Raw genomic sequence first — 144,179 nt, forward strand, 5'->3', positions numbered from 1 at the left:
TTATTTTTACTATTTATTATTTCCCGTTTGAATGGTTTTACACTAGTAATTTTTTGGGCCCTTTATAGCTTACTGTTCGGTGTGAGCCAAGGCTCCGTGTTGAAGACCGTACTTTGACCTATAATGGTTTACTTTTTTAAATTTTGACTTGGATGGAGAGTTGTCTCATTGGCACTCATACCACATCTTCTTATATCTATTATAGGTATAAATGTCAAAAATTGGGGTACAGCAGTCAACATTGTGTTATAATCTTAATCACTATAACTTGAAACAAACAACTATGTCAACAAAGAAAAACAAAATGACATATAAAACTCTATAGACAAGGAAAATGATTAAGAATTTATCGAAGAGTTTATATCTTTATACATATCTATATGTCGTTCAATATCACTATGTAAGTATGTGTGTGTATTCTTGGAAGTGAGACAGAAATGTAAGCATATGTTCAGTGGTTGTCGTTGATTCATGTCTGTCATATTTGTTTTTTCGTAAACTGTTTTCTTATAATTTAGGCTGTTAGTTTTCTCCAATGAATTTTTCATATTTGTCATGTCGGGGTCTTTTATAGCCGACTATACGGTATGGGGTTTTCTGATTGTTGAAGGCCGTACAGTTGCCTATATTTGCTTTCATCCACTTCATTTGAACTTTGGTGAATAATTGTCTCATTGGCAATCATACGACATCTCCTTAACTTTATATACATGTTACAAACATTTATACAACTGACAACACATGAATATAACCATGACATTTCCTTTGTCATCTGAAAATATATTCAAACCTATAGAGCGATTTCTTGTTCCATTACAACTATTTACAGATTGAAAAAGGTATTTTATAGTACATCTTAAGATATAATTTGTTGTTAAATTCTACATAAAATATGTTTTTTCAAAATATATCGGTTCTTTGAAACAATTACCTAATGATAATGCAAGAGTAAGATATTCTTAAAACATGTGTTTATCCAGAATTAGGTAAATTTTAAATAGTCTTGTAATGTTGTTGGTAAGGGCAAGTCTACTATACTAGATGGAGAGCAAGTCCTCAGAATCGCTGCTCGACATATTACCATCAAGTTTAGGCGAGGAACTTGAAAGGAAGCATATTTTGTTGAAAAATTCGGATTCCAGATTTGTAATTCTGAATCGCACAGAGAGAAAATAGGCACAATAGTTTCTACGTTTTGATTGAAACACTTTTCATCCTTGAGTAAAGGCGACATGTCCTTACAGGAACATATTATTAAATTCACAATACTATTGGTGTTTTTGTCTCCAGTAATGAAGCAATATGCTAATACATCTTTACTACGACTTGCAATTAGTTTGCAACTGTTGTTTCCGTTATAAGATTTGCATTGTATATCTGGAAATTTTATATCGGATTGTTTATACCACTTTACTTTGTTATTTGTCACATTATAACCCCTTTTCATGTTTTTGAAATACAAATGTTTTAAGCATACAACTGAACGATTCGAATTTCCATGTATTAGTGCAATAACTGAGCAAGGATAACTTGGATGAAAAACAAGATTTACCCCATCTCTGTCTGGGATCATCGAATCATATGTTCTCTCTTCAGTCATCGACTGTTCTGATATTGAATACCAAACATAACAATATCTAGGCGATGCTTCCATAGGACATCTGAATAGAAACATGTCTAAATCTGGAGATATCAAGCATTTTAATGGTTCTTTTAAAGGGTTAATATGTCTCCACCAATCAAATGTACATACATGACAATCAACAAAATGAAATGTTTCATTTGCTGAGTTGAAAATCATTAACATGACATCAGTACTAGTCCATTCAACTTCCAACCGATACTGAAATACATATACTGGAAAACTATATCCAATGCATAACGGTTTTTCAAAAAATATCTGACCTCTTAACCTTACAGGAAGTTTGTATTTCTTAACGATTGTTTGTTCGTGTTCCAAAGATACAGTGGCGCGTACTGGTCCATTGAAGTGAATAGTACGAAAGTAGTGGTCATCAAACTCACTTCTGATCAACTCATTCCCAGTACACATCAAAAGTGTTGTGTCAACTATCTTTGTTGTATCCATATTGTATCCACCATATAGGTTATATCAATTATCTCTACTTTATTATTTTTACTCTGAAACAATAGAGTTTTAAAAGATTTATGCGTGTCATTTAATCATAGATGACCAGTATTTTGTAAAGTTCAATTCGCGTTCAGTATACATTCGGGACATATTTTACTGAGACTGAGTTTGAAAAGCGGCTGATAAATACATTATCAGGAGACGCGTACTTTGCCGAAGCATCTGGTCTTGTTTTTGAAACAAATAAAAGGAAAGTACGAAAGTATGAATCAAAGTATTATAACAACATAAAAAATAATCTCTAGGGTGTTATAAAGAAATGCCTGTACCAAGTCAGGAATATGACAGTTGATCCATTCGTTTGATGAGTTTGAGCTTTTGATTTTGCAATTTGATAAGGACTTTCCGTTTTGAAGTTTTCTTTGAGTTCGGTATTTTTGTTATTTTCCACATTTTAATTTTCTTTCTTTTGTCTGGTCCATAATTATAACTACGGAAGCCGTACATAATTACCACATGATTTTTTCCAATATGGCCCTATCCAGATTTCGTACATAACATTTAATGTAAAGAATATATTGGACACACTGATATTATATCGCACATTTAAAGGTTATATTGATAAATTATAAAATATAACGACGTAAATGTAACACTCTGGAAACTCAACGGACTTTTGTACGTACTTTAAGACTTCATATAATTATAATTAATGTAATTATCAAATCTTGAGCTGAAACTTGTTGTGGTGTATATAAACAAAAAGTTTTTTTTATGTATTAAGTGAAAACCCTGGTTGGAATCACTAACAAAAATTGCTTATAAATAACTAAAAATGTATTTGGAGCGTAAGGAGAATATCTAAAAGTGCTATCTATGTGTAATCAGAATTAATTTTAAAAGGCAAAATCGTTTTGTTTGTAATGGTTAATGCTCTTCAACTTCGTACTGTTTTTGGCCTTTTTATCGTTTTTGAGTCGAGCGTCACTGATGTGTCATTTGAAGACAAAACTCGCGTCTGGCGTATAAATATTTAATGCTGGTATCTATGACGAATTATTTCATATACATGCATCATATTGTTTATGAAAAAGATTCCTTTGAAACATTTTCATTTTTTAAGTGTAATCTAATATCCTTATTTGGAATTTGAATCCAACATTGGGTTTGAAACTTCTTTTCGGATTTTGATTCAAAAACAGGTTTTTAATCTAATGGATTGATTGTTTGTTGTTGCTTAATATCCAGTGGGAAGTACTTTTATATATTCGAGACGAGAACATATAAACAATTAATGGTCCGTGACACAGTTATCGTTTTTTGATTTTCGTTGTCTACAAATATAGTCCCTACTGTGAACAGTGTATTAGTTTCAATTTTTTTCATACCCCTTCCAAATTTATTTCTTCATGTGTTATGCCTCAAAAAGTAAGTAGGGGGATGAAATTACACTGTACAAAAATTTTGGTCCTGAATTTTAAAGTAAAGTAAATAGTGATTTGGTCCAGGTGAAAAAAGGTTAACAATTAATATGTCTGAAGTTTCAAAAGAATTCAAGACCTCCTTAACATAAAATTGTCCATATTTTGAGTTAGAGCTGATGAAGTTTTCTATAATTTTGATATAATTTGTCCTAAACGTAGTACACCACACTGTAAAAATATTATTGAGAAAGCGCAGGTGGGATTTTTTTTTAATTTTCATTTATTGTCTAAAAGAAATGCACTACGAAATAACTGCGTTATCGGGCCTAATACAAGAGATAGGTTCTGCAAAGTAGATCGACCGGGATGAAAGGCAAATATTTGGACTGCCACTGGGAAATGAGGGTATGTCCCTCCAACAGACCCCCCCCCCTAGAATTGTTGCAAGGCCTAGGGTTTTTAGTGTGTAGAAAGCGCGGGACTCTTTTCACTAGGCATCGGAATAAGTTTCCCTATCCAACCAAATGTGGCTTTGTATTTATACATCCCGCTAAACCGACGCCTCACTTTAAAACGGTTCTTACAGCAAGACTTGATAAATCTAGGGATGACTGTATCGCTAAACCCTATATAGATAAAGAGACGTTGTATGATTGTCAATAAAAGAAATCTCTCCACCAGAGACCAAATGACTGATATTAGCAACTATAGGTCACCGTACAGCCTTCTACAAACTAAAACCGATATCGAAAGGCCCCGACATGTACCTACGGGTTCTAAAATCAACATAACTGAAAAAATTTGGATATGATATTCCATAAATAATTAGTTTAGGTAAGTCAAACTACCAAAACAAATTTTTGTAACACAAAATAAAGTAAAGGGATTAATTAAATTATGGTTATTATATCCCTGTAATACATATATAACGTTCGTTGAAATCTATAACAAACCACAAACATGGGCATAGCAAACGAGTTCTGTAAGATGAGGTCAAAGGAACATCACAGTAAAAAAAAGGAAAAGAAAAAATTCCTGATGACGTAAATTTTGGCATTTGTTTCCTGTTTGAAAGAGAGGCGAAAGCTATCAAATGGACAGGCAAACTCATATGATGAAAACAAATTAACAACGCCATGGCTAAAAAAGAAAACGACCAAAAGACAACCAACAGTATACAAAACACAACATAGAAAACTAAAGACTGAGCAACACGATCACCACCAAAAATCCGGGTTGATCTCAGGTGCCCCGGAAAGGTACGCAGATCCTGCTCCACATATGGCACCCGTTCTTTCGCTCATGTAAGTACAAACCCGGTGATATATCTAAATCTATGACAGGTCGTTTATTGCTCTGTACATTAGATTGATTTATAATAAGTTCATCATGGTAAATACCAGCAGTGAATTTAGAGAATACTTTATTATTTAACGAAAAAATATCTGCAAGGTCACGGAAGGTGATGAATTGATCAATTAAAAGATCAATTAAATGAAATTTATTAGCATTTTTACTAGGTTTAGCCATAATATGTGATTCAAAACGATACACGAACAAGTCTGCTATTAAAGGGCATTATCGGTCGGCATTCTTCGGAGGTCTTCTCTATGGTTAATTAGATGGCATCTAGTCTAAAATGCACACACAGTGCTGATCCATTAAATATAACGAGTCTATGCATTGTAAATTGTTTCTTTTGGAGTTTTTGCAATTTGGATCTACGTTTTAGTATGTTATAAAACATTGCATATGAGAATTGAGTCAAATCGGGGAACATTAAATATAATGCCCCTTTAATTATCTCATTACACTTCAATAAAAATGAAAGATTGCTCCATTACTAAATCAAAAAATAATGTATCTAAACTAGTCTTTACCGATACGAAAGCAACGTTGATTCTAGTTATTACCTTCGAAACAATATCATATTTTATTCAGGTGGAATTATTTTGATTCTAGATTATAAAACAAAACAAAAGCTATAAGAATAGTACAAAGATTCATAAGATGTTATCCTGGTTTGTAAACGTTAAATTAGAGATACTTAGAACATACTCGCGCACCTGCTCCTTCAATGGAAATTCAGTATTTTCCTCCTATTTTTCATATCGTTTTCATTTCATTTTCGCCAAAAAAATAAATCGTTGTTTTGCTTCAGTTTATAGGTCTAATACGAGGGTCGTATTAGAATTTATTTAACTGAGCATTTAAGTGAGAATATACTTATTTCTCATACATTACTGTGAGTCCTACGTATAGCATTGTAAGTGTTGCTTTATTTGAGGTGGCAAGATGAACATGATTAAACCAGAGACAAACAGAGGAACTTAATCCGTATGTGTTGACAACATGTACAGATTATCCGATGTATTGAAGAATAGAGACGTGTCTTGTACTTAGACCAGGCCATTGGTTTTTCGTTTGAATTATTTAAAATTTTTACATATTGGGGTGTTTAATAGCTTATTATTTTATTTTTATAATGTTTTATATTGATTTGTTTTAGTCATTTTGAAGTTAGCAGAGTCTTGACGTTAATAATATTCAACTTCAAAATTCAACGTTTAATTAATTTCATTCACAAATCCTGATTAATGTGCTTCGGGCATTCAGTCGTGACTCATTTTAGAAATTCTTGTTTTGGACTGCTAGTTTAAAACATGATGATTATCACTTACTAAGCACATGTTTTACATACATTTTTCACAATTTAGAAACATCAAATCCAGCAATTTCATTGTAAAACACCTCTTTAATACCATAATTATCATTTCTACTTTTTATAACAATTGGCAATACACTATGATCAATTTTATACAACACTGTGAAAAGGTATTTAAGAAATTGATTATAAATAACAGGAAATATAGGGGAAACCTGATCAAGGTTTCAATGACCCCCCCAAAAAATAATAAATAAATATATACAAACAAGAAAGAGCAATTAAAAAACGAAAAAAAAAAACAACAATATAACGAAACAAAAACAAACACAAATTACAATCAATCAATGATAAATCCCCCGAAACATAATAAAGGAGCATTTAAAGTTCAGCATACGGTCCTCAAAACAAGAATGATATATGTACAATATGTTAAGGTCACACTAATCGCACTGAATCCAGACAAATAGCAAATTGATAAAGACTACCACAGAGCTGTCCAATAAACACTTAAATGAACCACAATGAGAAAACACATACATTTATATCATCAGTCAACATTAACGAGGTTCCTCATTTAAAAGAGGCACATGTACATGAACATGTGGTAGGGTGAACCTACTTGTTTTAAACACTCCATTTTACGCCTCTTAAATTTCTTAACAGATGTCCTGTATGAATTGATGATTCTTTGTCCAAACGGTTCTATCGCAACATTTATGATTTGAAAACCGAGTATAAATGTCTGTAACATGAAATTAACTTTTTATTAAATGGATCGGAGTTGTTTTGTCTAAAGAGTATAACGTCAAACGGTATTACTTTTCAACAAATACGTCTACCGCTATATGATGAAACCCACAGTCATGTATTTTTAAATGTTTCACCAATTTGTCTTGTTTTAGAGACTTAAGTTTAAGCGGCAGTTAGATTTTTTTTACATTTGAAAACAGTATGTTAAACTAACTGGGTTAGGCCAGTAAAACGTAACTGGTAAATTCAATACAATGTATATTAATCTTTGATAAATAATAATTTAACAAGTCAATTATCAGTACGCTATTTTTAATATGAATAGACGCGTTTTTGTTATTTGATGCTTATGAAAATATGATACTGGACGTTAGGCAAATATAATCAATATATAAATAAATCAATAATCTTGGAAACTTCAAATTTACACTTTTATTTGTGTGGAAAATCATTTATATCTTAAAATGACCGACAGAAAAAAACAAACAATCGATTGTTCTTATCCGTCATCAAGTGTTTAGTGGAAATACAAATTCTCCAAACATTGACGTTTTGAAATGTGAGACACGTATGGAAAGAATTGTTGGTTTTCCCCACATGCGGATTTAGTTGGGGTATATTAATCTACATATATAGATAATGTATCTATACATGCTCTACTCCTAATGTTTTTAATTAGGGCCCTTCTTTTTAAAATCCTGGATCCGCATCTGTTCTCCGACTTATCAAAGGACATTTTGGCAAACGTCCGGGGATCTCTGTTCATATTGTAGCTTTTTGGTACAAAATTCTGGATGACTGGCTCATGTCTTGGTTTCTTGGCTTAATAGTCGGGTCTCTTATATAACCATTCATAAGAACTGATGCGACCTTAATAAATTTGCTATAAATAGACGTTTTTGGCTAAATTTTTGTCGATCATTCACATTTTCCGGGTCGAGCTCCCATTTCTTAAAACAATCATTATGAGTTGTTATAACGTCAGATTATCCTCCTACCTCATCCTCAATGAAATATCAAATGGTTGTCCAAAAAATTATCAGGTTTGTTTTATATGAAGGAATATGGCTTTTTATTCAGTCATCTTCCAGATAATACCACATCAATATTTTGGTAACTACTCGATTTTAGTTATGTATCTATCAAAAAGCTAGTAACTTTTGTTAATCCATCTACAGACAGGTTTTTTTCAAACAGTCAGGTGCTTTTATCGATTGAATTTAAGTCCTCGGCAAATTTGCGTCAATATTTAGGGATTACCGTTGTAATAAATGTATCAACCGGGTTGTTTTCGAATGTCAGATTTATCTCCAATTTCGTCTTGGTTATTGATAAACAACACTTCTGCCAGTCACGTTGCTTTAGCTGTTTGATTTTTTCAACTGAATGAAATGGTAGCTAAATAAAGGTGTCGTTGACTGGAAAACCCATGTATGCTTCCAATAGAAGAATCATTTAGGAAGTAAGTGCATTGTAAGGTTTATAATCACATAATATTGTATTTGAAGAAGGATAGGAGATTTAAAATGTCGACTTAAATTAATCTAATATAATCCTATTTTGTGTTTTGTGTAATGTTGTTTGTCTTTTTCTTTTTAGCCATGGCGTTGTCAATTTATTTTCGACTTATGAGTTTGAATGTCATTTGGTATCTTTCTCCTCATTTTTAGATCCCTGCAGGTCTTTTCTGTATAAGCACATGAGTAGTAAACTGTACATTGCTAGTAAACATACAAATGTTAGTGAACACTGTGAATAATTTAATGGAAATAGACAGGAGATTAAAGAAAAAAATGAATAAAAATTACAATAATATCCAAAAAGTATATTTCCGCTTACCGAGTCTCTGTAAATTAATTATGTTTGAAGTTTTGATAACATAACAATTCTCCAAATATATATATATCAGGAAAATTCAACGTGATTTTGAAATCTTATATAGATGGAAAGTTTGAAGGATCATTCATACCACACAATAACTTGAATGAAAAAAAATACAATCTCAGAAAAGACTGTATGAACCAAAATAACGATAAAATAAAATTTTTTTTCGGTCTTGAACTATTATGCAACTTTTGTGTATTTGTCTTAGATTATAATATATGGTATCACAGATTTAATAGGGGAGGTGGTTGAATTCCGAATATTATGTTCCTCCTAATGGTATTACAAAAAAATCTTTTTTTTATAAAAATGAAAAAAATCGTGTCTTGAAAAAAAAAAACCCATGGTCAAACACTCAAAAGGTTAATGTCTGTACTTTACAAATAATATTGCACTTACAGTAAACAATCTAATATAATTTCATTTTAAACTATTATTTTGAAAAAAAACTTTTAATTTCAAAATTATTGGTATTTATTTTTCATGGTATAACATGTCCTATACTTTTAATATTAAGTATTTAATTAAAATGTTCTTGAAATGTAGCACTTACAGTAAATCAATCTAAAATGATATTGATTTAAATTATTCAGTTTGAAAATTAATATAGCTTTTAATTTCAAAATTATTGTATTTATTTTGCTATGCTATAAGTTGTCCTATACTTTTACTTTTTAATATTTCAGGACGAATATTGCCTTATGTATACAAATATAAGGATACTTCAAAATCTTTTGTATTTATTTTTCAATTCTATACTTTTTCCTATAATTTTACTTTTTAGTATAACAAGTCGAAAGTTACCTAACTTTTTGAGTAAACAAGTAGGGCGATAATTCTGAACCTTGCGGATCCTCGTGATAAAAGACGTATTGTGATTTAGTGATTTTGACATAATAATTCAAGTATACATACATGTATTCATGAATTTGAATAATCTAGTCAAAATATATTTTACAAGGACTTTTATAAGAACATGTTTCGCCGTTTATTCCTTTTTTCAGATGAACATTAACATGATCAACAGATATGAGACAATAACATTTCATTTATTAGCGCAAAAGAATGAAAATAAAAATTGAATATATTTATACTTTTAAAATACAAAAATCAATCAATCAATCAATAAATACATAAATAAAAAAAACATCATGCAAACAAAACAATCAATATACTAATCAATCAATTTTCTAACCAATCAATCAATTAATCAACCAAGCATTAGTCAATCAATCTATCTGCAAAAATGAAATAATCGAGGACTTAAGGCGTTTAAAGAATACATGTATATAAATTCGCGCGATCGTGATCAGTATACTTCTTGAAGGAATTTAAGTGTGACGTGTAAAGCTGGTTTAAAATCTCAGTAATAACTTTCATAAGATCAAAGAATGTATAAATAGTAAATGTTTACAATTTCAAACGTGCAAGGTCTTAAAGTCTCGACTTTAAGACCTTGCACGTTTAAAATTGTAAACATTTACTATACAATATAAGAATACTTCAAAATAATACATAGCGGCCCTAAAATTTTTTTTAAAAAACTTGTCCGTGTAACAGTAAATAACGATAAATGTATATAAACATAAGGTGCATACCTATTGTATCAAATATCAGAGTACCAACCTTTTATTAACTACATGTTCGTTACAATTCCCAGGTGAAAAAAAAACAAACAAAATGACATCTCCAAGTAGAATAACTAAACAGGATGCTATGTTGTAAGTCATCGAGTACAAGGTAAGAGATAAATATACTAGCCATAATTATAAACACAACACTTTTACGTCATTATCCCTTATTATATCTTATATTTTATATAGATTTTAAATGTCTAATGAGAAAGTTGGACATTTCATTCGCCTGTATGCATTGACGTTAGTTTTCTAAATCTGATGACATTAAAGAAAAAGTATTTGATGTTCAAAATTGTTGTTTTAGAAAACGGAAAGATTTATTTGTTTGTTGACTTATTCAAAAGAAATGAACATTTAAAATTGGTTTAGTATGTACACTCTCGGAGTAGAAAAACTACATTTAAAATTACATACATTAGGGAATCATTCTATCAAAACCACTAAACCACGAGTCTTTTATAACTAGGGCCATCAAGGGTCATCAAGGTCCAGAAAAGTCGCCCTACTTGTTTAATCAAAATGTAAGGCAGCTTTCGGCTTTTAATACTGAAAAATAAAAGTGAAGAACAAATTATAGCACTGAAAAATAAAGACAACAATATTTTGAAATAAAAACCTTTTTTTTTTAAAGAATAATTTAAGATGATATATAACCCGAATAATTCAGTCGCTTTTATTACACTGCTGGTGGAGTTTTTATTCCCAGAGGGTATCATCAGCCCAGCAGTCAGCACTTCTGTGTTTGACATGAATTATCATTGATATGGTCATCATTATAAATTAACTGTTTTACCGAACTGTGAATTTTTGAAATTCTAAGGCTTTTTTTACCTCAGGAATAGATTACCTTAGTAGTTGTATTTGGCAAAACTTATGGGAATTTTTGCTCCTCAATTCTCTTCATCTTCGTATTTCATTTGGCCTTTTGAATTTGTTTTTTAGATTTGAACTCACTGATAAGTTTTCTGTTGACGAAACGCGCGTTTGGCGCTAAATACTTAATTTCAATCCTGGTATCTATGATGAGTTTTTTTATAACACAAGATAACATGTTTTTATTCTAATTAAAGGGTCATGAAGAGCAAAGTAATTTATTAAAATGATTTTGTTATAATTGACGCAATTAATTTTGACAATCATATGTAACTATGATTTAATCAAGTAAATTTTAAGATCTTAAGCCACAGACAGACCTGCGACTCTTTTCACAAAATATCTTACGATTAGAATTGATCGTAAGTTATACTGAAATGTGTATGACTTACGATTATTTTACTCTTAAGATTTTTTGTGAAAAGAGTCGCAGAGCCGTAACCATACATGTGTATGTGTAAACAGGCAGTATCAAAACAGATTATATATAATTTTAACAGGCAAATATTCTTAATGGGTTACATATAAACATACATGTATTTGTACTATACTGATAGTTTCAGAGTTCAAAACATTTATCAATATAAATTCCAATAATTTTCAATACCTCTAGGTTTTCTTGAATAAAAAGCCAATTGAACTTTATCGTAATTGATCTCTCCTACTCACAAGGGCCTGAAGTCCTAACACATTAAAAACTCTTCACGGTCATGGATATTGATTGGTGCCCTGTGGAAGAGGTGACCAATCAGTAGTCAGATCCATGCTATCGAGATGGGTAAATTTCGAGCTAGTTCCGAGTGCTTGATTAACGATTTTTTTTATTGTCTATTAATTCAGGCATTGATGTAGCCATCGTAGAGCAGCGGAATTTAATGACTGAATTATTCGGGTTAGATGATATTATATTTTATCTTACCTCCTATAGATTTATGGGGATATAATTGGTTAAAGGACTACACGTGTTGACTACAGATATTTGATATAGGGTGACCTAAAAATATAGGGTTAGTTACCATATAGGGTTAGTTATCAAATGGGGTTAGTAAGGAGTTACTTCCCTTTCAAAACAAAAAAGAAATCTGAAAGGTTTCAACTGACGAAGAAATTGATAATGAACGATTGAAATAATTTCATAAATCAAATTTAAAGCTTACAAATTGTTATTGTTGGCATTTGTTTTTTTAAAAGACAAATGGAAGTAGGTTCTTAATACTAAGTATTGAAGACTTAATCACTTTGATAGGCCGCTAGTCTAAATACCACATGTGAAGATAGTCGGTAAGATAAATTCGTTACAAGGTGTGCTAGTGACCTAATACGATATCAATGGGGTCAGTAAATTCCATATGAGGATTCGAGCTTCAATCTCGCCCCATATGGAATTTATTGACCCCATATATATCGTATTAGGTCACTTACACACCATGTAACTAATAATATAAGATTGATTTATCGTCAGTGATACATAGTAAAGTACCGCCCTTTTAATCTTTTAAGTGTTTTGGCATGGGGTTTCTAAAGACAAAACATTTTTCAAGTTTATAAAAAAACAAACATTGTTTTGTGAATAGCATATCAAAGAACATAATATTAGGCACAGTGTCGAACACTAACGTCATGGAATACATGATAACGAAATATCCAAGTTCCTTATAGATATCTAAAATCTACATAAAATAAATTAAGGAAAAGTAAGGTATTGTATTTATAAATATGGCTAGTATATTTATCTCTTATCCTGAACGCTGTGACTCATTCCCCATTTCCATTCTCAATTTTATGTATTGAATGAAAGGTTGGTACTCTTATATTTGATTCAATAAGTATGGTATTTTATACCATTAGACATATATCGTTATTTACTGTCATACAGACAAGTTGTGGACAAGCTCAGGGCCGCTCTGTATAATTTTGAACTATCCTTATATTTGTATAGGGCCTCGACTTTAATACCTTATACTTTAAAATCTTTAAAATGTACCATCTATTTTGGCTTTGATCTTATGGAAGTCAATACTGAGATTGTAAACCAGCATCACACGTCATACTCTCATTCCTGCAAGAGGTACTGCGCTCGAGTTAATATACTCTTCAAAAGCATAAAGTCCATGATTACTTTTTTCTGTAGATAGTTTGATTGACTTATTATTTGATTGATCATTTGATTGATTGAATAGTATATTGATTGCTTTAATTGATTGATTTGTTTTATTGTTTTATTTATTGATTGATGTGTTTATTGATTGCTTGATTGTTTGGTGTGTTTATTTGAAAGTATAGTCAATTATATAGATATGCAATGTTGATTTTAAACCTTCCCGTTATAAAATGAAATGCCATTTGTTGTCCTTTATGTTGATCATGTTATTGTTCAGCAGAAAAATGAAAACGGCGATATATGTTCTTACAAATATTTTTGTAAACTATATTTTGACTAAATAAAGCATACACATGAATATGTATACGGGAATAATACTGTCAAAACCACTCAAATGCGCTGTCTTTTATCACGAGAATCCGCAAGGTCCAGAATTGTCGTCCTACTTGTTTACTTAAAAAGTGAGGCAGTGTTCAGCTTTAAATACTGAATAGTAAAAGTATAGGACAAAATAAAAAGCTATTGGTTTTTTTTAAACAGAATAATTAAATACGAAATTAAATAAGATCAATATCTACTGTAAGTGCATTATTATTTGTGAGGTACTTTTGAGTGTTTAGGGATGTTTTTTTAATACCATTGCTAGGAACAAAATATTCGGCATTCAAGCCCCCTCCCCTAATTAAATCTGTGATAATCTTGCTTCCTTTAAATTTCCTATTTATATTTTTGTTATCTTGTACTTTTGATATATTTTTTCGTATATTTCCTTTTGGACAAACAAACCAGTTAAAAGTCTTGGTATTCATTTTTAATTATGATTATAAATAATGCCAAATCTCAAATATGGGAGAGTTTTAGATAAAATAGCAAAGCTCCTTGACAGATGATGAAAAAGAAACTTTACACTGGTTGAAAAAAAAATACTGCTACCAAATATAACCTATGTGGCTTCTTACAGTATTATTATTATACAGTATTGTTACCAGCGAATTATTCTATATAAAATTACCCTAAGCGCTTTACAACAAAATATCAATTCACATATACAATTATTTACAATACAATATGAAAGCCCGTGGTACAAATTTAGCATATGACAAATGATTACTAATAACTTGTAAAAAGATGACAAAAATCGGATTTTTAATATCTTGCATATAACATGTATAAACTGATAAACAACAAACTTATCTGTATTATAAATAGAGACAAGTTACAAATTATAACCAATATGATATATAGATTCATTTGGAATGGAAAAAAGATAGGATAAGGAAGTCAACAGTAACTAAAGATTTATAAGTTTGGCAAACATATGCTTATCTTTAATTGATAAAATCATGGCTAATAGTAAATAATTCTAAAACTAATAGCATATGTAACTTTTTAAATATCAGAAAACAAAAGATCTGTGGCAATATATTTAGACAATTTAAAGGATAAATGGATTGAAAGTTTTTGTTTGTTTGCAGAAAAACGACATAATTGACAACATAGGACATATATTAAAAGAAATTAAAGTAACCGGATAGCTGAATTCTGTATACTTTAACAGTGCGTAACCAAAACACTGGACTGAGAAGCTTAAACATGAGAAATCATTCAAAACTAATATTAAAGTCATAGGAAACGAGATTCTTTTAATTTTAATGTTAGGGAAAATATTTAACCGATGCATGCATATATACTAAAGTAAGTCCTCTATGCACTTACACTTTTACATTTTTTACGAATCTATTACGTATTATCGACAAATAACATTTCATCAAGTGATTGTTGATCGCAAGCTTATTAATTTTCGATTTTGTTGTTGAAGTTTACCGGATCATGACATAAATATACAATCAACACAGAATCATGGAGCACGTGAAGCATAAGTGAATTGATAGAGTGATATTAACATTTTTTAAAATAATTTTCATGCGTTCCCATTTGTTAATTAAACTTTTCATAACAGTTAATAATTGATTAATTTGGTCTTTCAGAATCAATTATTACTTTTTAACTTCCATTGCACGTTTGTTTACATTCTTTAATTACGGGTTTTCCATAGCAATTGTGCGGTGCGGTGGCCGAAGTTCAAACAGAGGTCACTGCATACGGAAAAAATATCGGTGTATTAAAATAAGGGGATACAATAATTCAATAGAAGTACATTTAAGACGATTTTGATAAGATAAAGGATTTTCTTTTACAAGAAAGTCCACGTTTCATGGTATTATTTAGACAATCAGGTATATAAAACATATTCAACCTTTTTAAAAATTTGAATTATCATATGACTTTAATATCAACCAAACAAAAATTAAACTTGGAGTTACTGATGCTTTACTTTCCATTGATAATAAAGACGTTTAAGAAATTATCTTACCTCCTATATATTTCTAGGAATATCATTGGTTAAAAGCGAACACCCGGAGACCGTGTATATTTAATATTGGGGTTAGTAGCATCGCTCTCTCCCCATATGACATTTACTGACTTGGAATATATCGAATTAGGTAACTACCACACTGTGTAACTAATATTTTATGTTTGAAAAAAAAAACCGAAACACCTATTTGATTTTTGAAATGGGAAAAGGTGCTAAATACAGATAGTTCAAATTGTAAATTTAAAAACTCTTTAAAATTTACTTTCGATTATTTAAAAGATAATAAAATTAAAATGTTCAGATGGAAATTAATGCTTTTTTTTTTGCCAAATAATGAGTTATCATTCCAATGGATAACAATTCAGAAAACATCCTTTATAGATATAAGAAGATGTGGTATGAGTGCCAATGAGACAACTCTCCATCCAAGTCACAATTTATAAAAGTAAACCATTATAGGTCAAAGTACGGTCTTCAACATTTGTACACTTTGTAATGAACTAGATAATTATTTTTTCATCACTTGTTCATATAATAAGACATTTTGGAAATCAATGAAATTTGTTTTAGAAAAACTTGATATTGATGAACATGTTATAAGCTTTCGTTCTCTAGTAATAGGATATATCATCTCTGATGATGCATATTTTGCACTTAATCACTTACTGGGCTACATTTTCTTTTCAGTTTATTATACACAATATATATCAAATAGCAAGGGCAAGCAATTAGATACAGTAAACCTATTTAGAAATGGACTTAAAATATAGTAGAATCATATAAAAGACAAATATAAAGATAAGCAGTATATAAGCAAAGGTGCTTGCTATTTTGAACAAAAACTAATATTCTTTTGTTCAATCGATAGGCTATAAAGTCGAAGAATTTAGTTATCTAATTTTGTTATCATATTATATACATTGTTGTTAATGTGTAAGTGTATATGTATGTATATATGTGTGCCTATATGAATTATTAACTCGGACAACTAGTCCCTAAACTAAATATTTTTGTCAAGAAAAAAAAAGGTGATAGAGTTCAAGTTGCAACAAAACACACCACCTTATCACAAATACATTCTATATTCATAACAAACACACAACTAATATTGTATATGTACATGAATGTGTGCGTAGTGTCAATTATTTGTTGTAAATACGATAGGGGTACGTCAAAATTTTAAATAAACATAATTGCCGATTGAAATTTGTTTGTTCACAAACATAAACAAGTGGAGGTCATGGGTCATTTATTTTTGGGTCAAATTTGCAAATAAAAAGATAGGCTTAAATGTTAAAGGAAAACAACATTTCATAGTACAGTAACTTACCGTTTTTAACAGTATTCAAATTTCCAAAAGCTTGTTTAATAATAAATCAAAATATATAGCAAAAGTATATATTTAATACGCAGTCATCTCATTCGATTACATTAGTGCAAGTTGTATAAGGAAAAGAACCGATAACGGATGTATAAAAATAATGTCCGTATACATATACATAGTTTAAGAATAACTGTTACATAATATTAATAGATACTCTATAAACTCATCATAGATACCAGGAGTGTACGCTACACGCGTGCTTCGTCTACAAATTACTCATCAGTGACGCTCGAATAAAAAAGTTAAAAAGGCCAAATAAAGAACAAAGTTATTATAATGAAATTAAATATAAGAACTATTTTAATATTAAGTAAAGTGAACTAAATATTCACCCCTGGATATTACGTAATCAATGTGACAGGGATACTTGATGCAGTGCAGAACATCAAATATTTTGTTAAGCAGCGAGGTGTGCAATACAGGAATTTTATGAGGGTCAAAGAATCGCCAGTTTAAATTTCATATTCTTCTTTAAATACATAACTATTAAAATATTTTTGTATGTCACTATAAACCTTACAATAGCGCTCATTTCCATCCTAAATGATTTTTCGATCAGAAGCATGCAAGGGTTTTCCATCAACGACACCCTTACTCAGCTACAAATTTAATCAAATTAAGGTAAAATAAAATAAAATTTCCCGAAAGCAAGCAACGGGACTGGCAAATGTTTCGTTTTTCACTAACACCATAAATGAAATTGGAAATAAATCTGACATTCGGAAACTTCCCGAATGATACTTTTATTGCAACGGTAATTTTTCTGCCGGTCATGCGTTTTGTGTACTATAATTTGTCTGTTGGTTTTTTTCTTTTTTAGCCATGGCGTTGTCAGTTTGTTTTCGACTTATGAGTTTGAATGTCCCTCTGGTATCTTTCGCCTCTCTCTTAAAGTTTAAATGTTCTTCCACACATGTGAAATAAAAGCGTACATTTTGATTTTTCAAGATATTTGATTTATTTGTATATTGATATCTAATTAATTGATTGCAGTGTTTGCTTTGTGTCCAGTCGCCTGTTTTCATCAACGTCAAATAACAAATACGTGTCTATTTATATTTAACACAACGTAATGATAAGTGTCTTGCAAAACTATTATTAAAACCAATTCATAAAAATCGTCTTGAATATACATGTTACTTTAAATGGCCTAACCCTGTTAGTTGAACAGACAATTGTTCACAAGCATAAAAAGACTATCAGGTGCTGAAACTGTAGTCTCTGAACCAATCCAACAAATGGTGAAAATTTTAAAGATACAAAGTAAATTACAATGTTCAATGCGTTGAATAAATGTTACTATGTGTGAAATGTCTAATATAAAATGCTTAAACAGTCCGACGAATGTGAGATAAAGTTGTACTAGTAAAACAATTGAATTTCTATGTGAATGTTATCAAACAAGCAATTTATATTGATGGACGTGTTCCAACATATACTATTGGGGTTTTATCATTTTGTGGTAGACGAATCTAAAAAAATATATAATAAGTAATACCGTCTAGCGTTACACCCTTTAGGCAAGACAACTCCGATCAATTCAAGAACAGAGAACATAAAAAGTGCCTTTCCTGTCATAGACATATGTGCATAATTCTGTCTTATTTGCCATGTATCTTTTCTTGCGCATGTATGTTGCCATTTTATTTCAATGCCACAATTTTAATTACTGGGTATTTCTAGATAAGGAAATGCATGAGAAATGACAGTTGTTTTGATATTTTTCTACATGCTAATAAGACAGTAACCTCTGTCTAAGTATTAAATCGTTTGGACGAAGAGTCATCAGTTCATACAGGGTACCTATAAAAAGTATAAAAAGCCATAAACTGTGATTCATAACAGTATAGGAACAAGTCTGCTATTAAAGGGGCACAATTAGTGCCCAGAGGAATACCTACAACCTGTCGATAAACTTTATTGCCGAAAAGTACATAAACATCCACTTTATTTGAACTTTGGTGGACAGTTGTCTCATTGGCAATAATCTCATCTCCTTATTTTTATATAAATGTTCTCAATGAGAAAATTTAGGGCTTTAATCATCTCATTACACCTCCAGTAAGTATATCTAGCATATTTACCTTTCTAATTTGAAAAAAGGCTTTATATGAGTTGCAGCAAATAAAGATTGTGTGGAAGTGTAGTATAAAGAGTGGAAAAGTCAAAACTGTCAACCGAATCTTAAGGTCCATCAAAGGCATGCAATTTATCTAAAACATTGTTTCTTATTTGTTTTTTTTGTTTGCTTTTCCCGTTTTTTTATTTTTTTTCTGTCTTTTTTGTTTCTATATATTTTGGAGGGTCATTGAATTCTTGTTCAGGTTATCCCCCATATCTCTTGTAATTTTATTTATACTCTGTAATAATCAAATTCCTAAACATTTAATCAAGGTTTTGATTTTGACCCTATTTTGAATAATATATAGACGTATTTGCCATTTGACGTTGATCTGAGTTTTGAGAAGTTTGAAAGGCGTAAAATGGAGTGTTTCACTTTACCACATGTTCATGTACATGTGCCTGTCTTAAGTGAGGAACCCCTTTAATGTTGACTTTTGACACATATTTAATATGTGTTTTCTCATTTTGGTCCATTTTAGTGTTAATTGGACAAATATGTGTTTTATTCATTTCTGGATTTGGGTCGATTCATGTGATCTAAGGATATTGTAAACATACCATACTTAATTTGAAGACTGTATGCTAACCTTCAAATGCTTTACTTTAGTTTCTTATGGATTTTTTATTGATTGCTTTTAATTTGTTTTATTTTTTTATTTTTCCCGTTTTATTAGTTTCTCTTTTGTTCTATCTTTTGTGTTTGTATATATTTTGGAGGGCCATTGCAACCTCGTTCAGGTTCTCCCCCATATCTTTTATTATTTATATTTACAATCTGTAATAATGAAATTCCTAAACATTTCATCAAGGTTCTGATTTTGACCCTAAGATAAATACCTTTTAGCAGAGCTGTATAACATTCAGGTATTGAAGAAGTGCTTTTAACCAATGAAATTTTAGGATTTGATGTTTCTTATTTGTTCAGAATGTATGTAAAACATGTTATTATTAAGTGATTACCATAATGTTTTTAAACTTACAGTTCAAAACAATAATTTATAAAAAAATAAGAATGTGTCCATAGTACACGGATGCCCCACTCGCACTATCATTTTCTATGTTCAGTGGACCGTGAAATTGGGGTCCAAATTCTAATTTGGCATTAAAATTAGAAAGATCATATTATAGGGACATGTGTACTAAGTTTCAAGTTGATTGGACTTCAACCTAAAACTACCTTGACCAAAAACTTTAACCTGAAGCGGGACAGACGGACAGACGGACGGACGGACGGACGGACGGACGAACGAACTGACGTACAGACTAGAAAACATAATGCCCCTACTACTATCGTAAGTTGGGCATAAAAAATGTTTCACAACTGCATTTCCGAAGCACATTTATCAGTTTGTCAAGATTTGTCTGTGAAACCAATTTAACGTAGAATTTTGAAACAAACATTTTTTTTTGTATTGATAACTTCAAGACTCTGCTTTCCTTGATCAAAATGACTCAAGCAAATCAATAGAATAGCATTATAAAATAATAAGCTATAAAAAAAGGGAAAATAACAAAAATACCGAACTGCATGGAAAATTCAAAACGGAAAGTCCTTTATCAAATGGCAAAATCAAAAGCTCAAACACATCAAACGAATGGAAAACAACTGTCATAATATTTCTGACTTGGTACAGGCATTACCTTATGTAGAAAATGGTGGATAAAAACACTTCAACATTCCAATATTTAAAATAGTTCAAACGAAAAACCAACGATTTGGTTTATATACAAGACTTGTCTCATTTCTTCAATACACTGGATAATCTGTACGTGTTGTCATAGAATACCGAATTAATTCCTGTGTTGGTCTCAGATAGAGATATGTTTATCTTGTCTCCTCAAATAAGTCAACACTAACAATGACATACGTAGGTGACTCTCAGTAATGTATGAACAATGAGTATGAAATCACTTTAAATTCTCAGCTACAAAAGTTCTTACGCAAGCCTCGTTTTATGGATATAACTGACATTAAAAATTTAATCTTCATTTTAAAAAATGCCGCAAAATAAGTATTTATTTCTTGGCACAAATAAAAAGTAAAATAACACAAATACCGAACTCCACGGGAAATTCAAACCGGAAAGCCCCTATTCAAATTGCAAAATCAAAAGCTCAAACACATTAAAGGAATGGAAAACAACTGTCATATTCCTGACTTGGTACAGGCATTTTCTTATGTAGAAAATGGTGGATTAAACCTGGTTTTATATCTAGCTAAACCTCTCACTTGTATGACAGTCGCATAAAATTTGAAAAAAATGTGAAAAATTGAAGGAAATTACAGATTTTTCATTGAAGGAGAGTGCGTGCGAATATGTTCTAAATATCTGTAATTTATAGTGGGCAAACCAGAGTCATAACTTATGAAGCTTTGGATATTCAAATAAACGTTGTTTTGTTTCATAATCTGGAATCAAAATAATTTCATGATATGAACAAAAAGAGTCTTGTCCCAAATGAAAAACTAAAATCAACGTTGTTTCGTATCGGTGAAGACAAGATACGACGCAATATTTTTTTAACTCCTTAAGGGATCAATCTTTTGATTTTTGTATTAAAAATAAACTCATCCGAGCTCACCCATGCGCGTTAATGTTAGGATCGGTTTTCTGTCGTGTTTGGGGAAAATCCCTGAGTCCTGCTCATCAGTATATCAATATATATATATAAGTTGTATACTGGCGTGTTTCTTTTCTATTTTGTTTTATTTTGTATGTAATATTGGACCATACACCGGTCGTCTTTGGATCAATTCGTAATTCGTCGATTTTATAAGAGCTCGGTATCATATGTTGTGCTGTGAAAAGTCAAAAGGGATGTTTTTACTGATGCTTTGATAATAATTCTTGTAAGTTTTTATATCTATTATAAGCTATAATGGGTTTATGATTAAACATGTTCACACATTTAGGGTTTTGTGAAATAAGTTTCGAGTGTTTCATTACTATATTGTTTATTTTCTGTATAGGCGGGTTGAATTTTGTTTAACATTACTAGTGGTTGCTCTCGTTTCGCTGGGCGTTGCATAAGTAAATTTTCCTTTTTTGTATTTTGTGTTTGATAAAAAACATTTCATTGACCTCGGATATTTTATGCTCTCGTATGAGAAGATGTATTTTAAAAGCTTCGAGCTGTTTTTTAGGTTCAGTTCTGCTGAAAGGTTTCAGTTGGTTTGATATGCGTTTCAATGTCTTATATACCTTCGTTTAAGAATCTTTCTCCTTCCAACTCATTCGGTATTCAAGAGCTTGCAGCTGCTACTCAGACTTTATAAAACGTCGCCAGTGTCTGAGCAGATAGTTGATGAACCAGGTAATGTCAAAGAACGTCTCGTCCTTTTTCAAAAAAAGTTCATCGGAAGATACCAAGACCTTGTTGATAAATATTCCGTATCAACTTCACAAATAATACACGATAGTCTTGAAGTATAGATTCTAGGTACTGACGTTGTTTATCATCTTAATTACGTGTTATAGTGTTTTTTATTTGTCTTTGTAAATTATTTACTTTACTGTTTAGTTCATTTTTGGTAATATCCACTTGGCGTGGCTCGGTACGTATACATCCCGCCATTGTGTTATTGTGCTGTCGTCTTTTTTTGTATTTTTTTACTTCCATTTTTGATTATGTGCTATGTCTATATGCCATTTTGTTTTTCTTTGTTGGTATATTTGTTTGTTGTTATAGTGATTACAAAATGTTGACTGATGTACCCCTATTTTTGACATTTTTACCTATTATGTCTGTTTGTTTTGTTCACACATTGTTGTCAATATAATGGAATTTTATACGACTGTTATACAAGTGAGAGGTTTAGCTAGCTATAAAACAAGGTTTTATCCACCATTTTCTACATAAGGAAATGCCTGTACTAAGTCAGGAATATGACAATTGTTTTTTATTCGTTTGATGTGACTGAGCTTTTAATTTTGCCATTTGATAAGGGACTTTCCATTTTGAATTTTCCTTGGAGTTCGGTGTTTTTGTTATTTTACTTTTTGTCAATGTTATTAAATGACAATATCAAGGAATATTGTTTCATTGCGTGAACATTCGTAGGTGAACTTCCACGAGCGGCTACACAGTGTTAGCTATTGTAAAAAGCTCGTGGATTCCTTCTACAGGCCCGGGGTATATAATCCAGCTATCATTCCTAAAACTGGAAGTCATTATCATTTTGTTTCTATGTTGAAAGCGTTGTAAAATGTTCTCGAGAATAACGTACAGTGTGAGGTCTGCTAACTCTGCGGAACCTGATCCTCCCATAGGTACGCTCAAGTTTTCACGGTTTTGGTAAAAGTGGACTGATTGTTCTTTAGAATAAGCCTTAATTTAGTCTTAGATACATGATTGTTTTATTAGTTTTTATTGGCTTTGATCTGTCAGTAACTGCGAGTACTCTCAGATCTCTACTTATTGTCTTTTTTGTTGTACAAGTAGGGATGTATATATACCCTGCCACGTCCGGTCTATGTTTTTATTACTTGTTTTTCGGCTTTGAATCAATCTGATGAGTTAAATAAAGGTATCAGTAGTATACCGCTGTTCAAAAGTCATAAATCGATTGAGAAAACAAATCAACTATAAGAGGAAAACAACAGAACAACAGAAACACTGAAGTGCAAAAAAAAAAAAAAAAACGCCAATGCAACATACATAGAAACGAACTATTTGATAATAACTGCCATATTCCTGACTTGGTACAGGACATTTTAAGAAAAAATGGTGGGTTGAACCTGGTTTTATGGCTAGCCAAACCTCACGCTTATATGGCAATGTTAAAAATACCGTTAAAATGACAACATTACGTGACAGGAATACAGTACAAATAAATGCAAGAACACTCAGGACAGAGAAATACATAAATAAATAATATAATAGTACCTTTCGACATGTAAACCACAGCATAACAACGAACACCTTAAATTAATTTACGACAGTACACAAATACAGCATAACACGAATGTATCAACGCCACAAAGAGTGACGTCACAGGTAAATTTCTAAAAATTGAATATAAAATCGGGATTAAGTTTGTAATGGTGTTATTTGATGTATTTTCTAACAGTTTACAAGAATATTAATATAGAATTGTGTTAGTAATGGTGTAACTAATTGTATTTTCTAACCAAGTCGGTTTTTCTTCTAAATCAAACCCTGTAAAAACAAATAAATCCTGTGCATATAGTTGCTTTAAACCAAAGATCATACAAATGAACTAGGTGATTAATTATCTTTACTTTTACATACATATAGAAAATAAAAATATAATTAAAACCACAAACGATAAGACATAAAACAATATCGAATCAGAATTACAAATAAAACATCAGTACTAACTATATGAATACTTAAAAGTCCAAATGACGTATATGGTAAACCACAATATAAGACGTGGTAAAATGTAGTTAGTTAGTTTAGACACAGAGACATCGTATAGATCAACCAATTCGTGATGGTGTCCATAAAATTTACGGAGTGTCATTTTTAATCTTTCCTCCTCATAACTTTGTTGGAGCAGTTTCTGCTTAAGGAGCACACTCCTGTATATGAAGTCTGTATAGTTTGAACATGCACGAGCATAACGTATCAATTGAGATATGTAAACACCATACGATGGGGCAGAGGGTATGTTACTGCTGAGAAATGGGAAATTGATAATTGGGAAGTTGAAATCGTCCCGTTTGTCATAGATTTTAGTGTGAAGTCGTCCATCTGTGTCAATATTGAGGAAAAGATCAAGGTATGAAGCAGTCCTTCTAGTATCAGTAGTATCCTTAATTTCAAGTTCACTGGGATATATGAGATGTAAGTACTGACTGAAATATGGGTTATTCAGTGATAGGACATCATCAATATATCTGAAAGTAAAATTAAAGAATTTCGCAAGGTGCTTTTTCTTTTTGTCTTTTAGAAGGTTCTGAATGAATTCTCCTTCATACAATTACAAAATACAAATCGGTCAGTAGAGGTGCACAATTAGTACCCATCGGAATACCGACTGTCTGTTGAAATATCTATCCTCCAAACTCAACAAATATATGGTCGATAAAAAAGTCCAGCATTTTGATAATATCATCTTCAGTATATTTTCTGGTAGAATCAGTGTGGTTCTTCACAAAATAAGAATTATTATAACCCAAAACAAGAAATTTATATCTACGATTCCCATTTTTATAGAAAAAGCTCTGTTTAATGAGATGGTGAAGTCGATCTTTCAATTGAGCATGGGGAATAGTAGTGTAAAGAGTAGAAAAATTAAAGGTCTTAATGTTGCTTCAAATGTAGAGATTGTGATCTAAGATTTAGCAGTAGATCTTTAGAATTTTTGAGAATCCACATCTGATTAACACCACTGGTTGAATGTATCTGATCACAATATGTTTAAAGGCCATCTTTTACTGAATAGTAGTCAGCACTTTAGAAATATGTTTAGTCGAACACCTTGATGATCCAGCTTTGTATCGTTAAGCCCTTTTCAACTGATTTTTATAGTCTGTTTATATGTTGTACTGTTACATCAATGTCCCAGGATAAAGGGAGGGTTCGGCGCCCGCTAACATGCTAAACCCCGCGTTCTGTGTGTGCCTGTCCCAAGTCGACAGCCTGTGATTCAGTGGTTGCTGTTTGTTGCTGTGTGTCGTATTTGTTTTTCGTTCATTGTATTTTTACATAAATCAGTTCGGTTTTTTTCGTATGAATTGTTTTAAATTTGTCATTTCGGGGCCTTTTATAGCTGACTTTGCGGTATGGGTTTTGCTCATTGTTGAAGACATTACGGTGACCTATAGTGGTTAACTTCTATGTCATTTGGTGGCTGGTGGAGAGTTGTCTCATTGGCAATTATACCACATCTTCTTATTTTTATACTTAATAGGCGTTTTATACTGTGCTTGGGTGGAACTTGGATTTTATAATCGCTTGGATCAATACTGTCCAGTGCCCCATTTGTGGCTTCTAGTATTTCATCAAATGTAAAGCAAGTGTACATATTTTTTGCTTCAAATGTAAATAGGGAGCAGTCTCGTGGGGTTTTATATTTTTATTCGAATTAATAAAACTTGACGTATCTTTTATATATGTATTTTAACAAGTGGAACAATAAAATAATCTATATAGTGTCCATTGTTGTGAAGAGGCGTTCTGCAAAGTAATAAAATTAGTCTGTCCTGAATTAAATTTTCTAGTCTAGTAACTTCGTTTTTTTCAGGTATTTTATGTATTTTAGGCAAAATATAGAACTTTCCAACTTAAATTTTAATTCTTTATTGATGTTTTCTTTCAAATATGAAATATCAAAATATTCTGTCAATATGATTGTCAACAATTTTTTTTATAATGTATATTATGTAATTATCTTTACTCTGCACGTAAATAGTTGTCTTTGTTTTGCGGCTATGTTGATTTAAGAACCCGTACATTAAGATACGATCTATGTAAGCTTATTATTATGTCTTGTCGGGGACTTTCGGTATCGGTTTTGCTCATTGTTGAAGGCTGCACGGTGACCAATAGTTGGTAGCATCTATGATTGGTCTCTGTTTGAGAGTTGTCTTATTGGTAATCATACCTTATCTCCGTATTTTATATAAGGTGAAGACATATAGTCATCCCTGGAATTATCCAGTTGGGCAGTAAGAATCGTTGTTAAAGTAAGGCGTCAGCTCGGTTTTGCGGGATATATAAATACATAGACACAACTGGTTGGAAAGGGAAACTTAAATCCGATGTCTGGTGAAGAGAGTGTACATGCACGTTCAAGAACTCATGCAACACGAGGGGTTTGTTGGTAGGATAAATTGTCTGTTCTATCCATCATAATCTCATTTCCCAGTGGCAGTCCAAATTATTGCCCTTCGTCTCGGTCGATCTACCTGGCAGAACCTACCTGCCGTATATATTGTTTATATGTTCTCGTCTTTGTTATACATTTGAATGAAGTACTTCCAACTGGATGTTAAGCATCAACAATCAATCAATCCATCAGATTATAAAAAAAACTATTTTGGATTCAGATTAAAAAATAAGTTTACATTTAAAAAACTAAATATTTCAAAGGAATGTCTACATAAACAATAAAATACATGTATATGAAAAGTTGCAAATCAAACTTTCTTTCTTTTTATCTAATTTAACATATAGAGCGCTTTCAAATATTCTCTTCATCATCTGAATATTTTTTCAGTTACTTATAACCAATTTTCCAACCAGGTTTTATAACTTAATTCATAAGAAACTTTTGTGTTTATATACATGAATACAAGTTCAGATCAAGACATTGTTAATTGAATAAACTGTATTTTTATTAAGTATTACAGTACGTTTCAAAGTCCGTTGTGTTTCCAAATTTTTTTCGCTACATTTACGCTATTACATTATATATTTTTTTCAATATGACCTTTAATAGTGTTATATTTTTTTACACCCCAAAAAATTGTTTGTCCAATATATGTTTTACTTGAAGTATTATGCACAATGTTCTGAATCAGGTTAGGGCCACATTGAAAAAGAAATGTCGTAATACCGACATCCTATGTTCTGCTTCCGTAGTTATGCATTTTGACCAGACAAAGGAAATAAAATTAACAAAGCAGGATAAAATACAAAAATTAACAAAGCAGGATAAAATACAAAAATTAACGTCGGCCCGCCTTATTTCCAATGCCAAGATGGTATGCCATGATGGTTTTAAACGGAAATCTGACAGTATTTATTTGTTTTGGTCTATATCATCATTGTAGAAACAAAACTTTAAATTTTCACCCTTCCTTAAATATACATTTGACTTCAGTATATGTTTTTGTGTTTCCGTTTCTTACACGAAATGGTTTCTAATTCGGTCAAGAAATATTAAACAAAAACAGCAAGAAATACCCAATAGATTATGTGTTTTATTGTTATAATACTTTCGTTTTTTCTTACGTTTCCTTTATTTGTTTTAAAACAAGACCGGATGCTTCGACAATGTAAGAATTTCCTGATTATGCACCTATCATCCGCTTTTTAAACTCAGTTTCAGTCAAATATGTCCCGAATGTAAATTGAACACGAACTGAACTTTACAAATATGAGTAACCTTTCAAAACTATATTGTTTTAGGGTGAAAATTGATAAAGTAGAGATAACTGATACATCATATATGGTGGATACAATATGAATACAACAAAACTTGTTGACACAACGCTTTTGATGTGCACTGGGAATGAGCTGATCAGAAGTGAGTTTGATGACCACTACTTTCGTATTATTCACTTAAAGGGGCCGGTATGTGCCACTGTTAATTTATCTGCGGAACACGAACAAACAATCGTTAAGGAATACAAACTTCCTGACAGGTTAAGAGGTCAGATATTTTTTGGGAAAACATTATGCATTGGGTATAGTTTTCCAGTATATGTATTTCAGTATCGATTGGAAGACGAATGGGTTGATGTCATGTTGATGATTTTAAATTCAGAAAATGAAATATTTCATTTTGTTGATCACCATGCGATGATACATGAATGGTGGAGAGAAACTAATCCTTTAAAAGAACCATTAGAATGTTTGATATCTCCAGATTTAGACATGTTTCTATTCAGATGTCCTATGGAAGCATCGGCTAGCCTCGGTTTGGATTGGTTTTCAATATCTGAAAAGTCTATGTCGACGACTGGAGAAAGAACAAAAATTTCAAATCTTAAGGCTAAAGATGAAATAAGTTATATCTTTCATCCAAGTCATCCTTGTTCAGTCATTTCAGTGTTACATGTTAACTCTGGCCATTTACGTATAGGCTTAAGACATTAAAATTCTAAAAACATGGATGTGGTTTATAGGATTTCAGGTGGGTGGTTGTGTAGACAATATGGACAACCTGATATAAAATTTCCAGATATACATAGCAAATGTAACATTGTCAAAAACAGTTGCAAACTAATTGCAAGTCGTAGTAAAGATGTATTAGCACAGTGCTTCATTACTCAAGATAAACACACCAATGGTATTGTGCATATAATCATATATTTCTCTAATGACATGTCGTCATTACTGAATGAGGAAAAGTGTTTAAGTCAAAGCGTTGAAACTATTGTGCCTTAATTCTCACTGTGCGATTCAGAATTACAAATCTGGAATCCGAATTTTTCAACAAAATATGCTTCCTTTCAAGTTCATCGTCTAAATGGTTATGTGTCGAGCAGCGATTCTGAGGACTTGCTCTCCGTCTAGTATAGAAGACCTGCCCTTACCAACGTCATTAAAAGAATATTTAAAATTTATCTAATTCTGAATGATCACTTTTTTAAGAATATGTTACTCTTGCATTGTCATTAAATAACTTTTTTTCAAATGAAAAAAATATGTTTTAAAACTATCTATTTGGTGTAAAACGTAACAAAAATTGATATCTTAAGATGTAATAAAGAATGTCTTTTTCAATCTGTATTTAGTTTCAATGGAACATAACATCTCCCTTTAAGTTCGAATTAAATTTGCAAATAAAAAAATGAGAAAGAAAATTTTATTGCTACATATCAAGTTGATATTCTGGTGTCATTTATTCACATTTTGTCAATTGTATACGTGTTTTTAACATATATGCTTACGTTTCTTTATACCTTTAAGAATACACACACATACTTACTAACATAGTCACATTAAAGGCATATAGATATGCGTATATGTATAAACTCTTCGATGCATACGTAATCATTCATATACTTATAATCGTATTCCAGCAGTTCCATCTTTTTCCACTAATATCAATATATATATCCTGTATAAAAAAAGTAGAACAAAAATACCATACTACACGGAAAATTCAAAACGAAAAGACAAAACCATGTGGGGAATAAACAGATTGCCATGCCTCACATTCATACCTTCGTCCAAACTGAACGTTCTGGGAGTTGAACATTGACAAACATGCTACAGCCTGGCAAATGTTAAATATGCCTGTCCCAAGTCAGGTTGTTGTTGGTAGATGTTTGTCATATAAGTCTTTTGTTTATTCTTTAGCAGAACACAGGCCGATGGTATTCTCATAAGATTTTGTTTCGTTTCACATTTTATTCATGTCGGGTCTCTTATAAATTACGATACGGAATGTTTTGCTCATTGTTAAAGGTCGTATATCCATGTTTCGCGGTCTTTATGACTTATGAAATATATTGCTTATTGTTTAAGGTCGTATATCCATGCTTCGAAGCCATCATAACTTATGATACGGAATGTTTTGCTCATTGTTGAATATCGTATATCCATGTTTCTTGGCCTTTCTGACTTAAGATACGGAATGTTTGGCCCATTGTTACAGGTCGTATATCCGTATTTTTTAGCCTTTATAACTTAAGATACAGAATTTCTTGCACATTGTTGAAGGTCGTATATCCATGTTTTTGATTTCTGGTATATAGAAGTCTCACTTCATTCCATATCTCCTGTACATTTTTATGTACTAGTATACAAACACTCAAATAGAGCAGATTGCAAAGCTTTTATTAACAAACATATGACCGTAATGAATAGCTCAATTAAACACTTAATGAAGCCTTTGCAATCAAAACTATATCCAAATTTCACACCCCAATAACGGGAATTGTCAAGCCTTCACAAATTAACCCTTATCCAGCCCAATCAAATAGATAGTCAAGCTTTCATATAACAAAAGTGATTACGCCGAAAAGTCTCGCCTGCTTTAATGAGCACGATTGATGGTATGTTGAAAGTGTTAAAAAAAGGTTGTACCACAAGCATTACATGAAACTAACATTTTCAATAATCCATGTAAGTGGAGTTAATGTCAGATCGTCCTGCCAGACGGACATGAACGTCTTACAATAATTCCATACACAAAATAAAGTTAACATATTACTTATAGTATCTGACTAAACGGACATAACAAAGAAAACGAAACGCTGACCTTTCAACCATGGAAATGAGGTAAAGGTCAGATGAAACCCATCAGACAGACATGTACAACAATGTATATAGTTGTCCTATTACTAAAGGATTTCTTGGAAACTTAATGACTGGACAGAAAACAGTACATAAAGGATTGCGCGGAAACCTAAAGATTCGACAGCAACCGAACACAGACCTTTTCATCGAACCATAAAGACCCATAATAGTAAAAAAGCATTAAATAGAAACTCAAAGACTAAACAGAAAACATTTCACATCAAATGACTGGACGGAACACAATACACAAAATACCATAGGTAACATAAAGACTGGACAGAAAACAGTCCACCAACCTTTTCACGAAAAATCTCAAGGCTGGACAGAAAACATTCCACAAAACATATCACGAAAATCTAAAGGCTGGACAGAAAACATTTCACAAAACATTTCGCGAAAACCTACAGGCTGGACAGAAAACAGTTCACAAATCATTTCACGAAAACCTAAAGGCTGGACAGAAAACAGTCCTAAAACATTTTACTGAAATCTAAAGGCTGGATAGAAAACAGTTCACAATACATATCACGAAAACCTAAAGGCTGGACATAAAAACACACCTAAAACATTTCAGGAAAACCTAAAGGCTGAACAGAAAACAGTTCACAAAACATGTATATCACGAAAACATAAAGGCTTGACCGAAAACAGTCCACAAAACATATCACTAAAACCTAAAGGCTGGACAGAAAACAGTTAACAAAACATTTCTGGAAAACCTAAATGCTGGACAGAAAACAGTCCACAAAACATTTCAGGAAAACCTAAAGGCTGGACAGAAAATCAGTCCACAAATCATTTCACGAAAATATAAAGGCTGGACAGAAAACATTCCACAAAACATATCACGAAACCTAAAGGCTGGACAGAAAACATTCCACAAAACATATCACAAAAACCTAAAGGCTGCACAGAAAACAGTCCACAAACCATTGCAGAAAACATTCCACAATACAATTATGGATTGGACAGAAAACATTATGCAAAACACTATGCGGTACAACTCTACACTGAGCAACGCAAGATCAACAGAAAAGGGAGTGAACTCATATACTCTGGAAGGTTCCCAATTTCTGATTTACTAGTGGCACTCATCGTATTATTCACGACACAGTCGCATTCTTTGATACGATATATAAATTACACTCATGCGATATATAAAATTATATATATTACGCTCATTAGATATAAATATACTTCACTCAATAGATACATAAATTACACTCATTAGATACATAAACTACACTCATTAGATACATAAACTACACTCATTAGATACATAAATTACACTCATTAGATACATAAACTACGCTCATTAGATATAAATATACTTCACTCAATAGATACATAAATTACACTCATTAGATACATGAACTACACTCATAAGATACATAAATTACACTCATTAGATACATAAACTACACTCATTAGATACATAAATTACACTCATTAGATACATAAATTACACTCATTAGATATATAAAATCTGGTTGTATCAATATTTCAAGGGTTTGTCTTTCATACTTAAACTTTGTTTGCGGGGTAAGGATAAAGCAAACAAAAGGAATATGATTATAAATAAAATGTTATCAAATAATATACAACCTGATTATAAACTCAACGATAAGTTTTTAGCATGAGATTTGACCTTAGTAGGATTTGGCTATTAGTTTAGGTCCCTTTTGGTCAGACAGCTGTTAGCGTCTAAAGGCTGGACAGAAAACATTCCACAAAACATATCACAAAAACCTAAAGGCTGCACAGAAAACAGTCCACAAACCATTGCAGAAAACATTCCACAATACAATTATGGATTGGACAGAAAACATTATGCAAAACACTATGCGGTACAACTCTACACTGAGCAACGCAAGATCAACAGAAAAGGGAGTGAACTCATATACTCTGGAAGGTTCCCAATTTCTGATTTACTAGTGGCACTCATCGTATTATTCACGACACAGTCGCATTCTTTGATACGATATATAAATTACACTCATGCGATATATAAAATTATATATATTACGCTCATTAGATAAAAATATACTTCACTCAATAGATACATAAATTACACTCATTAGATACATAAACTACACTCATTAGATACATAAACTACACTCATTAGATACATAAATTACACTCATTAGATACATAAACTACGCTCATTAGATATAAATATACTTCACTCAATAGATACATAAATTACACTCATTAGATACATGAACTACACTCATAAGATACATAAATTACACTCATTAGATACATAAACTACACTCATTAGATACAAAAATTACACTCATTAGATACATAAATTACACTCATTAGATATATAAAATCTGGTTGTATCAATATTTCAAGGGTTTGTCTTTCATACTTAAACTTTGTTTGCGGGGTAAGGATAAAGCAAACAAAAGGAATATGATTATAAATAAAATGTTATCAAATAATATACAACCTGATTATAAACTCAACGATAAGTTTTAAGCATGAGATTTGACCTTAGTAGGATTTGGCTATTATTTTAGGTCCCATATGGCCAGACAGCTGTTAGCGTGTTTTGGTAATTATACACCCTTCGCTTTCAAATTTCTGGCTTTGAGATTTCCTGATGACGATAAATCTAGAAAAGCGCTTTGGACGCATACATTTGTAAAGTATAATCTAAATTTCTTAAGTCAAGTAAGTTTCATTCATTTATTTCACCATGTGCATCAGCTGTGAAATATGCACATTGTTTTCTAAAACAGTCTACTTGTTATAGATGCATAATCAAGTAACTAATAAATAGACATTAAATATCATCCTGAAAAAAAAACGAGAGAAATATTTTATGCATGTTTGTTTTACTGTAGTTGAAACCAGAACGATGGTTAAACATGAGAGTAAAACATAGATGTAGCATATTTCAATGAAGAGCAGTTTGGTCTAGATATACGTCTCAACTGAGAAACCTTGGAACTCATTTCAAAATCTAAATTAAAGATTTTTTTCGAGATATGTCTTAACTGAGATACCTTGAAACTCTTTATATAATCTGAATCAAAAGTTTTGTCTAGATATAAGTCTCAGCTGAGCAACCATTAAACTCGGTATCAAACTCTGAATCAAAGGTTTTGTCTAGATATACGCTTTAATTGCAAAAACTTGAAATTCCTTATGGAGTAGGAATCGCAGATTCATAAAACCTGGTAACACAACTGGCGATAGTGTTTTTATGTCAGGATACTAAACTTTTCGCTAACACTTTAATTTCAATCGCGTTTTTAAAAACAATTTCTTCAAAATTTGATTGCTTATATATGTCAACAACTATGTCATAATATGGAAATTTGATGCGAACGTTTGATTTCTTAATTTATATAAGTGTCAATATATAAAATCTGATTTGTATTGTTGCGTCATGCATTGTGTTTAAGAATTTGTTTAATGTAGGAAGACACCTGTTGGCCAAATAAAATAAGTCCAAAATGTTCAGACACCTTGGCAACTAACATAAATAATACAAAGAAATACAAAGAACATCCAAACAACACACACAATTTAATGAAATTATGTCTTTTGGTTTAAATATGGCATTAATTTCCCAAATAGATAAAAGTATTATCCGGAAGTCGAAGGGGTTTTAGGGTATTCCTCTTTATATCACCTAATCATTGAGAACGTTCTTGAGACAAGTTGATGCCTAGTCATGTTGGCGTCTATAGAATTTATCATCGACCAATTGACAACCAACAATTGCCTTGTCATACTGATGCCCATAGTATTATTCATTGTTCATTAATGTCATTATCGACAAGTTCTTGGACCGAAAGATAGAAAATTAATCATATATAATAGTTTAATATAACTTTACAGATAGTTATATATCGTATACATGCAACTTTACTTGTTGAATGGAATGTAATACACAATTTAACTTTTCGTTTTTTTGTCACAATTATTGACCATCAGATATACTAAAAAAATCCTCCTTTTCCTTAAATAAATAACTGAAGTTAACAGACAAATGTGATTATTGCATCAGGCCATTAAGTAACGTATTGCAGAATTTTAAATAGATGTAAGGTCTTGTTGATACATATCATCATATGTCAACAAAAGTCAGTTATGAAAATATTTCAATCTATAAAAAACCCTATGGATTGTCATTTGTGGTTTTAGCAGCTTTTGAACGTTTGTATTAGGTTTTGGATTTGTAAATATTTTGGCCACAGGCACCACTTAAATGAATTAATTGTCAAAATGCGCATCTAGTGAAGCAAAATTGGTACCGTTAATGTTATAAGACATGCCAGGAAACACATTACAAACGAATCTGATACTATGAAACCTACATAATTGTGAAAACACACCAAATTTACAAAGCGATGAAACAATCGTATAAGTAAGTCAGCAAATTACAATTGCTACTTGATTTAGGGATAAATAAATATATGCACACATCTAAATACATTTACTCTTTTCATACTTTGCACGGATATGACATAACATAGCCAATTGAGTGATGTCATAGTCCAGTTTTACAATAATAATTCTTTGTTTTCAATCATTTATTTTACAAAGTAGAACATTTTAGTGATTCAAAACTAAATTAAAAATGGTATGAAAATGTCACTAAATGAATTGTCGAAGATAATATATTGCTTCAACTCTTGACCAGGAATCATATACATACTTTCCACTGTCAGGCTGTATTCCTATACATACTTTGTATCTATGTAATCTATAAAAAAAAATGAAAGCTCATCACAAAAAAGACCTTTAGAAGTAAAAATACATCGTAAACTATAGGTACATGTCAATACAATATATCAAGCTCTCAATGTTCCGAGTCTTAAATATTTGTGGAAAATGTGACGGAAAAGTTCAAAGATTATAATCAATTAAAAAAACACACTTTAGTTTGCGCTAGTCATTGAACAACATAGTTTCATCCTGAATTGATTATGACGCCACTTAGCTTTATTGAATGTCATCGCTTATTTTTTTTTCAAATTTGCATTTTTAGCTTCAGATGCAAATTTGTTATTTTGTCGTGTGATCTCTGTAACGACTTTTAAATGGCCGACATAAAACTTTTCATTTGCATTCGCTGCATTTCTTTTTTCAAAGACTGACATTGACACCAATGTACTTTAATTTATTCTTATTAAACAAAATTGTAACAAATTCATCACCTACCTCTTTGTTAACTTTGTGTTTATAATATCGTTTTTCTATTTCAAGTCTCACTCGCTTTGAAACCTCCACAATGATTGCTAAAACAATACTGCCAAGTAGAATCAGAAAAACACCAAACATGTTTTCTATTTCTAATTCAGAACTTGACTTTATCTGACTCTTTTCTACTTCCGCTTGTGTACAGTTTGAACGCCACCATCTGAAAGAAGGAAATTGAGTTAACCAATACACACTCTCAGATCCAAATTAATAAATTTGTATTTTCATTTTCAAGCGCTTCGTTGATACTTCTGCTGGTTGAATGATAGTCCCCGAGAGTATCGAGTATCATCAGCTCAGTTGTTAGTGTTGCAGTACTAACATGGTTTAGAGCAAACATTTCTTAGATTCTTCGCTGCAAAATGTAGAAATTAGGACGAAACTAAGGTTTTTACTCCCTCAGAAAAAGTTTTATGGATTTGGCTTCTCTTTTTATAGATATAAGAGGATGTGGTATGAGTGCCAATGAGACAACTCTCCATCCAAGTCACAATTTGTGTCCACTTCATTCATATAACTTCTCCCATATTTTATACATCTTTCGCTTTCAAAGTTTTGAGCTTGAGCGTTCTTGGTGAAGGTAATCTATATGTGTATTTTCATTATCATATTGCATACAATTTGTTTAAATTTAAGAATATATACAAATGACCATTAAATCCATTTAACTAAGAAGCCTAGATCATAAGTATGTACATTTCTAAAATCAAACGGACCAGTGATTATTTCTATGTAAACTTACTTTGCCTTTAAAATATCTAAATGACCATTCTCCTGTAGCATCAACAATGCACGATTGATATCATCTCTATAAGGAGCACCACGTGGGAAACCAAAACTATACTGTTTATCACCAAATCCTTGATGTATCGATTCCAACGTAGTGCAGTGCTCCATGGCATAGTGATCGTTCATTACACTGTCGTCCAAAAACACATATTTGTCGTTTTCCCCTTGAACCATTTTCCGTGCATCCTCTCTCTTATCCGGCATGATATCGACTTCATTTAACTTCATGTGAATCCACATTCTTTTATAAAGGTCATTATCAGACTTTGCAAAGAATTTTTCCAAATCGCTTCCTTTTAGAACACCGTAACTGATCTTCTTTTGAGTGACTAAGGCATCCACAGTCTTGACTCTGTTGTCAATATTTTTTAGCGTGAGGAAAGCAGCAAGGTTTGCCGTGTAAGCAGTAGTTATGATAAGAGTACAGAACCAATAAATAGCAACAATTGTTCTCATGGAAGTTGTTTGAGGTGCGTATTCAGTTCCACCTGTAACAGAAAACGAGAATTTATTTAGGTGGAACTATTTAAAATATGAGAATAAATATGAATCGTATAACCATAACCGTCAATGAGCTAATAAGACCTAAACAAATTAACAGACAAAATCTTCGTCCCTAATAAAAAACCTTATATTGATATGAATATATTACGACCAAGTATAAGGAACTTGTTTTACTATTCTGTAAGAATGATCTTTGATAATTAAAACTCAATATTTTGACCTATCGATCTATTGTCTAATGGTCAGCACAACTGTTGTTAATAGCCATTAGTATGTTGGCGTGAGGAGACGGAGCTAAGTGCAATAATCAGTACAGCTGTTGTTAATAGTCTATAGCATATCAACGTGAGTAGATGGAGCTTCCCGCAAGTGTTGCCTACAATCGCAAAGGGCTTTATAGAAGTGTAATTCTACTATAATCCCAAGTCAAATGTAACCATTGCAGTCTGCCTGATATAATATACCTTATCAAGCCTCACAAGAGTTATTGCTTTTTCCGATTTTTGGTATAGTTCCCATTGTGTTTTTTAAATTTTATATTTCCAGCAATTTCATTATTATCATTTTACGAAGTAATTTGAAATTCAATTATGTTTCAAATAAATTTTCCTGCTACAAATTGATATTTCCCCATGATATCCCAAAATGATAGAGTAATTAAAAACTCTGGGTTATCTTATAATTACACATAGCAAAACACAATAATTGAACAATAATCAGGAGAAAAAACACAGGATCCTTGACCCTATTATAATTACCCTGTAAAATACATGATCCATGATAAGGCCCTATTATCATTACTGTGTAAAAACACATGATCCACGAGTAGGATCTATCATTATTACCTTGTTAAAGCACATTATCCATGATAAGGCCTTATAATCATTACCTTGTAAAAACGCATGATTTGGCCGTATTATCATTACCTTGTGACAATACAAGATCCATTATTCGACCTTATTATCATTACCTTGTTACAACACATAATCCATGATAAGACCCTATTATCATGTAATTATCATTACTTTGTAAAAAAACGAGATTTATTATAAGGCCCTATTATCATTACCTTGTAAAAACATATGATACATTGTTAGGTCCAATTATATTACCTTGTTACAACATATGATCCATGATAAGGCTCTATTAGCATTACCTTGTAAAACACATGATCCATGATAAGTCCTAATATCATCACCTTGTAAAAAAGGATCCATGGCTAGGCCCTATTACAATCACCTTGTAAAACACATGATCCATGATTAGGACCTATCATTTTTACCTTGTAAAAGAACAGGATCCATGATAAGTCCTAATATCATTATCTTATAAAAAAAGGATCCATGATAAGTGATCATATCATTACCTTGTAAAAAAAAAGGGTCCATGGCTATGCCCTTTTATCATTACCTTGTAAAAGAACGTTTAGAGAGTACCATAAGCTTTCTTTCAGATCAAATTGTTGGTCCGACTCTCGTTGTGTTGTATCATATCGTCCCATCAGATAGAGTGCACCTCCAACAACAAAGAAAACACCAAGGATTGTAAACCATAAATGTGATGTGAATGGCCCGAGGAACTGGAAGAAAGTGGGCGTAGCTGGTGGTTTCTGTAATAGTATACTAACAGTAGAGTCCATTATTGTAGTTGAAAAAGAGATTTGCTCTTCACGTGAAGATTTAACGTCTAAAGATCCGATGATGATATCTCCATCCTAAAAAGAAAATAATTGGCATCATTTTAATTACAAATGTCACCTGTCTATTAAAGGTAACTATATAGTAAATCTACTTTTTTATATATAAGATATGAATTTTTCTATTGAATAAATGTTGTGTCATGCGCTTCATGATTGTGACTTCGGCAACTCGAACACATCCATGTTCATCTATGAGACAGATATTCCAGAAAGGTCAGAATGGAGTTCATAAAACTTCAAAAAATATTACTTTTCCTTTACCAATAAGAACACTAGTTAAAACAGTATAATTCCAAAAAGCATACCTCTATATTAAGAACACTTTTTATTATGATTGTCACCCTCTTGATAACCAATTAATTAACTCAATTGATAGATTTTCTCTGATTTTTCAGCACATACATGGGGTAAAATAAACTAGAGGCTCTAAAGAGCCTGTATCGTTGACCTGCATCTTCAACTATGTCCACTATTTGGTACAAATCGGTATGAAAGGCAACCACTTTTTAAAGAGTTGAATGACCCTTTTAGTCATGTTGACATATTTGTAGATCTTGTCCTGCTTTTTATAATTTCTATATACAATTGTATATATATTCTACTTTTTATGATGATAGGCAAAAACTAAACAATCATCTTTAAACGGCAATAACTTCATTAACGAGTCGATTTAAGATTTCGGTTATGATAGCTTTTTGTAGATCTTGTCTTTCTGATAATTTTCGCTATTTTAAGTTTCTATATAATATATCTATTATAATTTTCAAGATAGTAGGCAAAAATGCAGAAAATGGTGAAAGTGGTCATTAAATTACAATAATGTGTCCTCAAACAATTTCAGCAATTTGACCTATTTGTAGATTTTGTCTTGCTTTTCATTTTTCCTGAATAAAGTTTCTCTTTATCTATTATAGTTTTCAAAATAATAGGCAAAAATGAATCAAGTTTGTTTGGTTAAATTTGGACCAGTTGTTTTAGTGTAGAAGATTTTTGTAAGATATTAGGCAAAGCGCAAAAAAATTGGTAAAAATCGTCATTAAAGGGCAATGACTCTAATTAAGAGTCATTTGACTATTTCGGCCATGTTGACTTATATGTAGATCTTTTCTTGCTGACAATTTTCGTTATTTAATGAGTCTCTCTATCTTTTATAGATTTCAAGATAATATGCAAACATGAAACAAATGGTAAAAGTTATCATTTAAGGGCAAAAACTAATATAAGAAAACATCTGACAGTTTTGACTTAAAGGATAGAAGGTAGATCTCAGCATTCTGACATTTCTGCCCCTGTCAGATTTTCTCTATTCATAGAAGTTTTAGACATAAAAGACAAAACTTGCATTTTATCCCTATGATCTATTTTTAGCCAAGTCGGCCATGTTGGTTTGCAAGCAAAGTCAACGGACACATTTTATAAAACTAGATACCCAAATAATGGTTGTGGCCAAGTTTGATTGAATTTAGTCCAGCAGTTTTAGTGTAGAAGATTTTTGTAAGATATTAGGCAAAACGGCAAAAAATTGGTGAAAATTGTCATTAAAGGGCAATAACTCTAATAAAGAGGCATTTGACTATTTCGGCCATTTGACTTATTTGTAGATCTAGTCTTGAAGACCATTTTCGCTATTTAACGTTTCTCTCTTTCTTGTATAGATTTCAAGATAATAGACAAAAATTAAGTAAACATGGTAAAATTTATCATTTAAGGTCAAGGAACAGTAAATGGGCTATGTCACAGATTTTGCTGAAATTTTGCATACAACCTTAGCTCGTTGAACTATAACTGAAAACAGAAAAAAATAATGCATGCATCTTTTATCTGAAATATTAGTGATGGAATTCCTTCAAAATAGGTGAACATTTGTATAGAAAGCACATAAAATCGGCGAAAAACTTTCTTAAATGATTCTTAAAATCATCAAATCTCTTATTTCTTATACATAGATTTTTCTTGAAAAACTATATGTGGTTGATACATAATTTTCCGTTTTAATGATATAAAAAAATCATATGGTCACCGACTTCATTTTGGGTTTAATAATTAATCTGTTACCTGTCCGGACATAAGTTAGAGCTCAACAAATTTAACATGTCTGCCCCTGTAAGATTTCCTTTATCTATAGCGGTTTTCAAAAATAAAAGACAAAACTTGATTTTACCCCTATATTATATTTTTAGCCATGTCGACCATCTTGGTTGGCAGACGGGGTAATCAGACACTTTTTTAAAACTATATACCACAATAATGATTATGGCCAAGTTTGCTGAAGTTTGACTCGGCAGTTTCAGAGATGAAGATTGTTGTAAAAGTTAGAGGACGACGACGAAGAACGACTGACGATGGGCGCCAAGTGATGAGAAAAGCTCAATTAGCAATTTGAGCCAGGTGAGCTGAAAATCATAATGAGTGTTGCTTTTTTTTTTATATCCAAAAGTGTTTATGACGTTGGAAACTAAACTTTTTTTAGTTTCTGATTCATAGGATATTATGTTTTACTGTTTCAATCATTGCATACTCCTTTTACTACTTGATTGATGATTTTGTCCCAGTCATTAACGCCATTGTCTGCTAGTTTTATGGTATAGTTAAAGTTCATTATACTGGAAACTTCCTCTAAAATGTCTACACAGAAACCTTCATATCTATCGCCATGTCCTCTCTGAACAAACGGTGGGTCCTACAAAAATAAAATAATAAATAATAAAACTCTAAAAACATATCTAATACAAAAGAAGGCACCATATATAAGAAAATAAATACAGAAATTTTTCTACAATTTTTTACTTCCTGATATTTAGTGATAAAAAAATATGAAAGTAAGGATACCAATTATGCCTGCATCCGTTCGTCTCGTGTCTTTAGAAAAGATTACTTCAATATGTTAAAACAGAGGGAGAAGATACCTAGGGCGAAATCAGAATCATAAACCGACGAAACACAGACAACATGATGTTTAAAAGAAAGACGATCCAAATACAAACAACAGTCCACAAAATAACACATAGATGAAAATAAAAACTGTGTTTATAAGACATGAATGTTCATATATCAACAGATTTTGTTTATCTATTTCGTTATGAGAGACGGATCAAAGCTATTTTTTAAATTTGTTTTATAATTTATTTTAATCATTTTTTTCCTAGGTGTTACGTTTTCTGAGATAAAAGGGGATAAGAGGACTAAATTCCTATTCCTATGCTATCACATATATCAATGATGAAAAGATTGCAATATTTTTTTAATATCCTGAATAGTAAATACTCACTAAACGTGTAATGACAGTAAACTAAATACTCATTAAACATGTATTGAGGGTAAAGTAAATACTCACTAAACGTGTAATGACGGTAAAGTAAATACTCACTAAACGTGTAATGACGGTAAAGTAAATACTTACTTAACGTGTAATGACGATAAAGTAAATACTCACTAAACGTGTAATGACGGTAAAAGTTTTATTTTGCAATACTTCATGCAATTTGTGATCAACAGTCCTGTCCATTTGTCTGTCCACCCGCAGAATAAGTCCACTATCAGAAAATGTACATAAACCTATCTAAAATGTATAAAAAATGAAAATATGGATTACGTCAATTACAATACGAATCTAAAACTGTTATTAACGAATTAAATGTAATGTCATATTTCATCAATCGAAATTAGGATGAAGTTTGGATTATGATTTAGCGAAAGCACACAAAGGTATTGATACTTCTCTGATGTCACATTTACCTATATTGTGGTTGGTTGAATTATATTTTACCTGTACTGTGGTTGGTTGAAATATATTGACGTGTTCGTATTTGCTTATGATGGGACTTGGATTCATACATACAACTAGCCTATTCTTTATTTTTTAAGACATGGGCGTGAACTAGATACTGTTTGTTTTGTGTTGAAGTGAAATGCAACAGGCACATTTTATGATTTAGGAAACATGAACTATATATATATTGTGTGTCTGTAATTCATTTTAAATCCCACTAGAATATATGATTGCTGGGACTATATATTGTGTGTCTGGAATTTATCTGACACCCCACTAGCATGTATCTGATTGCTTGAAGAAATAAGCTGGGACTATATATTGTATGAATAAAGGCAACAGTAGTATATCGCTGTTCAATAGTCATAATTCGATTAAGCAAAAACAAATCCGGGTAACAAAGTGAAACCGAGGGAAACACATAAACAATAGGAGGAAAACAACGGAATAACATAAATTCGGAACTACAACAAAAGCATACGCCAACATAAATAGAAACGGACTATCTGATAACAACTGCCATATTCTAGACTTGGTACAGGACATTTTAAGAAAAATGGTGGGTTGAACATGGTTTTTATGGCTAGCCAAACCTTATAGGGCAATGTTAAAAATATCGCTATAATGACAACACTACGTGACAGGAATACAGTACAAACAAACGAAGGAACAACAAGCACAGATAAATACATAAATAAATAATATAATAGTACATTACAACATGTAAACCGCATAATAACAACGGACACCTCCCATGAATTTACGACAGGACACCAGGACACCACAAACGAAATATAAACTGCGCGTCACATGAATGGATCAACGTCACAAAACGTGACGTATTTTGTGTGACGTTTATATTATCACAGGTAAATTTCTAAAAATAAAATAGATTTGTATTATTTATAGACACGTACAAGAATATTAAATGTGAATTGAGTTTGTAATGGTGTTATTTTATGTATTTTCTAACCATGACAAGAATATTAAAAAGGAATTGTGCTTGTAACGGTGTTATTATTTCTATTTTCTAACCATGTCTTTTTTTCTTCTAAATCAAAACTGTGTTTAAACAAAAAAATCATGCATAGAAAATAAAATAACTGTAATATAAGGCAAGATCATGTAAGACCAAACAGTAAACAAACAACATAAAACAAAAACCCAGTACACGAACAACGAGTAACTCGACTATACTGACAAATAAGACATATGTGAAATGTACCGAAAATACAGATTTCAAATCACAAACGAAATAAACAGACAACAACTCAGCACAAAATGACCCACCGGACCCACACGTATAAGAAGGTATGGGTCTGGAAATATTCGGACATCCAACTAGCTTGTATGTGATGGCACCATCTTACGGTGTTCAAATATCACAACTCGTTCGCTATGCCCGTGTCTGTCGTGACGTTTTGGATTTCACTGAACGTAATCTATATATTACTAGTAAACTATTAAGTCAGGGATTTCGTTACCACAAAAATTACTTAAAACCTTTACTAAATTCTTCCATAGACATAAAGATTTGGTTTGGAAGTTTGATTGTACCTGTAGAAAACTTGTTTTTAACGGGATAGCACATCCTAATGTTTATCGAGCCAGGAAATTTAGAAACGATCCGGGGAAACTTATCGATCCTTTAAATAAACTTATTCTAAAAGGTTACCAATTCAAAATTATAATTAAATCTTTGAATATTGTTTTTATTGGTATTAATATTGATTTTGTTATCAGTTAATTAAAATAAAAAAACTAAATATTATCTGTATTTACATATATGCACATTTATTGGCTCTACAGTCTGTCGATACCTGTTTCTTGGCATTGTATAAGGTCATGTTTTTCTCTGACTGTTAAAGACGTCTTTACACTAAATCACTTGGATGTTGAATGTGTACTGATTGATATTTTAGTCTTAGATGCATGATTGTTTTTATTAGTTGTTATTGGCTTTGATCTAGCTGTCAGTAACTGCGAGTACTCACAGATCTGTACTTAGTGTCTTTTTGTTGTCGGGATGTATAAGTACACTGCACTCTGTGTTTTTGTTAGATGTATTTCTGCTTTGGATCGATCTGATGAGTTTAGGCCTTTTCAACGGATTTTTATAGTTTGTTCTAATGTTGTACTGTTGCACCACTGTCCCAGGCTAGGGGAGGGTTGGCGCGCCTTCAAACTAGTTTAACCCCGCCACATTCTGTATGTGCCTGTCCTAAGTCAGTAGCCTGTTATTCAGTGGTTGACGTTTGTTGCTATATATCATATTTGTTTTTCGTTCATTATTTTGTACATTAATCAGGCCGTTAGTTTTCTCGTTTGAATTGTTTTGCATTTGTCATAACAGGGCTTTTTATAGCTGACTATGCAGTATGGGTTTTACTCATTGTTGAAGACCGTACGGTGACCTATAGTTGTTAATTTCTGTGTCTTTTGGCCTCTTGTGGAGTGTTGTCTCATTGGCAATCATACCACATCTTCTTATTTTTATATTTGGACTATATATTGTATGTTTGGAATTCATCTGACATTCAACTATAATGTATGTGATTGCTTGGAGAAATGAGCTGGGTCTATATATTATTCGTCTATAATTCATCTGATAACGAACAGTATATTTTGGTTGTTTGGAATTCATCTGGCATCTAACTAGACTGTTCTGTGATTTATTTCAAGTAATGAGCTAGAACTATTTGTGTTTTGTTCGGAATTCATCTGGCATCCCATTAGCCTGTTCAGTGATTTCTTTTGAGCAATGAGCTTGGACTATGTAGTATTGTCTGTAATTCATCTGATAACCCACGAGCCTCTTTAATAATTACGTTGAGACCTAAGCTTGGACCATATGTTGTGTTTCAGAAATTTATCTGACATTCCAATAGCCTGTACAATGTATGTGTTTACTTAGAGGCTAGAGTTAGGACTATATGCTGTGTGTCAGGAATCTGACATTCCATTAGCCTTTACAATGTATGTTATTACTTAGAGATCTGAGCTAGGACAATATATTGTGTGTCAGGAATCTGACATTTCACAAGCCTGTACAATGTATGTGTTTACTTAGAGACTAGAGTTAGGACTATATGGTGTGTGTTAGGAATATGACATTTCACTAGCCTTTACAATGTATACATGTGATTACTTCGACATCTGAGCTAGGACTATATGTTGTGTGTCTTGAATCTGATATTCCAATAGCCTTTACAATGTATGTGATTACTTAGAGACTTGAGTTTGGACTATTTAGTGTGTGTTAGGGAATCTGATATTTCACTAGCCTGTACAATGTATGTGTTTACTTAGAGACTTGACTTAGTAGATATAAGAAGATGTGGTATGAGTGCCAAGGAGACAAATCTCCATCCAAGTCACAATTTGTAAAAGTAAACCATTATAGGTCAAAGTACGGCCATCAACACAGAGCCTTGGCTCACACCGAACAGCAAGCTATAAAGGGCCCCAAAAATAACTAGTGTAAAACCATTCAACCAGGAAAACCAACGGTCTAATCTATACAAAAAAAAAAAAAAACGAGAAACGAGAAACACTTATGAACCACATCAAAAAACGACAACCACTCAACATCAGGTTCCTGACTTAGGACTGGTGCAAACAAATGCAGCGGGTTTAAACGTTTTTTAATAGGCGCTAACCTTCACCCTACCTGAAACATTATATATAGTGTAACATCACAACATAGAAAAAAGTAAAATCACAAAAATACTGAACTCTGAGGAAAGACACACTATAAAATATCAATTGAAATGGCTTAATTCAATCAAAAGACATATTAACAAAAAACAAGTGAACATACACTGAACGAATAAATTTGATCTATGACACAATGTAAATACAAAATTAAGGACTATTTGGTGTGTGTCAGGAATCTGACATTCCATTAGCCTTTACAATATATGTGATTACTTAGAGACTTGAGTTAAGACTATTTGGTGTGTGTCAGGAATCTGATATTCCATTATGCTGTACAATGTATGTGATTATTTCAAAGACCTTAGTAAAGGACTATACATGCTTACTGTATGACTGGTGATTTCTGGCTAGCCTATTTTGTGATTATTTGGAGAATGGAAAGGGACAACATACTACGTGTCTGGGATTAATTTGACATCATATTAAACACATCGTAGATTGTATGAAAACATGGAAAAGGACTACATACTATTTGAATCTCTGGGATTCTTCTGCCATTCTCTATCAGCTAATATTGTGTTTAGCGCTTATCGTGTGACATGAAGCAATTTGGCATACCACTTGCTAAGTTACTGGACCTGTAACCTTTAAGCCAGTAATCGCTACTTTACGTTTCCTCTTGTTTCTATAGACACAATTGGACACCCGCATGTAAGTTTCGGGTCGATAAAAAGTACAAAGGAACACGATATGTACACTGCTACAGACGTGTTTCATCATAAGATTCTTTTGATAACACTGTAATATTCTAGGTGACCACTTTATCCGTGGGCTCTAGTAATGTAAAATATTTTTACAAAAGTATGAAAATACACAAATTGTCATTTCAAAACGGCTGTATGAAACAAATGAAGTAAATGAGGCATGGAAGAGCTGCTTCGGTAACAGGTATTTAAAATTGTTTTATGAATTATGATTTTGTTTTGGTTTGGTTCAAAACAATAGAATTTTGTAAGCACACGTGTATCTAAAAAAATTATTCTTTGTTACATGTAGTTAGGATGAAATTCGCAAAAAACGCAAGTATTTTGTAAGGAGGTTGGAGTCTTATAAAGATTTTTTAATGAATTTTATAAGAATTTTAAAAGGATGCGGCCATTTTGTAAGGACATAGCAACTTTGTAAAGATTTTGAAATGGATCTTTTTGAGGATAAAAGAATTTTATAAAGATTGTGCAAGGATGCAAGCTTGGTGAGGCACTAGGGATCTTATACGGATTTTGAAATTATACACGAATTTTATAAGGACTTAATAAGTGATACAGGAATTTTATAAGGACTTAATAAGGGATACAGGAATTTATAAGGACGTAGGGATTTTATACGGATTTTGTAAGAATGCAGAATTTTTGAATGAACTTTAGAAAATTCATGTAACTTCGACATACACATGTACTTAATTATATATTTTATATATGTTTAATGTAGACGCATCACACTATTTTAATACGTTACTCACCTGCTCTACTTTGCCATTCAACCGTGTTATACTCATATTGAAGTTAGATTTTATTCGAAGTTGTGTCTCAGGCTTAAGGATCCAATGGTATGCTCCTAAAGCTCCATGGAATTGGTTTTCCTGACGACAAAAAAAATAAATAAAAAAAACATTTGGAAAAGAATCTGTCTTTTCAAATATAGGATAAACTTAATATCGGGATAGTACCTTTATTTTCATATTGAAAGTAATTGAATCATTGACATTGTGAAATGATCATCAGTGGTAATAAAAAAAAAACTTCGATGTTGATTATGAGAAAAATGAATATGTTAACTACTAGATGTCATTTGGTTATCTTTGTCTTTTGGATGCTGCCAAAGTAGTATTTAACACAAATATCATGGTATTTGTATAAAAAAGTGAGAGGTGTCAAGGCGGAAACCAAATCAATAAGTCGAAAAAAGAAGGACACTAGTGTATATAGAAAAGACATACCAAAATACAAACAATAGCCTTTCAAAACACTACAAAGAAAAACGATAGATGGAACAACGTGACACGGATTAAACTCATGTGCTCCTGAAAGGTGTTCTGATAAGGATTTTCTACCTCAGGAAAAAAATAACTTAGCCGATTTGGTAAAACATTACGGAATTTTGGGTCCTCACTGCTCTTCAACTTTTACTTTATTTGGCCTTTTTAATTTTTTTAATTCGAGCGTCACAGACGAGTTTTTTTTATACGAAATGCGAGAGTAGCGTACAAAAGTCTGGTATCTATGATGAGTTTAATAACCACACGTGTTGTTACAAGTTAGATATAAATGGTCAGTGTTATGACAATAAGTTACCTGTTCTTGCATTTTATCCAAGATATTCCCTTTTGTAATAAACCTGTCCCTTTCTGGTTGTGCGTAACAATCAGTGCCTCGGGTCAGGAAATGACGCAACATATTCACAGTGTCAACCAGTACAGCAACTTCAAATCGGGACCTTTCTTTAAAGTACTCTCCTACAAATGAAAAACTACGTAAATCAATAGCCCAATATGTAATGCAAATAAGCATAGCAAAACAATAAAAGAAACATTTCCAAAACAGAACATTCACTATACAATGGGTCATAAACACGAAACATAACCTTTCCAAAACAGAACATTCACTATACAATGAGCCATAAACACGAAACATAACCTTTCAAAAACAGAGCATTTACTATACACAACGGGCCATAACAACGACTTTTAGAGTAAACTTACATTTATTTCCGTTAATGTCATGACTTTTTTTCATCGAAGAATGCGAAATAAGCACACATGTGAAAAGAAAAAAATTACACGGTGGTTTTAATTGAAAAAAAAAATATAATAAATATTTTAGATACTTATGATATAATCAGCAACCTTATCACCTTTATCACCTATAGCTATTTAGTCTAAATGTCTAAATCTAACAATCTTATCTTACATTTATTAAAAAACGACATTTTCGACCGGCTCATTCCTACATGTACCACTCGTTGCATAGAAAATGCCCCCTCCTTTCCCTCCAAGGAACCCAGATTAAAGCAAACGAAATATTTTAAATGTATCAATTCTGACTACTAATGTTTGTCAAACAATATGTGATCCTGTAGCAATATTTTCATCGATCGGGTCTTACCGATACTGTCAGACCATCCGCATTATATAATTTCTTCTTTCCTTCCTGACGTGTTCCCAATTTTACAACTCAGTCAAGCCAACAGAATCTTAGCCACACCAATAAGTAACCAATCAGAATTAACTGTTGTTTCGTTAAAAATTCGAGATGGCGTGTATATAGACTGAAACTAATAGCTTCGCATCGTGATACGAAGTAATAGACGAAGCGTTCAGAACTTCTCCAGTCCAAAAGCCTTTCCAGTACTTCATTAACGTAAAAGGTGAATTTGGTCATCAATAGATGAAGTTGTACAGAAACAAAGTGTATTTTTAAATTACGAATTTAATTATTGTAACAAGAACGAAAGCTGAAATGTTTCTGTCGTCCTGAACATGCATAAGATAATCAAACAACAACCCATTACGACAAATTGGGGTGACAAACACGTTTTTTTCTTTTCTGGAATGAACTATTCACTCTATATTTTGATTATGCCAGAATTCTAAGTCAAGCCCTTTGAAATAAAATTGCGTATACAACAAATGCCAGTAAATGACATACAGTTTCCATTTTGTTTGCATGGTTTGAATATGAAGTTCCCTGCAGAAAATAGTAACACATTCGTTTGCAGTAAAGCATTGTGATGGTTATATACAGTACTATTTATGACTTTTTAAGTTTGTGTAAGTTAGTTGAATGCATCTTTGTTATAGTGAGTGTTCAGATTTCCCAGCTATTAATTACAATAATAAGAGAAACATTAGTATAAACGTTTTGTTTTCTGGATAATATCACCACTACTAGTTGAAATTATCGTCAAAACCTGCCCCGAAATCGGTATTATAAAACGACCATAACAGTATATGTAGCTAGAGAATATAGGTTATCATATCACAACTTGATTACACTGAAGGTATACATTGACAAATTGTTAGGTTATTGCAAACAACGTTCAGCTGAATAAAAGATGTGACATAACAGATAATCTTTTAAAATGTTTACCTGGTATTCCAGCAGTAAGTCGGGTAGGATCGAGCATCTGTAAACCGAATAGGGTAGCAGATGTTGGAAAGTCTTTCTCGAATATGTCTTCAAAATCCTTAATAGAAAGTTAGAAATAATCAAACTAAAGTACCTTCGATGATTGAAGACTTGTTATATCAATTTCAGCCCTAAAATTATATTATTGAAACACGCTTTATAAATCTGGTGCCTCCGAAACGTTTTTCTTCTGGATTTACCTTCATCAATAAAACAAAAAAAAAATATATGCACATCAAAAAAACTCTTCATATGAAATTTCGCGGAAATAAAAGATGAACATAATAGATCTATACAAAATCAATCTGTTTTTTGTTGTTTTGTTTAGACTATTGAAATAGTAATGGTACAATGTAATGTCAATGTAATAATATAATTGTGTACTTTGATTTAGGTTTAAATTCACATCTTTTTGTTTGAGAAAAACATTGGTCATAGAGACAAAACAAGTATTAGCAATAATGGATTTTGTCGAAAACTCTGAGGTGAAACAATAATATTAATTTCAAGAAGGACAATAGCAATTTCACACAAATAACTTGCTAAGAGGCAACACGTAAACATTTTTTTTCTATAATTATAACGGGAACATTCAAATATGTGATTAATAATCACTTTTTTATACTAACTAAAGGTAATTGGGTCGTATGAAATTTCTAAAATTACTTGTTATTCTGCGTCACAGATCAATTTTGTGGTATGTGACAGTAATTAATTACCAAATAGGTGAGAAACCACTTCCTTGAATGGTGAAGTAAATGTAGATCTTCCGCCTGGAATGTAAAGACATTTGTTATTGATAAAAACATGAACTTTAAAGCGTGAAAAATAAAGACCTGCTATCTGAAACATTCCCAGATTTCACAGTTAAGAGTTTAATACTTGGATTGATGAAGTAGATGCAAATTTACTGACTGAAATGTATAGCGACTTATTGTTGTTAACAATTACACGAACTTATAAGTGAGAAAAGTTTAGAGTGTTTTTCAAGTGGCGCTTTGTTGTGAAAGAGGTAGTCTAGACTTTCTTCAATGGACGTTTATTGAATAAAACACTTCCTTCACCGTCATGGATGGCTCGGTCAACAAAGCTATATATTTGCCCTTATTTCAATTTGTTTGGTAACTGGAAAATGTGGTGTTGGTGATGATCTTTGATAGTCTCTTTTTAATTCATTCGTATTTGTTTTAGTCTCCGGGCGATTTGGATTTGGACTTATTGTAAATATATTTATGTTTTTATTCATTATGTCGCTTGGTTGCTGTCTCATTGGCGCCTACATAACATTCGCTTGAACATCGATCTGTAAACGGTCTATAAATAGAATATGAAAATCTTAACACCCAAAGGCAACAATCGGCATAATACGATATATTGAATATGGGAATAACAAAAAAGTACTAAACATAGCACATACATTTAAGCAACAGTAGTTTACCGGTATTCAAATATCATAAACCGATTAATTAGATATAAATCATGGTAATCAACCAAAACTGATGGAATCGCAATCACTCCTTAGTTCGGTCTGTTGATAGGTAAGCTGTCCGGTCTGTGTTGTTGTTAAATGCTTTATATCGATCTGATGAGTTAAGCCCGTTTTAAATGATTGTTCATAGTTTTTTGTAACACCAATGTCCCAGGTTAGGGGAGGGTTGAGCGCCCACACACAATTTTAACTCTGCACATTCTTTATATGCCTGTAGTTCATTGGTTGTCGTCGGTTCATGTTTGTAATATTTGTTTTTTAAAAATTGTTTTGTTACAAATTAGGCTGTTAGTTTTCTCAATTGAATTGTTTCAAATTTTTCATGTCGGTGGCTTTAATAGCCGACTATACGGTATGGGTTTTCTCATTGTTGAAGGCCGTACGGTTGCCTATAATTGCTTTCATCCACTTCATTTTAACTTGCTTTTATCTACTTCATTTTAACTTTGGTGGATAATTGTTTCATTGACAATCATACCACATCTCCTTATTATTATATTTTCCAAATATGCATGCATCACCTGCAATGCGAATCCACACCCAGTAAAAATGTCACTGTCGGGAAAGGAAATAATAATAAAAAAAAGATCATAACTACCGCAAATATGACGTTCTTAACAACATCTCTGTCCATTGAATGTAGTATGAATTTTTCCATGTGATTTATCCGTAGCGTCGTGAGAGTCTGTCGTAAATCTGGGTCTTCCTTACTGGTTATATTGACCGGAAGTTGTGTTGGAAAGACAAATATATTCTTTTGACTCAATGACAAAACGGGTGCAAAATCACCTGTAAAAGAGAATACTTTCTGTAAAATTTGGTAAATGTGAGTGAAATGAGCATGGAGAAAGTTGTTAAATATTTCAACGAAGGAGGAATACAGTTATCTTACTCAGTATGAAAGCAAGTCATTTGATTGACAACGAAGGTGGAATAAAATTATCTTACTCAGTATGAAAGCAAGTCATTTGATTGACAACAAAGGTGGAATTGAATTATCTTACTTAGTATTAAGGCAAGTCATTTTATTGACAACGAATGTGGAAAACAGTTATCTTACTCAGTATGAAAACAAGTAATTTGATTGACAACGAAGAAGGAATACAGTTATCTTACTCAGTATGAAAACAAATCATTTGATTGACAACAAAGGTGGAATAAAATTATCTTACTCAGTATGAAAGCAAGTCATTTGATAGGAAACGAAGAAGGAATACAGTTATCTTAATCAGTATGAAAGAAAGCAAGTCATTAATGGGCAACGAAGGAGGGATATAGTTATCTTACTCAGTATGAAAGCAAGTCATTTGATTGACAACGAAGGAGGATTATAGTTATCTTACTCAGTATGAAAGCAAGTCATTTGATTGACAACGAAGGAGGATTATAGTTATCTTACTCATCATTTAGGCAAGTCATTTGATTGACAACGAAGGAGGAATAAAATTATCTTACTCAGGATGAAAGCAAGTCATTTGAAAGCGTACATGTAGGAAGAATACAATGATCTTTTACAGAATCAAAGCAAGCCAAATTAAAGAAGATGCCAATTTGTCTCTGCCATCTAGATCATCAAAGTTTTCTCAAGAATACTCATTAAGTAATCATTTTAATTAGCATGTACAAGGTTTCTAAATATTCTATAATATTACCTTGAGATAAAAATGCAACTTTTTTCCAGTTTAGTTTTTCAACGATTTGTGCTATCGCAGTAGACATAGAGGTAGCATCAGGAAGAATCGGGAAAGTTCTATCTGACGGCTCAGGTTTTTCTGCAGACTCGGTAACCAGATGGACCTGTTTCCTTATAACATATTGCATTGAAGTGAAGACATCAATATACGGGCCAATGGCTATAGTCATGTGGTCATCATCAAATAGAGAACGAGCTACAAAAAATGATAAAAAAACATATCATCGGCGTTCACAATGAATCACGAGAATCGATAGCAATCGACGCTATTTGAATACGAAATGGAGTTTATCATGAGAATTCTAAAAGGTCATTATAGTGACAAATATACTGTTTCCCTTACAGGAGCACATAAAATCGTTTTTGCGGGGTTTGTGTTGCTAATTCTTAATTTCTGTGTAGCTTTTTTTCTTGGCCTAGCCTTACCCTGTCCTTCTCGACTTTTAATATTTGATTGCTCTTTGATATCGCTTTATTTTTTAGTTGTTATTCTTAATTGTTGAAATAGGCACCATATTCACAACATTGACATATGTCTTAGCCATAGGTATATACTGCTGGTTACAATTAAATTGATAGTTGTGATAAACCATCTACGATTAAAAAGATTTTATTGTGAACTGGTCTTTGTATGGTAGCATGTTCCCTTGTTTAAAGAAAGCATAAGGGAAAAACGAAATTATCTAAGTAAATTTTACCCTGTTGCACAACACATTCATTTCTTAGTCGGTTCTTTCGGAGTTGTTTAAAAAATCAGTTTACTCAAGTAAAATAGTGTTAGTTTACAAATAATTTGTAACGAATTTTGTTTACCATCGGTTATACATGGAAGGTACCGGTTATACATGGAAGGTACCGGTTAAACATGGAAGGTACCGGTTATACATGGAAGGTACTGGTTATACATGGAAGGTACCGGTTATACATGGAAGGTACCGGTTATACATGGAAGGTACCGGTTATACATGGAAGGTACTGGTTATACATGGAAGGTACCGGTTATACATGGAAGGTACCGGTTATACATGGAAGGTATCGGTTATACATGGAAGGTATCGGTTATACATGGAAGGTACCGGTTATACATGGAAGGTACTGGTTATACATGGAAGGTATCGGTTATACATGGAAGGTATCGGTTATACATGGAAGGTACCGGTTATACATGGAAGGTATCGGTTATACATGGAAGGAACCGGTTATACATGGAAGGTACCGGTTTTGTCAGACGGGTCAAACTAGTAAATATATAAACAGGGTAAAAACCCATCAATTAGGACGAATCAAAAAGGCTAATTTTTAATTATCGTAAATTCAGATCACAATACACTATAAATACAAACCGTCTCCTACACGTATCAGTAGACATACCTGACGTAAGACTTTGGTAAACATGTGGCCCATCTGTTTTATCATAGGCTGCTTCCGTTAAGTTCAGTTTACAGAAATGCACAGATGAGTCGTTTTCCAGTTTTTCAGCAATAGTTTTGTAATTCTCAAAATTAGTGCGGTCTTTATACCCGACAATTGCTGTAGATAGAAAATAATAAAAATAAATGTAAAGTATCATTTTACTTATTGTAATTTTCTGTTTCGCCATTTAACCTGCTTATTATTATAGCAGTTTATTGACGAAGTGGACAACATAGTGAGTAAAATAATTGTTATGCACATAAACAACAGTTACATAGAGATATAGGGTTAAGTTTAGTTGAACTAATATTTTATTCATATTAAATTATCTAGAAATATAATAATGATGACAAAATAATGATAAAACCAATGATGTATTGTGTGAGAGCTAAATAAACTAAACTGGGGTCAAACAGAAATAGTTAAAACTTTGAAAGAGTTGTGACCTTAGTATCAATACAATACCATGATTATACATAATTTGGTTACGTCTTTCAAACAGCACATTAAATGTGAAGCATCAAATCACATTAACGTGGTTGCATGCAAATATTAAACTATAATGTATCTAAGGTTTTAAGGTCAAGGAACAAAGAATACCGTTGATAGTTTATCTTAACAATAAATATTCTCTCCATTATTGTTTTATCAAAAGTGTTCTACTAAATGCTGCATTTTGAGACACACTTTAGCTGTGAATATATATATATTATATATGTAGGACTCTAAAGTGCGACGATCTACGCTAAGGTCCGAAGGTGTCAAACGCTAAAGTAAGATGGTATGACACGCTAAAGTGCGATGGCATAACACATTAAAGAGAAATGGTACATGTATAACACGTTAAAGTTGGATGGTGTAACAGGAATGGGAATCAGCCAAAACAATTTCGTTTGTTGCTGTGTTCCATTTAGTTTTTCGTTTATTGTTTTATTTATAAATCAAACAGCTGTTTTTGAATCGTATTACACTAGTCATGTTGTGTCTCTCAACTTGTGATACTTGTCTGATAATTATATATATATAAACCCTTCATCTGGAAAAACATTCTCGTTTTCCGACAAATGGCTTGTAACTTCATAATGCTGTTTATCGTTGGTAACGTCTATACTTTCGCGAACAAACGCACTTTTTTGGAAAACGCACTTTAGCGTATTGATGCATCGAACTATAGCGTGTTTCATTGAATAGCACAGACTATCGCTTTAGCGTACAAAACCATCCAACTTTAGCCAGGACCATCGCACTTTAGAGTCCTACATGTATATACTGTTGTCAAAAATCCATATTTTTGTGTTTTTTGTTTTTGTTTTGCTTTTTTTAATGTCATTTAAACAAAAGTGTTCTACTTCTTCCATGTCAATACATTGTTAATTATAACTTTAATTATCTAACTGAAAAAAATGCAAACTAGCTAACTACTAATGGAATCTTTTGATTCTAATGACTTTATCAGATTTAATTTATAGATCGACGATAAAGTATCTGAATTATTGAGTTATAAAAATTTAGCTTGCATCATCAACTTTATAATTTCTAATGCAGTATAATTAAAAACTTAAAAAATGATTGATAAAATCATATGTAAACTGACTTAAATTCAAATCTCATACTGTTATAATTATGAAATAAATCGTTTACACGCCAGGTGGAGAGCCCAGACTGCAATAGACGGCTTAGTTAATGCAATCAGTGGAAGTTATTTGATGATGTGCTTACACAATTTATTGGAATTATGTTGACGTTTTCTGGCATTAAACTGATGTATCCACGGTACTATCCCGGGACTTTGTTTGCACAAATTGATGAATTATTTTAGATATTGATGAATACAGAGTTTTCCCATAGAGATGGTAAACAATAAGAATTAATTCAATAACATATTTTTACTATATTGTACTGTGTCTGGAATAATCTGAATATACAAATACGCAGGTTTAGCATCCACTTAAATTTAGTTATATAATTTTGTCGATTTCTATAGAGCATGCTCATTTTTGGGTTTGCATATCAAATGACACCAAACTGTCATTATTTAAAATTCTAATTGTAGAAACGCTTTGTTTACTGGTGTAAATCAATGGCATTTAACGATGAACAAATATAGTTCAGTTATTAAAGGGGCATTAGCTGTCAAATTCATGTTCACCGATTTGACTAAAATTCTCATATTTGATTTATAACATACTAAAATGTGTATCCAAATTACAATAAGTCTGAAATAAATAACTAACATGGCATGGACTCGATAATATATATCAGAATTTCGTGTGTATTTTAGGTTAGACGCCATCTAATTAACCACCGAGATGACCTCCGAAGACTGCCGACGGTCACGTAATCCGATAGTGGAGCGGCGAATGTTGAAAAAAACGCTTAGTTAACGAGTTTAAATTATCTAAATACCTGAATACCTCATGGAATTTTAATATCTTAAAATGTCTATCGATTATTCAACTTCGGAAAAATATTTGTCGTAAATGTCAAATATGGTGCCAATGACGTTAAAAACGACCTAAAGGTTACACGATACCGAATGACGTTACGCCACGAGTTATCGTTCCTGCTGTTGTCGACATCCGTGAAATTGACAGCAAAAGTAAAACTTGATGTTTTATAATAACTTAGAACGAATTAAACAAACAATTTGCCTCAGTCTGGTAAAAAATAGTTGAAAGATAAATGTTTCTTTATTTCAAATTTGCAAATATATATATGATTATATATTAAAAATACCTTCATTTATTATATACTTAGTAGTAAATACAGATAAATTGTTTGTGTAATACAATCCTTGGCAAGCACCCGTGATGATATCGATATCAGCACGGTTGCAAAGGCTTTATCACACCTTTAATCTGTCTGACGTCACGTCATCGATTACAGTCACTGTTGCAAGCTTTATCAAACCTATAATCTGTATGACGTCATTTCAAACTTCCTTATCTGTATGACGTCATGTCACATAAAAACATGTACGTGAGGTATATGTATATAATAAAGTGTATATGATATGACTTTTTCAATATCACATACCATATCAACCCTCAACCAATATAATCCCTCGAGCAGAGCTCTTGGGATTATATTGGTGTCTCGGGTTGATACGGATGTGATATTGAAAAAGCCATATGATATTCTCTATTTAGCGTCGCTTTTTTACGTATCGTATCCAATCACACAACAATAATTATACCCAAATGTGATTCAAATGAAAGAACAAATATGAAAAAAAAAATTAAAAAAAAATCACACTTATTTGAAATTTGTATAAGAAATTAACCTTTTATTTTCATTTAACACTTTACATAGTAACTTTACATAGTTGCAGAGTGCCGAGAGATTTGATTCAATACGTTATTTGACATTGATTGCTTCGTCGTCTTCCTCCTATTCTTCTTCTCATTCTTTACATTTGAATATATACTTTTTATTAATGATGATCGCCGTTTTCTGATGAAATTTTGTTTTCAAAGTAGAAATCCAAATTATAGAAAAGCATGATACGTTGTGAGAATACGGGGAATTGTACTATAATCAATGCAATTCCGCTAAGACACCCATTCGTTTTTAAATGGTTACCGAAAAACGTCGCTAGAAAAATAGAAAAAGGAAATTTAATTGGAAAATAATACCGATAGAATTTAGCGTAAAAGCACCGTACAAGCAGACAGAAAATGGTTTGTTGGCAAGGAATGAAAAAAGAAGACAAGTTGAACTTGACGATTTTGACCGAACAACGTTACCTGTGCTTAAAGTGTAAACAGTCTTTGAAATTTATTGGACAGTACAGAAGAAATCCGATATGGTTTCGGAAGCTTTTATCAAAGAAACTACTAGCATTGTAATCTTATAAGTACAGTCTAAACAGGACAGTCACATCGAAATAAGGAGAAAGTTAACAAAGGCTTAAACATATGGGATGTCAACACTAAATGTGCACTCGGTTAGGACGAAATAAATTTAAATCATTCAGATCCCGTTACATTTTTTTTTTCAATTCCATTCTAAATAAATTATTTTCTCGGAATTTACCTTCAACGATTCACAATTAATGAATGATCGGTGCTTCGACGAAGGTAAATCCAGAAAAGCGCTTCGAACGCAAACAAGTTATTAAATAAAATTGAGAATGGAAATGGGGAATATGTCAAAGAGACAACAACCCGACCAAAGAGCAGACAACAGCCGAAGGCCACCAATGGGTCTTCAATGCAACGAGAAAATCCCGCACCCGGAGGTAGTCCTCAGCTGGCCCCTAAATAAAAGCTATTTTCATTAACCTATTTTATTCAAACGGCAAAAACAAACTGATCAAAAGATGAGAGTTCAAATGCCCCCCTCCCAGCGTTGTAAATATTGTATTTGTCAATGGCAATTATAACTTTAAAAAAAATTATTTGTTCTTGGATTTTTGAGAAATGCAGACTTGAGAGCAAATGCAATGCAATTTACGATATAATTAACTCTTTTAAAAATATTTGATCGGCACTGACTTTCGAAATTATTCAAGACAATTGCTGATATAAACCTTATATATAAATTATTTAAAGATTTGGCAAAAATTATACACGTGAGAGCGCTTACAAAAGCAATTTTCCATATGATTAATATTTCCAAGGGCATAACTCTTTTAAAAATAATTGTTCGGCACTGATTTTCAAACGATATCAAAGGGCAATCAGTCACCGACGATATCAAAGGGCAATCAGTCACCAACAATATCAAAGGGCAATAAGTCACCGACGATATCAAAGGACAATCAGTCACCGACGATATCAGAGGGCAATCAGTCACCAACAATATCAAAGGGCAATCAGTCACCGACGATATCAAAGGGCAATCAGTCACCGACGATATCAAAGGGCAATCAGTCACCGACGATATCAAAGGGCAATCAGTCACCAACAATATCAAAGGGCAATCAGTCACCGACGATATCAAAGGGCAATCAGTCACCGACGATATCAAAGGGCAATCAGAAACCGAAGATAGCAAAGGCAATGAGAAACCGAAGACATAAAATGGCAATTAAGAATCGATGAATCTTATAGTGGTAAATCAGAAATAGACGTAACCCATTGTGGTAATCAGAAGCCGAAATTAACCAGGGTAGCAATTAAAAAATCTAAATTACCAAGGTGGCAATCAGAAACCGAAGTTATCTAGGGTGGCGATCGGAAACCAAAGTTATCTAGGGTGGCGATCGGAAACCGAAGTTACCGTCAGTGGTACTTAGGAACAGAGTATACCTAGGTTGAGAATTAGAAACCGAAAATATGAAAAGGGGCTATTGTACCAGAAACTGAAATATCTATAGTGATATACTATGTAAAAACTTATAATTAAGTACGTCGAACGTGTGTTTCGTCTACATCGGACAGTAATCCATATGACAAGGTTAATCAAAAGCAAAGAAAAATCTGAAAATTAAAAAAATCAGAAATAACAAGCTTAGAAGGGTAGATGACAATAACATATTAGCCAACGATCGGAATGATTTCCGTCAAAATCGAAGCACTAGATCAATTACCTTCTCTTACAAACATAATCGATGTCAGAAAAAAACTCCGTAATTCTATATACTTTTTGTGCCTTTCTGATTTTAAAAAGGCCTAAGATACTATAAATAGAAATAAACTATGGTCGAAGCTAAATGGGCTAGGTGTTGCAGAAAAAAAATTGTGCTATACATATAAACTAGAAGATGTTGTATGAGTGTCAATGAGACAACTATCCATCCAAGTCACAATGTGTAAAAAGTAAACAGTTATAGGTCAAAGTACGGCCTTCAACACGGAGCTTTGGCTCACACCGAACAGCAAGCTATAAAAGACTAGCCTTAGTGTAAAACAATTCAAACAGGAAAACCAACGGTCTAGTTATCTATATAAAAACGAGAAACGAGAAACACTTATGAACCACAACAACAAACGACAACGACAACCACTGAAAAACAGGCTCCTGACTTAGGACAGGTGCAAACAAATGCAGCGGGTTTAAACGTTTTAACAGGCGCCAACCTTCACCCTAACCTGAAACATTGGTATAACATTTCAACATGAAAAGACACACAATAAAATATCAATTGAAATGGCTTAACTCGATCAAAAAGACAATACCAAAAACAAGAAAATATACAATGAACAAATAAGTTTGATCTATGACATAATATAAATAAAAAAGATATTTCTATGTCAAAAAGACAACTTTAACCTAGGAAAAAATGGCGTGAAATATTTTTTTTGTTAGGAGTACAGAAACATTTTTTACAAAATAAATTTGTTATTCATAGAACGAGTACAGAAGTGAAAATGTTTTCGTCATACTAAACATTTATCAAAGGTGGTACATATTAAAAACAGTAAGACGAGATATAATACAAAATAAGTAAACAAGAAATAAATTACAAATTGTGTCAACAGGTCAAATTAACACGAAAGTACGATTTGAGAGTACTCGCAGTTACTGAAAGCTAGTTAAAAACCAAAAACAATTAATAATAAAAAAATCATGCATCAGAGACTAAAATCAACTAAAACACATCCCATGCAGGGATTTTGTGTTTTAACGCCATGAATAGTAAAAAAAGACATGACTTGTGCAATGCCAAAATGAAAGTAACGACAGGCAGTAGGATAGTTAGGATATTAACTTATAATAAATATGTATGATGTTATGTATAGATAAAACATATACAGTCTATTTATTCAAATGTTCAGTCAATTAAACGGCCATTTATCAGAATTGTTTAATGTCAACTTAAACAAAGGTTTTCATTGTCACCTATACTATTTAACCACTATATAAATGACCTAGTTTCGTTCTTGAAATCATATAAGTGTGGTATTGATATTAATAATGAAAAAGTTTGTATATTACTTTATGCTGATAATGTGGTTATTCTAGCAAATGATGAAAAAGAATTACAAACTCTGTTAAACGCATTAGATACATGTTGTGGAGATAACTGTTTGACTACTAATTACAAAAAGTGTAATATTGTGCATTTTTGAACACATTCTGTTAAACAGTCACATGTTGTATTTACATGTGGAAATAATATCATTGAATACTCTACTACTTATACTTATTTAGATCAATTTTTAAGTGAATTTTAAGATTATAATGTAACTGCTTTAGCTGTTGCAGCTTCTGCAAATAGAACACTTAGTCTTGTTATAGCTAAGTACAAAATCTTAGGTGGTGTCACTCAAAATGTCTTTTCAAAAACTATATGAAAATTTTAATGTTACAGTCTCTTATAATTATGTACAGAATGGCTCTATTTCTATATCTATATATTTTACACTAAATGTATTGTTGTATTATATTATTGAGAGATGAGACTTCAATAAAATATTGAATTGAAATGAATTGCCTATAATTTAATACGCCATATTCGTGTTTCGTCAATGTGGATCTCATTAGTGACGTTCCAACCAAAACAAAAGACCAACTTCATAACGACATGAAACAACATATCAAAAGTCGTGCCACATATAATTTATCAAACTATGTCGTGCCACATGCGATTTATCAAACTATCATGTCGTGCCAAAAATTAATTTTATCGGGCCACATATCAAATCTGTAACACCAAATCAGAAATATAAATCCGTCGGACCACATACAAAATATAAATCTGTCGGACCACACAGGAGATATAAAATCTGTCGGACCACACAGGAACTATAAAATCTGTCGGACCACAAAGGAACTATAAAATCTGTCGGACTACACAGGAACTATAAAATCTGTCGGACCACATATAAATATAAAATGTTTTTTTTATCTTTGTTTTTGTTTGGCAAAAGAATCAAAGTTTGAAATAAAAACAGATTAGTGGATGCCTCATATTTTTTTCTTTCTCCATCATATATTAAGAGATGTGGTAAATATGCTTCAACAATGGTATACCCATTTAGTATTCTTGTGAATTATGAATGCATACTTTATTGTCGTAACAATGTTACAGAGAACATATACATATGAATTTAATGGAAAAACACGTTTCTAACCAGGAGGAACGACCGTCTTCTGAACGATCTTAGATAATTTACATAATAGAACTACATTGTTTGAAGAAAACAATTGTTCAAATTATGCCATGTCTAGAGCACTGAAAAACCTTTATATAAACTAATTGTCGTACGGATGTAATCGTTCTAATTATCACACTGGATCTGTACAGTCATTTACTAAACAAAACAACCAGCTCATAATGTTCTGGTTTTAAACACCATTGATTGCGCTATATATAACCGGCAAATTGTCCTGACATATAAAACTAGCTTAAACACAAACAATAGTGTGGAAGTTAATTACGAAAGGTGAACTTGGCAGTTATGTAACATTAGCATTAAGTCATGTATCGACAATTATCACAATAAATAGGATTTATTTCCTGATATCAAACCATGAATATGACAATGGTAATATTAATATAAATCTTAAAGCCCGGTTTTCACTATCAAAGTTAACTTCGTCAAAGTTTTCTTTGTCCAGGTAAACTAGGTCCAATTCATCTGTTGGTACTATCAATTTTATTTTTTCATTTTTGGTCAAAGAAAACTTTGACCAGGTAAACTTGGTCCAAGTCATCGGTTGTTACATCAAAGTGTTTCATCAAAAACTTAGTCAAAGAAAAAAAACCTGCACTGTGATTTGATAATACCTGTCAAAGTCAATCTAAATTTCAAGAAAAATAGGACGAGATTCTATTCCATTCAAGTTAGTCAAATTATTTGATCCAAGTTTTCTTTTATGGTTGTCACTATAAAAAATCCATCAATAACTTTGACCAAGAAAACATACAAGAAAACTTTGATAACGGGTCTTCACATTAGTCCACAGATCAAATATTATTAAAATTTCCAAAATCTTATGAAAAGCAACAAGCCGACTGAACAACCGCCTACATGTTTAACCCCGCCATATTCTGTATGTATGTGCCTGTCCCAAGTCAGGAGCCTGTAATTCAGTGGTTGTCGTTTGTTTATGTGTTACATATTTGTTTTTCGTTCATTTTTTGTACATAAATTAGGCAGTTAGTTTTCTCGTTTGAATTGTTTTACATTGTAATTTCGGGGCCTTTTATATATATAGCTGACTGTGCGGTATGGGCTTTGCTTATTGTTGAAGGCCGTACGGTGACCTAAAGTTGTTAATTTCTGTGTCATTTGGCCTCTTGTGGAGAGTTGTCTCATTGGCAATCATACCACATCTTCTTTTTTATATGAACTACTAGTAAACAAGTTATGCAAATTTTTTCGAATAATTAATGAATGCCTAGAATCTCTTGGGTAACCACTTTATGTCTCTACCTTGTATTTGTATTATATTTTATACTATGTATGTAAATGTATGTGTGTATGTCTCTATACTATGTATGTAAATGTATGTGTGTATGTCTCTATACTATGTATGTAAATGTATGTGTGTATGTCTCTATACCATTGTACTTTGTATTATATTTTATACTATGTATGTAAATGTATGTGTGTATGTCTCTATACCATTGTACTTTGGTTTACGAGAATAAATAAATATATATATATATATATATATATATATATATATACAAATCGTCTAAACATCAGCCCAACAATGTTAGATCTGTAAATTTGCTTTCGCAAATTTTTTGTTCTTCCCTCGCCGGGATTCGAACTCATGCTATACTGAGATATCGTGACACCAAATCGCCTGCATTGTATCCGACGCGCTTGATTATGTGAATCCTAGGTGGTCGTGTGGTCGTGTAGTCTAGCGCGTCGGATACAGTGCAGGCGATGTGGTGTCACGATATCTCAGTAGCATGAGTTCGAATCCCGGCGAGGGAAGAACAAAAAATTTGCGAAAGCAAATTTACAGATCTAACATTGTTGGGCTGATGTTTAGACGAGTTGTAAATACAGAATGTACACAGCCATGCATCACCATCACTGCTGGTGATCCGATGGATAAATCTGTTGTAGAGTTGTCACTGGTTCAGACTTACTTATATGTGTATATCACTTTTAATTACACACTTATACTGAACCCACCAACTCTTTTTCATCCTGATTAGGGTGTACTTTAAGTAAACCGGTCACCAGGGATATCAGCAAAACTATATGAATACGTGTATTTGCTTAAAAAAAGTAAAATGCTGGTTTCGAAGCCATTTTTACATAGTTAAAATGATTTCGTAATGTTCCGAAGATTCCCAGGCTTCAAATCCTGACTTTCTTTCGTTATACAAATTTTTGCTTTTTTCTTGGTGAAGAAATCATTATGATTTTTGGTTTAATCAGAAAATACAAAATTCTTTTGTAAATAACATATCTGATGATGTGAAATCGAAATGAATAATTGAAAATCTGCTTGACTTCATAACAACAAAAGCCCTCATCAAGATCAAAGCAAGTTCAGTCATTCTTCTTTACATTGTCTGCATCATCTCATGTTGGTAATACAAAGTAAAAGGTTATTAATCATAAAAATATTGATGAGTTTAAACTTGAGCTAATCATCAACAAACTGAATGTCAAGTTTTTGAGTAAACCCCTAGTTTACTACCAATTTAATTACGTAAAATGCATCCTTTATTACTTTCAATAAAAATAAATTTCTCTAAAACATTAATTTTCATATGTACTGTCATGATTTTTCGTTGCATTACATATGGTAGGGTTGGAGTCATTTATCATTAAAGTCTATCTCGCACTTTTATTTCCAGAAACTTAATCGCCTAAAGTGAAAACAATCAAAATCAAAACGAACTTTACTTCGGTACATGAAGATTATCGAAGTATATTTCATTGATTGCAATGAAAAACCGTGATTTCCGAATGAGATAAAAACCGATAATTTCGCCGATAATGTCACTCCTGTGACGTCATACAATAATGGGTGTAGTCAAATTTTGTCTATGACGTAGCATCAAAACGAATTGAGAATGTGTAGAATAAGATATAGCTCTTTGCATTTTCTTTTTCGTTTCCATTTATAATCAGTGAAATAAAAAGATTGAATAACTAAAGAATTCAAGGATCATAAAATATGCAACTACAATGACCGAACAACACTGAAATTCAACTCATTTGCCTAGACTGTTGAGTGCTGCACAATTGCTCTCTACCATACTTTCTATAAGTCTATTCATGAGCAACATGTTCAAGATTTTATGAAAAGGTCTAACTGATTTAAAGTACCTTCATAAAGTGTTATTGCTACCGGCACGGATGATCATCAACATCAAACCTAAGTCATCGTCACAGAAAATATGATTTGCCTCTTTTTCCTTTTTTCCTTTTCCTTTCTTCTTGTTCTTTTCTTCTTTTTATATATTAGTTCGTATAATATTTAATGACTTTGTTCGCTTTACATGCATGCTCATAATGTTATTATTGCATATATACTTGTATTGTAATATGGAGAAGACTTCACGATTTACTTGTTTTTCATCTATTTTGCTGATATTTAGCAGATACAATATGTTTAAACCAAACATTTACTTGTTACACATTGTAACTTGGATGGATAGTCGTCTCATTGACACTCATACCACATCTTCTTATGTATATGAGCAACAAGCATTCGATCGTGAATTAATGTGTTGTTCGGTCACTCGTGGAAAATTTTTCTATATTTGAATTCTTGTATCAATTTTTCTTTACTAATGTAAAGAAAGCAGCTAAAACACAGTAATATGGCCTACTTCAAATCAGTGGAAATAAGGAGCGAGACCTTGCGGTCACGAACATTTAGAGTACAATTTTCGTACTCAGATTTAAAAAAATCATCCAAGTACTCGATTTGGTGTTTCGAACACAAGCTTTATAACCCGAGTACTGAGTAAAGTTTTGTTTGAACAAAAGGTCATGTTGTAAGTGAAAAGGGTGGGTGTCTCCTGAACAAAATATCTATTAAAATCTCGGCATATATGAAAATGCTTTCTAGCGTATTAAAAGTTCCAAAAAGAATATCGTATTTAAAAGTTTATAAAAAAACAAGAGGATACTTTCTGTCAAGTGAAATAAAACTAAATTTTGTTAATAGCATTTATCAAAATTTATAGAATAACTCTAACAAAATTTCAAAAACAGAAAAAATTCAACGAGTGACCGAACAACAAATTAACTTTCGAATACGCGCGTCTAGGATTAGTTGTTCCTTTTATCACATTGAACATATCTTTTTCCAGGTATTCTTAATTCATTTTGATGCAACCTCTTCGACAATGTCTTAACAAAACCGATTGTTGCATGACGTTAGATGTGTGATATTGTCGGTTTTTATTTCACTTGGACATCACAGTATCTCATTGCAACCCATGTAATAAAAAATATGATTAAACAATTAATGAATTTGTTTGAGATATAAATTTCTGTGAAAATCTATTATCTTTTACCATTTAAAAATTTATTGGATGAAATGTTAATCCCCACATCAGTGCGTGCATGAAGTTATTACATACCTGCATTTAAATATGTTGAGAAAGACTTCACAGAAAACACAGTACACAGACTGAAGAAAACTAATATCTTTAATCTCATGCTGAAAATCTTTTTCACCAGGTTCTAGGTAATATGTCTTTAAAGGAATCTATTCCTTGCTACAGTCATACAGTCTTGGAGTGCAATCTGGAATGTTGTAAATGCTTTGGAGTAATAGTACAACTTTGATTATTTCAAAACATTCTAACTGACCATTTCCAGTCTGACAAACAGATTTCACTTTAGACAGGTCCAACGATACCCACAGCCCTTGTCAGAGGGTTATACAATTATTGAATCGTGAAGAAGAGAAATACCAACACATAACAGTTAGAATTGATATAATTAATAAATCCCCGTAGATAGTGTTTTACATATGTACAGTAGTCGCTGTTATAATGGTATTAATATTATATGAATTATAATATTTACTTTTCCCACACGAGACTTGTTTGGATGCATCAATAAGGCGATATTACAATGGAATTATATAGTTGACAGATGGGTTTTTAGTAGTATTTTTTTATCAATTGCTTAGCAAGATACTAGAAAAAAAATGTATGGCATAGTGTGCTTTTCTAATTGAAATTACTCGGAGAGAAAGGTAGGTTTTTTTATATTGTTTTTTCATTATAGACTCTACTTGTGCTTGGATATAGAAATGTGTACATATGTGTTCTAATCTTAAATACGTAAATGTACCCATACGTGTTCTAATGAATGTAGACGTATCCATACGATTTTATAAATATGTAGATGTACTTATATGTCTTTAAATTTTTTTAAATATGTAGTTGTACTTATTCGTGTTTTAATTTTAGATATGCAGATGTATCCATACGTGCTTTTATTTAAAAAATGTAGAAGATATGCCCAAACATGTTCTTATTTTAAATATGTAAATGTACGGATACATATTCTAATGTACAAATCAGTGCTCTTTAAGATTTTAAGAAACATTTTCATGTATAATTATTAAATTAGTTACATGGAAAGATAAAATAAAATGTAACAGTATTTTACGCAATAAGTTCCTGATGTGATATAGGGACGTAGATGTACCAATCAAATATTGATATACCTGTATCCATTTTTTTTCTTACATGAAAACTGAAATAAAATAATATCAAAAAATTATTTCGTCAATGTTGTGACAAGTAAGTAATTATTATACTTTTTTAATTCATCGATTTATTACCTCTTATTATCTATGTCTATCAGCGCAGTCTTCATAAAGCATTTCAGATGTTTAAAAACAACCATATGGCGAACTCAAAATGACTTGTAGATATGTATTTTTGTTGTCATTGTGCGGCAACAGTCAAATATATTTACTTGTCTAATAATAGATTGATATTAGTGTTGGCTAAACTAAGTGTGTATCTTTTTTGGTCTGCATAACACATTCTGTTTAAGAATAGAAACTGGCAGACATGAACGTTTTATCAATGTATGTGGTAAATATGAAATATTACCTCGACATGAGAGGATATTTTTATATTGTAATTCAAATTCTATTGAAAATGAAATGCACTTTCTTCTGGAATGCCCTCTTTACAATAACCTCAGAAGAGATATGACTGATTATATAAAAAAATACCCCAGTTTAGTTAATTTAAACAGAAATGATCTTTTTACATGGATCATGAGTAATGGAGATAGCAGTTTTTTTATCTATTTTATGTGCATACCTTGATAAAGGCCTGCAACTTAGAAAATCAGAAAATTAGTTAAATACTCTAATAGATATAATAGTTAGCAAAATTATCTCCCCTTGACCACTGACCCTTTCCTCATGCATTTGAACTATTATTTTATGTTTCTTTAAACAGTCTGTAATGTCTATGTCATGTTGTTATTAATGTTATTAATGTTATGCTCTTAATGGGCCCTTTAATTTGGAAAAATAAAAATATTGTATATTATATTGTATATTGTATATTGTATATTGTATAACACAAGGTTACATTGGAAATATCTACGTTAAAACTGTTCCTCTATTACTTATTTGATATTGAGTAGAAACAAAACCAGTTCTATCTTTGATGAAGTATAAACCTTTAGCTTCCACACATCGTTATATGTAAACCACAGATTAACCTGTGAACATGTTTCCCTAGGGTCATTAATTATATGCCTTTTCTATAATTAACATTGAATAAGAATGCTCCCGTGATACCATAACTTACTTAATCAGATTTATGCAATAACAAACGGATTTATTAGATGTGTCATAATGAATGTGATTTCATGATAACAGCTTTAAGTCCACATATATCAATATCAAATTAAATAATGTGAGCTCACATAATTATTAATTCAAAATACGCCTAATGTGTAGGCACCGACCATTCATCTTTAGTTGTCTGGTTTTGGGATGGGGAGACCCATGAGTATTTTTCTCGAGACAAACAATTTTTTGACTGTCATACAGGAACAAGAATTTTATTTTTGAACCTCAATGTCTGTTTCCTCATATTTTTAATGGAAACAAAGTATTGTGTTCACTTCATTCTGATACAAATATTTTTTCAAGACATTTCCCCATGTGAAATTGAAAAATCGTCCAAGAGCAATAATCCACAATTCTAAAGTTTCAATTTTAAAAATGTAGCATAATACGCTATAAATTTATTGCTTTGGGATACCATACGGCTATTTTGTTAAAAGTGAACAAAAAGGTAAAACATGCTACACAGAGGAACAAGTGATCAGTATGCTGGAGTTTCTTATTGACACCATATGTGTTGAATTTGTAGGTAGATTTTTCAACAAATTATAGGCATTTTCTATGGGAACGAACTATGCGCCTCTCCTTGCTGACCTCTTCTTATTTTCATATGAGTTGGAGTTCTTTCAGATACTTGTGAAACCAAAGAAAATCAAAGAAGCCAGATCATTTAATTTCACATTTAGATATATTGATGATGTTCTTTCCATTAATAATCCAAACTTTTCTGATTGTGTTCCATAAATATATATATCCTCCAGAACTAGAAATTAAAGAAACAATAGACACGACTTCCTCCGCCTCATCTTTAGACTTATACCTCGAATTCGACATACATGTACACGTAAGCGGTAATCTTAATACCAGAATCTATGACAAACGAAACGATTTTAATTTTGAAATTGTAAATTTACCCCACCTTAGCAGCAATATACTAACTTCACCTGCATATGGGATATACATTTCCCAACTCATTCGGTATTCAAGTCTCAGAGCTTGCAGCTGCTACTCAGACTTTATAAAACGTCACCAGTGTCTGAGCAGAAAGTTTATGAAAGTTCAGGGGTATTTCAAAGAACGTCTCGTACTTTTTCTAAAAAAAATCATCGGAAGATACCACAACCTTGTTGATAAATATTCCGTATCAACTTCACAAATAATACATGATGGTCTTGAATTATAGATTCTAAGTACTGATGTTGCTTGTCATCTTAATTACGTGTTATAGTGTTCTTTGTATTTTTTTTTTTTTTTATATTTTTAACCTTTTCTGTTTAGTCCATTTTCGGTGATATACTTTTTGCGCGTCTCGGTATTTATACATCCCACCATTGTGTTATTGTGCTTTGGTCATGTTTTGTAATCTTGTCTTTCATTTTTGCTTATTAATATGTACTTTGTCTATAGAGTGTCTATATGCCATTTGGTTTTTCTTTGATGAAATAGTTATTTGTTTAACTGTGATTAAGATTATAACACAATAATGACTGCTGTTCCCCAATTTTTGACATTTTTACCTATAATCATTCGTTTGATTTGTTTGAGCTTTTGATTTTGCCATTTGATAAGGGACTTTCCGTTTTGAATTTTCCTTGGAGTTCGGTATTTTTGTTATTTTACATTTAGATTCAAAAATTGGTTTTAAAATTGCTCCAAGAAAAGATATATGGACTGAAAGGATAAACGCCTTTCTCAACACACACATTCACGCCGCGTGCGCACACTTTTGCGTGTTTTTGATTGTAGATTTATTGAGTATCGATACGGACACTACATTTTAAAACCCAATCTAGCTTTCAATATATTTCTTATAAGGGTGAAATTCATGCCCTCTATTTGGAACTATCTATAGAGGGCATCACATATAAATTATTGCTATTGTAATATCGTATGGATAAGAGTAAGACTACATTAAAAAAGTGAAAGTAAGTAAAAATATTTGAGAATATATTTACCCCCCAAAAAATATGTAAAAAAGAGGGTCCTTCCCTGTGGTGCTGGGGCGTAAAACTTCAACAGTCTATTAATCATTATGAAAAAATTGTCATGCACTCATTTAGATTGAAATTTGCATTCGGATACATGACAATGATTAAATCTGTTGATAACATCAATCGATTTTTAAGAATCCATGAATCCATGAATTCATTTTAAATGGAAACACGTGATTTGTTTTCTGTCGATTTACCGAAAAAAAAAATAAAGTATTATACAATAAAAAATATATTGGTCCAATCGGAATTATTTCTTGTTTTGTTAGGATGTAACAAACCTTTTTGACTGCTATAGATTTCTTGACAAATATATAATTTGGATTAATTTTTCAGATCAGTTTACAAATGTTTACGATTTTGACATCTAATAAGTTTTAGAATCGCAAGGTCAAACGTCAGAGACAAGGGGATGAAACTCTTCATATTTTAATATCGCTGTTCTCGGTTTATGGTAAGAGCATCAGTATGCAATTACCTCATTAACCAACAACAAACAATGCAAGCAATTTCTTAAATAAACAGTAAAAAAATCACATCTGCCGGGAAAATACGTTCAAATATTTTCCAACAAATATAATACTGACATAATAATCAATTCTAAATTATGATTACATATAATGTTGTGCGTATTTGTTAGTTAACAAGAATGTTTAATAAAAAATATGATGTTGATGTAATTAGATTGATTATTAATATTTAAACTTTTTGAAAAAAAGTATTACCCTTTCGAAACACCTGACTGCACCCCTAATTACAATCTGACGTTTTCTGTGTAATATTTGTAGACTGTTGTTTGTCTTAACATTGTTTTTCTTTTTTGTCATGGTGTTGTTGATTTTTTTTAACTTATTGTTTATATTGCTCCACCAATTTAAGAACGACGTGTAAGGGGCAATTTTTATAATCCCGAATATGCTTAAAAATTTGATCCTTTGCAAAAACTGATCATTTTTGTTAAGGCAATAACAATTCTTGAAAGCAAATTAATACAGTAACTGATCCCAGGACACCAAGAAATCTGCTAATTGAAAAGTCAGATTATTTTAGCTCTAGATAAAATCTATAGCGACAATTTTCTTCCAAAATTGTATAATAATACTTCAGTGAAATGGTTAATGGGTTATTTCTGTAAACAATAAGCCAAAAACAAACGAGTAATTTGACTCTCTCGTCTTGCTTCTATAACCATGTAGCATATTTCTGATAGATTACATTATCATGAACAAACACTTTACATGACAGCCTCTCTGTGTTAGATGATGCGATAATTCCTACACATTGTTGTCAATATAATGGAATTCTATGAGACTGTCGTACAAGTGAGAGTTTTAGATAGCTATAAAACCAGGTTAAATCCACCGTTTTCTACATAAGGATATGACTGTACTAAGTCAGGAATATGACAGTTGTTTTCCATTCGTTTGATGTGTTTGAGCTTTTGATTTTGCCATTTGATAAGGGACCTTCCGTTTTAAATTTTCCTTGGAGCTCGGTATTTTTGCTATTTTACTTTTTTCCTAATAAAGTTCTCTCATTGTAACACATTAGTGATGTACAAATGTACATGATTTTGTTTAATAAAGTGACTATCGAAATAGGTGTAATTTGTAGAAAGCTAAAATTTTGTAAAGGATTCAGGCGTTGAAATTGGATGCGTTAATATTTATCTCTCATTATTTTCAATCGCAAGTCATAATATTTAACCTCAGAAAGATATCAAAACGCACCCTATGTAAACTATGCTAATGAGATGTAGAAACATAAAATGTACGCAAAAATCTCAGTGTGTATTTTTTAAAACTTTTTTAATTTGAGCCTTCTTGCAACTAAACAAGAAAGAACTAGGGACAGTTTCAACTGAATTTATTTCACATTTGTGCTATTTTCAAAAGTCTTTAATCTTCACAGTATCACATTCTAACAACGTTATAGCTTATTCCTTAAAAGATCACTACATAGATTTTTGACGGATTTTGGAAATACTTGAATATTTATCCCAAAAATGTCAAAGAGGACATTTATCACCAAAACTCATGTCTTATCATAAAAAGCACTTTTATCCATCAAAGGTCAACCAGAAACCTTAGACAACTGGGAAATGAATAAGCAATTCAAATTTAAAAGTCATTTGGCCAGGTTATGAACGGAGATAAGAAATATACTGAAAATGACTCATTGCTCCTCTTATCAATGCAAAACATATTTCTCTTTGTTTAGGTATACTTTTATTCATTTAACAACTGGGAAATGAGTAAAAAGACAGATAAAACAGGGATAGATTGACCTATCATGAATCGTGGGTCGAAATCTACCGAACCAAGCCCAAAAGACTTACTTATATGTGAATTTTATGTCTAAGCGAATTATCTGATAAACTCATTAATAGAAACTGGAAACATTTTATTTGATGATGTGCTGTTTTATATTGATAATAAATTGTCAATTTGATATCATGTAACTACCATTTATATGACATATCATATATCAACTATTACATTAATGATATTATTAATTTACTAATTTTGAGCCACCATATTGATTTCGCTCGGATTAGAAATGTCGGTCATTTTAATGTGTAATATCAGACATACAGACACGGCTTATTTAGGAATTGAATGCTTCTTTTTGTAAATTCATTGGGATGTAAAAGCGTAGACCGAAGTACATTTTGTATAAAGCGCGGATGCGCTTCATTCTAAAAATGTACGCACGGTCAACGCTTTTAGTTTTACAACCGTATAAAATTACTAAAAGAAGCATTCAATACTTATAATTACATTTTTTCGCTATGATCATGAAAACACGATTACTATCATTTTTTTCTTTAATTTACCTGTGCACTTTATTGTGGAAACGTGTGTCATCATGTATGTTACAATTCATGAAATTCATTTTGAAATGAAGAATGACGCGAGATTGCTGTTAGCCAATCAAAATAACGTATAAAAATGAAACGTACATCAAATGTAATTATAAGTTCTTTATGATCAGCATTTAAAATATTGTCAGTGATTTTGAAACGTACACTCTAAACATATAGTGGTTGTGATACAAAAATAGGAATATCTTACCATGACACAACGACACAAAAATATATGGGAATAATCATATGCTATTGTTATACGACGACACTGAGACTAATAAAGTGATGAAAAACTAAAAATAATGCCTCGTCCACACGTACATTTAATTCGAATTAAATTTGAATCGAATGCGAATCGAATTCGCTAATCTCGTTCACACACTCTTCTCTTTTAATTCGAATTGATTCGAATAGGCTAAATCGCATTATCCAATTCGCATTAGAATTGCGTTTTTGTTAATACGAATTAAAAGTTAACGTCGTTTGGACAATAAAGCGAATTTGATGCGCATTGCAATTCGAATTAGAATTTACGTTTGGACGTAAAACGTTTCGAATGTGAATTAAACTAAATCGAATTAGTTAATGTGAATCGAATTCGAATTACGTGTGAACGCAGCATAAGTCAACAGTACTTAAAATGATGGTAGTTATAACAAACTAAGAATATGCTATCGTGACACGACACGCTAAAAATAATCGTAGTGATAAAAAAAATTAAGAATGTGTCATCATGACACGACACATTTAAAATGACGGTAGTGATAAAAAACTAAGAATATGTCCTAATGACAAAACAAGCTTTGAATGGCGGTAGTGAAAAAAAAATGAGAATATGTTCTAATGACACAACACGTTTAAAATGACGGTAGTGATAAACTACTAAGAATATGTCATTATGACACAACACCTTAAAATGACGGTAGTGATAAAAAAATAAGAATATGTCCTAATGACACAACACGCTTTAAATGAAGGTAGTGATAAAAACTAAAAATATGTCATCATGACACGACACCCTTAAAATGACTGTTGTGATAAAAAAGTGTTCATATAAATATAAATTTTAACTTTTCAAAAGTTTTTCATAAAGTTTCAAAGCGAGCAACACGAAAAACAAATGTCAACTTTAATTTTCTGCGTCATTTAAAATACTGAATTGGCGAGTGTAATTCATGTACGTCATGTGCGTATATCCCCATCACTTTTTAGAACGAAAACATCGTTTCATTACAAAGCAAGGAATAGCGTCATCTTAGAATAGAAAATTGATGATGACTCAAAATTTCAGTAGAATGAAATAAAATAGTAATAGAATAACCATTTTCCAAGAAAAAGACGACTTTAATTACATTTTATGTACGTTCGCTCTTAATGCAAAATGTAGTTCATGGATTCCATTTCATTAGGTAGATCAAAATAATAATATTTGATCAAATGGAACGTATATGTACAAACTTTATACCAATGCATCTTACTTATAAAACAGATTCTAAATTTCTAATCAATAAAATGTGGGTTGGTCATTTGACATTCATAAACAAGGTATTTCATTAGTGAGTTGTTAAAAAAAAAGACTAGGGGGAGGGTTGGCGCCTTCAAACTAGTTTAACCCCGCCACATTCTGTATGTGACTGTCCCAAGTCAGGAGCCTGTAATTCAGTGGTTGTATTTTGTTGCTGTATATCATATTTGTTTTTCGTTCATTATTTTGTACATAAATGAGGACGTTAGTTTTCTCGTTTGAATTGTTTTACATATGTCATTTCGGGGCCTTTTATAGCTGACTATGCGGTATGGGTTTTGCTCATTATTGAAGGCCATACGATGACCTATAGTTGCTAACTCCTATGTCATTTGGTCTCTTGTTGAGAGTTGTCTCATTGGCAATCATACCACATCTTCTTATTTTTATAGCATTGTATTTCTGTTTTACGATTCATTGTAGCAGATATGTACAGAACTTTATATCTATAGCTGTATTTGGCAAAACCTTTTGAATTTTTGGTCTTCCATTCCTATTCAACTTCGTACTTTATTTGGCCTTTTAAGGATGTTCGCTACTCTGTTTCAAAATAACAAGCTTTTTAAAAGACTGTTGTAAATTGATAGTATATAAATAAAGGAACTAAAAAAGCACAAACAAATTAAGGGTCCGTGTACTTATTTTCGAGGTATACGCATCGCCTTTGAAAATTTGGCGGGAAATAATTCTCTCTAGACTTTTTATACATTTAGCATTGGCACCCTTTTTCTTTTAAAAATTATGAAAAAATAACAAGGATTTTATAGCATTTCCAAATATGGCTTTTTAAACTATGTGTAATAATATCATGAAAAGAAAATTAGGGGTTAGTGGGGAAAATTTTTTAATGGCACTACATCGATAAAACTAGAGGATTCCGAATATCTGGCAAAAATTCAAAAACAAGAGAAGCGAACATCCTTAATTTTGTTTTTATTCGAGCGTCCCTGTTGAGTTTTTTTTAGACGAAACGTGCGTCTGACGTACACAATTATTAGTATGGTATCTTTGACGAGTGTTTTTTATACACATTGTTTGTTTTATTTATTCTGAGAAATTGCATGATAGGCCTTAGCAACGAATAAGCAGACTCAATATTGGTTTGATCAGTCTGTACCAGGCATGGGGCGAAAACATTGCAATGTAATGCATCACACTACAATTACTTGGACAAAACCAGCATTTTATTACAATTACAATTACATGTATTTTGGAAAGAAATACATTACATTACAATTACTTTACTAAGGTAATGCATTATATTACACATTACATTTTATAAATTTTATTATCAAAAGAAACATATATACAACATTTTATACTGCAGTCTTGGTAAGTATTAAATAGGTATTTGAAAAATCCTTTCATTGTCCTATTAGACCAAATGTCAACAATCAAATAAATGCGATCAGCTTCCTGAAGATTGTCATACAATTTTTGACGTACATCCTTGGCCTTAGTCTGTATCAATTTAGATGAAATATGTTTCTGGCTTGGAATTTTAGGTTAAGATTTTAATAAAGTTCTTAAAGTTTTGACTTTCAACTGTTGAAAATGGGAGTAAATCACTTTTAGCAATATATTAAAAAAGTGAATCTGTAGCTTTGTTTTGCTTTGGGTCATTTAATTGATATTTCTGATAACCAGATGGTTTTACAAAATTTTCCAAGGTTGATTGTTCATCTGGATCAGGCTTTTGATATTTTGAAGTATACAACTCTGTGTTTTCTCAAAAAAATTCAACTTATTTTTTCATCTTTAAATATCTATGTATAGGTTTTTCAATGACTATAATGGTATATGAAAATGACTGCAAATAAAAAAAAAAACCAATATTATTTTTGTATGTTCATAAAATAGATCTGTTTTAATTATTAGTGTAAATGTTTTAGTATTAAGTTTAGATGAAGAAAATCATTAGTGTTACAACAGTTCAAATTTACACTTCTTGTTAATCATTTAACTATAAATTGATTTGTTTTTAATTTTCCTATTTTCTTAAAGGAAAGAATAAAACAGTAGGTACTTATTATCCTTGAAATTTGTAGCAATATATAGAACTATCAGACAAGAAGTAAAGCCATGTAATGCATAAATTACATGTAATTTTGCCAATGTAGTGCATTACATTACAATTATATGTAATGCCAAAATTTGGGCATCAAACATTACATGCATTACTTGGGGAATTGTAATACATTACAATGCATTACAATTACAAATTAGCATTACCCCATGCCTGGTCTGCACAAACCAATATATTGTTTTCTAATTACCATTTCACAAGTCACGTTCTATACCCAATTGTTTTGACACCAGACACATACTGTTTTATTTATTGCCAGACATACTTTGATAGACCTTGACAATGTCACCAGCCATTTTCTATACCGTATTAGTATTGATGTACTGACACCAGACACATACTGTTTTCTTTATTTTCAGAACACTTTGATAGACCTTGACAATGTCACCAGCCATTTTCTATACCGTATTAGTATTGATGTACTGACACCAGACACATACTGTTTTCTTTATTTTCAGAACACTTTGATAGACCTTGACAATGTCACCAGCCATTTTCTATACCGTATTAGTATTGATGTACTTACACCAGACACATACTGTTTTCTTTATTTTCAGAATACTTTGATAGACCTTGGCAATGTCACTAGCCATTTTCTATACCGTATTAGTATTGATGTACTGATACCAGACACAATCATACTGTTTTCTTTATTTTCAGAACACTTTGATAGACCTTGACAGTGTCACCAGCCATTTTCTATACCGTATTAGTATTGATGTACTGACACCAGACACATACTGTTTTCTTTATTTTCAGAACACTTTGATAGACCTTGACAATGTCACCAGCCATTTTCTATACCGTATTAGTATTGATGTACTTACACCAGACACATACTGTTTTCTTTATTTTCAGAATACTTTGATAGACCTTGGCAATGTCACTAGCCATTTTCTATACCGTATTAGTATTGATGTACTGATACCAGACACAATCATACTGTTTTCTTTATTTTCAGAACACTTTGATAGACCTTGACAGTGTCACCAGCCATTTTCTATACCGTATTAGTATTGATGTACTGACACCAGACACATACTGTTTTCTTTATTTTCAGAATACTTTGATAGACCTTGGCAATGTCACTAGCCATTTTCTATACCGTATTAGTATTGATGTACTGACACCAGACACATACTGTTTTCTTTATTTTCAGAATACTTTGATAGACCTTTGCAATGTCACCAGCCACGTTCTATACCGTATTATATAGTATTGATGTACACGAGATACATACTGTTTTTTGTTCTTTCAGAAATGATACTTAGATAGATTTTGGCAATGTTACCAGCAACAGTTTGCTCTATACCGTATTACATGTAGTAGACTTGTGATGTAATGTTACCAGCAACAGTTTGCTCTATACCGTATCACATGTAGTAGACTTGTGTTGTAATGTTACCATCAACAGTTTGCTCTATACCGTATCACATGTAGTAGACTTGTGTTGTAATGTTACCAGCAACAGTTTGCTCTATACCGTATCACATGTAGTAGACTTGTGTCGTAATGTTATCAGCAACAGTTTGCTCTATACCGTATCACATGTAGTAGACTTGTGTTGTAATGTTACCATCAACAGTTTGCTCTATACCGTATCACATGTAGTAGACTTGTGTTGTCATGTTACCAGCAATAGTTTGCTCTATACCGTATTACATGTAGTAGACTTGTGTCGTAATGTTATCAGCAACAGTTTGCTCTATACCGTATCACATGTAGTAGACTTGTGTTGTAATGTTACCAGCAACAGTTTGCTCTATACCGTATCACATGTAGTAGACTTGTGTTGTAATGTTACCAGCAACAGTTTGCTCTATACCGTATCACATGTAGTAGACTTGTGTTGTAATGACACCAGATAAATAATGTTTTCCTTTTTCAGAAGTACTGGGATAGACTTTATCAATGTTACTAGCCATGTCCCATACAGTATCAGTATAGATGTTATATTTCAGAAGTACTGGGATAGACTTTATCAATGTTACTAGCCATGTCCCATACAGTATCAGTATAGATGTTATATTTCAGAAGTACTGGGATAGACTTTATCAATGTTACTAGCCATGTCCCATACAGTATCAGTATAGATGTTATATTTCAGAAGTACTGGGATAGACTTTATCAATGTTACTAGCCATGTCACATACAGTATCAGTATAGATGTTATATTTCAGAAGTACTGGGATAGACTTTATCAATGTTACTAGCCATGTCCCATACAGTATCAGTATAGATGTTATATTTCAGAAGTACTGGGATAGACTTTATCAATGTTACTAGCCATGTCCCATACAGTATCAGTATAGATGTTATATTTCAGAAGTACTGGGATAGACTTTATCAATGTTACTAGCCATGTCCCATACAGTATCAGTATAGATGTTATATTTCAGAAGTACTGGGATAGACTTTATCAATGTTACTAGCCATGTCCCATACAGTATCAGTATAGATGTTATATTTCAGAAGTACTGGGATAGACTTTATCAATGTTACTAGCCATGTCCCATACAGTATCAGTATAGATGTTATATTTCAGAAGTACTGGGATAGACTTTATCAATGTTACTAGCCATGTCCCATACAGTATCAGTATAGATGTTATATTTCAGAAGTACTGGGATAGACTTTATCAATGTTACTAGCCATGTCCCATACAGTATCAGTATAGATGTTATATTTCAGAAGTACTGGGATAGACTTTATCAATGTTACTAGCCATGTCCCATACAGTATCAGTATAGATATTATATTTCAGAAGTACTGGGATAGACTTTATCAATGTTACTTAGCCATGTCCCATACAGTATCAGTATAGATGTTATATTTCAGAAGTACTGGGATAGACTTTATCAATGTTACTAGCCATGTCCCATACAGTATCAGTATAGATGTTATATTTCAGAAGTACTGGGATAGACTTTATCAATGTAACTAGCCATGTCCCATACAGTATCAGTATAGATGTTATATTTCAGAAGTACTGGGATAGACTTTATCAATGTTACTAGCCATGTCCCATACAGTATCAGTATAGATGTTATATTTCAGAAGTACTGGGATAGACTTTATCAATGTTACTAGCCATGTCCCATACAGTATCAGTATAGATGTTATATTTCAGAAGTACTGGGATAGACTTTATCAATGTTACTAGCCATGTCCCATACAGTATCAGTATAGATGTTATATTTCAGAAGTACTGGGATAGACTTTATCAATGTTACTGTCCCATACAGTATCAGTATAGATGTTATATTTCAGAAGTACTGGGATAGACTTTATCAATGTTACTAGCCATACAGTATCAGTATAGATGTTATATTTCAGAAGTACTGGGATAGACTTTATCAATGTTACTGTCCCATACAGTATCAGTATAGATATTATATTTCAGAAGTACTGGGATAGACTTTATCAATGTTACAAGCCATGTCCCATACAGTATCAGTATAGATGTTATATTTCAGAAGTACTGGGATAGACTTTATCAATGTTACTGTCCCATACAGTATCAGTATAGATGTTATATGAATGTTTTGGGCAATGTTGTTTCATGATTTGTTTTTCTTACGAAATACTTTGATAGACCTTAGCAATGACACCAGTCACATTTTTCACCGTATTAGTATTTATGTTTCATCAGTTTTCTGGACAATGTTATGTTCATGATGTTTTTTTTTTCTTCAGAAATACTTTGATAGACCTTAGCAATGACACCAGTCACATTCTTTTACGTATTTGTATTGATGTTACCTGAATGTTTTGGAAAATGTTATTTTGGCAAAAACCAAACACCTGTCAAGTATAAGTTTGCTGTAGGTGAGTAGACAAGTATAACTTTGTTGTTGTTGAGTTGACAAGTATAACTTTGTTGTTGGTGAGTAGACAAGTATAAGTTTGTTGAAGGTGAGTAGACAAGTATAACTTTGTTGCAGGTGAGTAAACAAGTATAACTTTGTTGTAGGTGAGTAAACAAGTATAAATTTGTTGCAGGTGAGTAGACAAAATATATAACTTTGTTGTAGGTGAGTAGACAAGTATAACTATGTTGTTGGTGAGTAGACAAGTATAACTTTGTTGTAGGGGAGTAGACAAGTATAACTTTGTTTTTGTTTAACTTCGTTGTGGGTGAGTAGACAAGTATAACTTTGTTGTAGGTGAGTAGACAAGTAAAACTTTGTTGTTGGTGAGTAGACATCTATAGAAATAGTTGACGTATTAACACAGATTGGATACACGTTATCCATCGTTCCTTTAGTTGATTGATGAAACTAATTTTGTTTGAAACATCATACATCTGGTTCTAAATGTTCAATCGACAGTTCAATACAAACTTAAATGAATATGAAATATGTACTCAATTGTCTAGTATGTATGCATTGTCTGTATGCATACAGTGGATGGAATGTTTGTATTGAATATGAACCATGGACAATAAAATAAATTTAGATTCTTCTGATATTATGTTTTGGTAATTTGCCTCCAATTTCAATCCTTTTTTTAAAAACACCTCACGTTTGCTTCTAGTGAGCATGTTCAATGTTTTAATTTATGTGTTCCCTATGCATATACAATTTCTTACAGTGATTGTTCGTATAATCAATACTAAATGTGAGTCGTGTTGTTATTGCATAAACCACCTGAGGGGTTTACGCCTATAATCCGTGGGTTTTGGTAGGTTCTATGGGTCATTCTGATATCATCGGAAAGAAGATTCTCGGAAGGTCCTGAAAATATTCGATCATTTATACAGTCAGGTAGTTATCTATGTCTTTGATACGGTCCATCGATGGATATGATACCACGTGACATTGTATATTTCAACAATCAAAGTTTATTTATAGATCGGAAAGTTGTAAAGTTAAGACTAGTTTGCAGTAAAAACAATTATATATTCCAACCTCTTTGCCTTTTGACAAAACATATGCGTTTTAATGTGAAGAGTATTTTAAAATATCAAGTACAATGATAACGAAATTATATATTTTTTGAGACGGTCCCCATTACGCATTGCTTGTGTAGTATTTAATACAACGTGCTGATGTGCATTGTGATAATAAACCTGGGAATAATATACTTTCAACTATATTACATGTATGTTCCAGAATACATCCATTATTTCTGAACGTTTACCACGTGATACTTTGAAATTCCATAATATCCTGAGATAAGATCGGAAAGCAAGAAGAAACAAAACGAAATATCTATCTCAGATCGGAAAGCAGAAAAATAATTAAACATATAGATATATTTGTCAAAAATATTTTATTTCATCAATAGAGGGAATATATATAGAATTTACAGAATATGATTAATATATTGTTACAGTATATCAATTCCAACAGTGAATACATTTACACTAATTATAGACAACATGTGAGCACCAAGTGAGGGATGCACATAAATAAATCAGTATCTAAACTGTAGTTTAAAAAATAGTTGCATGGTTTTAATTCACAAGGATTTTATTTCCCTGCATCTCACTTAAAACGTAATTAATACTTTACAATAATCAATAATCATTTAATTCTTATATCAATTATTTTATACCGCTCTAGTGTGGTTTTGTAAGTATCTGCCTACATTTTGTATATCAATACATTCATAAAATGGAAAGTTGGAATTAAAGAAGAGATTAATGTGTTGATAAAAATGTCCATCAGTAAATACTTGATTTGAATTTTCGGAAAAGATTTATTGTATGTTACTAGTAATTGAATTTCATTTTTTATTTCTTTTTTAATAGTTCAACCTTATAGTATCTAAATCTTTGCAATATGGTGCGATTTTGAAAATTATATGTATTGTATTGACCAGCTATCCTGCACACGCCTTTGTGCTTTTACATTATATTACACTCTGGTCACACGATATGGATTTGACAACAATATCGATCGGTTTGCAATTAATCGGGAGTCAAACCACTATAGGCAGGTAGTTTGACATCTGAATTCAACACATTAAATTTGAGCCTAGAATACATAACTATGATAACGCAAATGTATATTCTAATCCAGAATATCAGTGCGTTTACTCTACATTTACTATTTCTTGACACAAAAAAACAACAAAAAAACAAACAAAACATGTGCATATGGCACGCCTGAACCACTTTTATAGATAATCCTAGATTATCTCAGATAAACTAGGATTATCTCAGATAAATTAGGATTTTCACTTGAAAATTGGGAATTTTCGCATTTCTCAGTTCTTAATTCAGGACACGGCAGTAAGAGCTTGACATGTGACTTTGGAACACGGTCATCATTTAGGTATTCTGACCTCTAGTTGTTTCTCTTTTGTTTGTTTTGTTTTTGAATGACAGTCCTATTGACCTTATCCAAACATATTCTTTTATATAAATTGGGTCTTTTGAGACCATGCGCTCTTCACATGGAAATTGGACTTTCAAATGTTTTAATACCATCTCTACCATGAGTAAAGACAGCTCTAATAATGAGTTAAAGAATAATTGAAGGCATCCGGGAAACAAAATATGAAGATATGTAGGATAAAACAAATCCATTCAGGTTATAAAGCAAATTGAGGGCTGAAACTTATATTGCGATTGGTCTGTGCTATTGTCTTTAGACATCCAGTTTCCAGAAACTGGGAATTGCAATTAATAGGATTATGCCTTTGTATATATAACAAGAAGAACAAATGATGTACACTCCCAAGTAATAATAAAATAGTCAATTTAAAAGGTAAATTCATATATTAGCTGGTACAGACTACACTTTTCTATTTGCAACTGAAATCCAACGGTGCTTTTAATCATGAAGGTTATAGTGAGCCCTAACATTTAAAAGTTGTGACTTGCCATGAATTCCCAGACTGTTATTTGACTTGTGCAAGAATCTACACACAATTACCTATTTTTCAATAAAGGTATTTTAACATCATCATTACCATATTCATATATTTACATTAAATCATTTTAAATCCGGCAAAAGAAAAAATATTCGGCAACATTTTTTTTGATAACCCACATTCTCGGGTTTACGAATTGCTTTTTTTTTTTTTTAAAGAAAGCATCTTGTTTTTTAAAATTGTTTCTGTATTATGAAGTGGATACATACTTCTGGACGAGTTCGGTAACTTTTCCCTGATTTATTCTTTGATAGTTTAAACATATTTTATTATTCATAAAACCAAACAAACGGATGAGAGACAAGCTTTACAACTTACATGAGTTACATTATTTAAGTACAGTGTCTTCTGTTAAGGAATACTTCCTTAGCTCTCAGAACTATCCTAATGCAATGTCAACAATTTTATCAACTGTTAATACAATAACAGATATTAACAGAATACTCATTCATCAAAGAGTACTCACATATTTTTGTTTTCATTTCCATAGGTATTTTAAGTCCCTCGACTGGATTGATCCCCTTACAAGAATTTGTTGAAAAGAATATACAAAGTAACGATACAGAAGTGATTGATTGTTACAGTTCTATCAGTATAGTAAATATTAACGTCCGAGATAATCTGACCATACAGGAGAATGGATGGACTAACATCAAAGATGGACTTTACAAAAGTATGTATGGAACAGAACAGTTTAGACAATGAATTTTCATATATTTGTACTACAATTAAATAAGAGTTACACATAATATTAATAGTATGACAGTCAATCTTTGCAGGATCACATTGCATGGACACTTGGTTTATGTGTCAGGTACACGGATTTTGGTCATAAGCAGTTTAAGTTTAAATAATCACAAACTGTATTGTCTTTGTACTGAGCAAAAACATATCTGAATCCATGTAAAGACAATTAACTGTAGTCAGTATCATTTTTTATGAACAAGAACGCATGAAATTTATAAAATGTTGTTTCCAATGATTTACCGTCTGGTTGTACTATGGTTACACTGTCAATGTATCATAAGATTCATCTGACCAATGGGCAGTTTTGTTATACACGAGAAAATCACAAGCGACATAAAAGTAAATACGGTGACCTATAGTTGTTAATTTCTGTGTCATTTGGTCTCATGTAGAGAGTTGATTGGCAATCATACCACATCTTCCTATTTTTATATATACGACTTAGTTCATAATTTTTCCGTGATGTGTTACACAAGGAGTGAAAGTTCTCTTTCTTAATATGATGGAAATCGGGTAAGATAGTTTGTATGTGTATAATACGTATAAATATCATATGTTTTCTGTTTACGGTGTAAAATTTACAAAGAATGAAATGTACTTGTATGCACAATTATGTTACAATTCTTTGCTCACATCAAAGAAATATCGAATAGCATATCATGAATTTGAGTAAGAAGACAATTTATAAGCTAAATTTGTTTTTTTATTGCACCCGCCGTAGACGACGGGGGCATTAGGTGTTACCCTTGCCCGTCCGTCCTTCCGTCTTTCCGTCCCATTTTCGTTTGTTTGAAGCTTGAGCGGGAGCATTCGTGTCCTCAAACAGTCTTCTTTTCTTTCTGTAACCAATAAAAAATCTTATTGAATTATCTTTCTTCTCAATTAACGAATTAACAAACAGGGACTGACCAGGATACTTGTGACCTTGTCTATATATTTGCATCAATTATTTCGCAACATTAATAAGATTGAAAGTTCTAAGGTATTGTACTACATCTTTAAGCGCAATTATAATATATTTCGATAAGTACATATATTTCTATTACCTAGCCCTGTTTTGAATTTCCGAAATTTTGTGTAGTCAGAACTGGGTGTTCTCTCATTACTTTCAATTTGATAAAGTCACAAACAGAAACATATAGCTGACATTCAAGACCATTAAAGCGTTCATTTTCACGGTACACAGAGGAATCGTTTAAGCAATTATCTGTTAGGGTATCACCCGCACAATAGTCAGTACATTTGGGTTGACATGAAATATCATTGATATTCATTTATTTGTTAATTTACAATTTACAAATGTTGAATTAACTTTTCAGAATTTTCAGTATTTAAAGCTCTAAAACTTCGTATTTGATTAGGCTTTCTAACTGTTTGAATTCGAGCTGCACTGGTGAGTCTTATATCTCTACGAAACGTCCGTCTGGCGTACACAATTATAAGCCGGGTATTTTTGTTGAGTTTTCATATATAATTTTACAATACTGTTGATTGAGAATCAACCAGACCTACATCATAATTCACTGGGGGAAGGGGCTCGTGTAACTTTAGTAACAAGCATCTCAAGATGAAAAAGTTGAAAATTAAAAACTATTTTTACGTTTGTTTTATTCTAAATTCAATACCCCGTAAAATCCTAAAATAAACTGATTTCAGACACTCTCAATGCAAATTAATCTACATGAAATAATATAGTCCGAGTTTAAATACAAAGATAGCAGTTAAACGACCAAACTCATGTTACTCATGGGATCGTATAGTATGCGGGTCTGGATTGGGGTTCTTCATTTTTGCATTATTTGATTTATCAGGTCATTTTTCTCTTTTTTTATATTTTAATCTCCCCATTATTCTCTATTCTTAATTGATTTGCCTATTTCTCTCTTTTACTCCTTATTTGATAAATTGTAACACCCTCATTAATCTCTATTCTTAATTGTTTTGCATATTTCTCTCTACTTCTTATTTGATAAATTGTAACACCCTCATTATTCTCTATTCTTAATTGTTTTGCCTATTTCTCTCTACTTCTTATTTGGTCAATTGTAACACCCTCATTATTCTCTATTCTTTATTGTTTTGACAATTTCTATCTATTCTTTATTGTTTTGGCCCATTTGTGTAGTATTGTTCCATTATACCATATTGTGTAAACCCCATCCAAACCCTCATGGTATTATACAAACTAGCCATGATGATTATGATCCTCTTTTTCAGCTTTAAAAATCCAAGCTAATGATAAAGCTGAGACTGGTGTCAGTGTGGTCATTGGACCGTATTATACAAACCTAGCCATGATACTGGAACAAGAAAACATACCGTATGTCATCACCCAGGACAAAGGATTTGATTACGTTGACGAGACCCGAATTGAAGATCATGTCTCGTGGTCCAACCTGTTGGAGGTGACACCTCCAGCTGAACAACTTAATCAAGCAATAGTTGATCTTTTCCTCGCTTGGCAAAATAAAACTGCAGTTGTAGTTTTACCAGATGATCCTAAAATAAATGACGGTAGATATATCCACCTTTAATTTCTATTGCTTATGTATTGAATACCAAGTCAAACGTGCATCTACCTTTTGAAACTGATTTTTAAAGTTTGCTCCACCACTGTCCCGTTTAGAGGGTTGGGCTCTCACAAACATGTCTAACCCTGTCACATTCTTTATTAGCCTGTCCAAAGCCATGAGCCCGTGATTCAGTGGTTGTCGTTGGTTCATGTCTGTCATATTTGTTTTTCGTAGATTGTATTGTTGCAAATTAGGCCGTCAGTTTTCTCGTATGAATTGTTTCACATTTTTCATGTAGAGGCCTTTTATAGCTGGCTATACGGTATGAGTTTTTGTAATTGATGAAGACCATGCGGAGACCTATAATTGCTTACTAAAGTATTTGAAATCTGGTGGATAGTTCTCTCATTGGCAACCATACCACATCTCCTTATTTGTATATCACAATATATAACTAACATCATGCTTAATAAATAGTGCACCAGAATAAATTTATTTAATTGATTTATACTCAGAAGAACTATTAAAAAGAACATCAGAAAAAATACAAAAATAAAAAAGAATCTACAAACTTGTTTTAACTTCCTCGGTTCCAATATATATTTGTAGTATGCCAGGATTTGATACGTCGAATGATAGCCAATCAGATTTCTCCAATATCGTATTCTCTCCAAATGAATTCAGAGGAAGATATCAGGAACCAAACAGTGGAGGTGTTACGAAATGCCCAGTTACTTCGACAAGAGATCATCCTAATTTGTAGTCCTAGGGATGATCAACATAAACTAATACAGAACGTTCTAAAGGAGGTAATATCATGCTATTACATTAAAAGCTGATTTTTCTTACATAAAATATTCTGTAGAAAATTACTTATTGCTATAAAACGTATTGCAGTTTTTGTTTGAAAGAAAAAAAAAATGAAACAAAAGATACCTAAGAGATATTCAAAACTCATAAATCAAAGAGAACTGTCACCACCATGGCAAGTCGTGTGCTCAGGGCAAGTCGTGTGCTCACGGCAAGTACACATTCAGTGATAAGTCTTATTCGATGATGTAAAGGAGGAGAGAACGGATTATGATAACAATGATTAGAAAGGCAAGTTCTTGAATATCGTAGTAACTATGGAAAGGGATATTTCTTTATTTGTTCAATTAAATTTCTTCACTCTAAATCGTAACTATGAAATTATAAATTTCATAATTTGTCAAATGGAATTTCCAGGTTTGTATAAAACGTATATTTGTTTTTCAATCGAACTATTAAAACTCTCTATCTGTGAAATGTAATTTCTTGGTTTGAGTCACGTATTTGGAAAATATGTCAATGTGATTGTTACCGCTGACAACCAATGAAAAGTTCCGTTTCTTAAGAAAAACTACAAGTTACAAATCAAGAAATTACAAATCAAGAATAAAGTAGTTTCAAAATATTCCACAAGAGGTCGCTGTTAATGGTACACGGCAACTCGTACCTTTACCAACTGGTACTCAACCAACTCATACCCAATATTTACCAACTCGTACTTTGACCCACTCGTTCTTTGACCAACTCATATTTCTACCAACTCGTACTATTTATTTAGCATTAGTATGTTTCATTTTTTATAATGCAGTACAAAAGTCTTATTTGAGAAGTAACGAAATCATACGTTTTCATCCTTGTTGGTAAATAAGAACATATTATCACAAGCTTATAGGCTCCATATAATATTGGAGAAAGATATATTTTTGTTATGAATTCGTTATTATATTACATTGCAACTATTGTGTTTCTTTTATTTTTTATTAAAGAATGACATATACTGAAGTTCTGTTGTAAGTTTAAACCGATAATAATTTCAGCATTCTCTTTTATTCACAGGCAAAGTCATTTGGAAACATCATGGAAAATGAAAGGAATATATTTATTTTCCATGATTCGGTAAGAATTAGTATTGTGTCATGTTTTGATCTTGAAACTGTTTTGATATTAATCATTAATTTGATGGTAAAATGGTTTTTGTGAAACTTTGTTGCGTATAATTTTCACTGCAGGAAAGCTGCAACTCACAACTTTAGTTACAATTATCTCTAGGCGAAAAGAAAATGTCACCATTTAGCGTTTGTAGCCAACATATTACACAGTGACATGACATGTTAGCAAATTTGTTTTTGAGTGTAGGCCGTCCAAACCTTTTACTACTTTTCTTCACCTGTTTCATCTTGAGATTATATTATAGGTTTTACCGCTTCATTTATGGTATTTTTGTGTCTTCACGGCTGTCATAGTTAAGCACCTACAAACCTTTTTTTTACACTGTTGTCACAATGACTTGAGTTAGGTTGCCCGATTCTCATGACATATTAGCAAAATATTATTTGACACAAAATGGCTTTTCGGGACCGTGTCTATCACCACTTTGATTAGATTAGTTGCTGCTCTTTGTTTCTGAGTTAAAGGACAAAAGCAAAAGGTTACCGCATTTTAAAGTTTTACATAATCTAGATATGAACTTTCATTCACTTCCCCTTTACAAGATCTTTCCAACCTAGGGCAATTAAAACCCCTGCTGAGGTAGCATTCATGTGGCTGTGTAAGCTGTTAAAATACTTAGAAAAGGAACTCGTACATATAATAGAATGTCTCGTCTAAGGAGAGTTTCCCACTTTGTGCACATAAAGGAATCCCTGCAACTTTGAAGGATCCGTACACATAATAATTTCTGTCTCATCCAAAATTTCTTCTTTTTCAAGGGACAAAATTTCTGCCCTGCCTTTGCAGAATTGACCCTTTTAAATGATTTTTATTTATACTCGTCCTACATAATGCATAAATTATGTGCCACTGTACATTAAGCATAACAGCAATTATTCAATAGTTAGAAAAATCATTGATTATTTTTTTACAGACATTATAATACAACAGGATCATTTTCAAAAGTCTTTAAATCTTTTGATGACATCCTAGCGGCAAAATCAATACCTAAAAGATGTTTATCCCCCTGCTCCCTTAATCATACTTTTGCTGTCAAATTTCTAGAAAACTTATTTTTCACACCCCCAAACCATTCGGAAGTTTGGTGCATTGATACGCCCTCTGACGAGAAACACTACTTTTTGACTATGTTTCAGTCTATGTACCTTGAACCATTTGATGAAGGACCTATGTATCGACAAGGACTGTTTGAAGCAAAGTGTCAGCTTCTAGCATATCGTTATACAGAGATACGACCCGGAAGTAAATACCTAACAAGTTCATATGAAGCCACTGCTATTGATACTGCACATTTGATACAAAAATCACAGAAACTTTATCTGAAGAAGATGAGTGGAATCGATGAACATGTAGATATATTTAACAGAACGAAAATGATAGAAGCACTGCGTGAGGTAGGAATAATTGATGCAAATATTGTTTAGAATTCGATAGAAGAATGCTTCAGGTAATGTTATATAATTAACTGCAGCAAATATCGCCTTTAACGAGGCGTTTCGTGAAGTAAGGTTAATAGTAATTGACACATTATTGTAGAATTGTGTGAGGCTAGGTTACATGCAACTGATCAAATACCGTACTTTATTAACCAACTTACTACAATATGTATAGAAATGCCCATGCTTTATAAAAGGAAAATTTCGACAACTGGTCATTATGAACGGAGAAATTGCTACAGCCATGCATTACGAAATTTCAGTCATGCATTACGAAATCACACCCGTGCATTACGAAATCACAGCCATGCATTATGAACAGATAAACGGGACATCGATTAAATCAAAATGTCGTTTATTTCTTCAAATAAGTGACAACTTTTTAAAATTTTTTTTAACTTAATATCATAAAAAAAAGTTTAAATGATGTTCAGTGTTTTGTAACGACTTGAAACGGAAATATTACACAGCCTTTTTCGAGTACGACCTTCGATTAAAGATACAGAGGATTATTATCAAAATTTCATTTCCGTTGATCAATTATCAGAACGCAGACTACTCAGAGTAAGAATAGTTAAACTGTCTGATTTATTCTTCCCAGCTACTTTATATTTGCTAGATGAAATGAATTGTAATAGCATAAAATAAAGTACTTGGATGAGAAATCAGAAATTAAATCTGACAATGTTGACCAAAAATCCATCGTGAATGCGAAAAGATAAGTTCAGCTATGAATTCCTGTATCTTCTTCACGGTAAGATTCTTACTCTTTGTTTAATCGAAGAATTAAAACCATTTACGGTAATAAAAGTGTTATGAACTGGCTTTTTTTGTATTGGTCCTGTTATAGATTCGTGGTTAGCTGTATTTGGATCCGAGACTCGAAGACTGTTCTTGAATAAAGTTGCCTTAGTTGGTTAATAAAAGTATCAATATATGGACTTTTTCATATTGGCCCTGTAACATGCCCTTGGTATTAATAATGGCCTCGGACAGTTGTAATGGCCCTCGGCGCTGCCTCGGGGCCATTACAACCATCCTTGGCCATTATTAATACCTCGGGCATGTTACAGGGCCAATATGAAAAAGTCCATACATTAATACTATAATACAGAATTAGATGGAAGTTTATTTGAGACTAGGTGACATGTAACTGACGCAAATACTGTACAGAATTAGATGGAAGTTTATTTGTGACTAGGTGACATGTAACTGACACAAATACTGTAGAGAATTAGACATGTTAGATGGAAGTTTATTTGAGACTAGGTGACATGTATCTGACACAAATACTGTACAGAATTAGATGGAAGTTTAATTGAGACCAGGTGACATTTAACTGACACAAATACTGTACAGAATTAGATGGAAGTTTATTTGAGACTAGGTGATTGTAACCGATTGGGGGTTTGTGTGAGTTGTTACTGGTAACTGACGTACATATTGTACAGAATTGGATTGAAGCTTATTTGAGACTATGGTGATATGTATCTGACGCAAATATTGCGTTACATGTGAAATGCCAAATTAAATGCAAAGCTTTTTTCAACCACATGTTCATTCTTTCAAAACTTCAGAGTTGATTCCCTGACATAAACTGTTTTTTGATGAACTGTACATGTCTCGTTGTTATTTATGCTGAATTTCACCCCAAATATAAAGACTTGTACTAAATTAATAACTTCTACTCCCCGCTAAACTTTATATTTAGAGATAGCACTGGATCTAAAAAATGTCAGAACTTTACAAAAGTTTACTTTATCGAAGTAAACTTGTTATAAGGATCATCATGATATCATGGATATGTTAGCGTCAAAAAATGTTTATCTTTTAAGTCTTTTTAACTTTTTTTTACCTTTAGTCGATATTTAAAGTATAAAAAAATAAGGAAATGTGGTTTGATTGCAATTGACAAAGCTAGCCTACAGAGACCAAATCACGCAGATGTTAGGAACTATTTAAATTGAACCCCACTTCACACTACTAATACAGATTTCGAGACCTGGAACATGTCAATGCAGTGTTGTTTAACTTAGTTTATTATTTTTATTATTTGATTTATTTCTTTTGCAGTCGACATTACCAAATGGTAAAACAGGATCAGTAAAATTCGATTCTGACGGGAAGAGGATTAACTACACTTTTCACCTGTACAACCATGGAGGTACATCATTGTTTAAAAAGGTAAAATAAGGCAACAATATTCAACATATGTTCAAATTAGAAATTTAAGTTACCTACATACCTCATTGCATTAAAATAGCTCATTTAGAAAGCTTAAATCGTATACTTTTTGAAAATATGTGTCGTAAATTTATATGAAAACTGGTGCCATCATGCCTTAAATCAAGGTCAAAGGTCATCACTTAAAAATTCGTATTTTTATCTAGAGAAACAAATTGCAGATTTTTTCAAAATCTATAATCCATTCAATAAATTATACAAGTAGTTTTATTTATCAATGCTTAAGTTCCGACTTAGATGCGTTTCCTATTTGCACATGACGTCAGAATAACGTATCATTTAACTTTTTCGAAGGAAACACGTTTGATTGAAGTTTCAAGGCCAAATAAATAACTGCAACAGAATGACCTTGATCTTTGACCTCGATAAATAGCATTTCTGGACAAGATATACATGCATACATTTGAGAATAATATATTACCGATAATAGAGTATCCAAAATACATTGTCGATAAAATCCAACAACATTTGCAGGTTAGATTTCGTCTCAGTTTTCCAGGATTCGACATGTCACGGAGTCTCTTGAAAACATTTCCCACTGTTAGTCTCAATTCACGATAATTTTTCAGATGATAAAAGAAGTATGAGTTATTAAAGTGACAAGTACGATTAACTTTCATTCGATGGTACTGTAGTGAATGCAAGCGGGTTTTATGATAAATTCAAAAAGTAAGACATGACCGTTGTCATATACAAAATGAAACGTCGAAAAAATTATAGAAGGCTAAAATTCACCTACGACATGAACGAGGAACACCCCAATTAAGTTAGAAGTATTTCCAATAAATAACGTTCATGATATGTCATCTGTGTCATCAGCTATGTCGGCTGATACGGCATGGACATTATTACAATTACCTACATTTTGACAAAGCACAAATTCGTGCAAGGAGATTGATTGATTGTTGGTTGCTTAATGTCCAGTGGCAAATATTTCATGCATGTTCAGGACGAGAACACATTACAAATAAATACAATAGGTAGTTCCTGTAACAGAGGACCTCCGGGATGAAGGTCGGGGAAATTTGGACTTCCACTGGAATATGACTCTCTTTACCAAGAGAACTTACGACTAAAATTGAGAAAACTTACAACTAAAATTGATCGTAAGTTATACTGGAATGTTCATGAGAGTATTTTATTTCTCGTAATATTGTTTTAGAAATGAGTCGCTGCTCCTTGTTAACGCATGCTGCCTGCACATGCTTTCCCCCTTACAAGAACAAACAAGGTCTTGTTGAGAGTCTGATGTCATTTGTCCTTCAAAGAAAACTGGCTCTAACTTGTCATTTTGCTAAATTTCCCAACAAAACTCAGATGGCGTGCTATTATTTGGGTTGGGAACATTTGCCTACACCCAAACTTTGCTTTTTCATAGTGCTAGTACAAATGTAGTACGTGTCGCTTAAACACTAACTCACATGGTGGAAGCTTTATTACACAACTGTTTGTCGATTTATTGAACTTGTATTTAAAGTCGTATAACGTAGTAACAAACACTCTAGCATCATCTATAGCAATATCAACACCACCGTGTGCTAATGCTACATGATTACTGAAGTTGCTTGCTTTCGTCCTAAGGAGGTTGCATACCGACTTTTTACCGATTCCACAAAAACTTATTATTATTATAAAGTGGGCCTATGATGAAGGTAAGGGAAATATTGACTGCCAACTGAGAGGAGGATATGTTGGACAGAAATTAAGCCTTGCAACAGGCCACCTACTGACCCCTCAAAGACTTGTGGCAAGGGTTCTTTAACGTTCAGAGTGGCACTGTCCCTACACATAGGAACTATATACTTCTTAATTTTTTAATTTTAAGCATCAGATAGCAAACATAGCATCAACATGAAAAGCATGGAAAAAGATTGTGGTATATCTGCCCCTTCATTGTTACAGCGTGAAGTCGGCTTTTAAACTTTTTTCGATTTTCCTTTGATGTTATTCGCGGCTTTAAAAGCGATAGAAATGTCGCTTGCAAATAAAATGTTCGATGTACCATGTCCTTGTTTAGAAAAGAACACTATGGCATCTATGTACTGCTTCTTAAGTTTAGCCTTGAGTTTAGAGTAATTGCAGTAGGTTTTACTAATTTTATTTGGTAAGAAAGACAGGTCCATTATCAACATTGATCAAATTACAAGAGTCTTTTTGTCACGAATAATGTCTTTGTCTATAATTTTAACAACTCTTTGTGTAATTTGGTCTTTATGTCAAGCATGTGGTCAAACGTGCAGCATGATAAACATCGTTATTGAGCAAATTCTCTTGCTTTATTCGGTATATTATATCAGTAACATCATTTAGATTTAAAAATCTTCTATTATGGTATGTAATGTTTACACTTTCTTTGAGAAATCTTCTTGCAAATTATACACTTTAATGTTTCGAGAGCCAAGGACAACATTACTTTCAACCAACAAAGAATTGGACAAATCCGGCTTCATATCTAATGCTTCTTTTTCAACCGTGCTACTGATTTCAAATTCTGTTTACTTGTATAGCTTTTAAAGCAAGACCTATGATACATATGGTTGAATCAGTTTACGTATCATTACATAGGTCATTGAAATAAATAAATAAATCATCACGTCTTACTGCTGCAGCATTTAGCAGACTTTGTTTTCTAGATTCTGTTGCTAATCTTAAATTTCAGCAAATACAAAATTGCAGGTAATGTATTTGTCAACTCAAACTTCAGAGCACCTTTTCTTGGCATCGGACGGAGCCAGTTTTTAAAAAACGCACCCTACAATGATTTTGACTTTCACGGTTAAATTCAACAAACACGACTAAACAACAAAATGTGTCGGTTCAAGTGTGACAATTATCCGGAATTGAAATTCTCATAAAATGCAGATGTTTAGACAGTTATATTGCTTATTACTAATTTTCTTCAAAAAGTAAATCAAGTTGATTGAAGTACTATACGACGGCTTTACGGTCGTACCTTTACAAAACACATTTATTGCACGTGCAAATAATGCTAGGTGAAAAAACAGTGATTTTTTTTGTGTTTTTTTCCCACAATTTTCAGATGGTCTATGCTTTAAATATAGCTCTCATTAAAAATGCCTTTATAATGTATAAAATTCAAGAGTAACCCTATTAACCAATTAAGTTCAAAAATCATGTTTAGAAAAGGGTTAATTATGAGATTAGTCTCTCGAAACTGTAGTGGGGTCTTCGGTGACAGTTGGGTAACGTCAGTTAAGGTCGTTTTTTAACGTCATTGTCACCACATTTGATATTTACGACAAATATTTTTTTGAAGTTGAATAATCGATAGACATTTTAAGACATTAATATTCCATGAGGTATTTAGGTAATTCAAACTCATTAACTAAGCGTCTTTTTCAACAATTGACGCACCACTAAATCTCGTAAATAGATTAAGAAGAGATAAACCAAGAAAAACAAATAGAATCGCATGCACTTCAAAAGAAGCAAGACAGGTGCGTCGACAGGGTAAGCGTCTTCTGTTATGCATGCATAACCCGCCATACGAATCAACACTCAGAATGTCACACTCTAGAATAGGACACTACATGTAACTATAGAATTATACTCCTCATCTGAAGGCAATTCACCAGTATAACCACTTAAGAACCTCAATGTATAAAAGGTATAAAAGGATAACAAAAGAATCATATTCCTACCTCTGAAGACACATGGTTCGCTGGTCTTTTCTACTCTACAACCAATGAGACATTTCACTGTATATATGAAAGTGTAAATATTGCATGTAATAGATTTATTTTCCTAATGCTGGAAGAGCATTTCCTGTTATTATCACGGGTACAACTACTAAGTTACTTCACTATATAAACGAATAATTTAAAAATCATATTCCTACTTAATGAATGAAAAAGATTGGCTAATCGACTTTTCACTGGTTCTACAGAGACACTTCACTGCAAAAAATATTGACTATGGACCATATTCCGAATTCAAAAGGGAAGGTATGCTGCCATTTTCACCTACTAGTATACAACTTAAAGTAACTTCACTGTATTAAAATGTAAGTGCAAAACTGAATGTAAGAGGGTTGGGTTCATTGTATAAAATAGTAAGCCACAATCCCTTTCTATTTTCCTCGATTATGACAGCTCCCAATGCGACTTGTAAACGATTTTTTTAATTGCAATGATAATGAGTAACACGACAAGTGCTACTAGGGGAGCAGGGTATGCTTACCTTTCCGGAAGCCTGAGATCACTCACTGGTGAAAAAATGATGTTACTTTAGTGTTTTGTAGAATTTGTTTGAATTTTCGTCGTTTTTCCTTACTGCATATTGCATTAATTGCTAATTTATTTATACAATATTGATCAACTTTCGAGGGATTTGAGCGTTTCTGATGAATATAAATCTAGAAAATAGACTTGGACGCACCAAACTAGTTAAGTGTTTTTCTTGTGATTTCGTTCTGAATATACATATTTTCTTATTGACGGTAAGCAAGCATCAATTAGTCAATCTTTTTTTGTGTGTGAATGATATTATTTCTTTTTAGATTGGTGAATGGAGACCAAAAGGTAATACTACGCGTGACAGACTGGTTCTTATTCCTGTCAATGACACGCAGGAAAAGGACACACGTGGTATTTTCCCAGACATTGTTAAAGTTGTATTTGTTATGGTAAGAATTGAAAGGGATATATTAGTGGAGAATATTTCTATAAAAGAGGGACAGACAAACTCATAGATCGAAAACAAACTGACAACGCCATGGCCAAAAATAAAAAGACAAACAGACAAATAATAGTACGGATGACACAACATAGAAAACTAAAGACTAAGCAACACGAACCCCACCAAAAACTGGGGGTGATCTCAGGTGCTCCGGAAGGGTAAGCAGATCCTGCTCCACATGTGGCAACCGACGTGTTGCTTATGTTATTACAAATCCGGTAAATAATCTTATTCGGTAGGTCACATTCGTGAAAATGGAAGGGTATTGTAGTTACGACATAAGGAACATATCCGATATTATCTGTGAAAAGGTTATTCCATAACGGTCAACCAACTCGTGATGGCGTCCGTAAAATTTACGAAGGGATAATTTCAACTTCACCATTTGGAACTCTTGGTTTAATAGCTTCCTTGTGAGCAGCAATCCTCTATCAAGGAAATCATGATAGGAAATACAAGCCCGGGAATATCGTATCAATTGGGAGATACATACTCCGTATGCAGGCGCTGCTGGAATGTCGTATCAATTGGGAGATATATACTCCGTATGCAGGCGCTGCTGGAATGTTGCTACATAGAAATGGAAAGTTCACAATTGGGAAGCTGAAATCATCTCTTTTGTCGTAAAGTTTTGTTTTCAACCGACCATAATTGTCAATTTCTAGATGTAAGTCATGATATGAGGCAGACTTAACTGTATCTGTAGTATCCTTTATCTCTAGTTCGATGGGATAGATTCGTTCAACAAAGTCGCCAAATTTTGTATTATTTAGTGAGAGAACATCATCTATATAGCGGAACGTAAAGTTAAAGGATATTGCTAACTTCTTATCTTTCTTCCTAAGAAGTTCCTGTATGCTCCTAGCACAACTGAACTTAAACATTCGGCTATATACTCATAGCAAAAATAAACATCAAACTTTCATAAGTCTGTTGATGATACAAATAATCAATTTGTGTTTAAGTCTAAATACACGTCATATATTTAAACATCACATAATACTTACTACTCGTAAAATAACTTAACACCAAATTAATGCTAAATACTCGAAACAAAACTAAACATCAAACGTCTATAAGGTTATCAATAATACATGTAACAAAACTAAATAATTTAATTTTGGATGTAACACGTCCTCTGATTGGCTGACAGTGTTTTGTCTATCAGCTCAAAGACATAATTTTGTCATGTGACCGCGACGTCATCAACATTTTTATCATGGTTTACTCATTTTTAGAATTAAATTATAAGGAATGACTGTAATATTTTTTCTGTCTATTCGAAATAACATAAAAATTGTTTGTCCAGCGTGGCATACTTTTTTGTTGTTGTCGTAATTTTAGGGTTTCAAATTATTTGGCCTTCAATCTCTTTTGATTTTAATTCCACTGACTGGTCTTCAGTAAACATAACGCAAGTCTGGTGTACTAAATTATAATACACGATATCTTTGATCCATATTCACATTTTTTTCAGAATTCTTCAACTTCCAGTAGTATTCGACACTTAGAATTTTTTTTGTCATTGATTTTTTGTGCAAAGTAGATGTCAAGTTGAGTTATTTCTAAGCGTGTCTTCAGATCTCATTGATCCTTATTTTGTATATGTGACAATAATGTATGTAACATTGAAGGATACTGACATTGAAGCAAGAATAAACACACAACTAACATATTAACCTTATATTTGCAGAGATTTTGCATGAAAACAATTAACATGATAGAAAGTTTTACTCCATATTTACAGGAAGAACCGTTTATTATGAACAAACGAGGCAATGTTGGATATGAGGGCTTTACAATAGACCTGTTAGAGGAATTATCTAAGTTACTCTCATTCAAATACGTTCTGTATCCCAGTCCAAACAATGCATATGGATCAGAAATCGACGGCCAATGGAACGGAATGATAGAACAAGTCAGGACAGGGGTAAGTTAGAACTAACAATAAAGAGTTATTATACGAACTCCTCTAACAGGTTTTTTTTATTTAATATGAACACAATTTCATGAAATGTTATAGAAATATAAAGTTATATTATATGTATGACAAAAAAGTGTAAAGACACTAGAAGATCAATCAAAATTATACAAAAACATATTTACTTTACGGCCTTCAACACGGATCCTTGGCTCACACCTAACAGCATGCTATAATTGACCCCAAAATGACTAGTGTAAAATAATTTAAACAGGAGAACAAACGGTTTAATCTATAAAAAAACGAAAAACGAGAAACACTAACCTTCACCCTAACCTGAGACAGTAGTGTAACATTACAACATAAAAAGACACACTATCAAATATCAATTGAAATGGCTTAACTCGATCAAAAAGACATTTAAACAAAAACACTAAACGAATAAGTTTGGTCTATAACACAATATAAATACAATATTAAAACGTAGGTGCCTATATAACATAGATGTTACAGGTAGTAATAAAAAAGATGTAGAAAGAGTGTCAATAAGACAACTCTCAACTGGGACAAAATAGCGTTAAATAAATCAACGTACACAGGTAAATTTAAATATAAAAATTTTGTTGTTAGGAGTACAAAGTAAACATTTTTAACCAAATTAATAAATTTGTTGTTCAGAGTACGAGTACAGAAGTGAAAATTTATCGTCATACTTAATACTTAACACACCATCAAAGGTTGTACATATTAAAAATAGTGAGACGAGGTATAATACGAAATAAACAGTTCCGATAGTGTGATATCAGCTGATTATATAATTTTATCAGGTACCAGTAAGTGTTGATATTTCCAGTAGTTAATTCTGGATGTGTTCTGTCAATAACGGGTGTAGTAAAACATTCCTAAATTCTAAACTGTGATAACAGGATCTTCATAGGGTTATATGCAGTCGGTGTGATGTCTTCTGTGCATCTAGTTCATCACTGTTATATATTCATAATATTATTAATTTCATATGAAGTTAAATCTGATGTCATAAGATACCATGTTGTTTTGAGTGTATTATATATATAATAATTTCTCTATGATATCATTCAATACCTGTTCGAGTTAATTTTTCTTGCATTCTCTAATACGATACTTCTAATATTTTGTTTCACTCATTTGTATTTTTATTGTTAAAACTTTTTTGAAGTCTCCAACAGTTCTAGATAATCGAAAAGGGAGTTAGGAAGATTTTTTGTTAAAAACAAAACAACCGTTGATGGGGATTTAAACAGGTAAAATCAACACACAAGATATTGCATCTGTCTAAAGTTTCGAACCTCAGTGTGGTTTTGTCGTGTCTTATCTGTTTGCTAGTTTATGAATTAATTTGATTATGATGGTACCCATTGAATACTAGTAGTCAGCCAAACAATCGTGTATGAAATCTATTTTGGCTATAGAGGGAAAAATCATCTGCCTATCGCACATTACACATCTTTTTTTTAACGGAATTAATACATATTAAGGCTGAACAAAATTCTTTAGAAGTGTTCGGTATTTAAAAAAAATAATATTCTATCATCAATGAGTATCTGCATCAAGCATATGTTAACGATTATATATTAATAAGTTTATGTATATTTCAACAGAATGCTACGTTAGGCATGGGAGCCATATCTATTACATCAGAGCGTGAAGAAGTTGTAGATTTCAGCCTGGGTGTACTCAGTACAGGAGTCAACATGTTAATATCAAAACCAAAGGAACATTCTTCAATATTTCAGTTTATGCGTCCATTTACACTTGAGTTATGGATGGGGATTTTAGGAGCAACTGTTATTGTCTGTATTGTCTATCTAATGTTAGACACAGGCAATCCAGACAGGAAGTTTACTCTTAAAGAAGTGCTCTGGTTTTCTGTCGGCACGTTATTAATGAGGGGAACAGATTTTTCACCTCGACCAAGTTCACAGAGGATTCTTACTGCTGGTTTTACTTTCTTTGTATTAATAACTGTCTCTACGTATACTGCAAATATGGCAGCATTTTTGACAAAAGTTAACCTAGATCAGCCTGTAGAGACATTAATAGAATTAGCAGAACGAACAAATATACAAGTAGGGACAATAAATAATTCAGCCACAATGCGTTTTCTTGAAAGCTCTGAAGATAGTACGTACAAAACAATTTGGAAGCGAGTTCTGGAGAGTAACGGTCTTGTGACGAATTCCAGTCAGGGTCGGCAGCGTTCTGGAGAAGGAAATTTTGCATTTATTTATGATTACCTTATTAATTCATATTTCGAAAAGAATTACTGTAAAACTAAAATGTCTGGTCAGCCAATCAGATTACAGGAACACGGCATTCTAATGAAAGCTGGTAATCCTGCTAAAACTTCAATTAACATTGCTATACTACAATTGAAAGAAAAAGGATTTATTACTAGACTCAGAAAAAGGTTTGTTAATTTTATTGGTAAACTTATATTGGTAAGTTAGACCTGAATTTGCATGAAATATTTGCCACTGGATGCTTTTCCAACAACACATGATTATGTGTTAGTCATAAGCTGTGTTTTGATGTTTATTCAATAATACATGTCATAAGGTATTTACAAGGTCTGCTTTATATTATAAAGGGTTAAAATGATTACACTGTTTCTGTGACATCATTGTTCTTTGCATTTTGTGGCGTGGATATCGAATAGTTTATTTACAGGTGACATTGTTCTGTGTTTCTCAGTTCCCCTCGACAAAACAGTTTTTAATGTCCCTTTGGTATCTCAAATCTCTGTTTTTCAATCAATGCAGAAAATTACAAATTTAGATAATTTGTCAATGGTGTGGCGACAGCTTGTTGCATTGTGCAAACCTTTCATGTCACGTGGTACGATTTCAGCGACCCATCGGCAATTTTAGATATGGCAGATGTTCATGTGTTTATATCAAATGTACTCTTTTGCATTCATGGTAAATATCGCAAGTTTTCACATAGAAAGATTTTTCGATGATAGAAAATCGCTTTACTTCAAATATTTACGGTATTTTGAACTTTGAAAAGCTAAATGCAAAATTGCTGTCCCTTTTTAATATACCCTCATTTTTCAGTGGCAGTCCAAATTTCTTAATCTTCATCCCGGACGGCCCCTTTTACTGGACCTTTCTTTATGTATTTATTGTTAACTTGTTCTCGTCCTGAACATGAATGAGATAATTGCCACTGGACGTTAAGCCAACAATCAATCCATCGGAATCTGCATCTCATATCTCTAGAAACTGAGTTATCTTTCTTTTACTGATATTGTTGATTGATGTAAGTATTTAAAAATAAAAATTTCAAATCCACTTGTCTGGGGTAAAAAAAAGGGTGCTGTTTGGATCTTTTTAGAATCTAACAGGGCATCATGTCGTACTTATCAACAGGCAAAGTACTTATAGGTTAAACACACAAGTACACAAATGTTATAATTACAATATAAAAATACAAATGTGATTTCCATTGCAGATGGTGGGAGGATAAAAGACAATGTTCCGACGCCGCAATGAGTAAAAGTGTTTTACAAGTAGAGTTTGGAGTAAAGCATATGTCTGGAGTGTTAATTGTATTGTTATTTGGTCTGGCATTTTCTGTAGCCTTCTTTTTATTTAAAAAGTTTTACGTTTTGTCGAAGCAACAAAAATCTTCCAAAAAAGAATCAAAAGGGAAAGAAAACGAAGACAAGGACGGGGAGACCAAAAGTATGCTAGGCGATGAGGATACAAAAATATTTGGTAACGAGGAGACAAAGACTGTATTCGAAAATGAGGAGACAAAACCGGTGTTTGGTGGCGAGGTTCCTATAGATTTGGAAAGATACACTAACGTCTATGACAAAGATTAATTTTGTCAGATCATGAATCATTGTCAAGAGGAATATTATCTCTAGGTTGATATATATGTTAAAAAACTTAAGACGTTTCAAATTAATAGCAGTTATAAATTAAACTGACATCCAGAAATACTGCTTATTTCGAAGCAAGGGCCGTGTGACTATGTTCATTAAATGCCTTATACATTATGATTTATGAAGCACTGTCCTTTTATTGTGTGTATAATCCTTATATTTGTGTTGTTGCTGTTACATATACATTAAACTAATGCACACCAAGGCACGTAGCATGTCGATTTTAAAAAAAGTAGATAAATATAATTGTTTTACTGTTTTGTTTTTACTGGTTATATAATTGACTTCATTCAAGGATGAACTTAGGTGAGATTTAGAAATTTTTGTTCGGACTTCTTGGTTTTTTTTCCAATAAAAGGTCATTTACCAAAATTTAAGCAGATTCTAGATTTCTTTTCTTTCGATTTGAGACCCAAATTATACCAATGCAAATATAAAGTAAAAGTCTTAGTCAGCCTTTTCCCGCCATTTTTAAAAATCAAATATCTGGAAAAGGAGGTCCATAACCTATCAATATTTTAAGCTTATTCTGCTCCTTAACTAATGCTCTTCTGACTTATAGTATCAATTTTAAATTCTAGATTTTTTTTTAATTTCACCTAAGTACATCCTTAATATGTATACTCCATATTAAATGTAGATTTCATGGTATGTTTGTCAATTAGACAACTATCTACCAGAGATCATTGGGCGAGGATGTAAGAAACTATAAAAGGTCACCGATCTTCAACAATGTGCAAAACTCATACCGTATAGTTACTAGTATAGTATATTAAAGGCACAGGCATACCAAAATGTGAAACATTTCAAACGGGAAAAAATCAACAGCATAAATCATGTTAAACCAATGAACAAAAAAATAAGATGTGAAACACCAACATAAACAATCACTTACAACAGTTTCATTACTTATGACAGGCAAACAAGAGAATGTGGCGGGTTAAAGTATACATTGTGTGTGTGTGAGCGCTCATCCCCACCAATTTTGGACAAGGGCGTAACAGTACAAGATAAGAAAAAAGACTGTAAAAAAGAAATGAGCTTGACTCATCAAATCGGTGGTAGGCAAAAACAAATGTAAATTTTGGTCCGTATGAGGTGATAGTCTATGTTCCAGGTTGTAGTGTTTACGAACAGATATCAGGTGTAAATTCGAATCGAAAGACGGATTATACATACAAAACATGAAGATGCACAGGAAGCACACGTAGTCTCAATTAATTTCTTTGCTTACCTTCAAATTTCGTCCGAAATACACACACAGACACAAAGACACTAAACATACAGACAGACAGACACACACACACACACACCCACACACACAGAGGTGCATAAAAATGCAGCGGGTTTAAACGTTTTAACAGGCGCCAACCTTCACCCTAACATGAGACAGTAGTGTAACATTACAACAAAAAAGGACACTGTATAAAATATCAGTTGAAATGGCTTTACTCGGATCAAAAAGACATTTAAAAAAAAACACTGAACGAATAAATTTGATCTATGACACAATAAAAATACAATAATAAAACGTAGGTATATAACATAGACGTTACAGGTATTAATAAAAAAGATGTAGGAAGAGTGTAATAAGACAACTCTTAACTGAGACAACATGGCGTTAAATGAAACAACGTACACAGGTAAATTTAAATATAATATTTTTGTTGTTAGGAGTACGAAAGTAAACATTTTTTACAAAATTAATAAATTTGTTGTTCAGAGTACGAGTACACTTTCAGAATTGAAAATTTATCGTCATACTAAATACTTATCAAAGGTGGTACATATTAAAAATAGTGAGACGAGGCATACTGTAAAAGAAAACAAATCAAAATATAAGTGAAATACACATATTGGAAAATAAGATTAAAAAATTAAATGAAAGTAATAAAAGAAATTGTAAAGATGATGTTATTAAACATTTTCAAGAAGAATTAATTTATAATGAATGTAAACTAAGAAAACTTTATGAAATAAAAAGTAAAGGAGCTCAAATAAGGTCAAGGATAAAATGGGTAGAAGAAGGAGAGAAAAATACTAATTTTTTTTGGGGTTAGAAAAGCTAGACAAACTAGAAAAACTATAACTGCCTTAAAAGATGACAAAGGAGTTGTACAGACAGAATCTTCTAAAATTTTACAAATAGAAAAAGAATTCTATCAAAATATTTATAATAGTACAAATCCAGATGTGAAATACATAGATAATTATATTAATGATGCAAATATTGATCATAAATTAAATACACAAGATAATTGATATAATGGAAGGTACTTTAACCATTGAAGAATGCACGAAATCATTATTCAAGATGAAATTGAACAAATCACAAGGAATTGATGGACTAAGTGTTGAGTTCTATAGAACCTTTTGGGATAAATTAAAAGAATTTGCTGTATCTACATTTAACTATTCATATAAAAAAGGGGAGTTAACGAGTTCTAAAAAATTAGGAGTAATTTCTCTTATACATAAAAAGAATGATCCGCTTTGTTTAAATAATTATAGACCCATAACTTTATTAAATATTGATACAAAATTAATTGCATATTCATTGGCTCAGCGCATTAAAAATATCCTACCAAAAATTATTCATAAAGATCAAAATGGTTATGTTAAAAATAGATATATAGGTTACTATAATATTAGACAAATCCAGGATATAATTGATTATGCAGAAAGATTTAATATAGAGGGGCACTACTATTTTTAGATTTCTCAAAAGCATTCGACTCTTTAGAATGGGATTTTATGATTTCAGCTTTAAAAAATTTTGGATTTCAAAATTCTATGCTTAAATGGATTAAGACTTTATACACAGATATTAAAAGCGCAGTAATAAATAATGGATGGATATCTGAACCCATTAACATTCAACGTGGAATCCGACAAGGATGTCCGTGCAGTGCTATAATTTTTGTTATATCAGTAGAGATATTAGCCTGTAAGATAAGGCAAGACCATAATATTAAAGGCTTTGAAATTAAGATAGATGGGAAAACACATTCATTAAAAATCAGCCAACTTGCTGATGACACGACACTTTTTCTAAAAACACAAGAAGACATTTCAAAAGTTTTAAATATGATTGAAATTTTTGGCACATTATCAGGGCTTAAATTAAACAGATCAAAAACAGAAAGCATTTGGTTGGGAAAACATAAACACTAAAGAAAAATACGAAAACATCAACTTTACAGACAAACCAGTGAAATGTTTAGGAGTTTTTTTTTGTTGTAATAAAAATGTGTTTCAAAAACTCAATGCTGAAAAGCAATTAGAAAAATCTGAGAAAATAATTAAAAACTGGGAGAAAAGAAATCTAACATTGTTGGGAAAAATAACAGTTATCAAATCACTTTTTTAGCATCTGTTTCACACATTGACGAAGAATATATTGATAAATTTAAAAAAATTATTTATCAATTTTTATGGAAAAGTAAAATAGAACAAGTTAAACGTAAAGTATTAAGCTATGAATTGCTAGATGGTGGTCTAAAAATGATTAACATAGATAAATACATAGAATCAATCAAAATTGGGTGGTTTTAAAGATTAATATATGGAGATTAAGCCAACTGGAAAGTTATACCATTATTTTATTTTAATAGATTTGGCAAGAACTTCCTTATCTTTCATATGAACATTGATGGTATTAACTCAATTCCAGGTTTAAATAAGTTGCCAGAATTTTATTTGAATGTAGTAAAAGCATGGGTAAAAACAAAAAAATAGAGCAGCCTAAAAACTTCAAATCTATTCGTCAACAAGTAATTTGGGGAAATCAATTCATTAAGATAAAAAAAAAGTCTTTTATTTCAAAACTGGATAAATAGCAATATCATCTATGTAAACGACATTATAGATGAAAATGGTAACATATTGGAGAAACATATTTTACAAAAGCTCAAGACTAAATATAATTAAATGTCAGAATTTTCTCAATTGAATAAAGCCTTTCCAAAAGAATGGCTTAATATTTTACAACAAGAAAATTCAAAGAAAACTAAAGTAAAAACAAATTATGTTTTATACATTAAGAAGAATTGTAATTATATAGAAAAAATAGAAAATTTAGACACTAAAAAAATTTATAATATATTTATTCAGAATAAGTGCCTGTTGGTTTTAACCGATGGAAAACAGTGTTAAACATTGAGTATATTCAGAGTTCAACATGTAATATATTAAAATTTGTTCATCATTATTTGAAAGAAAATAAGTATAAAGTGTTTAGATGGAAATTGTTACACTTTATTCTACCTTGTAAAACTTTATTAAAACAGTGGAATATCTGCAATACTTCAAATTGTCATTATTGCAATACCACTGAGGATTATGATCATATGTTTCTGAAATGTCACTTTCCTGATGACTTCTTGAGTAAAATACAAAATCTTCTTGAAAAACTGAATATTGATAATAATATTCTAACATTGAAGAATTTAGTATTCGGTTATAAGATTAATGATGAACAATATTATGAAATCAATTATTTGATTACATTAATAATGTTTTGTATATATAAAGCTAATTACATGTCTGAACAGAAAACAGAATCTATAAATGTGTATGCTGTATTTAAAGCAGAATTTATGTATTGTTACAAACTGCAGGCAAAATGTAAGAATACAAAATATAAATGTATTCTAGATAAAACTGCCAAATTGTTAAAATAATTTCTTTGTTTGAGAAGTATATGATCTAGCAAAAATAAATGGATGAATAAATTGATAAAAGAGATAAGTTTTACAAATTACACATCTGGAACTGATCAAGTAATATAAATTTTACCTTTCACAGCTACTGTACATGTACATGTGATGATTGATAACGAGACTATTTACCGTTACAAAAAGAAGATTAAAAAATGAAATATTTATTTAATCTTAATCTTATTTATACTACAGATAATTTTTAATACAGACATACCTGTGAATATGCTATATCACATCTGTTTTTTTAATTTTTTAAGTCATGGCCGGTGTGACAATATTTGTTTCAAAACCAGGAAGATGTTTGATAGAAAAACAATTCACCCGTTTACGGAGGAAATATGAAAAATTTCCGGAAACAATACTCAAAAATCAATTATTGCTAGATGATATATATAGTAAATTGTTAAACAAATAAGTCTCATTGATATATACTTGTTAATTTCATTGCTGATAATTTTATAAATTAGCTGTTATATTAAAACTAATGTTAATTTAATATAATGATGCTTACCAGAAAACAACCCTGGATTTCTGTTATTAACAAACAGGGACTCTTCACTGGAATGCTGGAATAGTGAAGTACATTGTTAACAGCAGAAAGTACAATTAGTTGCTGTTGAATAAAAAAAAAAAAAAGAGACGAAGTATATCACAAAATAAACAGTTCCGATAGTGTGATATCATCTGATTATTTAATTTTATCAGTTACCAGTGAGTGTTGATATTTCCAGTACTTAATTCTTGATGTGTTCTGTCAGTTACGGGTGTAGTAAAACATTCCTAAATTCTAAACTGTGATAACAGGTTCTTCATAGGGTTGTATGCAGTCGGTGTGATGTCTTCTGTGCATTTAGTTCATCACTGTGATATATTCATAATATTAACAGTATTGTTCATTTTATATGAAATTAAATCTGATGTCATAAGATTCCAGGTTGTTTTGAGTGTATTATATGTATATAATAATATCTCCGTTCATCCTATTTCGAGTCGATCCTCAAAATTCAAGAGTCTATCCTAAATTGAGGTAAACTGTATGGCTTTCCAAATACCGTTTCGATTCCTAACATCACTGAAGAGACATTAATTGTCGAAATCCGGATATGGTGTACAAAAACCTTTGCACCTTTTGTTTGCGGTATACCATCTTTTCCGCAAGTTTATTAGTTTTTGGTTAGTATTAAATTTATAATTAAGATCCATTTATTACATCGGTGATCCGTTTATTTGGCAATCGCCAATGGCAGTCAGCAGGGTTTAAGAAGATTTGTTGTTCGACCTGTTAGTCAAATGCGTTTTGTTAAAATATACTTTTTTACTTTTTTGGTCTTTTGGAAAATGTTGTTTGTGCTGTATTTTAACCCCTCTAACAAGAAATTTGTTTTGCATGCACACGTATAAAAATTGCGGTTTTTATCCAACGCAATCATAGGTTTGAACGTTGTTTTCAAATTAGACTCTATGATATCATTGAATACCTGTTGGAGTTAATTTTCCTTGCATTCTCTCATACGATACTTCTAATATTTTGTTTCACTCATTTGTATTTTTATTGTTAAAACCTTTTTTAAGTCTCGAACAGTTCCAGATAATCGGAAAGGGAGTTAGGAAGATTTAAAAAAAAAAAAAAAAAACAACCGTTGATGGGGATTTAAACAGGTAAAATCAACACACCAGTTATTGCATCTGTCCAAAGTTTCGAACCTCAGTGTGGTTTTGTCGTGTCTTATCTGTTTGCTAGTTTATGAATTACTTTAATTATGTTGGTACCCACTGAATAGCCAGCTTAAACAATCGTGTTTGAAATCTATCTTGGCTAGAGAGGGAAAAATCATCTGCCTATCGCACATCTGTTTTTTCTTACAGAATTAATACATATTAAGTCTGAACAAAATTCTTTATAAGTGTTCGGTATTTATAAAAATAATAGTCTATCATCAATGAGTATCTGCATCAAGCATATGTTAACGTTCTGTGTTCTGTCGGCACTTTATTAATGAGGGGAACAGATTTTTCACCTCGACCAAGTTCACAGAGGATTCTTACTGCTGGGTTTACTTTCTTTGTATTAATAACTGTCTCTACGTACACTGCAAATATGGCAGCATTTTTGAAAAAAGTTAACCTAGATCAGCCTGTAGAGACATTAATAGAATTAGCAGAACGAACAAATATACAAGTAGGGACAATAAATAATTCAGTCACAATGCGTTTTCTTGAAAGCTCTGAAAGTAGTACGTACAAGACAATTTGGAAGCGAGTTCTGGAGAGTAACGGTCTTGTGACGAATTCCAGTCAGGGTCGGCAGCGTTCTGGAGAAGGAAATTTTGCATTTATTTATGGTTACCTTATTAATTCGTATTTCGAAAAGAATTACTGTAAAACTAAAATGTCTGGTCAGCCAATCAGATTACAGGAACACGGCATTGTAATGAAAGCTGGTTATCCTGCTAAAACTTCAATTAACATTGCTATACTACAATTGAAAGAAAAAGGATTTATTACTAGACTCAGAAAAAGGTTTGTAATTTTATTGGTAAAGTTATGTTATTAAGTTAGACCTGAATTTGCATGAAATATTTGCCACTGGATGCTCTTCCAACAATACATAATTATGTGTTAGTCATAAGCTGTGTTTTTGATGTTTATTCACTGATACATGTCGTAAGGTATTTACAAGGTCTGCTTTATATTATAAAGGATAAATATGATTACATTGTTTCTGTGACATCATTTTACTTTGTATTTTGTGGCGTGGATATCGAATAGTTTATTAACAGGTGACATTGTTCTGTGTTTCTCAGTTCCCTTCGACTTAACAGTTTTGAATGTCCCTTTGGTATCTCAAATCTCTGTTTTTCAATCAATGCAGAAAATTTCAAATTTAGTTAATTTGTCAATGGTGTGGCGACAGCTTGTTGCATTGTGCAAACCTTTCATGTCACGTGGTACGGTTGCAGCGTCCCTTCGGCAATTTTAAATATGGCAAATGTTCATGTGTTTATATCAAATGTACTCTTTTGCATTCATGGTAAATATAGCAAGTTTTCACATAGAAAGAATTTTCGATGATAGAAAATCGCTTTACTTCAAATATTTACTGTATTTTGAACTTCTCTGTTGCAAGCTAAATGCAAAATTGCTGTCCCTATTTAATATACCCTCATTTTCCAGTGGCAGTCCAAATTTCCTAACCTTCATCCCGGACGGCCCATTTTACAGGACCTTTCATTTGGTATATTTATTGTTAACTTGTTCTCGTCCTGAACATGCATGAGATATTTGCAACTGGACGTTAAGCCAACAATCAATCCATCGGAATCTGCATCACATATCTCTAACTTATAAACTGAGTTATCTTTCTTTTAATGATATTATTGTTTGATGTAAGTATTAAAAAAACAAAAATTTCAAATCCACTAGTCTGGGGTAGAAAAGGGCGCTGTTTGGAGCTTTTTAGAATTTAACAGGGCATCATGTCATAACAGGCAAAGTACGTGTAGGCCAAACACCAAAAAAACAAGTTTATAAAAAGAAATAATTATCACACAAATGTTATAATTACAAAATAAAAAATACAAATGTGATTTCCATTACAGGTGGTGGGAGGATAAAAGACAATGTTCCGACGCCGCGATGAGTAAACGTGTTTTACAAGTAGAGTTCGGAGTGAAGCATACGTCTGGAGTGTTAATTGTATTGTAATTTGGTCTGGCATTTTCTGTAGCCTTCTTTTTATTCAAAAAGTTTTACGTTTTGTCGAAGCAACAAAAGTCTTCCAAAAAAGAATCAAAAGGGAAAGAAAACGAAGACAAGGACGGGGAGACCAAAAGTATGCTAGGCGATGAGGATACAAAAATATTTGGTAAAGAGGAGACAAAGACTGTATTCGAAAATGAGGAGACAAAACCGGTGTTTGGTGGCGAGGTTCCTATAGATTTGGAAAGATACACTTACGTCTATGACAAAGATTAATTTTGTCAGATCATGAAACATTGTCATGGGGAATATTATCTCTAGGTTGATATATATGTTAAAAAACTTAAGACGTTTCAAATTAATAGCAGTTATTAATTAAACTGACATCCAGAAATACTGCTTATTTCGAAGCAGGGGCCTTGTGACTATGTTCATTAAAAGCCTTATACATTATGATTTATGAAGCACTGTCCTTTTATTGTGTGTATAATCCTTATATTTGTGTTGTTGCTGTTACATATACATTAAACTAATACACACCAAGGCATGTAGCATGTCGATTTTAAAAAAAGGAGATAAAAATAATTGTTTTACTGTTTGTTTTTACTGGTAATATAATTGACTTCAATTAAGAATGAACTTAGGTGAGGTTTAAGAATTTTTGTCAGATGTTCGGACTTCTTGGTTTTTTCCTTACGATACAGGGTAAAATATTTATTTATTATTATTGCATCTGTCCAAAGTTTGGAACCTGAATGTGGTTTTGTGGTGTCTTATCTGTTTGCTAAAATTAATTTGATTATGGTGGTACCTATTGAATAGCCAGCTTAAACAATCGTGTTTGAAATCTATCTTGGCTAGAGAGGGAAAAATCATCTGCCTATCGCACATCTGTTTTTTTCTAACAAAATTGATATATATTAAGGCTGAACAAAATTCTTTATAAGTGTTCGGTATTTAAAAAAATAATATTATATCATCAATGAGTATCTGCATCAAGCATATGTTAAGGTTCCGCTAAAGTCAAAATTATGTTCAACTTAAAAGTTTAATATCAGACTATATACTGGATAAAACATACCATATTATATATCAAAATCCTCCTTGTGATGAGCACTATTAAAATTAAACAATTCTAAACTACAATATATGTTCATAAGTCAAATATTATATATACAAGTAGGTCCATTTTCCAAAAAATCCAGTTATGTCCTAAGTATCAAAACCCTGAACAAAAGACCTTAAAGTATAAATCAAGTGTCTATCTAGTACAAGCTATCATTTATTAACATTAAAATACATGCAACAGGTCATATTCAGTGGTTGAAATATGTCGTATTAAAGAACAATTGATGGCTATATTTGATTTGGAACTACTTTTTTTCAAAGTATGGATCACAGTTTGGCTAATTATATTTGTGAATCTTACAATATTTTAAATATTATTTTGAAAATGAAATTTTGACTTGGTTTGATACAATTTATGTTTAGTTACAAATAATGCAAGCAACTGTAGCAAATAGTTCCGTGCAAAACTTAATAAAAAAAAAAGGGGGGGGGGGGGGGGGGTTAACATTACAAATTGATTAAACCCTTTATTCTTTCAAAACTTCTTGTATAAAAGTAATCAACATTATGGCACTAGATTCTAGCATAACATCATTTTAATTCAAGAAACTGTCTGTGCATTCATGTTATTGTTTTACAATATTAAGCATGAAAACCCATTTTTGGTATTTTGGATCTAGTATGTGCATAATTTTGTTGAAATACCATATACAATATGTAGATATAAGTAACAATAAGTCAGTTTAACAGAATTATATATTAGTTCAATAAAAATCAAAATAACTGGCATATTAAATATGATATTTCACAAGTACTTTCATGTCTTTTGACAATCTTCAGGCGAATGACAACATTATTTTGTTAAATGAGAGGTAATAGATATTCATAAATACAATCTTTTTGTTCCTGTCCCAAGCCAGATAGTTTTTGTGTTGTTTTCTGAAAAATCATATTATTACAAATACATACATGTAGTTTAATACAACTGAATAACAAATCTGAAGAATGACAGCAACACTGAAAAATGTAGCATATACATAGTAGAGTGTATGTTAGTTTATCTGCATTTTATGTTTGCTTTATATGCTTTTTAATTGCTATAATTTGCTGTGGTTGAAACCATTATTTATTCCTTGCATGATGTGCTTACTGTTTTATGTCTTGTGCTTATCATATATATGTATGTCGGATAAAAGCTCTACAGAGCTTATGTTGTATTGTTATATGTATAACCGACTTTAAATAAATCTTTTATGCTTATGCTTATGTAGAGAATCTGAACTAATTTTTTTATTCTAAAATAACTATATTTTAAAATCCTGTTAATATATATATATTAATATATATGCAGCGCCTGCATACGGAGTATATATTTCCCAATTGATACGATATTCCCGGGCTTGTATTTCCTATCATGATTTCATTGATAGAGGATTGCTGCTCACAAGGAAGCTATTAAACCAAGAGTTCCAAATGGTGAAGTTGAAATCATCCATTCGTAAATTGTACGGACGCCATCACAAGTTGGTTGACCGTTATGGAATAACCGTTTCACAGATGATATCAGATATGTTCCTTATGTCGTAACCACAATATCCTTTCCTTTTCACGAATGTGACCTACCGAATTAGACTATTTACCGGATTTGTAATAACATAAGCAACATAACGGGTGCCACATGTGGAGCAGGATCTGCTTACCCTCCCGAAGCACCTGAGATCAGCCCCAGTTCGTATTACTTAGTCTTTAGTTTTCTATGTTGTGTCATCTGTACTATCATATGTCTGTTTGTCTTTTTATTTTTGGCCATGGCGTTGTCAGTTTGTTTTCGATCTATGAGTTTGACTGTCCCTCTGGTATCTTTCGTCCCTCTTTTAAGGATGTTAAGTTGTTCTAATAATATTCACATAATTTTATCGAATAAAAGAGGCTTTTATAGACGATTTCTTTTTATATGGTATGGCCTGTTGAGCATTGTTATGGATGATGTAAATTATGTACTTTTTTTTAGATGTTGTCTCATTGACACACAGTGACATACATACACCTTATACTTTATTTTACATATAATAAATGTTAGTTCAATGATCACGAGAAGCAAAGTGAATTTATAATTAATAAAAATATGTTTTTTACTTTTGGGATGTTGTGTCCTTGATACTTACCTTTGTATCCATTATTTACTACCTTTATGTAGCAGAAATTTTAAGTTGAGCATGACTATATTTTAAAATCCTGTTAATATATATATTAATATATAGCATAAGATATGAATACCCATCTTTAGTTGATATTACTTGCCAATTATTGTAGCTATTTGGAATTTATTATCTTCATTTGTTAATACTTTACCATAGGCATCAGGACTCATTTCTTTTTATTTTATGCATTTGTGTATATACTCAGACTTACCCACATCCCAGGTTCTCTAATTCCTGGAATGTTTCCCTCTCTTGGTGAAGCTAGTTCAGGAAGGATTGCCTTGTTGTAAAAGGACTGAAGTAGGAAGCATTGTATTTTTCAATAAAGAGGCATTTCGATGGATTCTCTGGATAAAAATTTGGTAAGGATTCAATGTGCGGACCACAAAATCAATCCAGTCTTTATGACATTGGTAAAAGTAATTGTGGTTTTCTTTTAGTTGCAGTTTTCCGGATATATTTTCTAAGCAGAAGGTTTTGTTTTCTGATGCTTGCCAAAGGTTTAAAGGTTTAGAATGTAGTAAGTTTTTTATTTCAATAATACCAGTTTCTCCTGTGGATAAAGACACTATGCCATCTAGGCTAGCAGCCAAGTATTTGTTGGTATGATGTATGACCAGTCCAGTACGTTCTACAGATACGTTTTAATTTTCTTCGGCTTTCTTAAGTTTGTATTCCTCTATTGTTGTATCTTCCTGGTTAATACCATTTCTTGTGTGACGTTTTCCACTGAATGAAGAATAAAGAATGCTACGAACAAATTTTGCAATAGGCAGAGATGGACTCCTTTTGGCAATTGAACCAAAGGTAGATGCAGTTATTTTCTTTTTTCTTGCTGAATGCCAAAGACCTGACTGAGATTGATGAACTGTAGAAGTAGTTATATTTTTACACTGTTGGGCCGAAAGATTGATATGAGTTTCTAAATATTTATCTTGAAGTTTTTGAAGGACTGTAGTGTAGTGTCTTCTACAACATCAGTAGCTTCTGGACCATAAGCTCTAGTAGCTTTTCTTGTGGTTCTTGTTTTCAGGCTTGAGATCTTTTTTTTTCCATCGAAGTTGATGAACACTTTATTGTCCTTGAATTATTTTGAACGTACTCGAATGGCACATCTTAATGCGCTAACTAGCCTTACTCTCGTTGTTTTGGAAAGATGGTGCCTACCTTTGTACATGGGATTGTCAGTCACTAGTTTTTCTAAATTTGACCTGTAGCATTTTGAAACATGATTTGCACATTCTTCTTTTTTTACCAATCTTTCCCAACCTGGTACCGCCTTTCTGATTTTGGCAAATACAGATGAATCACCATCACCAACGACCCTCATGTACCTGACTCCATGTTTTCTCTCGGCTTACAGAAAGCCTTGCAAAATAACATCACTCTCCATTGACTGACTGTCTTGGTCCCAATTTTTAAAACAAGTGTGTTCTTTAGTGTTATTGGTACTACATATATAACAATATTTATTTCTTACGCCAATATGTAAAAGTTTTTTCGTTTCTTTTCCGATAATTATGGCCACACCCCCTGCTACATTATAAGAATGTTTGTGTGTACGTTTTGACCAACCTGCATCTGTTATCACCGTTATTGCTGGCACTTCTTCGTGATAGTTATTTTTATCAATGGCAAGAAGCCTTTCCTCCTGACCAGCTGACAGCATGTCCTTCTCTAGAATAGAGTGCCACCACTGGCCGATCTCTGTTTCTATTGCTGTAAATGATGGCTGTGATAATCCCGGAGAATTAAAAAAAAACTCATTCAGATGGGATGGACCATTCCCAGTTACCATACTGCCCCACACAGCCCTCACATTGATATCAAAGCGTATTACCCAAGGACCTTTGAACTACTATCTAGAGTAAACTTTTTCTGACACCCTTGACACTGAGCCAACATCACACTGGCCAATCCAAATCAACAAACTTCTGTTTCAAGTGTTATTGGTGGTTTCCCTTGACTTGTTACTTTCATGGCTTCTGAACATAAGCATACATGCTTGGTAATGTCTGATATATGGGACTGTAAACAATCTAAGTTCATTAATCGGTAATCCTTTGGGCTAAGATCTTTCACCTTACGTATCTTGAGCTTTAGATCACAACCAGTAGTAAAGGACGCATAAACGGATGCTTTTGATTTGTTTTTATGTATGGTGTTGTTGTAGAACATGTGAATTTTCCTAATTTTCAGCTTCAAACTTTCATTTTTGGACTGCCTTGACATCTTCATTCTATAGATAGGTCTTCCTTTGTGTTTTCTCTTCTTTTTTGCCTATGTCTGCCTAAACTTCTACCAAATTTCTTATTTATTTTGATTTTTCTACCCATTCTTACTACAGTGTTGTTTACATGTGTTTCCTCTTGCTTTCCATATAATATTGCTTTTCAACAATGTGTTAAAGAAATTATATTTTTTACTTACCTGTCAACTTATGACACTTTTATCTTCACTTTTGTGCTTCATTCTGCTTGATACAATTTTATATTAAGTTTTAAAAAGTTATTACTTACCGGATACTTCACGTGTTGTGAAATGACGTTGGAAAAATCACACTATATTTTTTCATTTTGCGCTTGTTCCTTGCGTCTGATGCATAGATTATGGACTTTTATGACAGTAATAAACCTATATATATAAGAGGACTTTAGTTCTTACCAGATCAACTACACCGATTGTCTATAAATCAGACTTTTCCCTTCTGTTTACAGTTTCGTGATCAAAGATCAGCATATTTGATTCTTTCCGGAAGTTAAGTACCTAAACATAGTACGTAGTTTCGCATTATAAAATCAATATTAAACAAATCGTTTTCCAATAAATGGTTGAAGAATTGTAAGAAATATAACTGTTTAAACTTAAAAACGTTTAACCAAAGTTCCTTATGTATATTTATCGTTTTCTTAACAATGCGAATCTGCGCAGTGATTTTAACCGCTACTTTCGCTTTCATAAAATGGAGGGTCAGCTGCTTCACATGTCTATTTAACAGTGTAAATGGTAATAATATTTCGATCCATACACATTTAACTATTCCTAAATAAAGGAATGTTAATACTAGTAAGTTTCATGCGTGATCAAAATCTATAAACCATAAAAAATACGCATAATCGGTGTGTCGTCAAAAATACAAAAATGCCTGCCGTCAACCAAGATGATAGGGTCAAACTTTTGTCGTTTTCGGAGAAACTGGCTACATACAACAACTTTAAATGGTAGCTGGCACTGCATGTACACATGTTAAGTAAAATGTGATTAATCTTGTCTTTGAATATTCGTTTATAAATGGGCTGGATTTTTTTTTAAAATGTGTGTTGTAAACTTCATTTTTCAATATTTTATTGATAAGTACACTATTTGTTTATATGAGTTTCTTAGAGTCATGTATGTTTTTTACAACCTCAGATACATATCTAGCATTGGGACAAATTTCAAGCTTCAAAAATATGTATTTTTTTATAAAATTTGGACATTTTAAAATGCTTCACCTATGTTGAAAAATTGACTTTAGTGGAACCTTAACGTTCTGTTTTCTGTCGGCATTTTATTAATGAGGGGTGAGGGGAAAAGATTTTTCACCTCGACCAAGTTCACAGAGGATTCTTACTGCTGAGTTTACTTTCTTTATATAACTGTCTCTACGTACACTGCAAATATTGCAGCATTTTTGAAAAAAGTTAACCTAGATCAGCCTGTAGAGACATTAATAGAATTAAAAAAAAGAACAAATATACAAGTAGGGACAATAAATAATTCAGCCACAATGCGTTTTCTTGAAAGCTCTGAAGATAGTACGTACAAGACAATTTGGAAGCGAGTTCTGGAGAGTAACGGTCTTGTGACGAATTCCAGTCAGGGTCGGCAGCGTTCTGGAGAAGGAAATTTTGCATTTATTTATGATTACCTTATTAATTCATATTTCGAAAAGAATTACTGTAAAACAAAAATGTCTGGTCAGCCAATCAGATTACAGGAACACGGCATTGTAATGAAAGCTGGTAATCCTGCTAAAACTTCAATAAACATTGCTATACTACAATTGAAAGAAAAAGGATTTATTACTAGACTCAGAAAAAGGTTTGTTAATTTTATTGGTAAACTTATTTAGTAAGTTAGACCTGAATTTGCATGAAATATTTGCCACTGGATGCTTTTCCAACAACACATAATTATGTGTTAGTCATAAGCTGTGTTATTGATGTTTATTCAATAATACATGTCGTAAGGTATTTACATGGTCAACAAATGGAAGTTTTTAACGACCTTGACTGGCTATGCAGCCCTTGCACGGTCGGCCCTGGCTTGCGTCTTTTTGGGCATTTAATAATTTAATTTTTACCATATGGTAATTGATATAATTTAGAATGACAAAAAAATTATTAAAAGAAATATAGAGTAAAAATTTGAATAACTAAAGGAATATATAAATTGATGAATAAGTTAATAAATAAAGAAAAGAAAAGAATATAAAAATAAATAAAATAAAATAATTAATAAACACGGAGCCACCAGAAGTAGGAACAGGAGGAAAGCCAGACCAAGCAAACAGCAGTGAACGGCAGCAACGTTGTCCTGGTACACCAGCAGCCAAGTAAAGAGCGGAAAATTTTGATATGTCAAATTGTGTATGTGAATTTATTTGCCAAATATTTACAAGGTCTGCTTTACATTATAAAGGATTAATATGATTACATTGTTTCTGTGACATCATTTTACTTTGTATTTTGTGGCGTGGATATCGAATAGTTTATTAACAGGTGACATTGTTCTGTGTTTCTCAGTTCCCTTCGACTTAACAGTTTTGAATGTCCCTTTGGTATCTCAAATCTCTGTTTTTCAATCAATGCAGAAAATTACAAATTTAGTTAATTTGTCAATGGTGTGGCGACAGCTTGTTGCATTGTGCAAGCAAACCTTTCATGTCACGTGGTACGTTTTCAGCGTCCCTTCGGCAATTTTAAATTTGGCAAATGTTCATGTGTTTATATCAAATGTGCTCTTTTGCATTCATGGTAAATATAGCAAGTTTTCACATAGAAAGAATTTTCGGTGATAGAAAATCGCTTTACTTCAAATATTTTCTGTATTTTGAACTTTTCTGTTGCAAGCTAAATGCAAAATTGCTGTCCCTATTTAATATACCCTCATTTTCCAGTGGCAGTCCAAATTCCCAACCTTCATCCCGGACGGCCCCTTTTACATGACCTTTCTTTTGGTATTTATTGTTAACTTGTTCTCGTCCTGAACATGCATGATATATTTGCCACTGGACGTTAAGCCAACAATCAATCCATAGGAATCTGCATCACATATCTCTAACTTATAAACTGAGTTATCTTTCTTTTACTGATATTGTTGATTGATGAAAGTATGAAAAAAAAATCCACTAGTCTGGGGTTAAAAAAAGGGCGCTATTTGGAGCTTTTTAGAATTTAACAGGGCATCATGTCATACTTATCAACAGGCAAAGTACTTGTAGGTCAAACACCAAATAAAAAAGTTTATAAAAAAAAATTATTATCAATTGCACAAGTACACAAATGTTATAATTATAAAATAAAAAATACAAATTTCCATTGCAGATGGTGGGAGGATAAAAGACAATGTTCCGACGCCGCGATAAGTAAAAGTGTTTTACAAGTAGAGTTCGGAGTGAAGCATATGTCTGGAGTGTTAATTGCATTGTTATTTGGTCTGGCATTTTCTGTAGCCTTCTTTTTATTCAAAAAGTTTTACGTTTTGTCGAAGCAACAAAAGTCTTCCAAAAAAAGAATCAAAAGGGAAAGAAAACGAAGACAAGGACGGGGAGACCAAAAGTATGCTAGACGATGAGGATACAAAATATTTGGTAACGAGGAGACAAAGACTGTATTCGAAAATGAGGAGATAAAACCGGTCTTTGGCGGCGATGTTCCTATAGATTTGGAAAGATACACTAACGTCTATGACAAAGATTAATTTTGTTAGATCATGAAACATTGTCAAGAGGAATGTTATCTCTAGGTTGATATATATATGTTAAAAAACTTAAGACGTTTCAAATTAATAGCAGTTATTAATTAAATTGACATCCAGAAATACTGCTTATTTCGAAGCAGGGGCCTTGTGACTATGTTCATTAAAGGCCTTATGCATTATGATTTATGAAGCACTGTCCTTTTATTGTGTGTATAATCCTTATATTTGTGTTGTTGCTGTTACATATACATTAAACCAATGTATAAACTTTACAATTCAATTCTAAATACACACCAAGGCATGTAGCATGTCGATTAAAAAAAAAAGGAGATACAAATATTTTTTTTACTGTTTGTTTGTACTGTTAATATAATTGACTTCACTAAATATGTATACTCCATATTAAATGAAGATGTTATTGTATGTTTGCCAATTAGACAACTATCTACCAGAGACCATTGAGCGAGGATGTAAGAAACTATAATAGGTCACCGATCTTCAATAATGTGCAAAACTCATATCGTATAGTTACTGGTATAGTATATTAGAGGCACAGGCATGACAAAATGTAATACATTTCAAACGGGAAAAAAATCAACAGCATGATTTATGTTAAACCAATAAACAAAACATAAGATGGCAAACACCAACCAACAACAATCACTTACAGTAGGTTCATTACTTATGACAGGGAAACAGAGAATGTGGCACCCAACGACAACCACTTACAACAGGTTCGTGACTTATGACAGGCAAATAGAGAATGTGGCAACCAACGACAACCACTTACAACAGGTTCATTACTTATGACAGGCAAAGAAGAAAAATGTGTCAATAAATGACAACCACTTACAACAGGTTCATTACTTATGACAGGCAAACAAGAAAAATGTGTCAGCAAACGACAACCACTTACAACAGGTTCATTACTTATGACAGGCAAACAAGAGAATGTGGCAACCAACAACAACCACTTACAACAGGTTCATGACATATGACAGGCAAACCGAGATTGTGGTAACCAACGACAACCACTTACATGTACAACAGGTTCATGACTTATGACAGGCAAACAAGAGAAATGTGTCAACAAACGACAACCACTTACAACAGGTTCATTACTTATGACAGGCAAACAAGAGAAATGTGTCAACAAACGACAACCACTTACAACAGGTTCATAACTTATGACAGGCAAACAAGAGAATGTGGTAACCAACGACAACCACTTTCAACAGGTTCATGACTTATGACAGGCAAACAAGAGAAATGTGTCAACAAACGACAACCACTTACAACAGGTTCATTACTTATGACAGGCAAACAAGAGAATGTGGCAACCAACGACAACCACTTTCAACAGGTTCATTACACATGACAGGCAAACAGAGAATGTGGCAACCAACGACAACCACTTACAACAGGTTCATGACTTATGACAGCCAAACAAGAGAAATGTGTCAACAAACGACAACCACTTACAACAGGTTCATTTCTTATGACAGGCAAACAAGAGAATGGGGCGGGGTTAAGTATACATTGTATGTGTGTGAGCGCTCATCTCCACTAATTTTGGACAGGGGCATAACAGTACAAGAAAAAAGACTGTATAAAAGAAATGGGCTTGACTCATCAGATCGGTGGTAAGAAAAAACAAATGTAAATGTTGGTCCGTCTATGTTCCAGGTTGCAGTGTTTACGAACAGATATCAGGTGTGAATACGAATCCTCAATTAATGTCTTTGCTTTACTTCCATATTCGTCCATATTTAACACACACACACACACATATGTATATATATATATATATGTATATATATATATATATATATATATATATATATATATATATATATATATATATATATCAAAATTGATACTTTACTATTGGAAGATGACCTAGACAAATTAGCAAGATCTATCAGATAAAAGGAACACTTTTCTAAAATGAACACTGAAGGGGACATAAGTGATCTCAACTCAGATGAAGAACAAGAAGATGTCGATATTCCAAGATTCAGGAAAGAAAGTTCATGGATCCCTGAACCCAGTAAATGTGCCAATTTAGAACATATTACTGACAAAATTAAATCCGATGTAAAACATCTGTCCACCGCCCAAACATTCAACAATTTATCGTCTGAAGAAAATAAAGCTGTGCGGTTGCTTAAAAGCATAGACGACATTATAATAAAACCAGCAGACAAAGACATCGCTGTTGTCGTCATGGACAAATGTGTTTACATTCAAGAGACAGAACGTCAACTTTCTGATGAAAGATATTATAAGAAATTAGACTCTAACCCAACCCCTCAATTCAACAAAGAGGTCATGTGTGAACAGGGTCATATTGCTGTATACACATTTGAATATCTAAAACCTGAAAAATTAAAGCCGGTGCGTTTCTATTTTCTGCCCAAAATACACAAAGTCAATAATCCAGGTAGACCAATTGTTTCTGCCAATGACCACCCTACAGAGAAAATATCAGAATTTATTGACTTTCATTTAAGACCTTATGCAGAAAATATACCATCCTATATACATCATACATCACACTATCTTAAGAAAATGGAATCCTTGACCCCTCTCCCACCTGAAACAATCCTTGTCTCACTTGATGATACCTCTCTCTATACTAACATCCCCATGACTATGGTATTGAAGCCTGAAGGGTAATCTGGAACTCTCGCAACACCTTACACCCACCAACTGAATGTCTAGTCCAGCTTCTAATTTTGGTATTGATATGCAATTACTTCACATTCAATGGTAAACACTTTCTCCAGGTCAATGAAACAGCAATGGGAACAAAGATGGCCCCGTCTTATGCCAATATTTTTATGGGCAAATTAGAACAGCAAATTCTCAATTCTTCTCTTTATCAACCTCTCTCTTGGTTCAGATTCATCGACATGAAGTAGGATGATACTGAATAAGTTCAACATGCCACCGATGCCCATCCCTCAAAAAAAAATTCACTTATGAAATCTCTGACTCTAAGATCACATTTCTTGACACTGCTACGCAAGTGAAGAACGGAATCATATTTAAAGATCTGTATTGCAAGCCCACAAACAAACATCAATATCTTTCTCCTTTGAGTTGTCATCCTAAACATTACACCAAGAGCATTCCCTACAGCCAGGCCATACGAATAAAACGGATTTGCTCCACCAATGATATTGCAAAAAGGCGATTACAAGAACTTCGCAGTCACCTAAAAAATCGGGGCTACAGAAGAAAAACATTGATAAAGGTTTCACTCGTGCTAACAACATCAGCCGAGATGAACTTTTACAATATAAAGACAAAAAAGTCAACAAGAGAGTGCCGTTTGTGTTGACTTACCATCTCAAATTTGACAAGTTATCACACCTTATCCGCGAAAATTGGAAAGAAATAAAAAAAACATCCTATTATCCAAGATCTTTCCCGAGCCACCTGTACTGGCTTTCCGTAGGCCCAAAAGCCTTAAAGACTTACTGGTGAGAGCTGATATATCCTCTAAATCAGGCTCTTCGTCTGTGGGCTCTTGCAAGGGATTCAGAAACAATCGATGTCTGACTTGCAAGCAAATACTGAATACCCAGACTTTTAACAGTCACTCCACTGGTACGGAATACACCATATTTTGCAATGTTAATTGCAAGACTACAAATGATGTGTACCTTCTACAGTGTAAATGTGGTAAACAGTATGTTGGCGAGTCAGAACAGCCATTTCACAAACGTATGAACAGCCATCGAAGCGACTATGAATGCAAGCCAGACCTTCCTCTCAGTCGACATTTGAGATCCCCTGGCCACACTAAGGCAGATCTCAATTGACTGGCCATTACAGTCATAGACCACAACACTGCTTAGTCTAGGGAGAATAGACTCGCTCGGGAAAGATTTTGGATAAGAAAATTAAAAACTTTGGCACCAAATGGGATCAATCAAATGGTGTAGTTCTAATTCGCGCAGTGCTTTTCATTTGGGTTATATTACATGTTACTACGCAGTCTCTGTTGCCATTCCTTTACCTTTGTCAACTCTGAAATTCTAGAAGTATACCAGTTTAAATCGCAGGGTGCTATTCATTTGGGATGTATAAATACGCAGCCACGGTCAATTACTTAACCTTTGACAAAATTAAAATTTTCAAAAATTATCAAAATGCTATCTATTTAGGATGTGTAAATACGCATCATCTGTTGTAATTGCTTTACCTTCGTCAAATTTGAAATTTGAGTATTATACTAGCTCAAATCGGTCATTGCTATTCATTGGAAATGTATTTCTACGCAATCTTTATTGTAATAACTCAACTTTCGTCACCTGTGTAATTTAAGAAATGTACCAGTTTATATCGCACATTACTATTTTTGTTAGAAGCATATCCATGCAGTCTCTGTTGTAAATACCTAACCTATGTCATTTTTGAAATTTTAGAATTGTACAAGCGTTGTTCGGTTTTAATTGTATAAATTTAAAGAATGTTATAGTTAAATCAGAACATACTGATATGATTCATTTTACATCATAATCATACTGAAGAAGGATATTTGTTATCCGAAATATTTATAGATACTTACATTTAATGTTTCCTTTTTTAATATTGGTGTTGTTGTACACTTTTAAGGCGTTTATAATTTATTTATTGTGTATAGGTATCGTGGATGTAAGGAGGAATAAATTAGTGTGTACAGTATAAAATTGTAGAACAGGAACATCGATACATAATAAAGTGTATTTCAAGCTTTACCTATAACAATACACAGGCCCTGTTGATGTGTGTTTAGGAAGTTATTTAAAAAATGAATGATTCTTTTTGTAATTCTATTGGGGTGTAAAAGTGTTGACCAAAGCACATTTCCGCGCTTCATTCTGAAAATGTTTGCACGATCAACACTTTCACAACCCTATCAAATTACTAAAGAAGCATTCATTTCTTTATATAACATTTTTATGCTAAGACCATGAAAAACAAGTTTTTTCAAGTTTTTCTTTTATTCATCTGTGCACGTTTTTTGTGTGGAAACACGTGTCATTATGAATGTAACATTTCATTTTAATATGAAAGTTAATTTTTGAATTACGCACGATTGTTGTTAGCCAATCAAAATACGGATGTTCGTGAAACATACATGTTAATATTATGGGTATGGGTGGTAAATCCGGAAGAGCTTTTCGGACGCAACAACTTTATAAAGTGTTATTTTCATTTTGTTTTTAAATTGAATGATATCTTCATAACGCTGTCATTATCATCTGATATCTTCAATCAGAGCTTGAACACAAAATTTCAGACTGTGTATGCCCCTGCGACAAAATGTCGGGGCAAATTGTTTTACCCCTGTCTGTCCGTCCCACATAGAAAACGTTTGTCCAGCTAACTCCTCCTTTCGTTTAAAGTTACAACCTTTATGTAAATCAGAATATTAGTACATATACTAAATCATGATTTTGGTCGTCACTAAAAGCAACGAGTTAGTTGTGTGAATCACTTCATTGAAATAATGATGGAGAGAGTATAGACAAACATTATTCGCTCAAATGAAAGATATTTAACACTTTCGAGTGCCTTTCTTTTTATTTTTTGAATATGTCTAGATTTTATTTGAACATTTTGTCTTCTACCAGAAAATATTAAAAACGAAACTTTATCAATAGTTATGAAATCTCTTTCCCAAAATAAATCCCATGTAATAATGTATGAAACTATGTATGGCGAATGTTTTCTCTAAAATCCAAGCTCCGAAAGAAATGCTTCAGGAAATATTATTTCTATTACCTTGAACAACAAGCAATCAGTAAAAGTGCACTCACTTCTTCATTACCAAATTGATAACAAGGACTTTAAACAAAATAAAGTCTGACAGCTATAAAACTTTTATTATCAAGAAGTTCTTAATGCTTTTTTTTACAGAACAAATTCCTCATTAAAATTTGAAATTGAAATTCAGCATGTGTGTTATGTAATTATTCTATTTGCATGCTGTCATAATTTAAGTATAAAATAAAGGGATGTTGTATGATTGCCAATGAAAACTCTATCCAACAGAGACCAAAATGACGTATATGTTAGCAAATAAAGGCAGGTTTAATCCAGATAGATAACATTTCTTTTGTTTTTCCCATGAGTCATCACTTTCGGTGTGATAGTAGAATTTAAAAAAAGGAAAAACGTAAAAAAATTAGAAAACTGACATGTCAGCAATGATTTTGCTTGTAAATTTTTGACTGAGATCAGAATCAAATAATTGTTACCGATGGCAATCAAAGCAATCACTGTATCTGTCAGAGGTATAAATTTTTCGTGGATTTACTGTTTAATGCGAAATCTGAAGTTAAATGGATGGCGAATACATATTTCCATTGAGTTTTAATGCATCAAACTTTTTAAACCTTTTCATTATGCGAATTGCTGCAGTTTTTTGTAGTTCTTGTATCAATGATTATTATAAATGACAGGTTTTTGATAGATATTGTTCTAGTAGAGTTTCTTGTATCATTGAATAACAGGTGTTTATTAGGCGGTATACCAGCAGAAGTTGTACTGAATGACAGTTGTTCTTTTAAGCGGTGTTCCCACAAATGTTCTTATTTTTAGAATGACAGATGTTTCTTAAGCGGTGTTCCGACAAATGTTCTTGTATCTTTGAATGACAGATGTTTGCAAGGGGATGTTTCTACAAATGTTCTTGTGATTAAGAATGACGAGTGTTTGCAAATTGTAAGACGATGTTCCGACAAATGGTCTTGTATCTTAGAAAGACAGGTGTTTGTAAGACGGTGTTCCTACAAATGTTCTTGTATCTTAGAATGACAGTTGTTTGCTAAGCGGTGTTCCTTAAATATTCTTGTATCTTAGAATGACAAATGTTTGTAAGAGGATGTTCCAAGAAATGTTCTTGTGATTAAGAATGACAGGTTTTGTAAGGCGGTGTACTGACGAATGTACCTTAGAATGACAGGTGTTTGTCAGGCGTTGATCCTACAAATGGTCTTGTATCTTAGAATCAAAGGTGTTTGTTAAGCTTTGTGCCGACAAATGTTCTTGTATCTTAGAATGACAGGTGTTTGTTAGGCGATGTTCATACAAATATTCTTGTACCTTAGAACGACAGATGTTTGTAAAGGCGATGGTCCTACAAATGTTCCTGTGTCTTAGAATGAAAGTTGTTTGTTAAGTGGTGTTCCGACAAATGTTCTCGTATCTTAGAATAACAGGTGTTTGTAAGGCGAAGTTCCTACAAATGTTCTTGTTTTTTTAGAATGAAAGGCGTTTGTAAGGCGGTGTTCCGACAAATGTTTCTGTGTCTTAGAATGGCAGTTATTTGTTATGCGGTGTTCCGACAAATATTCTCGTATCTTAGAATAACAGGTGTTTGTAAGGCGGTGTTCAAACAAAAGATTTGGGAGTTCTTGTATCAATAAATGACAGGTGTTTGGAAGGCGGTGTTCTGACAATTATTCTTTGATCATTTTATTACAGGTGTTTGTTAGGTGGTGTTCCGGTAAATATTCTTGTAATTTTTGTATCACTGAATGACAGTTGTTTGTTAGGCGGTGTTCTGACAAATGTTCTAGTATCTTATGATGACAGGTGTTTTTTAGGCGGTGTTCTGACAAATTGTCTTTGATTTTTGAATTACAGGTGTTTGTTATGTGGTGTTTTAACAAAAGTAGTTTTTGTGTCATTGATTTACATGTGTTGTGAGGCGGTGTTCTGACAGAGGTTTTTGTGTCATTGATTTACATGTGTTGTTAGGCGGTGTTCCGACAGAGGTTTTTGTGTCATTGATTTACATGTGTTGTTAGGCGGTGTTCTGACAGAGGTTTTTGTGTCATTGAATTACATGTGTTGTTAGGCGGTGTTCCGACAGAGGTTTTTGTGTCATTGATTTACATGTGTTGTTAGGCGGTGTTCCGACAGAGGTTTTTGTATCATTGAATGACAGATGTTTGTTAGGTAGTGTTCCGGCAAAGATTGCTGACACCAAATGTACATCATGTAGCTTCAGATTCAATAGTCTCACCACATACAACATGCATTTTAAACAAGATATATATATATATGTATATGTATCTATACAAGTCTAAATTGAAAACAACGTTCAAACCTATGATTGCGTTGGATAAAAACCGCAATTTTTATACGTGTGCATGCAAAACTAATTTCTTGGTAGAGGGGTCTAAATACATCACAAACAACATTTTCCAAAAGACCAAATGAGTGAAAAAGTATATTTTTACAAAACGCATTTGACTAGCAGGTCGAACAACTGATGTTCTTAAACTCTGCTGACTGCCATTGGCGATTGCCAAATAAACGGAGCACAAGATGTAACAAAATAGATCTTATTATTAATTTATTACCAAACAGAAAACAATAAACTTGCCAAAAAGATGGTATACCGCAAACATGAGGTGCAAAAATTTGTACACTATATCCGGATTTCGACAATTAATGTCTCTTCAGTGATGTTAGGAATCGAAACGGTATTTGGAAAGCCATATGATTTACCTCAATTTAGGATAGACTCTTGAATTTTGAAAGAGTCAAAATAGGATGAACGGATCATATAAACCCGAAGGCAAATATAATACAAGCCCAAACGAAAAAATATTAACAAGTCTAAATTGAAAACAACGTTCAAAGCTATTATTGCGTTGGATAAAAACCGCAATTTTTATACGTGTGCATGCAAAACAAATTTCTTGGTAGAGGGGTCTAAATACAGCACAAACAACATTTTCCAAAGTACCAAATGAGTGAAAAAGTATATGTATATATGTAGGACTCAAATCTATGGTGGGTTCCAGATCTATGGCAGATTCCTAATCTATGGTAAATGTGACGTCATGCCATCCCATATCTATGGCATATTTGTTAAAATCCTAATCTATGGCAAGTTTTGTAATTTCCTAATCTATGGCAGATTTTTGTTGTTTCCAAATCTATGGCAGATTTTGTGCAAATGTAGAGCAAGCTAGTACATATACAATCAATGACTTGTCTTAAATAAGTTGAAATGTACGACAACGGGAGCATGTCTATAAACATTTGTGAAATAAAAATTCCCAAATGGTCAACCAAATCGTGATGTCAACCATAAAAAAGTGTAGAAGTGATACTAGTATACCATAATACTGAAATCGGGATTAAAATTATCTTCCCTGGAAAAATAAGCATTTCATAATCTGTGCATGGTACCTGTTTAATCCATTAATTAAACCAACTAGGAAAATGGAAGTCCCTTAACAAACAAGAAAGCAGTTTTTTTATAAAAAAAAAACCAATTTAAACAGTTTGACTTTTCACATGATATTTATTTCAGCGTTAATCAATCTTTTTTAACTGGTGACGATTTAAGTCAAGGTGTTTTTTTTTATCCTGTATTTTTATTTTCTCACTTTAAATACTTTGTCAGCCGTAGACGCTAAAATATTTACTATAACTACATTCCCAAAATATCCACTACTAAAAACAGCTGTGCTTTTCTTGATCACGGGATTCGGACGGTACAATAATGAGTGTCCCTCCTATGGATAAAATATCACATCTTCATTTAAACATTCGGCAAATTGTTCTAGAGGGAAAGCGGAAAGTGTTTTCTGAGAATTTTAAACACAGGACTTCAGGAAAGTTTGGAGAGCCAACAACTTTACTGTCGGCGACGACTAATATGGCGTTATTTTATTGTGACGTTATAATTGAGCCGCGTCGGATAGAAATCGACCTTATGCAAAAAAAAATCTCAATTTGAGTTTAGTTCATATTCATGTTACTCTTTTTTTCCGGAAAATTACGTAATTCCTAAATCTGCCATAGATTTTTGAGAAAACAAAAATCTGCCATAGATTTGATTTGTTTGGCGTTTGTAACATCATATTTGCCATAGATTAGGAATCTGCCATATATTTGGAACCAGCCATAGATTTGAGTCCTACATATATATATATATATATAAAAAAGTCTAAATTGAAAACAACGTTCAAACCTATGATTGCGTTGGATAAAAACCGCAATTTTTATACGTGTGCATGCAAAACAAATTTCTTGGTAGAGTGGTCTAAATACAGCACAAACAACATTTTTCAAAAGACCAAAAAAGTGAAAAAGTATATTTCAACAAAACGCATTTGACTAGCAGGTCGAACAACGGATGTTCTTAAACCCTGCTGACTGCCATGGCGATTGCCAAATAAACGGATCACCAGATGTAAAAATGGATCTTAATTTATTAATTAAATACCAAACAGAAAACAATAAACTTGCGAAAAAGATGGTATACCGCAAACATGAGGTGCAAAAATTTGTACACCATATCCGGATTCCGACAATTAATGTCTCTTCAGTGATGTTAGGAATCGAAACGGTATTTGGAAGGCCATATAATTTACCTCAATTTGGGATTGACTCTTGAATTTTGAAGAGTCAAAATAGGATGAACGGATCATATAAACCCGAAGGCAAATATAATACAAGCCCAAACGAAAAAATATAAACAAGTCTAAATTGAAAACAACGTTCAAACCTATGATTGCGTAGGATAAAAACCGCAATTTTTATACGTGTGCATGCAAAACAAATTTCTTGGTAGAGGGGTCTAAATACAGCACAAACAACATTTTCCAAAAGACCAAAAAAGTGAAAAAGTATATTTCAACAAAACGCATTTGACTAGCAGGTCGAACAACGGATGTTCTTAAACCCTGCTGACTGCCATGGCGATTGCCAAATAAACGGATCACCAGATGTCAAATGGATCTTAATTTATTAATTAAATACCAAACAGAAAACAATAAACTTGCGAAAAAGATGGTATACCGCAAACATGAGGTGCAAAAATTTGTACACCATATCCGGATTCCGACAATTAATGTCTCTTCAGTGATGTTAGGAATCGAAACGGTATTTGGAAGGCCATATAATTTACCTCAATTTGGGATTGACTCTTGAATTTTGAAGAGTCAAAATAGGATGAACGGATCATATAAACCCGAAGGCAAATATAATACAAGCCCAAACGAAAAAATATAAACAAGTCTAAATTGAAAACAACGTTCAAACCTATGATTGCGTAGGATAAAAACCGCAATTTTTATACGTGTGCATGCAAAACAAATTTCTTGGTAGAGGGGTCTAAATACAGCACAAACAACATTTTCCAAAAGACCAAAAAAGTGAAAAAGTATATTTTAACAAAACGCTTTTGACTAGCAGGTCGAACAACGGATGTTATAAAATCCTGCTGACTGTCATTAGCGATTGCCAAATAAACGGATCACCAGCTGTAACAAAATGGATCTTAACTATTAATTTAATACCAAACAGAAAACTATAAACTTGCGGAAAAGATGGTATACCGCAAACAAAAGGTATAAAACTTAGTACACCATATCCGGATTTCGACAATTAATGTCTCTTCAGTGATGTTAGGAATCGAAAATATACAGTTAACATATATAAAAACAAGTAAAATATATGTATGTGCCTTTCTTAAAAGAATTATGAGAGACTATTTAAAACATATCTATACCAATTTATATATAAAATACTACAAAGAGCAATTAATGGTATAAAATACTGTTTCTCCTTGTTAAAATGTTATATATTGTTTTGGCAACACTATTACAAATATTGATATTTTCAAACAGATTCATAAATTTTTCTTCATCAGACAACTTCAAAAACATATCATTATAATACAATATATCAATAAACATAACATGTCTTAGATCCTCATACATTTGTATAATGGACTGTTTAAAAGTACATGTTTGTCATCCTTTAAAATATTGCAGTTAAAACAAACTCTGTCGTCAGGATTTTTTCTTTCAAATCGACCTGTTTCAATTTTGAATGGTGCTAAACCACATCCAAATCTTGAAAAAGCACTACGATGACGTAGTGGCATTTTCTGTAGAAAATATTGTTCAGTATTATAAATATGTTTTAAAAATGTATATGTTCTCAATGTACTACCAGTACTATATTATAAAACCCTTGTACACCAGTCTTTTTTATATTTATCAAACATTTTCTCTTCTAACTGAGATAAACTATAACTATCAAGAAAGTTATCATCTATTTTACAATATCTTTCAAAATTTCCATAACTTTGTAACACCAATTTTTCAATTTACAACTGCCTTTCATCTCTGACCATTTAAAAACCTTATAATTTATTCTATTTTTTTTCATATTTGTACATCTTGACTAGTGTCTAAAAATATTTGTCCACATATCACCTGACACAGCATCATTTGGGGTATATTTCCCCACGCTCATGTAGATCGCTTGACACGGTTCTGAACTGCTGTGATGCATGCAAAATCTCTGGTGCCCCAGATAGATGAGCCATAATTTATGACCGACCAAACCATCGTATCAAAAAGCTTTGTGTAGATATTGTGCTGAAAATCACCATGTGCTTTACATTTAACAATAAGTAGGCCTAGTGCCCTACTTGCTGACCTGGCTACAGCTTGTGCCATTAATTAGTAGTCTAAAAACTCTTTTAATAAGTATTGGTAACTTGAAATATACTCAATATTTACGTAATATGATGAATCTGAATCTATGTAATATCAAAATCAAAGATTAAAACAATAAAGATTTATTCATAAGTACTGTAATAAAATCATAAAAAATAAAATCCGACCTTATCATATCAACTATGCTTTCCCAGCCCACAGGTGATTTCTTTGTTGTTGTATGTTGGGGTTTTTACAGAAAAAAATTCCTCATTGAAATTTAAAATTGAAAATCAACATGTTCGTTATATAATTATTCTATTTCAATGCTGTCAAAATTATTTGAGCTTTTACAGAAAGTCATTCAATATAAAATGAGACATCTATCCAACAGTAACCGAAATGACCGGGTTTCATTTCATTGCTGCTGTAAATAAAGATCATGTTCAAGACGAGGTATAGGAGTGATAGAGAATTGCGTGTGTTTCTGTACAGCATTCGTTATATCAAATTGTGACCAACGCCAGTAATTTCCAGTCATAATGTTAAATACAAAAATGTTAATTATTCAATGTTCTTGATGTAAGACTTCAGTGAAAAGAAGAAGTATGTCATATGGTCATTTTACAGCAAAATATCGATGAAAAAGGGAACAATCATTTAACTTTAAGCAGAGGGGGATTATGTTTTTTTTTAATATTGGTTTGAAAACATTTTTTTCAACAGATATGCACATTTTTATTTCTTTTCAACTACAACCAAACCAACTTATTACTTTTTCCTATTAAGTTGAAACGGAATATTATTTTTCAATTAACAGCAAGTAAAATGTTTGTGTATTCCTATGACATCACTAGTAGTAAAAAAAACTGGTATATACTATAAATTTGTTTTATAAAACATTTCACAAAACTTGCATTTATATAATACCTTTGTCAGCATACGCAATTTACAAAACTATCTGCAATGTGAGTAGACAGACATTGGATGGATGTACATATACATGTGTCATGTATATTTTAAGGAACAATGCTTTGATTGTTGCTCTCCATATAGATATTCAATAACTGAAAGGTCAATTATGGACTGAAAAACTAAACCAAACCTTTGAAGTTCGAAAAAAAGCTTGTCAGATATGTAATCAAATAGGATCTAAATCATTTCTTGCAATGCTTGGGATTTTTCAAGCAACTCTTTGATTATTTTATTTTAAACATCAATACCAGAATTTGTTTTCCCATGGTTTTGTAAAACAGAATATATTCTTCTGACAAATGCTGCGACATATTAATTATTTTTCTTTCCTTTGGAGTCAGAATTCTTTGATATACTATTACCCTCTTTAAGTATAGCGGTTGTTCTCTAGGCAACACAATAACTTAAAGGGCTTAAACATAGAATCCTTGTATTCATTTGATGGTTCTATTGACTTTTTGTATAACATTTCATGGTACATTGGAATCCTTGTATAATATTTTGTGGTACCTAGTAATCCTTTTATAGCATGTTTTTGGTACAATGGAATCCTTGTATAAATGTGTTTGGTACTATAACATCCTTGTATAACATTTCATGTTACTTTGAAATCCTTGTATCACATTTTGTGGTATCTACATGTAGTAATCCTTGCATAACATTTTGTGGTACTATGGAATCCTTTAGAATCCTTGCATAATATGTTGTGTTACTATCGAATCATTGTATAAATATGTCAAATGGATGAAACATATGAAAACATTCCTCTGTGTCCACCACAGGCTCTTGTCTCTGAAAAAACCCTATATACCTTAATATGGTATTTTTGTGCCTGTGGTGTCCACCTGTAACACTATCGAAAAATGGCTGAGATCATCAAATCTGAATAATGTAATTTTGGATGTAACACGTCTTCTGATTGGCGGAAAGTTTTTTCTCCATCGGGTGCTTTCAATATCGTAGCTGCTACGTAGCGCTACGTAGATTACGGCTACTGAACGTATAGCTAGCATAGCCGCTGAATAGATCTAGATATCTCAAAAAAATCATGCTATCTAGAGATCCAAAATGGCGCCGGAAAGGTTAGTACTCATGACGTCAATTTGATAGACTAGCTACGTAGCATATCGTTCAACATAGATAGATATCTAGACATAGCGTCTATAGGTGCTACGATATTGATTGCAAAACATAATTTTGTCATGCGACCGTGACGTCATCAACGTTTTTTTAATGATTTACTCCTTATTCTAATATGACGTGCTGCTTTCGCTTTGTAAACAACAGCGTGATAAAGTTCTCGATATATCTATACTTAGCGCAGACTCAGAGATTACATAATGATGGCTGTTAACGTGGCTATTTACCTCCCACGTAAATCCACATGTATCGTATCTATTGTGCAAACACTATGTCGATTTCGTTGTGTTCAAATTGAAATTGAAAAAGAAACTACAGAACTGGTATTCCTATTCTAATGCATAATTAAAAGAATTAATGCACAAGAGCTTAAAAAATGTATAAAATCAAAATAAAATAAAATTCCGCAAAATTTCGTGAATGCTCTTGGCGCATCAACGTCATGTCATAACATGACGTCATCATACGAATGATAACTCTCAATCTGAAAGTTTTACGTCACGTATATGTCCTAAGTTCGGATAATATCGCATTAAAATGGAGTTTTTGAGGTAGGTGTTCTTTTATTTTCTATGCATTGCATTATTTGCACATTTGTAGATTTCAGCAAGTCAGCATGGCGGCTCACTCCTTAATTACGACATGTCAGCTGTGGATTTGACAGTAAATAGTAGCCAACGAAAAAAAATGTTTGGGTTGAGAATTATAAGGATTGGACACCTTTTTTCTACTGGTAATTTAAGAAATTATTCAAGCAAAACTTAGATTTATTTGAAATTTGTATAATTTGGCTTACAGGGGAGTAAATTAGAACAGCCATTCCCACGGCAATCTTACCTTCGCTTCAGTTTTTAAATTACCGTATTTGTCCTATTAGAATCGAAATAATTCATGGAAGCCATAGATTTGTTAGACATTTACACATGGCCTGGGCCGTGATATTCGTTAATTTTATCTCTCGCTAACGCTCAGGATAAAATTCGAATATCACGGCCCAGGTCATGTGTAAATGTCCAACAAATCTATGGCTTCCATGAATTATTTCTTAAACAACGGAATTTAGAATTAGATTATAAAAAATTGAAAACAACACGTTTAATAATTTCATGCGTCCGAAGCGCTTTTCTGGATTTACCTTCATCAGGAACGCTCAAAGCCAAACATTTGAAATCCGAGGGATGTATAAGTACCGAAACAGTTGAAGAGCTATATGACAAAAATACCTAAAACAAATAGGCAAATCCATCTAAGGTCAACTTTGCCTGAGGGAGTTGAAACCTTAGTTTCTTTATAATTTCAAAATTTATAAACGGGCAATTTTAGAAAAGTTTGTTATAAATCATGTCAGTACCGAAGTACTGACTACTGAGCTGATAATACCCTCGGGGACTGATAGTCCACCTGCAGAGGTATCGACCCAGTGATGTAAAAAATTGAAAACAACACGTTTAATAATTTCATGCGTCCGAAACGCTTTTCTGGATTTACCTTCATCAGGAACGCTCAAAGCCAAACATTTGAAATCCGAGGAATGTATAAGTACCGAAACAGTTGAAGAGCTATTTAAAATAACCTCAAAAATGTGGTGCGCACTTTTAAATAACACGCTACGCTGGTTATACAGTGTGCACCACATTTTTGAGGTTATTTCTTCATAGACAGAAAAAAAAAATATTACAGTCATTCCTTAAATATATCAGATTACCAGGCATTGCCTTTGCATATGCCTTTTTAGATGTTATTTAGACAAGCAATAAGTTTTGATAACTTGCACGGAGAATTTTATTCTAAATTATGATTTTGATGAAGACATCATTTTATTTGATATGACCTCTAACTTATTCAGAACATTTATTCCAGTCAATAAACCAACACAAATTACACGGACCATTATTATTATCCCCAGTATGATAAAACGTTTAACGACAAACATTGAACACGGATCGTCGTTATCTAAATAATCACAGCTATATCCGACCGAATTGTTTATTTTCATCCATCACATTGAGTTCTATACATTTACTTCCATGATTGATATTTAGTTTGATTGTATTATACTGTCTAGGTACATAATTATGTCTGCCTGAAATTGTTTTTGACGATATTATTCTGTTATTCCATGTCAAGTTTCTGATATGAAACAATTATGTAAAGGACTCATTTACATATCATTTAACAAAAACAAGAACAACAGTATTCTATTATTCTGTTTCTTCTAAATATGGCAGAAAATGAATAAAACTATTTTCTTTACTTTGCAACCAAAAACGTTTTTAAAAGACGGTTTTAATGTAATCAAATAAAAGAAGAACATCTGAATTATTGTGCCTTTAGCTATTCAGGAACTTCGTCAACGGACCTTTGTCGCGTGTCATATCTTACTATATATAAATAAGGAGATGTGGTATGATTGCCAATGAGACAAATATCCATCACAGTCCAAATGAAGCGGATTTATGTTTAATTTGTTATTTGGAGAATTTGGAGATAACGGTAATATTTTTCTTTCAAAGTCGATCATAATTGGAAGGACTTGACACTTTGTATTGACAACTGTGTACAGTCAAATATTGTATGTTGCTCTATACATTGTAGTTTTATTTTGACCATTTGTGTCATTAGGTTGCCGTCAAATTGTCATTTACCCAATTCCTTCAATTCATCTATAAACTTCGCAGAAACTTATACAACAATCGCTCATGTCATATACCACCAGTTTATATTGAGCTATACAAAATCACATATATTCAACGTATCTAATATAAAAAAATAATTAAGGAGATGTGTTATGATTGCCAATGAGACAACTATCAACCAGAGACCAAACGTCGTAGTTGTTAGCAACTATAGGTCGCTGTATGGCCTTTAAAAATTAGCAAAACTTGTACCGCATAGCAAGCAATACAAGGCCCCGACATAACATATGTAAAATTATTCAAATGAGAAAAACCAACGGCCAGATGTATGTATAAAACAACAAACAATGTGTTACTGAGATAACAAGCATGATTTTCATCTCCGTAACTGTTAAACATGGAGGAGTTGATGATTTTTACTATCAAAACAATAGAAAATCCGAAATCTTACAAAATTTTCTATATTAAAACACAATAAAACCAGGTTTACATTAACGTTATCAAAAACTACAAGTAATATTGGTGAAACAATAAATTCAAGGACATGTATGGAAATCAAATTTTTACATACGTTTGCCGGAAGCTAGCTTGGAATTTAATTTATCAAAGACGACACAATCGTGTCAATTCGGTGGTTAATCCAAAGAGTCGATGTAGAGTTGTATGCAAAACCTTTATAAGTTAACTGAACATTCAGAGATTGTAATTGCACTAATGAAATCCAGTTATGGTGTACAAATTTTTGCACCCCATGTTTGCGGTATACCATCTTTTCCGCAAGTTTATTGTTTTCTGTTTGGTATTAAATTAATATGTAAGATCCATTTTTTACATCTGGTGATCAATTTATTTGGCAATCGCCAATGGCAGTCAGCAGGGTTCAAGAACATCAGTTGTTCGACCTGCTAGTCAAATGCGTTTTGTTAAAATATACTTTTTCACTTTTTCGTCTTTTGGAAAATGTTGTTTGTGCTGTATTTAGACCCCTCTACCAAGAAATTTGTTTTACATGCACACGTATAAAAATTGCGGTTTTTATCCCACGCAATCATAGGTTTGAACGTTGTTTTCAATTTAGACTTGTTGACATACAGAATGATATACATTGTTTGTTGTTTTATACATTCATCTGGCCGTTGATTTTTCTCATTTGAATAATTTTACATATGTTATATCGGTGCCTTGTATTGCTTGCTATGCGGTACGAGTTTTGCTAATGTTTTAAGGCCATATAGCGACCTATAGTTGCTAACACCTACGACATTTGGTCTCTGGTTGACATACAGAATAATATATATCATTAAATATTCGAAGATATCACCAACGTTTGGTCCGTCTTTTCAGACTTTTCTTTAATTTAAATATCTGAAATGAATGAGTTGACTCTTAGTAGTAGGCGAAGTTAACAAAAAGTTTCCAGAACCCCCACTTCCCTTACTACTACTCTACATAAGATATTGTTGATTGATATTTGCTTAACGTCCAGTAGCAAATATTTTATATTGATGGAGGACGAAAACAAATTCACACCTCCGTCGCATGGATTAAATACCGAATTGTAACAATTCAGTTGCCCATATTTGTATACCCAAGTTGACCATTTTGGGCTATAGAGGTATTGTTTTACTGTACAAATTTATGTAATCAATTAAAAAATATTTCCCATATAAGAAGGTCGGTATCTCGAGAGCTTTTGGCGATTTTAAAGAAGTTGCCAATTTTGAAAATGATTCACTCAGATAAAAAAGAAGCTTTTTATTGGTTATTATATAAATCACTAAGCTACATTTTTTGGTTATTGTTATGTTGACTTTCTTCAACATGGAATAACATAATAATATTTCGGGCATTCTGAATCATTTACGAGTTATGAAAATTAGTTACATACATCATTTTTATTGATTGATTTCTTCCTTTACACGAGATACGTACGCGTATAAACACAAATATCAAAAGGATCTCTTATTCTTGCGATTTTTAAGAAAATTATTTCAAATAGTTCTCCATCCGCCGTCTTGGATGTCTTAAACTGCAGTAACGGGCATCAATTTATATCCAGTGACTTTTTTATGTTTATGGGATAAAAGATTTTTTTCACAAGTTGAACAATTCATGCTTCACCAGTGATGACAAACGCCGTGTTATTCTGCATAGGTCAGCAGTTCCTTCTCCCCTAATAATGACAACCACCGTGTTTCCCTGAGTGAACCAATAAGTCATGTTCCACTAGTCTTGATAAACACTGTGTAACTCCGCAAGGGTCTTGCTTCACTAGTGATGACAGCCGCCATGTAACTCCTAAAGGGGAAGTAGTTCCCACACCCATTGCATTACATTTAAGCACATTACCATTACATTTACGCGTAGAAATCATTACTTTTGCGCGCAGTTTTTGATTACATTTGCGCGCATTCGTTTTATAGGTAAACACAGGTAATTCTAGTCAAACAAAGGTAAATTATACTTATTTAAAATAGAGAATGGAAATGGGGAATGTGTCAAAGAGACAACAACCCGACCATAGAACAGACAACAGCAGAAGGTCACCAACAGGTCTTCAATGTAGCGAGAAATTCCCGCACCCGGAGGCGTCCTTCGGCTGGCCCCTAAACAAATATATATACTAGTTCAGTGATAATGAACGCCATACTAAACTCCAAATTGTACACAAGAAACTAAAATTAAAAATAATGCAAGACTAACAAAGGCTAGAGGCTCTTGACTTGGGACAGGCGCAAAAATGCGGCGGGGTTAAACATGTTTATGAGATCTCAACCCTCCCCCTATACCTCTAGCAAATGTAGAAAAGTAAACGCATAACAATACGCACATTAAAATTCAGTTCAAGAGAAGTCCGAGTCTGATGTCAGAAGATGTAACCAAAGAAAATAAACAAAATGACAATAATACATAAATAACAACAGACTACTAGCAGTTAACTGACATGCCAGCTCCAGACTTCAATTAAACTGATTGAAAGATTATGTCTTCATCATATGAATATCAGGCACAATCCTTCCCGTTAGGGGTTTAGTATCATACCATCATAACATATATGAGAAGAACATAACCCGTGTCATGCCAACAACTGGTTTTTAAATAAATGTGTTTAGTGCCGATGCAAAGACCCTATAAGTGAATCAATATTAACGCCAAAATATGCAATCTTTAATGACCTGACAACAGTATCGTAACTATATCCCTTCTTAATAAGTCTATTTAAAGGTTTTGTTAGCTTCAGAGGTGAATACTGACATTTTTGTGCTTTATAAAGAATATTTCCATAAAAAATTGGATATGAAATACCTGAACGTGTAAGAAGTCTGCATGTTGAGCTATATTTACGAATGATGTCCTTATACCGATGATAAAATTTAGTAAATGTTTTGACTAGTTTGTGATATCGTGTAATAATTTTTCAGTAATACATAAATTTCTCTCGTTAAAATCTAAAACATTGTTACATACACGAGCGAATCGTACAAGTTGAGATATAAAAACACCGTAAGATGGTGACAAGGGAACGTCACCATCTAAAAATGGATAATTAACGATAGGAAATGAAAAATCATCTCTTTTATCATATATTTTAGTATTAAGCTTTCCGTTAATGATATATATATCAAGACCGAGGAAAGGGCAGTGGTCATTGTTAGTGTTAGCTTTATTTAAAGTAAGTTCACCAGGATAAATTATTTGTTTATTTATCTATCTGTTATCTATAAAAAAAACCTTCTGTTAGTCTAATACCGTGTTCACACTATAAAATTAGCATCGGGTCGAACCCGGGTTAATTAACCCGAATTAATTACCCCAGTTCACACTTGATAAAAAAATTAACCCGGTTTGGGATTTTCCCTCTCAACAAAAATAGAAATGTTAGCGCTAAAATTGTAACCCGCATCTGTCAACTGCACATATTTACATTTTGTTTCATCACAGATGCATTATTTTAAAGTCTGAAATATTTTACCGCACTCCTGGCCGCTTTGGAGGAGTTCGATCACCATCAACCACTTTCAGTGTTTTTAAATAATGGCACTTGATCCAAATTGCACCCATTTTTCGCACCAAAAAGCGACGGCAATCATATATATTGTAT

At 32.3% G+C, this 144,179-nt stretch overlaps 3 protein-coding genes and 1 long non-coding RNA gene across 5 annotated transcripts; 1 reads left to right on the forward strand and 3 right to left on the reverse strand.

The window, feature by feature from the left end:
• Positions 1–842: 842 nt before the first annotated feature.
• LOC127705037 (uncharacterized) lies at positions 843–17,257 on the reverse strand. Of its 2 annotated transcripts, none has more exons than XM_052209286.1 (3): positions 17,137–17,257; positions 10,870–11,001; positions 843–2,142 (listed from the first exon to the last, which is right to left on the reverse strand). In XM_052209286.1, the coding sequence occupies exon 3, from the start codon at positions 2,087–2,089 to the stop codon at positions 983–985; it is 1,107 nt and encodes a 368-aa protein (XP_052065246.1). In that variant the 5' UTR covers positions 2,090–2,142; positions 10,870–11,001; positions 17,137–17,257; the 3' UTR covers positions 843–982. The 2 variants fall into 2 exon arrangements, 1 of the variants encoding a protein (XP_052065246.1); XR_007983614.1 differs by lacking the exon at positions 843–2,142 and adding an exon at positions 7,352–8,370.
• A 16,293-nt stretch (positions 17,258–33,550) lies between these two features.
• LOC127704469 (glutamate receptor ionotropic, kainate 2-like) lies at positions 33,551–68,528 on the reverse strand. The gene is made up of 14 exons (XM_052208556.1): positions 68,135–68,528; positions 55,633–55,791; positions 54,221–54,457; positions 53,167–53,357; positions 51,799–51,852; positions 51,041–51,137; positions 49,247–49,407; positions 48,415–48,534; positions 42,903–43,028; positions 41,988–42,149; positions 39,181–39,484; positions 37,220–37,754; positions 36,439–36,637; positions 33,551–35,980 (listed from the first exon to the last, which is right to left on the reverse strand). Exons 1-14 carry the CDS (start codon positions 68,211–68,213, stop codon positions 35,972–35,974), a joined length of 2,433 nt encoding a protein of 810 aa, XP_052064516.1. The 5' UTR covers positions 68,214–68,528; the 3' UTR covers positions 33,551–35,971.
• A 34-nt stretch (positions 68,529–68,562) lies between these two features.
• LOC127704468 (glutamate receptor 4-like) lies at positions 68,563–105,408 on the forward strand. Its single transcript, XM_052208555.1, has 12 exons — positions 68,563–68,757; positions 82,548–82,679; positions 86,224–86,406; positions 88,698–88,994; positions 89,603–89,802; positions 90,860–90,919; positions 92,110–92,367; positions 94,483–94,593; positions 99,173–99,298; positions 101,099–101,281; positions 102,910–103,718; positions 104,765–105,408. Exons 2-12 carry the CDS (start codon positions 82,571–82,573, stop codon positions 105,138–105,140), a joined length of 2,712 nt encoding a protein of 903 aa, XP_052064515.1. The 5' UTR covers positions 68,563–68,757; positions 82,548–82,570; the 3' UTR covers positions 105,141–105,408.
• LOC127704470 (uncharacterized) lies at positions 101,327–110,496 on the reverse strand. Its single transcript, XR_007983288.1, has 3 exons — positions 110,139–110,496; positions 103,546–103,674; positions 101,327–102,255 (listed from the first exon to the last, which is right to left on the reverse strand). It is a non-coding gene; the product is annotated as an uncharacterized LOC127704470 (long non-coding RNA).
• Between the last annotated feature and the right edge of the window lie 33,683 nt (positions 110,497–144,179).

Source organism: Mytilus californianus, unplaced genomic scaffold (genome assembly GCF_021869535.1).
Source record: "Mytilus californianus isolate M0D057914Y unplaced genomic scaffold, xbMytCali1.0.p SCAF_6, whole genome shotgun sequence".
In the NCBI taxonomy this organism is placed as follows: domain Eukaryota; kingdom Metazoa; phylum Mollusca; class Bivalvia; order Mytilida; family Mytilidae; genus Mytilus; species Mytilus californianus.

Excerpts from the sequence above, each read along its gene's own strand:
- LOC127704469 (XM_052208556.1), bottom strand. The coding sequence starts at position 68,213 with ATGAGATTAAAGATATTAGTTTTCTTCAGTCTGTGTACTGTGTTTTCT. Across the intron at positions 42,150-42,902 it reads TTACCGTCATTACACGTTTA|GACCCACCGTTTGTTCAGAG; the intron begins GTGAGTATTTAC and ends TTATTTTTGTAG. Across the intron at positions 37,755-39,180 it reads TCTAAACGTTCTTTTACAAG|GTGGAACTGAATACGCACCT; the intron begins GTAATGATAAAA and ends TTTCTGTTACAG.
- LOC127705037 (XM_052209286.1), bottom strand. The coding sequence starts at position 2,089 with ATGGATACAACAAAGATAGTTGACACAACACTTTTGATGTGTACTGGG.
- LOC127704468 (XM_052208555.1), top strand. The coding sequence starts at position 82,571 with ATGACACCAGTCACATTCTTTTACGTATTTGTATTGATGTTACCTGAA. Across the intron at positions 82,680-86,223 it reads CAAGTATAAGTTTGCTGTAG|GTATTTTAAGTCCCTCGACT; the intron begins GTGAGTAGACAA and ends TCATTTCCATAG. Across the intron at positions 92,368-94,482 it reads TGATAGAAGCACTGCGTGAG|TCGACATTACCAAATGGTAA; the intron begins GTAGGAATAATT and ends TTTCTTTTGCAG.